We start from the raw sequence: 140,650 nt of genomic DNA on the forward strand, positions 1-140,650 counted from the left end.
ATTTCACTAAAAGATATTTTTTCGTGAAGAAATTCCGACAAAACATTATTTCAAGTTTACTTTCACGTTCAATCAAGTGGCTCCGATGCTTGATCAATGACGTATTGAGAAAATGGCCAAAACTTTCCTTCATATCCCACCAAAGGTTCAATTGAATTTTAAATAAAGTTTTCCCAAATGTCAACGAAAGTTAATGGACAAAGTAACCTACTTAGAATTGAAATCGAAAGGTAGTGTCTTTATTAGAGAATTGAAAATTAAGTGATCCAAATTTGAAAGTAAGGATAAAGTTGAGTTGCTTCCACGACAATCTACCACGCAATCTGCTGGATTTTTCAGACAACAATTTAATGTACAAGTTCCAATAGAGGTGAAAATATGTTTTTTTTTTTACATTGATTCGATAAACATTTTCGCTAAAAACAATAGCTCGAAGAAAATATTTTCATCATCCACAAAAATATTTAGCATGAAGCATTGTCGATTTCAGATGACTAATTTTTCTAAATGATAGCATCAATTATTTTTTGGGAAAACGCTTTCTAAATTATTTATTAATCACTAAATAAACAAATCTTGAAATAAATGTTGTGCCTATTTGCCAGTGCGGCATGATTTATTTCTTTCCGGCATTTTTATGTACGAGATTTGGAATTTTACATTCTTAATTATTATAATTTTTTCGACACTAATTTTTTTTTAGGGGGGTTAAATTCCGCAGGAAGCCACAATATGCAACTTTTCTTTGTCAAAAATTAGGGGATGAATAGATTGTCCCATGAATGCAGTAAAGTCAAACAAGTAAAGAAATGGAGGGGTCTGACCAAAAAAAAAAAAAAAGAAGCGGAGGGGGGGAAAAATAAAACAAGTAAAGAAATGAAAACTTCCGCCAAGTTGCGGATCCGGACCCCTACCATAAAGGTAGGGATGACATTGAAGGATCCGGACTGTTCATTTCAAAATGAACGGCCCGAATTCATTCACGTTATCTTTTAAAAGGGGGGAAATTTTTTGATAGGAAAGTTCAAAATTTAAAAAAAAATGACGTGAATCAATTTAAGCCGTCTACTTTTTATTCAGACGACTCGGATTTATCCTGTCATCTCTAGCATTGCCAAACAATATCAGGAGATCCGGTTCCCCAAGTTGCGTGGGGGTTTGGTGCACCCAATTTTCCCAATTTAATGATAAGCCACGTCATCACACGCCTGCTGTGGGCCCTGTGCCAGCTTGGATGCCCCATTCGTCAACGACCGCCGCTTTTGTTGACCGCCTTTTGGCCACGCTTTCATCCCGAGTTGCTTTTTCTTTTTCTTTTTCTTTTTTTGGTCCTTAATCAATCAATATATATATATATATATATATATATATATATATATATATTTCGGACACAAGATTGATACATTCTTTATAATTTGTAATTTTGTCTCTTCAATGCCAAGAAGCATATAGAAATATTATATGGCCAACTTCTATTGCATGGACCCTAATTAAGTTTTAAACTTTTTAATTATGTAAATTTTTTTTTTTTTGGTCATATAATTGAGTGCAACCTATTTCGCGCGGAATTCTAATGTAGTTATTCCGGCCGATATTCGTCCTAAATTTGCTAACGTGGCGGTGTGTCAATTAGGACGGCCGGAGATGACTAGACAGCTATATCAACGGTTTTCGACGAAGATTGACTCGAAAGGCTATAAGTCTTGGACTTAATTGGTAAAATTAAAAAATTTAAAATTTAATTCATATCCATTTCGTACATTAAGTTTAGCACTAAATGGATAATACGGGGAATTCATATTATCCATTTTACATATTATTTTAAGCTAAGTTTGGAAAGAGAGATTAAGATATGGACAAGATAAAAGATCGCAATCATGTGGAGGATAGAAAGAAGAATATTTTAAAGGAAGTTTGACTCTGACGGCGGCTAATAGAATGTCGTGCTAAATTATATTTTTTTATTGTAGGAGTCTGGAAGGAACATTTGCTCAGGCCCATACATTATTATTATTATTATTATTATTATTATTTTGTCAGATTAACTAACTCATTGACGTGTGCCTCCTACTGTCATGTAAAAGTTTATCTACTAATTAATGGACACAACTATTAAATTTAGAAATTTTACGTATACGTTCTGTTGGTAAAATATTCTTTGTTGTCATATTTTTTTTAGGTCGAATTTGTTGTTATTTCAAATGTTTTTTTTTTTTTTATTCTTTTTGGCATTGGAGATGTTTGGCATTAATTATAATTAATAACCGACTGAATTCCACGCACGTTTTATCTTCTCGTTCAATACAAGTCGGGGAATAAGAACACATGTTCATGCTCCTAAAGATGTGACCTTGAAACATGATGTAAAACGGAATGATTTGGGCCCGGATTTCAAGTCAAAAAGACGAGGATGCTAAGAAACCCTCTCCCCTAGAGCATGAATACGATCTTAAAGAGACTTAGCCGCGGGGAGACAGAAAATCTTTAGAAGGGAAAAAATGAAAGAGGGAAAGAACGATGCCAATCAGATCAGTGCAACAGCGTAAGTTTTAGCTGTCGCGGTTGTCTCTGCGCAGCCGAAAAGTGGAAGTAACTTCTTATTATTATTGTTATTATTTTTTTTTGTGTGGTAATTGTAGGAACTAGTCAAATTGAGGAACATGAATTCGACCAAACGTCAAACAACATTAAGGAACATGAAGATTTTAATGGGCACCTACATGTCGGCTGCAAAATTATTTTTTGGGCTCGTGCTGTTGAAATTGATTGTTGGGGGGAATGGGCGTCTCGCATAACCGTTACGGCTTTTTTTTTTTTTTCCTTTCAAGATGATTGAAGGCCGCTTTGACAAGAACCGACGATTCGAACGGGGCGATTGGAAGGGGAGAGAAAGGATTCGGATAGTTACGAGAGAAAAGAAATTCAGAGATCTAAGTTAAAATATTGTCCGGTTGGAAATCATATGAAGAAAGACTGGAATATTTTTGTGGTTTTAGAAAGTTGAGATAAAATAAGGGAATTTTGCGGAAAAGGAGAAAGTTTTTATTCATAAGATTTATGAATGCCTCCATCGTCTTTGGATGGATGAGGAGGTATTTAAAAAGCTACATAACACTGGCCGCACTAATCACTCCTGTTACTTGACCTTTCATCTTCATCCTTTAAAATCAAGTCGCAACATGAACATAAACACTTATTCATAGCGAGTCTATTTCTCGAGAGTTTACACTTTTGAGTCGATCGACCCATGAGGAGCCACCCCATGGAGGCGTCGGTTTTCCTCCTCCATGCTTTGGTGGTTCCTAATGATTCGACTTGTGGCGGTTCCTTCTCCATGTTTTGCGACGCTCTCTTCCGGCCAAAACTCAAAGAGGGACATAGACATGTCATTGCTTCAAAATGGAATGATGCATCATGAAGGTTGAGCTGTAATGTCAGCTAGCAAAAGATCCAGTAAAGGAGAAGGCTTATGGAACCGCACTAACCTTCATTCTACTTCAGGAATTGGTATTCCATCAGATTGGCATATTCATCCACTTTCCTGCAAACAATATAAACTTACAGGTTCACTTCCCATCCACATGTCGTACGCCAAGGTTTCTATATGACGACTTCCCAGCGTGATTGTCCCCCCACGCCCCTTAAATTCCCGAAATTGGTCACTTCAAAAAGTCATTACACGAGTATCCAAAAAACAAACGAGATGGATGTTTATTTTTTAAGCGGGCTAACCCTTAATTTGCACCTCGCATGTTTATTTTTTAAGCGGGCTAACCCTTAATTTGCACCTCGCATTAGCTTTTTCATTACTTTCGAAACATCGATAGCTAAGTCACTTCCTTTTCAACAATAGTAAACTCGAGTTTCCTACAAATTCATCAGTACTCTGATCCCATTTTTTGGATCATGAAGACTCAATTTCTCTCTTCTAAAACGGTCCCGAGACTTTTCCGACAGGGAATAAAACTAGACACAAACGGAATTGCTACAGTCAATATTACATGAATACATCCTACTAGCACCAGCAATTCCAAATAAGAAGCGCACCGACACTGATGGAACTGTAATGGCTTCTTTTTTCCAGCAAAAAGTGAATTTAAATACAAGCTTCTCATGGATCTCTTATCTACATATTCTCCACCTCAATATGTTATGATCAAGGTGATTGATCGGTCCAATTTCCTCCGCTACTCGCTTGGCAGATAAAATCTACATTTTACATCTGCGAAACAGTTAGCCCCTCCAATGATATCCTCGGGTTAGTCTGCCTACAGAAACTACTACAGCTACTTACGAATTCTCTAAACTATAAAGAGAAATCGGAATGCGAAAAAACAAAATCAAAATCCTTCACCTCCCAGATTCAGAGGGATTGCTCCAAGGACTACTCCTCCAGTTACTACCAGAGTCGCCAAATATATAGTCCGAAAGGTCATCATAGCTGGGAGAATCTTGGGTGCTGATCGTACTACAAGAACCCTCGTCAGAATTACTACTAAACAGGGAAGAAACATCGCTCAAAGAATCCTCTCGGTGATATCTGTGCAGCGGATTGAAGTCTGAATCAAAAGAATGGGCACTGGCTGAATCATTTGTAAATGCGGAAGAATGGTGGTTGTTCCTCAAGTTTGTGAGCCCCGATTTAGGTGTGGCACTTTTTCCGCTGCTCTTGAAATTCATGGGTTTGTTCCTCGGATCCGCAGATGTTATGCTGTGTTTCAATGATCTAGGGGCATGTGGCAAGCACCTGTATAGCAATTACTCACTCTGAGAATCAGACAGCCACATTCACACTTTGCAAAAGCTTTTAAGACCTTTTACCTGGCATAGAGAAGCATATAGGCTCCCTTCGTCAACACCCTTTCGAGTTCAACAGGCTTCACCTATCATAAAGCAGGATGATGATTAGTGAATGTGCATTCACATTATTGATGCTGAGCTCCAATTAAATCCACTAAAAGGCAGACCACAAAAAATGAACACATCCATAGCAATATAGCATTATGAAATCTCAGACCAAGTAAAGAATGAAACCGTCAAAATCAAAGGCGTCGAATGAACATAACAACTAACAAGCAAAGGCCTTATAAACATGCAGTTGTGCAAACACAAACTCATCTACGCATCACTATAAATGAAGTATCAAGCCAAGCGAGAGTATCACACATACAGCACTAATGAAAACTGCAGGAATCTTAATTGCTCAACCTTAGGGAGCTAAGTACACGAATATCGCCCAGCAATATGGCTTGAAATATGCATAAGTAGAATATTCATAATGTCTGCAAGCAGATGAGCTCGAGAGCTGGGTTCTATTATGACCAGCACAGCAACAAGTGAATAACTCTTTGGTGAAATATCTTGTTGCATGCACAGTAGGAAACTTGTAGTTCTTGTGAATGTATCCAAGGATGCAAGCAAATGCAATTGCATCAACTTTATTGAACAGTGACCGGAATTTTCAAAAGTAAGAATAGCCTAAGAAGCAATTAGCATAAAATCTAATCAAAAAGTTGCTTCCATATTCTTGAAAATTTAGACTAAAGGAATGAAAATTACCGTGCTGTCGTCGATCTTGAACCACTTATTGTGCATATTCTTAACATAGCAGACGTAGTGACCAGAAAATGCAGCATTCATGATATCCAAATGAACAATTACTCCATAAAGCCTATATACAGCCGATCTGTCACTTGTCCCCTTCATAAATGGGGACAAGTCAAGGATCTCTGAAAACCGAATGGACTTGTTAAGCTTTCCAAATTTACCTGACTGCATGTCCAAAAAAAGTGCAAATGAGAGTTTTTCTTCCATAAAAGTACACCCCATCTGATTTAAAATAAATATGCAACATGAATAATTATTCTCCGCAATCACTACACCTGAAATCGCTTCAATGCAATTGTAAGGATATTAGGAGCCTCAAGTACTGACAGCTTCTTCCTAGCTTTCTCATACGAATTACACCTGATAAAAATCATGTGTGAGAGAGTCAGAGAGAGTACATCATAAGTCCAGAAAAATCAGCATAAATTGGTTCAGGCAACTGAAAAGTATCGTTTCGTAATCTACGTCAGTGAAGGAAAAATATGTCATAGTACCTTAAAACACAAAATAAAACTGGGAGTCATGGTGCAACACGAATAAATATCCTAATAAGATTGTTCCGTAAGTTCTTTTGATTCATAAAATTGCCATAGTAAATGGCAGTTTCGAGGAGGGGCCAAAGATGAATCAGATGATTCTCAATACTTTACTGCTGCAAGGATGATCTCCATTCTCAGAGAATTTTTTTCACCGCGAAAATTCTAGTAGCATCTATTTTTAAAGCACCAAATACCCTGAAAAATTGTAAGGAAAACGCTTCAAATGAAATAACAAGTTGATTAGGCATGCCAACCTGGTACATTGATACTTGTTCTCTCCATCCAGGGTTTCAGTACTAGTGAACTGTCGAAGAGCCTCCTCCAGTGTTCTAATATCTCCTCCAATCTCAACGGTCAGATCCATCATCCTTTCATGTCGCTCTGACTTTCCATTACACCTCGTGCACTGAATCTGCAAATAGAGAAGGGAACTCCATGCATATTAGTTATAAACTCTCACCATTACACCTTGTGCATTGTATCTGCATATTAAAGAAGGGAATTTCATGCATTGGTAATAACTCCTAAAATTACACCTTGGGCACCTTATCTGCAGATTCGAGAATGAATTTCAAGCATATCAATAAAAACCTTTCAAGTAAGCAAAAAAAGCCCTTCCCAGTTGCATGCAAGAGTTCAATAGAATGGTGGGCATATGATAGAAGAGATGGAAGAGCCTCATCAAGATCACTACCTTTGAACGAAGGTAGCCTCCAAATGTGAGGCCAATGAGAGTGGCTTCTTCCTTTGACCTACATACCTTCTTGCCAGAGTCCAGAAGACAATCAGATTGCATCTTATCAATAGCACACCTGCCAGATTTAACTCATCAGGAGTTGCACCATCCAATACTGGAGAGAAACTGACAAAAGAATTCATGCGAAAATAATTGTCACAGGCTACAGAAAAGTGAAGTATACTCTCACCTTAAAAATTCATGGGCATCCTCTTCTTTCCCATTTCCAAGCTGCCTTCCAATGTTTCTTAGGTGGGATACAATTCCAATAGGTGAAATAGGAGACTTCCCTTCATTCATCCTTAAAATTAGACTCTCGAATTCACAGGTGAAACACCAATCTTTTCTAAAGCCTGAGGCAACAGAGATGAATAGTACAGATAACACGTAAGGTGTATTATAATGTGACAGGAAATCATCTAAAGTCACTCACTGAGCAAATAAAAGTAAACTGGCAACTCACATGCTTTAGAGTGGAGTCCTTGAAGGAAATATGCGGTAAGAGGAGGAGTAAATGCCAAGCACTGCAACACAGCATTTGCATAACAACTGCAAGGAAAAGAGGGCTTGTGTCATAGAAAACCATACAAAAAAAAAATAATTACTGAAGAGAGAACTCTCAGCAATGAGATCAACATTACTTCATATTTGAAAGAGAATCTTTCATCAATCCTCCACAACTTTCTTGAAAGAGATGCACTTACAGATCAAACAAATTCAAAACCTTCAGCTAAATGGACGAAATCAATAATTCCAGACATGATTTTGTAGATTGACCTTCACTGGAAGCTAATCACATATAATCAAGCCGCACAGGAAGATGCGAATTGATTTGTTCAAGCAGAATGTTGTCCACTCTTATCCTGAAATTTAGGGTTGCACAGAACAATCTACTTTGCCTACTTGGTGTTTACAAAGTGCAACTATATATCGTATAGTTACTTGATATGAAAGAGTTAGGAGTCATCGTCAGTAAAGACGTAACATTGATGTCAAGCCCTCAGCTGCGTTTGGTTGCCAAAACAAGGATTATGATAGGATCAGAAGTACGGAGGTATTTGTTCCATCCTATTTTTTTGTTTGGTGAACCATAGGATCAGGTGGCAGATGTAATTGTCAAATTGACAATTCAAATAATGTACTTTAATAAGTAAAAATCCTGAAAAATAAAAATAAGAGTCGCGGAGTGTGGTCGCTGGACTACTGTTGCTGAACCATCATTAGTGCGGAGGTCCAGCCCACACATCAGGGACCACCACCAACGTGGTCACCTGTCTGCGGTGACCACTGTGGTGGTGGTTGGGTCTATCGCAGTGGTTGCAAGTGACCACCATGACGCAGAGAAAAGTACAGAGCGAGATCCAGACCTCAATCTGGATCTTCCTGCACAAGGCTGCCACTTTTATGGTCGTCGCCTATCAATTGCGACCACCGTGATGGTGGTCTCGAGGAGCTGAACAGAAACAGATAGGCGGGGGTTGTAGAGTCAATCTTGGGGCTAAGATCTTAAGTAACCACTGCGACGGTGGTCGTCTGATGGTCCAACAAGGACAAGAAATCAATGCAAAAATCTATATAGCAACCAAGATTATCAGAACCAAGCATCATGGATCATCAAATCTCTTAGCTGTCTTCAAAGAGCTGGAGAGATACCATTACCTATTCCCACAGTTTATTAGGCCACGGGGATGAAATTCCACACCTTTCCATGTATAGAGTGTGACAAATAACTCATATGGAAAAATACCCTGCAAAAGGAACAAATAAATGCACATTCAACAAAAACACTTTGGCATGAAAAAGGACAATATTTGGCCCACGAAGAAGCAACAAGAAAAAGGTTGCAATATAATGAAAAACCTTGTCATTGCATCTTCCAGGTATATCACTCCCAACTCCTAATCGGTGGTGCTTTGACATCACCGATCCTTTAAATTGATCTAGGACTCTCCATACTGAAGTTTTCAAGCCATTTTTAGTGGTTGGAAGACGAGCGGCAACATGAGAGGACAAAGGAGCATGTGTTTGACCTTCACAATCTTTGTCAAATTTGGCACGTGAAGTTGAATGCAAATCAGACCCAGAAAATCCATGAACATCAAGATCAGAAGGCAATATGCACCCGGCATCACTGCACTTTGATTTATGAGCATCCACTTTTGAAGAAGGCACCGTCTTGCTAGAAGGTACGTCGGCCTTCACAGAGCTTAAAGACTCATCGGCACTAAATTTCGACACATGTGAATCACTGCAACCTTCATCAGCAACATGACTGGGCCATTCACTTTTTGTGGACGATTTAGGGGCACTTAAACCATCTGCATTTGGCTTTTCAGATAAAGCAGATCTACTCTCAGGTTTCTTAGCTGACATCTCAAAATCTTGCCGATTGATGGGACGAAGAGTATCGTTGGACAAATTGAAAGAAAACCTAAGAGTAGATCCAGAATCAGGTTTCCCACAAGCACCAATTTTGCTGATACTGGAAGGAGAAGATTCATCACGAACGACATTTCTTGGATGGTTCAGAGTATTCCAGAAGCCAGACGGGTGTCTAGATGGCTCAGCCATTGAATCTTCGTGCAAGCCACTACAGCCCGAATTTGAATGACTGCTTGACGTGCACAGGACTTGATCATCAAAACAACCGCTCTTACTTTTGTACAATTTACTTGAACTTCTGAAACTCCCAAGAGAATCAACCAAACTAGCAAATTTAGGAGAAAGTGGCTCAGCTTGTCCCTTGATCTCGATACCACCAGTGCTTGATATCTTATGCGCAATATCAGATGATAAAGGTTCCTCTAACCTCCCAGAACCATCTGAATTAATGCTTTCACAGCCAGAAGTATCATCCGAGGAATCGCTATTTGTAGCGGAGGAGGAAAATCCAGAGGATGCATCAGAAGATTCAGAAGAATAATTTACATCATGAAGCTCAACTGAGATCTTATCATCCTTAGCACGTAATAATTCAGAGCAGCTGGATTGAGCCCTCACACATTCATCACTGAATGATACATTTGGCTTAGCACACTGCTTTGCCTTGCTCTCAAATGTCTCTCCATAATATGTTTCCTGTCTTGACCTATTATCCTTCCCATCAAAATCGCTCCCTGCCTCCACGGGACGACATTCTTCCTTATGACCTTGTCGCCAGTGTATAATTTGGCACTTGCCAGAACTAAGTCATGGAGATGCTGAAATTAGTATTTGGAGAAGAGCCAGATAACTTATACAAAACAAGCATGAGAATTTAGACCCAAGCAATATATGAGAAGTTAGACACTAGCAAAGAGATAGAAGGAAATAATCTATGTTTGCAAACTTATCATCACTGCTCAAAAATCAGGAAGATGGAAATAAAGACCATGAGACATCTGTCTCTAAGACGTGAGCTGTTTCCTCGTGATACTGGTACTAAACTTCACATAGTTATTAATACTTCTCTCTGTTACTTCGCCTCAAACAAATTGTGGACTAAGGACCAACTTCAAGTTTGATAAAATACAAAAAGTTCATATTACTTCAGCTCATGAACCACCTCTTCAGCTCTAGCAAGAGATTATATGTATGTCAAGGCAAAATATCATTCGACTTGTGATGGCATATCAATCCTCACGCCACCAGTATAGCATATCCCAAAAGTTTGTATTTTGCAACATGTCAACACAACGACAACCTTAATCATGATGACAACACGTGCATTGAACTCATAAATGCAAAATTGCACATCAGTCAAGCATCCAACTCAAGAATGTTACACTTCTGGCACAGGATTAAACAACACAACGAAATGGTTTTTTGAGTGTTTGAATGCCACAATGTTCCCCAGGTTGTTACCAGCGCAATTAAAAAGATGTCCAAAAGTAACTCTGACCTTTCCTCAAATCCGTAAGAATAGCTAATGCTTATCTTTTCCAAGCTGCTATGTATAAAGTTTCTTTCAGTCAACAAGGCAAACAAAGAAGGTCTTCAGGACAAACGCTTCAAGCGCTAAATGGCTTTAAAAATTGCATTCTGTGGAAAGCTAAAGAATTTCTTAATGTGATTAAGACCCTTAGTTTCCAATCAATTCCTGGAATGCCAAGGGAGCCCAATAGCAACGGTGAAGCAGGTTCCATTTATCCCTTTGTTGATCATTCACACTCTCGAAAGCTAGCAACGACAAACTTGCGACACCCTATTTGAACGCTCATGACATACAATAAAGTGATATCCTAAGCAAAAGCGTACCAGTATCTCACGGCTTTGCACCGAGCACAGCGGGTCGTGGTGGGGCAATAGCAAACAGCACAGTAGTAACCCTGCGAAGCAGGAGGCGACGGGTTTCCGTAGCTCGCGGAGGCTTCAATCTCGGCTCTCGCGGCTTCCTCGGAAGCCAAAACGAGAAGTCGCTTGATCTCCTCGCTCTTGGCCGCCGCGAGGCTCCATTTTCGCCGGACGAAGAACCCGAGCACCGGCAACGCGAAGCAGACCACCAGGACCAGGCTCGAAAACCCTAGATCCCCAGCTACAAGCATCTATCCAGCCCCAAAAAGCATCTAGCGAAGTCCACAGGCCGTAATCTACTGATCCGATCACCATACATAGATTCTCCGACCTGCGTGGACTACGAAAGACGAGCGAGATCGGTCGATCCCAGCTCGATTGGCGCAGCGGGAAGAAGTTCCAGCTCCGGCGAATCGAAGAGTTCGGGAATTGCGAATCCGTGCAAGCAAAGAATGCGGATTCTCCCCCGGTGGATTGAGGAGGAAGTTGAAGGTAGCCAAGAAACTGGAAAAGCTCGCGAAATCGCACGACGGACGCGAATCTTGTTGCAGAGACGGAGAACTTTGGAATTCTACGAGCGACACGGAGAGAGAGAGAGAGAGAGAGAGAGAGAAGATGCGGAAATTAGATTCGAGTTAGATAATGTTTTTTCTTTTTTTTTTATTAGTTTTTTATTCTGTTTGTACGTTAGGACAAAGGGAAGTTGAGATGGGTTGCCGGTGGAAAAAGGTCAAAAAAAAAAAAAGAGGAATTTTTTAATGTAACGGATGGATTATGTAATAATGATAAAGTGGTCCAAATGGCTAATCATTTCTACCCTTTGTATGAATTATTCGAATTATAATGTTTAATAAAGAAAAGACATTGTATTTTTATATTGATTATGCCGTAAATAGTATGAAAATTCATTTTTTTTTGTTTGATTAGATTAAAAATGTGATCGGACACTCGATTAACCTAATCTTTTCAACGTAAAAACGTCGGCGAGAGAGACTTTTTTTCCTCGTAGACAATCAAAAAGTACGAGAAGTTTACGAAATTGGCTCACGTACGTAAAGAAAAGGTACGAAGAGATCGGAACTTCGATTCGAGAAAGCAAATGACTTTTTGCACATTATAGAAATTACAAATAATATGATTTGACGGTTCTAGAAATGTTTAAATTTAAAATCTAAGTACGTATCATCGTAATACAAGCTATTTGTTGCCATTCGAAGTATCGATGGCATGAGCGAGTGGGCATATATACACTAAGTGAGTCGAACCACGGACACCCAATGGAGGATGAGAGAGCATTTCGATGTAATAAGATATTGTGTTGTGCATTTATACGATGTTTTATTTTAATAAGTGCGAAAATCCCATACAAAATGAATGTTATTTGGTAAAAGTTTTTTTTTTTTGTGTGTGTGTGTGTGTTATGCACATCTCGGCTGTTAAAAGGCGTGTGCGCCGTGGGATATATATTCGACTCCTATGGTTGAGATCAAAGTTGATTCAATGCACCGGATGCTTGTAAGGCATGCCTCGGGGGAATTTGGCCTTTTTCATCTTGACGTGCATACGAGGCCCGGAATCTGACCGGTTCGGTTCGGCTTAATGCATGTGGGTTGGAATCGGACGCAAAGTGACGGACGGTTAAGATTGGATCTGGAGATTTGGTCGGGACCGAGATTGGACGGAGGAGATGGATGATGGGCTGGGACTCCAAGTTGACGGTAGGTAAGGCAAGATGGGAGATGATGATGGCTGACCTAACTTTTGAGTATGCATCCCTCATTTTAATCATGAGGACATCAGTCTTGGGAAAAAGGATTCTGGCCCCGTATAGCAAGTCAATTCTTTTTTTTTTTTCCACATAAATCAATAAATCAAAAGAGAATTTTATGGACAATATTTGGATTTATATTACATAAATACCCATATGTATGTATCTTTACAAGAACCATACAGAACAAAAATCAAGAATGAATGAGGGAATGTATAGCTATAATCAAAACGTGATTATTTTCGGTCTACTAAAATATGTATAATTTTTACCGTCAGGCAGCCGTAATTTTATTGGAAAAACAATGATTGAGAGCTTGTTTGTTTATGATTAATAAAAGAAACTTTCGTGCCAGAATTTTAAGTATCATTTAAGTTTTAAATTTTGAGATTTATCAAGTAAAAACAAATTTCGTTATTTCTATCTTGTGCAAGTATTAAGTGGTTTTGCTAGAGGAAGAGAAAATCACAGTGAGTCAGTCACGAGATTTTCTATTAATTCGGAAATTAAGAAAAATGTCAATTCAGACAGATCCCGAGTTAAAAAAAATTCAAATACGTCCATCAAACTAAACAGCTAAAGAGGGGAAAAAAAAACAATAAATACCACTCAGAAGACATAATCACACTGAGATACGACACAATATTGCACATGTGTAATACTTAGTGAACAAAGATTTGTCGATGTTAGAAAAGGTAAAAGGAATTGGATCGATATTACTTCTCAAGCAAGTTTAGAGAGTTTGCAACCATCTGCTTGAGCACATGAACTATGAGATAATTGAGGGAGGACACCTTAATCTTACGTTGATAGCCCGGACTATATTACGAAAAACTTGCATAAGGTGAAGCATCTCGTGGACTCTAAACAAAGTATAAATCTACCATCATCTTGTCCGTTTTAATAAACGTAGTGATAGCTCCCATGCAGGGCACGTACGATCGAATGCATGCGCAAGATTTTATAGCTCTAGGCAACGTTGAGAAGCCACGAAAAGGTTGAAAAGCATCATATTCTATGACGAGTATAATAATCTTCACGCTGACAACACATAAAATTAGATCTAGGCCAGGTGAGAACTTGTGAATTTGGTGAACTCTATGTCCAGCAGGAAAGTAGGAGACGACCAAAGGCAGGCCAAGTCGAAATAAAGTTTGATGTTGGCGTGCAGACATTTACGTCTAGGGGGAGGACGCATGTCCTTTTGTGTATTAAAAAGCAATTTCACCTCGAGAAGGACGAAAAAAATTATGTATAATATCGAGTTTTGACTATGATGTATGGAATCTTTCCTGGGCAGACTCTATATGATGCATGAATTAGGGAGAAGACATATAACATAGAGCACTGCTCAAAGATGGAAAAAACATGTCAACAGTTTCCATGGCCAGAACAGGAAAAAATCGAATACGTTAAGTTGATTCAAGTAGTGTGCACTTAGACAGATTCTACATCAAAAGGGAGCAAAACCAAGCGAGATTTCTCTGGAGATGAATGATGGTACCTTTAATACTTGAATTGGACCTGCAGTTTCCCAAAGGGGCCGGCCTAAGACTTCCATATTGCCTTCCGCTTTTGGGAGATAACATTCCCGGTCTTCACCTTCTCCTAAAATGTTGACATGGATCCTAACCTCGTGGTGTAGGCGTCCTACTTCCTCGTGTCAGTGCCCACAAACAAATGCCCAGTTAAACTTGGATGTTAATGAAAGCAGCGAGTTTGGCACCATGTTATCAGACAATAACACTCCATCATCTAGGACCTGTCCTCGAAGCGACGTCTGATTCCGAATTTCTGCTTGCGTTTTGTGATGGCTGGCCTTCTAATCTTGTTCCTCCGTCGGCATCCTGACTAGTTATATTCTTGTATTTCTCACGATTCAGCGAATTATTTTCTCTTCCCAACCAGTCTCTTGGGTCCTGGATTGGTCTAGAAGAACCATCTGATTCTATACCAGGGATCTCTTCAGATTGAGATTCCGATGCTCTACCTTTTTCTAGAACCTCAAAGGCTGGAGAGGAACCTCGACCTTTGTCCATGTTCTGGAGCTCATTGGCAATCTGAGTACGCCGCTCTTTTAAGAAGTTCAATCGAGTAGTCAACTTTGACAATGCGGAAGTTGTCGAGTTAGGTCCCTGCTCATTCATAGACAAAAAACGAAAACAGCGAGATTGGAAAGAATTGGAGGAATGCTGATTACTCTATCTAGTTTCACATTCTAGACTACATATACATCCTATCCTATTTCTATCAGAACAAACGCAAAAAGGAACGAACAAAGAGGCAACAACACAACTATCAACAAAGAAGCAGCACAACTGGAGTGCTTCAAAAATCAAATTTTGACAATGTCTGATTTCTGCCTAGCTCATTTTGCAAGCATACGATCCAAGTTAAACTGCTTAACATCTCTTTTGTTAGGAGAGAAGTGCACTTTGGCTCTTGTCGAAGGTTAATCCCTTCTTAGGCAAATGAGTTGTGATGAATATAATCAGCTAAACAGACAGAATCTAGTTATACACAAATTTGACACGACAGGTATTTTTGAAGAAAAAAGCGCTTTTGCGATAGTTGGCATAACGCTAGGCATGCACTGTGATTTATCTTGATTTTTTTCCTACGAGAAGCTTGGCAGCAAAAGTAAACTCGCCATATAAGTTGCTAAGATCTACCTCGTTCCTTGTACCAGACCTCTTTGATGACACTGGAGCAAGAGGCCTTCCTGCTGCCGAATCTGCAGCTTGAGAATAGGCTGGCTGACCCAAGGACCTAGATCGGCTGTTATATGCTGAATCTGGCTGCTGACTTAAAGGTTGATGTATATTTGATGAAGATGTCAACTCTTCCATCTCATTCTCAGTATGGATGCCATCCAAACTCGAGTCCTTTCATGGAAAACATCCAAAAGGTAGGGGGTCATGTTGTTGGTCCACCCAAGAAAATTACAAAATAAAATGAGAAACATTCTAAAGAATTGGGAGAATTCCACGAGCGTTTGGAGATTTAATAGTCATAGGTAGATTGTCGTCCGACCCCAAGATCGTATAATAAGAAACTTTTGTTTATAATTATCCATCCCTTGTGCAACTCACGAAGCTGATCGTTCTTTATATGTATTTAGGCAAAGATCTTTGAAGAGAAATACACACAAGTACAGAGACAGACACAAAGAGGTGAACATACCTTTGTGGATGTTGACCTTCCAGCAAGATATGAACTCTCTGGATTCTTAATGTCGCCCTGTGTATTCCTCCTGTTCCATAAGAAATGAAAGTAAGCAAAAGTCAAAGACAAGAAGAGACAAGTACGTTCGTATGTGTGCATGTAGTGTAAAATGACGGTCCTATATAATTCATGTCTTCTTAATCAGACTTCTTTGAGGTAAACTAAAAAAACAAAAACAAAATTCAAGCATCAACTTTTTCTAGAAACTGGCAAAAATGAAAGAAGGTCATTCATGTAGACACTTCTATTTCGAAGTTTAACACTAATAGCACTTCTAGACGCTAATGCAATAGCAGAGCGATTAAAGAATTGGCAATCATACAATTTCACACCGTCATCTCCACTTTTATATTGTTGATCGCCTAAATCTTGCATTGAATGATAGTTCTTTTCGCGTTCTTTGTTAAGCTCTACTCCAAGATCATCAGCCTTTTGCTTCAAATTGGTGATGTCTGCCTCTGTCCGAGCTAAATCTTCAAGATCTGCCTTTGTCTACAAGATCCAAAGTTAAATGATTTTTCCTTTTCTTAAAGCCACTTAGACTTCCCCTGTCACACACAAAAAGGGAACATAGACATGTTAAGTGAGAAATTCACCAACCTTTTCATTGATTTTCGCTCCAACAGGAACGGGCAACCTAGTTACTTTAAGCCCTGCTTCCAAGGCTTTTCTCAGATCTCTTTCCTTCTGTAACTGTTCCTGCAGTCTTGCCACCTATCACAAGAATTCACGTCACATTATAATGATGAAATGGCCAACAAAATCAGTTTCGCAACAACAAAATGCAATCAGATTAGTTTTGTGCAAAAGTAGGAGCATCATTTGACAGAAATGCAATAGGTAAAAACTAATCAAGAGGTTATGGAAAAATGCTCTGAATCCATAGATGGGACACAAAGGTAAAACCCAAATTAATCAGAAAATATAAAACGAAAATATTGCTATTAGCCACTAATTTCGAAATCTAGGTTAATTGAGGGAATCTGCTAATTGGAACAGTATAGTGCTGTCTCCAAGAGACAGCTCTGGCAGTTACATTTATGGTCTCAAACTCAAGGCAGGTACTTAATTAAGGAGCTGAACGTAGGTTCCTTGTGTTCTCTTTGTGCTTCTAAAAGATTGTTATGTGACCCTAATTGAAACCAGAGATACAAAAGTCATTTGCATATAAGACAACATGTAAAGCCACCCAGTAGAATTGCATAGAACATACATCTTGCTCAAGAGCCTGACGACGCTTGTGCAATGCATTCTTCTGTTTTTCTAAATCAGCCTGAAGAACTGCATTCTCCTTGGCCTACAGTAGAAAATGAAAATTCCAACATAAAAGTTAAACTGCTTCATGCAAAAAAATCTACATGGAGAGGAAGCACATACCTCTTCTGCAATTCTGTCTTGCAAGTCAAGCTTTGTAACCTCAAGCCTCTGGATTTCAACCCTACAATGGTAAATTTGTCATCAGTGGAAAAATTAGTGGAAGATACAAAGCAAAATAAAGGGGTACACAAGAACTTCTATTACAATTTAGGAGACTGAATATGATCATACTTGTTAAGATTATAGCCTCTTATTTTTATAAGGTCTAAATGCACCAATAGAATATCACCTTTCGATAGGAAAAGAAAGATAAGCTCAAATTTGTCAATCTGCAAAAGTTTACAAACCTAAAGTTTTATGCAATATTATAGAACCATGCTTTGATTAATTTTCCAAGAATCCACAAGTGAAGCACAAGAGAAGAATCAAATAAGCTCGAATGCAACTAAGTAGCGTACAATCTCCCCGAAGAGCCTACATACACCAAAGGTGGACAGAAAAAGAAAAAGAAGGGACTCCAACATCAAGGAAAATGCTCAGTATTATCCCTACAAGTCTTGAATGCTCAAATTAGGAACAGATTATCAAATTAGAGGTAACAGTGCAGACTCAGAAATATAAGGTGCTTCCTAAATTCACTATGATAAACAAACACATGCTAATCCCCTATAAAGGTTGTACTCCAGAAGGAACAAACAAGATGATGTGGCTTCAGTCAAAGATGAATTGCAGCAGTATACAAATATATCATTGGCATCATCTTTCTCAATTAGAAACACCAACTACAATGTCTTAACAAATAATTTACAACAAACAGTAGCTGCATCACTTACTCATCAATAATGTCACAGTTGATGTATTCCATGGATAGGTTCTTTTTGCCCTGAATTCATGACAAAAGAGGAGATACAACAGTAAATAACACTATTGTAACACAACTTGCAATGAATAAAGATTTGGCTTTTCATGGACCATCCCAGCAGTGCAGGCATAGAACTAATGTTATATTTTGGAGTGAGAGATGTGGGGAATAGTTTTCTAAAGCAAGAGACTGATTCTCATTTTAAAAGAATACTCACAGGAGTACGTCCCCAAACTGCGGGACGCCTAACACTACGGACAGTCCCACCAGCTATAGTTGTTGATTTCTTCATATTGGACAATGGAACATGATCGGCCGACTTTCCAGAAAAATGTATTTCTGAAAAATCATCCACTGGTGCTTGAGAAAATTCATCATCCTTCCGTGACGGACCATGGTTATTTAGCTGGTTATCAGTGTGCTCACTCCCCAGTGGTTCCTCATTTTGGGATGGTAAGGTCTTAGGTGAATTTTGTGATAGCTTCTCTTTTTCGTTAAAATCAGCAACTGCTTCTGGGGAATCAGAATGTGGACTACAACTTTCAGATACCTACATAGACAAGTACAAATACGGAAATTAATCTATTTAAAAAAAAAAAAAAAAGACCCGATCAATCACAATGAAGTATCCGGCATAGCTTTAGAGACAAATCTTAGTCCCCTTCAGAAAAGGAAAAAGAGAAGAAACTCGTACAGATACAAAAGCAGTTGTAGTGAGAGCTTTGTGTTGCAAACCTTCAAATCAGGCAATTTTTAAGCTTAACACACTTCTTGTCATCAGTGCGACACTCCTAACTGGTCAACGATAATAACCATATACTAAAAACAATGCTATTATTTGATATCGCCACAGCTCCACCACATTGGAAGTTTAACTTCTCCATGCTACTGCTTCACAGAAAGGATAGGGAATGATGCTTGTGCATTGCCACGAGAAAGAAGAGGAAACAATGTCAAAGTTGATGGAGAAACCAAGGGTCCAAACACAGTTAAGGTCATCAGCCCTATATTGTCTATCTAATTCTAAAGTGATCCCATTTTCCTATGTTTTAACTAAGTATTCTTTTAAGGAGAGAATTATTGTTTGATAGCATCTTTCACGAACATTGCAATAAGCATTGACATGTCCAGGCACATGGAGTACGAGAATTTGCCAAGAAAAATGCTCATATTGCAGTAAAAGGCATTGTCATAAAATCTAATTGACACAAGTGGATAACGACTTACCTTTTGGCATAAATCGCTCCTGCCTTTTTACTTAATATGGTATCTATGCCAGGGTTTCCAGTTCAATTATCTTGCATTCCCCTTTCACTTATTTATGACATCAATGTCTTATGGTCTTCAATCATTCTTTCACCTCCACATCTCTTTCAAACAGTTCGGGCTTTTGCCATTCCAGATTGCATTCGCATGAGAACATAATGTCTCTAATAGCATAAACTTTTAAAACAAATGATGGTGCATTTAACTGAATAATATGCACCAACTTTTTTTCCAATAACAGGATAAATGTCAGCTATGCTGGCATGCTTTTCTGGAGCCGAGAGACTCAGGGTAATGGATTGTTCTATTCCATAAAGTAACTGACCTTATTGTTTACTTGTAGTAAAAAGAGAACTTGGACAGCAGACGACAACACCATACTATGGTTACTGGTGATACCAAAACATGTATGGTTTTTCCAGTCATAATTAAGCATTGTGCTGATTGTTTTAGTGTACGGAAATACCTTGTCATGTTGAGCATTATCTCCATCAGTTTTGTTACTGGAAGCATAGTCCCCATCCTCGTCACTGCTGCTGTGGCTTTCACTCGACGTATGTCCCCGATCATCTTCAGATTCCAATTCAGAATCTTGGGTTAAATCATCATGTTCATCATCCTCATAGGATCCATCATCATCGGTTTCCTCCTCACTCTCACTTCCGCTCTCTTCTGAGTCAGAGTATATATCAGGAGATAGAGCATGTTCCTGCAACAAAGTTAATTGTGAAGCTCTAACAGCACATGCGAGAGGCCTTAACAATTCTGAACAAAGCAATCTGAACCAGATATATAGAGGATGGACAATAAGAGACCATGTCTAATCTATATGCACCAGCTACTCAGAGCACGTGGAGCAAATATGAAAAGTCTGAATCTGCAAAACGGCGAGAAAACTCTGAACTTTAAAAGTATAATAATGAAATCAAAGCATTGCGAGAAGACTGTTTACTCATAAATATGCGGTTACAGAATGAGTGCAAAGACTTGGATCCTGGATGAGCAATCCCATCTGTAAGGTTGTCTAAATCTGAATTAAGGACGCATGCTAACATGAAGATGTTTAAACAGCCCATACATAATGGGAGCATATTCTCTAAGTGGCCTTAAACTTGAGAGGGCAAAGCCCTTCAATGTCCAACTAACAAGAAATTTTGAAACGTAACCAACGAGAATCAGGAATGGAGCCATCCTTTCACACAAAACTTGAGGAAAAGGCTAGGATGAGATGGTTTAGATGGGAGCCAAAGCTAAATCATTGTTTCATTTAAGGAAAGAGAACCATGTATTGTATGAGTATGAAAGAGATATCCATCTTGATTCTGTGGAAGAAGAGTATAAGAAGATTGTGGTGCAGAATTGGCATTTGTTTCAGGAGAAGCAGCGTTTGTAGGAACAATGCCCAGAAACCATGCATATTAGGTCCACCAAGATAAGGTATCCAGACTCGATCTCATATCCTTTTGCAACTAAAACGTCTGAAGAAAAAAATTCTTTAGAGCTACTCGACTTTAATTAGATGTGCCTGGTAAGAACAGATAATTGCCTTATCCTTGACCAAAACTCTTGAAGTTACTGATTGCTATTGTTCTTGGCAGTTTCCATCAGAGCTCAGAGATGAAGTGGCTTATTTTTCAGGGGTTTGATTTCTGCATTTTAATATCTTTGAGTAAAAGTCTTTAAGGTACTCATGCGGCATCGCTTCATTGTAGCTGCTTCTGCTTTCAAAACGCTGTGACAGCTTTAACAAAAGCAAACATAAATATTTAAGTGGAAACATGTGAAAGCTGAAGCCCTAAGAAGCATCTTTGTGATGGTAATTTGTTGTGGTACATGATAATTTGAAAGTTAACTATCGTTGGGTTGCTATCAGAAGTGCAACGAAGAACATTATTGACAGCAAAGATAATGTGCATATTTGTAGCCATTCTAACTTGGAGAGATGAGCATACTGAAAGGGCTGATATGCCAAAATTAAGATACGTGGAGTTAGAACTTACCCCAAATATCTTGCCATACTCCTCTAGAAGGGTTATAACAATTGCCTGAGCATGGTTTGCTGCAGCAGCTGCTTGGAGAAGTTGGGCAGAACCATCACCACCGACATCAAAATCATGTTCAAGCTCACAGTCGCCAGCTAGAAGAGGACGCAGAAGCAAAGGAGCCATACAAGCTGCCACGGCTGAAGAACTCATTCTGTTCTCGGCCATATGAGAAGCTACAGTTTGCATCATCATAAGTATTCTGAAAAATGAGTCAAGAGAAAGGCAAATTCAGACGGGAAAGATGCATCAGTAAACCAGCTGAAATAAGACATATGAAGACAGGTTATCAAATGCTGAACAAAACTAGTAAAAAATAAAAGGACCTGATCTTAAATTTATTCTGCCATAGGAGAGCTAAAAAAAGAGTAGTTGTATGAAAACTGTATGTATTTGTAATTCCTGAGAAGTTACTCGTTAAGTGCAAACTTGTGATCAGGCTCTCTAAGAACGAAATTAATCAAACTTCTTCAGCCAATCCGGCCATGTAAATGAATCAGCAGCTTTCATAACGCACTCTGGCAGTATTAATGTAAAGATACTTCATCAACTACCTCTGCAATAGGCGCCGATTTGGCTCTGGGAATGTTTCACAAATTGCAGTGCGCATTGCATTGACTCGTACATCACGATCAGTGCCTATAATTGCAAGATTATCCGATACTGAATAGCTTTACAAAATAAAAGACAACGCAGCAAAAAGTTCATACAGACGATTGTGATATTGTGATATTATCTGTTTTTTCTCTCTTTCTGAATGTCTAAAACAGAGAATATGAATTTTTCAATCACCAGCTAAATAAGAAACTTACGGCAGGCTTCCAGCAATGCATTACAGCATGATGCAGGAACTGGAGATGATGGCAACTCGCGGAGAACATACTGTTTCAATGTAAATAGAAATGTGGAAGCATCAATTCCATGATTTAATTTGATATCAATGCTGGACAGATGCACACCAGCACTTGGCTTGTAAAAGTGCATGTGATTGGCCGTAACAAGGGCTTTTAAGACACTTAAGAAAAAATAATTCTGTAGGTATCTCAGTAAACGCAGTACCTTGATGCAATCAGCAATAACATGTGCATCCTCCTCCGCAGAAAACTCAGTACTTCCTAATCATAAAGTAAAAATGCTTTGAGGCAACCATGATCATTAAACAGAATGCATGGATCCATCCTAGCATTCAATTTTTGTATTGTCCACTCAGGATATAACATATGTATACGACATGATTAATTTATGTGACAACGTACATCAAGTAGGAGACAATATTGTCACTGAACTTAGTGCAATACTGTCCAGGCTAATAATCAAATGAAACCCATAATAATATAAATCTTCAGCATCATGATCGAGACATACAGAGATTGATCAATAAATAACAAAGCGATATGTAAACAAACAAACCCTGCTCATAATCTCGAATTCGGTGCTCAACATCATCAACATCTGCAGCCTGTCGCAAGATCCCTTCTATTTTAATCCCTGTTCAGTACCTTCGAATAATCAGATATAAGTACATGTATTGATCTAAGAAAAAGAACTGTAGCATAACATGGAAGATATAAAACGAATATCTTCCACAATCTACCAAACTAAAGAGTAGGCACATGAAATTGTCAACTTAACAAATTAAATAGTTGGAAGTGTAAACCAAACTGCACAAAGGACTATATAAGCCTATGATAGCTCTCCATGCCCAAGTTTGATATCGCAGTGACAAGGGCTTTTTTGTGCTTATTGTTAAGAGGACACTATTAAAGAAGTTGTTCTTCCCTTTCAATGTATATGCTCAAACTAATGTCTATGAGTGCACTAATTGAAGATTAAACATCACTTCAAGAGAGAAGAAACAATCTGATGGAAGTGAGCTACACCCTTGTCCTAGAATATGGTGTTCCATAAAAGCACTAATGCTCCATTCAGTTATCTTATATCACCGAAGTTTGTGTTGAGATGCGACATTTTGCTCACCAGATAAACTGGAGATACCTTCAACATTAGTTAAGAAAACCAAACCTCATCAGGACACAAGCACAGATTTCATCAAATAGATATAAGGAATAATAATTTCAGAATGATTAGTCTCAAGAAGCAAAGACAGCGTTAATAGAGCTCACCATGCTCTTCTATGAATCTAAGAGCTTTTTCCAAGAATGATGGAGTCCCATCAACTTCTTCCAAAGCAAGTAAGACCGGCCGACCGACAACCATTGATTTGATGTTCTGTCTGTCCTTTACTGACAATATAGCACCAGATAATGACAATTTAGCATGATGATGGCAATAAGAGCAATATAATTCAAGGGCATCGACAAAGAAAAGGTTCACGAGCTATGAGCAATTTTATTGGTTAATGAAGCATCTACCCGATAAAATTTGTGATGGCTGCAAGCATACATTGGCAATGTGTAGAGCAGGAATCAGACAGAATCAAGAGGTTAATACCAGATATCAACCAACAAATTCCTCGGTTCAGTTCAGTTTACAAAATTCTCATATGTAACTGCAAAGAAGTCAGAAATCTGTGCTGTTCTATCTGGACTTTTATTCATAACAGGCTCTAGAAAAGCTAATGACCAGCAATGGACGAGACATTTCGTACAACCAGCACGTAAACTAGAGCATTCTAGTTGTAGAATTCTCGGGAAATCATTCTCCACAACTTATTGTAAAACTGAAAAAAGTTCTCCACTTTGGTTCATAATTGTTGAAAAGCAGGCTTATCTTCAAATCAAGGTTCAAAGATTAGAGTCCTGAGGAAGCTCGCTGAAAGAGCTATCGTTGTCTCATTTTTTCAGAAACCTGCAATCGCTACATTATCCGATAACTAAGCTTCTGATATAAATTAAAGACACCTACTCATTACTGAAACACTCAGATGCTCAATAATGACTATGTGCCACACGAGTTATATAAAGATGTGAGAGAAGATCAGTATTTGAGATTGATTTTTGTCAAGTGGAGCATACATTGTTCCAGAGAGCCATCAGGTGCACCAGCCTGATCACTTCGAAAGATTCCATTCTGTCCCATTACAAGAGCCGCATTTGGTGCTTCAGCCAATGCATTCTCAAGGGCAGTCTTCCACTCATATAAATCCTCCAAAGTTTCAGCCTGCAACATCAGAGAAGGCATGATATTATAGAAGATAACTTTAAAGGGGAAATGACAAGAAACATAATATAAAATGCGCATTAAATTTCCTGTGCTGATAATTTCCAAGTTCACACTATTAATGTTTCGGATTCTAAAATAAATTACACAAAACTGGGCTGAACTTTGGGATAGTGCACGTTTGCGCCTACAATTTCAATTGCACATTACCCTCCTAAATTAGTTAACCCTCTTGTCATATTTTCCATTAGAATGAACAATGAACAATGCACAGTACTTTTAAGGGAGTTTACTTTCATCTCATTTTATTTTTGTTGAAATCTCTCTCTTACTCTTTATTTCTGTATGAAGATAAAACTATAAAGAAAAAAGAGAAATATAAATTAAATAACATATTATTCTCAGAAGTAAAGACAATATTATCAACAAATAAATACTGATATATATTTTAAGAATATGATTGATAACAAAACAATGTTACAAGTGTCACCATAGATATCATTCTGATTTTTTTTTTAATCAACCACAATTTAAACGAATCAGCCCTTTAAATATAAATAAAAAATAACAAATTTTTGTCGTTTACCTTTTCGTTATTGAGGCATTTTCCCTTTTAATTTAATTTGTGCTTATTCTTTTTCTTGAAACATCTCGTTTGGTTTTATTAAAGTGGCAATATTTACCAAATCTTAATAATTTTCTATTTTTTAAAGTACTAATGACATTTATGTTTTCTATTATCACTACTTTTAGTTAATTTAGGTTTCTCCCGTCCTCTATAATTTTCTTTTTGCAAATGCTAATGGATAAAATAACAGAGCGTTAAGTTCTGTAACAAAAAGAAAGTCTTAACACTTGAAAGTTCGGGACGAACATGTACTACCCCCCAAAGTTCGGAGATTTTTGCGAAGTTTACCTAAACTTTAAATAAACTCCCTCGTCCTTTTCATCATTTTTGGTCTGATCAAGCACCACAACGTTAAAGGTCAGCAAGTAGCAGATCAATTCTTACAAGAATTGCATTTTAGTTGCCAGAAAAACTTGCAAAATGAGACGCCATCAACAGATCTATGGGTTCTATAAAGGCTTCCATATTGTCCACAACCATGAATTGTTGCATGGTAGAACTTTATGCAATTTCACTTATTTCATTTCCTTCCATCCCTCTACAAGAGTAAATACTTGTATATCATCTAAGCTCACCATCATGTCCAGTTTGAGAATCTTTACAAGTTACATTTCTTGTTTAAAAATGAAGTGTTTATGTTTGAGGCATTAAATATTTAAGGATGGACTAATTCATCATGTACATGCGGTCACAAGATAACCCTATGCAGCATTTGCAATTGACAAGGACACTACTTAGAGTATCTATTGACAAGTGGTTGTTGACAATGACACCATTTGAAAACCTCTATTCACTCTGATTAAAAAAGACCTCTATTCACAAATGCATTTGCAAAATAACCCTATGTGGCATTTGCACTTGATAAAGACACCACTTGAAAATTTTATTGGTAAACAGATATTTGATAATGGCCAAGCCTTTGTTCTTTCCTTCTCCAAATGGAATTTTAATCTCCAATGAAATGAAGCACTTTTCACATTTTAGTAGGGTAGAATAGTATGCCCTCATCTATCTCTTCAAGATGTTCCAATACATGTTGTACCTGCCTTCAGATCATTAGGAAGGACAGCAAGGGAAGCCATTAACTTAGTAAAGGACTAATGGATGTCCAGTCTCTCAGTTGGTCTTTGCAGTGGCAGCTCAGAGGATTGATCTTTCATGAAGTTCGTGGGTCTTCTGTCTTGTAACTACTGTAGGATACATTTGCATACCCTTAATGTTTCTAATGAAAAGATTTCCATTTACAAGAGATGGAAGAACTCATTCTGAAAAGTCAGCTTGCCAGGAGAGGGAACCCAACCCATTATAAGCCTCTCCTTCGCCTGCATCATCCTCCCCCTCTTCAAGATTATGTGACCTCGCAGAACGACCCCGAAGACAGCCTTGGACCACCACCAAGGGACCACAGTCCCAATAATAAAGTGCTAGAAGGCGGGCATCCTAGGAGTGGCTCTGATACCATATTGATGCTTTACAAGGGGTGGAAGAACTCATCCCGAAAAGCTAGCTTGTCAGGAGAGGGAACCCAACCCATTATAAACCCCAGAATATATCCTTAGTTGCCCAATGTGGGACTTAGCTCGCATCAATTTACCATAAGAGGCATTCTGCTTACCATTATTTGTATCCAGTTTTCTCCGATACAAAACTACAAAAATGATCATGAGTTTCCAAAGAGTCGCCTGCACTCTGGTACTTGCAAATGTGGTCTAAACAGTCTCTACTGACATGATGGAAGGACTAAGTGCTTGAACAATACTTCAGTCTCCCATAGAGTTCTGAATAGACTAGCCTAGAGGATTTTCAGAAAAGAAAAAATGAAACAACTATGCTGACAATGTTTTATAAAACCCTTGGACGCCTCAATTTGGAGGATCCTACTTTTGGTAGTCCTATTTCATTTCAGTTTGAAAATGCAGTCAAATGTTGAAGGTAGTATAAGTGATCAACAAGTAGTAACTTATATCCCCGGAGGAAAGTTTGTGGGTTTATTAAAGAAAGAATTTCTTCTTCATTCAAATATTATAAAGCTTCCCATCAAATTGTTATTGGAGTTCTCCATATCTTGATTTTTTGTTGAACCTTAGAATTTGTGCTGATTTATAGTACATATAATATGTAACGCTTTGACTCATTTTGATAGTTCACACACTTTTGTATTCACTTTTGTGTTCCAGTATGTCTGAGATATTAGAGTTGAAAAACATTACTCTGCCAATGTCTAATGAGAAAAACCATCTCATGTATTCATCACTATTAAGATCTTGGTGTTCTGTTCTCAAACAGGGAAAGTTAGAAAATGAACCATGCAATGTCGCTGAACACAATCACCAACCTACATTTGCAAGCAATTCTCGATGTAAAATGGCATACTGCATACCATTAATCTTGAAGGGAAAAGCTCTTTGAAAGCAATCCCGAGAATAAGATTCTGGAAACTAGTCACAGGCTAAAGAAAGAAAAGGTGTGCATTCAAAATCAGTCTAATTGCTTAAAAATGAAAAGACGCACCTTAAGTGTAAAGGCCCGTCCATCTCGACCATCAGGAAAAAGCACTGTTAATAGCTTTTTATCTGCTTTGACAACCACACTAGAAATTGAAACGATTTTAGGCAATGGTATATTCAGATTATAGTCATGAGGATGAGGATGAGCAGAAATTGGGTACTCAGAACACTGATAATAGGAACAAGCAAGCCAACCTGCCTGAATTGTTGAGGTCAATACCGCCAAGGGTCAGATTCACTTCACTTCCTTTCTGAGGTATGGCACTCTGGAGAATTTAAACAACCATATGAATCCTCCCATGCCTCGAGATAAAACAAGAGGAAGGGGACGAGAAATGAATCTTAAGGAGGAAGATTTCTGACAGATAAAAGCAAACAATTTGGAAAAGCAAAACTCACACGCCACATTATCAACACACATTGTTTTCCATCAGACGATGAAGACAAACCCCTCTCTAAACCCCACATTCTTTTAAAATGATGAACACCTCAAGTACACAAAGCAAGTAGATCTGGCATTTTGATATAGCAAAACACATCAAGATTTCATCTACACCATAATCAATCATTTTGGACTCTACTACCCCAGACAGTCTTCATCAATTGTATTTTTCTACAAAGGTTCCTTGCCGAAATTGTTGAGATATAACGCATATAAGAGAATTTAGCAATTGATTCAAGCTATAACCAGCAACCACCAATAGCTATCTTATGAAATATTCAAATTTTTAAATCTTGTAGTTACCTGACTCTAAACATATAATTATAGAACCATCTTGCCATGAGCAATACTTCGAACACTCGAATCCTACCTATTGGTCTTTTAGCCTGTACCATGCCATCGATTGTTGTATGAGCATTAGACGATAGTTATTCCCAAAAGCTTAAAAAAATGTTAGTTGAAGGTGTAATTTTGTATTGAAATGTTCATGAACCCCCCCAAATCCAGAGGGTGGGCTTTGTCATCAAATTGCAGAATGGACATCGCCATAATTGAGGAAGCGAATCAAGAAACTGTGACCATTGGCACTTTAGTTCATGTAGAATAAATAGAATATTGCTTGCCAATAATTCATATCAAACATAAATGCTAACTCCACCCCCATCTTGAAAACCACATGTGCACAAGACCATATCAAACAAATAACCGGTGGCAAGAATACATTGATAGAATGATAGACATGAATTAGACAAGATAATACCGAGAGGATATTTGAGCTTAGAACTGTGATCAATACCATGCTATATAATTTTTTTCCCACAAGTTCAAAATATCAGGTGAAGGCATCATTTGATATTGAAATGCTCTAAAAAGCAATTTGACTTGCACCAAAATTGCACAAGGACCAAAGTTGTACTTTGCTAGCCTTTGTTATTTGCAATACTTCGAAGAATTTAGGGTTTCTCTTTATTCCTACAGAAGGAAAGTCTTTTGTCCATCTGAACACATCAACAGTGCAAAACCCACAGAGCACTCCAAAGGGTCCAAAGAAGTATAACTGTAGCTTCTATCACCTTTCTTGTCAGCTTCTATCGTAAGATAATCACAATGGGAGTGGAAATTGTTAAGGTGATCGCAACATGTAGCTGGAAGATCCATGCAGCGTCAAAATGGCAGACGCCTAGTCAAGTGACATGGTTTTACTAACCTTCACTAACTTGTTCATCAATGATCCTGTTGTTTTCAAGCTAGCATGAGGAACGCATAACATGAATTCAAAGCTGTTTGTCCAGGGAATGAATTGTAAAACAAGACTTCTTGACAATAACCTAAACTGGTCCCAAACCTCCCTGAGTTCAATCCCTGGATGTTGTTGCACAATCGTATAAGGTTGGACATTAGGGGACCTAAGATATGGAATTACTATAGAGCCCACAAAGAATGTTAACTGACTGTTCCTCTCCATGAGTTGGAGTAGGTGCATTGTGCCTAAGCAACATAAAAAATAAAGACCTCATTCTGTATAACTAATCAACATGGACATCTCTCAGCTGAAGTAATTGGCATTGACACTTCAAGATTATTTTCCAAATTAAGGTGCTAATTAATTGAGTTAACTTCACTGGCGTAGCCCACCAATATATGACACGGGTTATACTGAAACTTGAATGCAGCATTTCTTCGCAACAAGCCAGAATCAAGCAACATGTGTCCAAAATCAAAAAGATCAAGATCAGCAGCGGCAAGGACAACTGGGTTCAAATAACATGCCCCATTCCACGAAGGGACATGAGACAACTTTAAACAGGTGAAGGAAGATTGAGGAGACGAATTGTATCCTTAGATAGCCAGGTGAGAGGGAAAGGAATGAGAATTTCCCATTCTGCATTAACGTTAGGTCTTTTAATAATTAAGACATTGCACGTGACAACATATGGCTTGCCTTTCAAAACAATATTCAACTGGCAATTGGAAACTTAAATGTCCCATAGGAAACTTACGTTGGACCCAGTCCAAGAGGGAAACGCAAATTATGTCATGAAAAAAGGCTGAGGCAAGGGGGAAGGAACTAAGTTTCAGATTTTCGTTCTGATTAGATAAGTTTACCAATGCTGTAATTAGGATACTGCAACTATACCGGTTGTTTGATTTGGTCAAAATCAACATTAAGTTACTCCTCTTAGTTGCGTACTAGGGAAATGAGAAACCAACTGAAATTCACGGTAGCATACAGGATGGAGTCAGGCAGGATAGGATTTACAAAGAATGTATGTGACATTTGGTGTAGGGATGAAGTTGCTGTTGAGTGCATACTGGATGATACGGGGTAAGCGTAAGATAGGAAGAGCTACCTGAGTTGCAGGGAGAAGTGGAGTTAAAGTGGGATTTAGGAGGGGATGAACCAGATCAAGCCACATGCTGTCACGCCTATCTTCACCAAGAACGAGAACTCTAATTTTACCTTTATAGTTGTTAGAATCTCCGAGCGAAAAAGCCATGAGGTAGAGGGAAGATTACATGAATATAGGGCCATGTAAAACCCGTAGACAATGTTATACTTCCAAAAATCTCCCACATGGTCCATTGAGAGCGCATACAAACTCAGTGTAGTTAAAAACCCGTAATAGAACATAGAATGGTGTCATGATTGACATCAACATTTAGCATGTAACCCAAGCACAAATAGTTACCAAAGCACGTCATACACAACATCTCTATTGCCTTAAATTTGTATTGTCTAATAGATCTTCAATTCTTCTACATCTCTGTCCAGGCCAACAATGTGGAATTAGCTTGCCACAGTGGGAATAAGAGAATCTCAAGCTTAGGAAAATGCTCATAGGCATGATCGGGGCTAACTTTTCCTAAACATTTCAGCTAGTATCCTACATCACTTGTCTGTTGGGTTTTTTGGGGTCTTATATATATGTAGTCTCCCTCTACTTTTAGCTTAAACATTTAGGTTCGAACTTCTGACATTGTCTCATAGCCAAGTCTTGATTCTTTATGCCCCATATAATTTATCACTGTGTGTGTTCTTGCACCTTGTTCGTCAATTCCACATAATTATAACAATTTCTTCAGTAAAAACACAAGTAACATCCGCTTTATCTGACGATAATCTATGCATGAGCTGGAAAAAAAGTACATTTCAAGGAGACTTAAAAGCATTAGTATACTCTATCATTGGAATAGCACTGCTTACCGGATCGCTTCGAAAGAAGACCAGGGATGTACGTGTTAGTATAAACCACCTCTTTTTCCACGATGTCCATCCAATACCTGCATCAAAGTTTAGTACCATCTATCGTGTTAGGAGAAGGAATAATAACAGCAGTTTAGACCATCAAAGTTGCACGTATACCTTGTAGCAAACAATTGGACAATACAACATTGAAAATTCTGCTCTTCCATTTCAAACAATGACTTCATATCCAGTAACTGAGTTGTGCAACTAACGAGAATGGTGAGTTAAGTTGCCCTTATATCTCAAAAGAATATACGAATAACCTCCAAATTACATTTCAAAGCCACATGATAGAAAGAAGCATGACACCCAACATTATTGCAAATCCCCAAGCATAACGGCAAAACTAGATGAGATTTTCTTGCTTGGATCTGTCCTCTTGAATTCTGACTTGTTATCCTTTAGTGGAACCATATGCATGAACATCATATAAACGTACCTTTGGACGACAAAAATAGTGGCCCGCTCTTAAAAACCTGCAAAGAATTGACAATTTGACCAGGGAATAAGTACTTGCTTTTATAGTTAGAAAGCAGGAGTGGTGACAGGACCTCAGTAAGTCATAGTAGAATTACTCAAGACACGAAACAAAGACATATGTAAAGAACATTATGAACTGCCTAAAGGTTGATATGGTTGAGTTATGTTTGGTATAGGAATTCCATTTCCCCGTTCTCACAGTGCAGCATTGCTTCTGCATATCTAACTCCTATTTTACTAAGGAATAGGATATCTAAGCTCTAAGCATACATAGGTTTTCATCAGTAACAGAGCTGCAATTAAAGGAAAACAGGCCTAGCAAATTAAGACGAAAAAACTAACAAAGAAAAAAGTTGCTATAAATAATAAATCGTGAAGAGATATCACATAAGAAATAACAGCTCCATTGCTGACCGCAGACACTAGATGAATCAAATCTCCTCTTCCCAGTGGTGGGACACCAAAATGTAAAACAGACAATGAAGCAGCTAATACAGCATTGTGATCCGGAATAAGCTAAGCACCTTATTGCCTGTGCGAGAAGTCGATTGATTCAGCGGCGGTCCAGGCGCAGGCGTAGACACAGACGCAGGCGCAGGCGGAGGTGCAGCAGCAGGAGCAGGAGCAGGAGCAGGAGCAGGCGGAGGAACACCGCTCTCTCCCTGAAAACCACGCGAGAAACCAAAGGAAAAAATATATATATTCAAAACGTCACCCCGCTTCACCAACAACCTCGACCACACGAAACTCCACGACATCCGCTCAAACAGGCAAAACAAAAACGAGGCACCAAATCAAGCTCATCTCATCGTCCCACGCCCCGAGAAGCAGATCGGTCGGACGCGCGACGTACCTGAGAAGGTTCGCTGTTCCGAGTAGTCATGACATCGAAGGTGAGAGAGTCCGGGGGGGCGCGGCGCGATCCTCACCGAAGAACGCCGCTCACCGGGCGAGCCCTTCCTGCAACCAGCATTCCGAGTCAGAGCTCAACAATGCAGGGCCCCTCGCCCTCCCCCGCGCGCCGGAACGATAAACACCGGGACGTCAACGGCGATCAGAAGAAGCTAGAGGGAAATGTCGACGGAATTCATCGGCGTCCCTTACCAGATGGCGATGATCGTCTTCGAAAGGCAACGAGATTCAGGTGCTGCAATGGAGGGGGGAGAGAGAGAGAGAGATAGAAAGTGAAACGGAACAGAGAGAGAAAGGGTGGCGAGTTTCTCTCTCTTGATCGACCGGGGAATGTTTGGAGGAAGGGAACGTTTGGTCAAGGACCCCAATGAGTGCGGGGCCTACTAACGTGCGGGACAGTTGTACACGTCAGCTTCGTTCTTGGTTCTCCGCGAAACCAAGCGGGGCAGGAGACTGGAGAGAGGGGCACTCCTGGTATTTCACCCTGATTACACTCCTCCCACATTCTTCCTCTTTTTCTCTTTTTTTTTTTTTTTTGGTCGAACCTCATTTTCTCAATTAATTAAAATGTTTCGCGACATTCTTCATCATCTTATTTCGTGACAAATTTAGTCAAGCTAATTTTTATGACTATCAAAATTTTCAAATAATACACTTGTGATAAATTTATTTTTCATTGATTTTCATTAAATTTTACCATCAAATTGTTAAGTTAGATGACACGTGGCAGTTGAGAGTGTAACATTTGATATTTTTACCCTCCGGTTGTCACAAGTGTCTAGTTTGGGGTTTTTTGGTGATATTAACTCAATTTAACGAAAACAAATCGGAGGTAAATATTGTCACAGGTGTAACAATTTGAGATTTTTATAATAAAATTGTCATAGATATGCCAATTTGAAATTTTTCGTGAACTCGGCGCATACGTCATTATGGTCCTTGAAAAAAGTGATGAAAATGTGTTGTTGAGCAGTAGTCAAATAAAACAATATAAATTGATATCGTGGCACTTTATAAAGGAAAATAAAGCCCACTTTAGTAATCTCCGATTCAAGTTCACGAAGTCAAATGTATCATTAGAGAAATTCGATAAAGTATGAGTCGAATTTGGGAGTCATTTGATCCGCCATAATACTAACATATTCTCATTGATTTGAAAGGTACAATGTCGTATCGAACATTGTATCGGGGCCAATATTATTTTGCAATTGCTCTGCGAAATCCTCTACCGATTATATGAGCTTTTTTAACAATTATCCTAAGATTATTAAATTGTTAAATAAATGATTTTGAAAACTTTGCATTTTCTAATGTACCAATTTGCAATGAACATTTGATCTTCCCAATCATTCCAGCAGGAGATTCGGACCCTTTTTTTTTTTTATCCTTTGATAAAGAAAAAAATTCATTCTCTTCGTAAAAGAAAAAAAGAGAAGGTAGAACCAATAAAGATTTTTTTTCCTATTCAACACTGGAATTGAATAGCTAAAAAAACCAAATTAGTTCATCTAACCATACTTAATAATTGCTTGGAAAGAACTCGTTAACTCAAATGCAAATAATATCAAGGGGCGCTACCATCGTTAGGCCATGCGTTAACGTCGTGTGACTGCGTACAAAATCAATAGGCATGTAAATGGGTTCTTTGGACATTCCTGAGGGTCAACCCACTTAACTCCTGCGGTTTGGACATGGACCAACTTATTCAATGACGATTGAGAGGCACATAAAAACAACATTAATTTGGGCAAACCATGCCACCAAACAGAAATTTAAATGAGGGCGGCGAACTCACTCAAACATATTGCGTTGAAAATTCGACACCGATGGCTCATAAATTCCAACCCAATTTGCAGTGCCCTCTATGGAATTTGAATATGTTCTCTCCGATCCCCGAACTACTTTCGAATGCTCGATGCAATTCTTAAATTTTCGATTCATTCAATCTTAACGCCTCAACTTTTCACAACAAAATCAAATTAGTCCTCCGCCGCGAGTTTTCGCAATTAAACTCTTGTTCAATCCAGTCCTCTCCATTGATTTTCTTTTTATTTAAATTGTTTTTTTAAAGCAAATTAAAGCCACGAAAGAGCCCGTGATTTGAGGCTACAAATCAGCATATTTTGCATGCCGAGTCCGACGTCGGCCTCTTTGCTTTACGGGGAGAGCACGTTACGCTCTCCAAAACGCCCAGCACAGCGCAAGATGGGTTGGGGAATGTCGATAACGTGAAGGAAAAGTTGATTAATAGACCCCAGCACGCACGGACAAGTAGGGCCCATATCATTCCCGAGAACCCACGAGTAACCGAATTTTGTCTGAAACTTCTCTTATGTAAGACAGGAGCTGTTATTTGCTCGACAGATCTATCGAACGAGCGTGTCGGATCGAAAATAGTCTGATTTAAATAGATTCTTTAATTCGACTCGACCTGACCCATACATAACTCGTACCCCGATCATGCTTATATTTTGAAAACAATTTCATATAAACTCATACCAAAGGCGATGTGGGAGTATAGAGTGAGTGAGCACGAGATCGATCGAGGATGAGAAAGAATCATAGAGGTGTATAAGATTTAAGTAAGTTGTAAACCCATTAATAACCTATTTGCAATTCATTTAATACTCATATTATGTTTAAATCCATTTATAATATATTTTTCTACATAACTCAATAATATAATAATTCACCCTATCATATATGGGTTAAGAAATGAGTTTATGACCCATTTTGACAGGTCTAGTGCTCGATATCGCGCTATGCCTCGGGAAATGTGATCCGAGAGCCACCTTTTCATTTTGTAGAAAAAAAGATATGCAATGTAGAGCGACTTTAAAAAAAAAAGATAATTCTTCGATGTAAATGCTTTCCATAGTTTGAATAATTTTGCGCGATAAAATAATAGGGATAAAAGTCTTGCCACTACTCCCAATTCTATTCATCGCTGTTTATCACATTACAAATAAGATCTTCCAAAAGACGAAAAGAAGAAATTGAAATCAAAATGGAAAAACTAAAAGGCAAAAAAAAAAAAAAAAGAGAAAAATAAATGGGTTTAAATAATACCTTCAAATACGGGGTAAAATGGGTCGACCCGAGTTTTGTATAGGTCAGATCGATCTACTCATTTGACAGGTCCACGTGTAACGAAGCCCTTAGCCTTGGTTGACTTCTTCCTAACACTTGAGATCTTAGGCTCCCAATCGACTTTAGAATGATTCTTCTTGTACTTTTGAAAATCTCCAAACGGGGAGGCACTGCGGTCCGAATATACGAATGTCAAAAGAATAAAAGCCTTAGTTTTTTTTTTTAAATACCACCGTCATTTTAACGTCCGCCTTTCATGAGCTCAGAAAAATATTTAAACCTAATCTATCGCAATTGAAATTCTACGGTACTTCTCGCTTTAGTATTGGGTCATCATCCTCGTTGTTCGAGAACTGTCGTTCTCCTGAAGTCCTTGCTCGGAGCGGCCCTCTCGATTTGACGCCCCAAAAAATTCGAGATCATACGTGACGAAGTCTATACCATTAAGAGCTATACGAAGGCCGATGTTCCGATGCCACAGGCCCTCCGAAATCGAAAGTCGGGCTCTCGATTTTGCCTCTCTCTTTTTTTTCCCCTTTTTCGAGAAAACGAAACGCCGTGAATCCGTAATTAGATAATGCAAGGATCTTAAAATGAATTAGATTTCGATAAGATAAAAATAGCCCGCCTAATAATAATTATTTTAATGCAAAGTATCCAATTCATGGCTGAACACGAAGATCCAACACAAGGGTCAATTTGCTTATGGGCCGGGCCTTCTCTGCTCCGGCCCATCTTTTACACGTGTTTTTTTACGACGCCAGCACCCAATTATTACCCAACGAAAATAAAATATTCTCCATAAATGGGAAGATAATTATTAAAACTGATCAAATCCAATTATCAGGTTGACCCTTTCCTTTGCTTTTCCTCCTCGTTTTCTTGCGGGTCGCAAACTTTTCCCGTTCTTTCTCGGGAAAACCGAAGCGAAAAGAAAAGTTCATACACTTAGAGAGGGAAAGAGAGTTCCCCATGGAAATCACGAAAGCTGATTGCGGCGGCTAAGAGATGCACCAATTCGCCTCGCGCCTCCGCTTTAACGAATACGGCAACCAGGGAACAAGCAACACCAAAACTCACATGTCGAACACCGACAAGAAACTGCCCTCGGAGCTCGGCGAAGAAGAAGAAGGAGAAGATAGATCTCTCTCGGCGTTCTCGGAATCCGCGGGCGTGGATCGGTGAGATTTCAGTTTCTGGTGTGGATCGAGCTGCTTTACTCGCCTCGCGGAGAGAGAGAGGGAGGGAGAGGGAGTGCTTTCGGTTGTGGAACTGATGGAGGAGGTGGAGAGCTCGGGTTCGAGTCCCCTGTCGGTCGGTGATCGGAAGGCGAAGAAGGAATCGGTTCGAGTGAAGAGAGAGACGTTGCAGGCCGTGCTCGAGCAGTGCCAGCGAGCTCTCGAGTTGCTCAGCAACGGCGAGGTCGAGGAGGACGGCGATGAGGGTGTCGGCGTCGGTGATGGCGATGGGTCCTTCCCTGATGTTGAGCCGGGTGGCGATGGCTTAGCGACTCCGCGCAGTGATTGTGAAGCCGATGAGGTAGTTGTGCCTATGTTTGTTGCTGATTAGTCGTCCTGAATTTGGGTATATTTTTTGGATGGAATGTTTGATTCTGGCTTTTGGTCTTGCTTGGTCAATACATAACATCAGGAAATGGGATTGAAGTTCCCAGCTTTAGGAGTTAAGGGATTTGTCATTTTTGGTTTTTCGCATTCATGCCTTTTTGAGGTTGGTCTAATTGGGAAATTGTCCACTTCTGTTGTTACCTCGAAGAATTTGTTCCAGTTAAGGATGAGATTTATGAGGTTGGTGGAGAAACCTGGCAATGACAGCTCGATCGTTTATAAGTGTGTATAACTTTATAGTTGACATGCTTCTAAAAGTTTGTTTTCGGGAATTGTAATTTTTGGGACTTTTTGGGGAATTGGTCTTTTTTCTAGGCATAAAGACCTGGAAAGCTGCACTGGTAAAGGTTTGTCTCTTTTCATTGAAAGGGAATATGTAGGACCCCAGCAATTTGTGCGCAAGTGTTTTGAGTTTGAGGTCAGAACACGCTAGGAGAATGGACTTGCATCTTAGACGCGGACTCTAAATTTGGTGGGTGGTTGTCCTGCAATTCCAAGTGTTAACCTTTTGTGGATTCTCAAATGCCTGTCGTACATATGAGATACTTTCTAAGAATTTGTTAGGGATGCCTCATTGGTTGGGTATCCCGGTATTAGTGTTAGCCCCAGGTTTGTTTTGTCATGAGCTTCATGTTAAATTTAGGTCGAGTTGGAGATAATCTCTTTTAAAGGACAACGGAGATTTGCAGTTTCTTTTGGGCGGTTGATTCATTCTGAGTACAAAGGTTATGATTGTCGTCAGAGAGCCTTCACATATATTTCAGATGAAGAGATTTCGCTTGGAGAGTAGTCCTTTTGGAATTTGGATTTGATGATATCCAAAGTAAATAGAACTGGGACTATTTCACCATAAATCTCACCGGAGTACTACTTCATGCTTCTTCGAGTAAGCGGTCATGTCGTGGATCCTCACATTTCTCTACTCTCGGGATTCGATGGTCACTGTACTAGTGTATGTCCCAATTTTCATCTTACAAGACTGATCTTGAAGGTTTTGGATGCATTTTCTGGTGTCTAAGCTAACACGACTTGAATTTAATATAACTAGAGGGCTGTAGTACATGTAGACTTGGGCATAGATTACTTCATATTGGTCCTTTTTCTGTTTTTTTCTTCTGTTTAGGCAAGGAAGACATTGCTCTCAGGTCCCTTCCGGTTTGTCTAAGTTTTGTTAATTATTTACATCTTTGTCCCATGGATGTTGTCTCAGTGATGCAGTCCAAAGATGTAGTTATGTGGGCCTCATAAGTTGAAATTTTGGCTAATACTTTTGCTGTTGTTTGGTGGATCTTACTTCCTGATTATTCATTATCTTGCGAGATGATAGGCAAGGTGAAGGGATGTTAAATAATAAGGTTGTTCTTGCAGTTATCGACTTTCTTGAGCAATTTATCACTAGGTTCTTCTTTTGTTTAACTGATTTGAATCTTGTGCACAGAAGAATGTTGTCGTGTACAGAAATGTGTGCGCTTGTGCGCGTGTGCGCGTGTATGATTTTAAGTGTCTTCTAGTTCTGAACTTAGCTAACGTGTCTTTTTCTGACTTTTCCTGATTCAGCTGTGTGATCTTCTCAAATCTAGAGTTGAATGCCCAGACTTCCTCGAAAAGCTAGAGTGCGCTCAAGTGTCAATTCCTTGTAATGCTGCCGGTATACAAGGCCAACGACTTTTATGCTCTTTAGAATGCAATGATCTTTTAGTCGTCATTTTTTCTCTTGGTGTCTGACAACCTCTATTTCACTCAATAATGAAAACTAGTATGTTAAACAACCTTTTTCTTTCACCAAAGAAAATCATACATGCAGATTGATAGCATATTTCCTGTGCAAACAGATGAAGGTGGCGCCTGGGATATTGTCAGTCACAATGATCTGTGGGAAGGTGAAAACATGGATCCTAGTGAACAGGATTATGTCGTTGTGAGACAAGAAGATATTGTAGAAGGTATAGCAGGCTTTATGGCTGCCTACCTCCTGTCCCTTAAACAGACAAAGGTATGCTGTACTTCTTGCAAATGCTTGAGACCAAAAGTACTCAGGTTACCTGGTCATTGGTGCGGAACATATAGAGTGATCTCTTTTTTTGTGACCCATCAGCACAATGTTTTTCTTTCAAGTTATTGCCGTCGATTGCTGTCTCAGATGAAAGAGGACGAAGAGCTTTTTCCAGTGATTTAGTTTAGCGGATTGATGTCTTCTTCAGTTATATTGAGTATATAAGTGGTGGAGTAGCACGTAATGTAATTCTCTGTGATGAAAACAACTCTTATCTTTGGTCCACATCCATTTCCTTTTGGTTTTGTTGCTTCTTCTACAAGGCTTCTAATAACGGATAAGTGTCCTGCTAAAAAATAAGCATGAATGGTGGATTTATTCTTTTCGAGCTTATTTCCTATCATGAGTTTCACTGCATGGTGTCTATGTCTCTCTTGCACATATTGATGGTGAACCCATGAGTATGGTTTATTTATAAGTTCTGTCAGTCCCTGCGGCCTTTGTGTATTATCTACACGAACAAAAGCAATTGGGATGTTAAAAAAAAATAAAAAGAAAAGCAGTTTTAATTGACTGACATGAGAGCATGCATCTAAAAAGTTTAACTTCTGAGAACCACTTCAGTTTCAAAGTTGGTAGGGAAAACATTTTGGCTGGATTTTACTCTGTTCATAGATTTTGCACTCTTTGCTTGGGCATCAAATTCTTGGTCTTTTATCAATAGACTTGCTTAGATTGGAATATTATTCCCGTGAAGATTCAGTAATTATTTTTTCCTTCAAGATCTGCTAATGTTTTTTACACTATCTACTAGATAATGCCTTTTTCATCTAGTTGTGGCGAGTTACATTACCAGATTTTGAAGGAACAAATAATAATGGATCCAATATCGTCTGTTGTGCATGGGCCATGACAGTTATTGCCATCACTTTCATTGGATGCTTGTCTTGTAGCGTGAGATGCATTTGTTTGCCTCTTCTTCCTCTTGCACGTTTTTATCCTTTTGGGCTTAGCAGCTGGTGCTTTCTATTTGCAGGAGTTGACTCCTAACCAACTCCAGGAAGGTCAGCTTGATTTTCATGCCTCCTCTTTCATTAATACAATTTGAACTCGCTTTCAAAAATGCTTCCTGACTGCTGCTAACATAATATAAGATATTTTCGTTAAGTTTGTTGAGGATGTAACTTCTACATTCGGGACAAGTTTTTCCCACATTCTGTGGTCGTTAACTTTCGGAGTCCTGATAACCTTTGAATTTTCTTTCAGCTCTTTGCAAGACATTCTCGGTAAAAAATAAAAAAGGAAAGCTTCGGAAGGCATGGGATGGGAGCAGAGTTATTTATAATGTAGCATCGTGGGGAGCAACTGCAATTGGGTAGGTTCTCTAAGCTGAGGTTTTCACCAACTGGCATTCCTTATTCCGTATCTTGAGTTAAAGATCACGCTCTTCATTACTAATCACTATGTGATGCATGCTTTTATTTGTCTAAATATATGCTCCGAACAGCTGCATCTTCTTCATTACCGATGGCAATAACCACCGATTTCCTTTAATGATATTCTGATATCTACTTCTTGTTCTCTGCAGGATATATCAGAACCCTGTTATTCTTCAGGCTGCCTCAAAAGCTTTCTGGGCATCCTGTGATGTTATCTCGAAGCTTCTCTGACGTGGATGCTCCTTCAGGTGGGGAGTTAAGGCATTAGGGTTGTCGGTCCTTGTTGCTGCCGAGGCAAGCTTGGTGTTCCGAATGTTTGTGCCGTGGTGATGTCATTCTTTATTGCGTGCAGATCAGATCAATTGCATAGCCTGATCTACTCTTTGTAAATATGGACTTTCTTATTGGAATTCACGTTGATTAGTGGGATTATGTTGGTTTATTGTGGTTGTATCTAGAAGCATCTACAGCGCAACCTTTCCAAGTAGGTCGCAGTTAGGTGCACACATCAACGCAAAAACCATGGTCTGTTCATGGTGTTTCTTCATCGAAAATGAAAGCAAAGAAAGAGACGAAGAATGAAGAATGGCTGACATTTCCTTCTCCTGATAATGCTGTTTTGACTTGGGGGTTCGGTTTTTCTGCACGCACGAATCACATATGTCAGGATCCATATTTCATTCTGGTTTCTGTCATCGTAGTCTTGACTTCTCCACACCCAGGAATCTAGGGGAGCAATGGAGGTGAACTTTAGCAGGAGCCTTGTGCATCGAATGTGATTGGCAAAGCGTGAAATGTTTCCATTAATGTAGAAAGAGAAGGGCCGCGATATCTTAAGTTCACCCGAAATAAGAACCAGTGAAACCGAACGGTCTTGTGCTGGTGTTGGCCCGAAGATGCTACGGACGGAATTCAGTCAATTTGATCAAACTTGTGAGCAATCGACCGTGAGGCATATACATGGATAAACCGACCAAGGAGAGAAGAAAGAAAACCCCAGGGTAGGAATGCCTCGTTAACTCTACTCCCGTTCGTTGTCCGAAACCCAGAAGCTCGTGAGCAGGCACAACTCATTGTTACCCTTTCTTTCCACTGAACAAGGAACTCATGCGGTTTCGACTGCCGCTTTGTTTTCCGAGCTCACGCAAAGCACAGATGCATTATGTAATGTTGAGGCATATCATTTAATGGAGTCCGAAAGATAACGGGAAATACAACTCCTCAAACTAACCAAAGCTGCGATGGGAAGGAGTAATGGCAATGAAAATCAAGCAACAGAGAATGGACCAGCCGCTTACTCTCATTCCTCAATGTGTCAAGCACTTGTACAAGAGAATCAAATCCTCAGTCTTTTTTTTTTCTTCTTCTTTTTGACTGATTAAAAGCTCGACAATGTCGATTTTGTGTGTCGAACAAACGAGGCAAAGATCTTCCAACAAAAAAATTCCAATTTGTTTCCCACATTATCCCACATTCTGATGAAGATTCAGTACCGCGATCAAAATCAGCTTATTGAAGACTTACCAAGAGGTGTGCGGCAAGACATCTGACTTCTGTGAAAATCAAGCATATAACGCATCAACATTACACTCCCCAAGGAAAACTTTGATGCTTCTTGGCGATCCACAACTGCCCTCAGCAATGAGTGCTCTGTCGTTGGCAGCCATGTGAGCGATGATTTTGTAGATCATTTCAATCTGCAAGGCCAGAAAAAGGATTAGTCAAAAGTCAATGGATGTGGATCACTAATTTGTGCCCAGGGATCAGGGAGATTACATCTTCAGGAGCATGGCAACGTTCAGCTACTTCTTCAAGACTCAACGGCTCGACAGGCTCCTTACAGCTGAAAAATGCAGTGCCAAGGCAAAATTAACAAACCTATCTGAATTTTAAAATAAATATAAAAAAAAAACACAACCGCATTTCAGAAGAGCCGATACTTTCCATCTTAGACAAGATTGTTCTAGTAAGATACCTGGCCTCATTCAGCACAGACAGAACCCGTTTCTGAAGAGCTAATACTTCTGCTGCTGCCTTTTTCCCAGCTTCGACACCTAAGAATTTCAGTCGCACATAGGGGCAAAGAAAGGAGACACCCAGATAGATGTGTTGATTCGATTTCTTGACTCAAAGAGAGGCCAGACATATTCTCAACAGCAATAAGCAGTAAACATATAGCAATCATTTAATTTAAATAAGAATTATAAGGTACACTATTTACCAGGTTGATGATAGGCATTAATATTAACTAGTGAGGCGTATATCCCAACTGCTCGCTCATACAATGCTATAAGAGCCCCCACCGATCTAGGGGTCACTTCTTGGACAGTGACTGTTATAGACTCGCGATCATTGGCATACAGAGCAGACCTTGTTCCCTACAGAAGTTCATTACATCTAAAAGAGATCAATTGCAGAAAACAACCGAGTGATTAGAAGTAAATCACCCACTGAACTCATGTCTCCTTTCCAAGAGAAGCATGAGATCTTAAAATTCAGAAACAATAGACATAGAAACTTCGACTATTGCTATAATCTTCTTAAGGTAAATATTACTAGCTCTTGTTGTAACCTAACCTGAAGCATTCCGAACAGATAATCGCCACACGTAACACCTGGTTCAAGCTCCCAATCATGACCAGGTGGTCTATCACGAAGCACTTCAATGAATGTTGCGAAGAAGTTGTGCACGCCCTCTCTCAGCTGTTGTATGTAGCTATATGGATATTAAACAATAACATGCATCACAAATAATCATGTCACCGGCACATAAAAGTAATAGCTCCATTACTTTATCAAAAAGTAACTTACGCATGCTGATCTGTGCTCCCTTTATTCCCATAAACAGTAAGCCCTTGATTGACCTGTGAAATGAACAATTCGAGATTTAACATTTTGGAAACTAGAGATGTAGACGGAACTCCCTATTTTCACCAAAAAATACACGGGTACCCGATTGCCATCCAGGTCAAACTCTTTTCCAAGTGATTCCATCACTAGTTGCTGCAGATACCGACTGAATAACAGAAGGCTGTCTTTGTAAGGAAGAATGACCATGTCCTGACAGCAGCAATTCGAAAAGTGAAACACTTGTCAATGACCGCAAACTGAAAGGAGAAAAACACCAATTCAGAAGACACTTAATAAAATATAATACCTTTGATCCTATACCATCAGAAGCCCAATACCAACATAAAGCAAGCAATGCGGCGGGGTTGTTTTTGACCTGGAAAAGAAACGAGTTATTTTCACTGACACGGGACTATAGAAGGCAAGAAGAACCATCCTTTGATCAGCCTTTGATCAGTATCAGTAGAGAAGCCACTCAGACACTAAGGAAAACTGCCAATACTTCTTATATCCTAACCTCTTTTTTCTCTTTTTTGGATGATAGGGACTCCACTTTAGGTATATGGCTTTTGGTCACTAAAAGTAATTATATGCTTCGTTTTAGAAGTAAAATTATCAACGAATCCAAACATCTGTGATTTAAGGATCATTGTTCAGTGTTATTAAATTCTCAAAATGAGCCATAGTCACTTTCAAATTTGAAGTTATGTCTTCCGCCGACTTCATTTTTGCAAAGTCAAGCTAATGCCAAAAAATCAAACCCACAGCTAAAACAGGAAAGGCAAACCGAAACCCACAGCCACCCCAAACAGGACTTGAGAGTTATGTTTATGATTATTTGACAAAAGTAGTACAACAATAAGTTAGTCATCAAAGGATTTACATTCTAGGAAGCACAAACAGTGTGGATATGCTAAGTTAATCTACAGCCCTTACATGAACGTTTCAGTGGATCTTCTTCTTACACTACATACAAGTTAGCAATGTCTTGGACAAGGAAACAGAATTAACACCCAGACATACATTTGACTGAATCCTTAAAGAGGATTTCATTTGCTGGCGGATTTAATACTGCAAGCAGGCAAAGGAATTACAATCTAGGAAATGCAAACAGTGTGGATATGCTATCAGTCCCCAAATGAACATATCTATGGTTCTTCTTCAGACACAACCCACAACTAATGGATATCCTGGACAAGAAAAAAAAAATTTATCTCCCAGACTTGCATTGCAGATTTACACTGTATCCTGAAAAAGGATTCGATTTGCTGGCGAATTTAAATACTACAAGCAGGCAACAAGAGAAGGCACATATCAAAGTGCAAGAAGCCAAAAGGTTGTACTTTGATTCACTGTAGTGTTCATCGGCAACTAGATATGAACATGCCTTGAGATTGATATTACAAAGCAAGTAAGCGACAACAATTGCAATTGCCAGTTGTGAGCTTAGATGGATCAAACGGATCCTCTGCATTTTATTTTACATTGAATTATACTGTATGACATCCTCTAGCATATATACTATAAAATCATCTTCACAGTGCATAATGACAGGATACAAGTGGCCATTCTGCTGCATATAAGTTCACAAGTTACTCTTGCATACATCGCAATGCATACTATCAGAGACTACCATTCAAGTTGTTAGCTGACATCCTTAAATGCCTGAATATCTATCTAACATTTTGTTTGATAGTGAAGATCGATATTTCAACCATACCAAGTTTATTCTGGTGTCCCAGCTTCATCTATCATAAAATGTGCACATGCAGAATTCTGAGCACTACACCCTGAGCAGGATTTTACACCATAAGTTGCCCTAATGATACTGAAACTAATTACTCTCCTGGACTTGGATAACAGCAGAATGTTCCGAAAAACACCAGATAACATTAACTGACAGCAATCTTACCACTTTTGTCCTATTCGCCTCATCCATCAAGGATGCACCAGCAAGCATTTCTCTGATATCGATCCCCTGAAGTTGGAGTCGCTAATGAATATGCTCTTCAAGTCAAATCAGAAAATGTAACAACAATGAGCTTAGAAGTTAGGCTTACGAACTTGAAGGGCTGCTGGAAGTAGACCAACTGCAGACATCTCAGATGTTCTGCCACCCACCCAGTCAAACATTGGAAATCTGGCCAACCATCCCTCAATCCGCGCTGTATTGTCCAACAGTGAGTTCTCTTGGGTTATGGCAACACCCTGCATTCATGATGGAAAAAAAAAATTTGATCAATGCAATATCTGCAAAATTGAAGGTGCCAAAATTTCAGTAAAGCAAACAAACGAAAAGATTAATTTTGACATAACTTCATGCAAGCGCACCATCAGCTGACATATAAATGAAGACATGCAGTTATCTTAAGATTATGTTATATAAATCACAAGCAATAACTTTTCCATGCAAGACTAACAAACTGACTAAGCCTCATTAGCAATAATGACTAAAAAAAGTCACTAAACTGAATACTCCCAGTTGTAAAATAAATGCAACAAAACAGAGTTCAACCCGAGACATCTGGAAGCTTGTCCTCAAGAAATGCTCAACCAGAAAAGAAATCAAGAAGGTGTTGGATTTAGTTGATGTGCAACAACAATAGAAAGGCCATTACTCTGAAATCCACATGAGCACATCACTGAAATCCAACTATTTTGTTTGCAATAAAAAGGATAAGTCTGACGTTCAATATTTTTTATCCCTTGAGCGTCATGAGAAGCTAATATTAGTTGGCAACTCTGCTCTAGTTTGTATCTTTAAAGCGCAGAGAACTCAATGAATTGCCAATGAAACTTCTATAAGCAGAAAAAAACACTAAACTAAATTAAACTGGGACCAAAACCTGTTTTGCAAAGTCCAATCCCACTTCACGAAAGGCCTTCTGTACTTCCAATAAGCCATTTCTCGTTTCAGGAGTACCACCACTCTGTAGGACGGGAAATGAGAATGACTTACCATATATTCTTCTAATCTGCAAAAAGGAGAGATCACAAAGCAAAATATCATGCAGGCACCTTTGATATCACAATTACTAGGGTAGAAGCCAGCTCAGGACCAAGCTGCGCAATTTGATGGTCAATTCCAGCCGGATCTGTGTTGTCAATGAATCTAATCTGCCAAAAGTAAAATTGAGATATTATTCAGACAGTCGAAAGTAAAAAAACTCACCAACACAGGGTGTACCCAATGTGCCAAGACTTATAACTGCACATTCCTCCATAGCTTGTGACTTCACTTAAATCTGATGGGCAAAAATCCAAAATCCACCAACACTTTTAAAGTACCTCCCACAGAATCAAAAGACGAGGAAAACAAACCTAAGTACAGGATCATCAACAAAAGTAGATCCTTTTTCATTGTGCATAAGTGAATCAAGCTGCATTTACACTTGCTCCAGATAATGGAGGAGAAATGTAAGCAGGAAAAATACGGGGAGGGTAGTAGGATCATTCTCATATCTACAGTGATAAACTTACAACAAAAGGCATGAAATGGAATGGCATCATGACTAATCCAAGTGGGAAGAACAACATTAAGAGAGCTGCTCAGCTCTTCTCAAGACTCGAGAAATATTTTTAACTAGTTGAAAAAGCAACAAAGGACAAAGACAAACAAGTGACCACCAACTTATCTACAATGTCTGAAGATACCTTTAATGGAGGATTATCGGGAGCCAATGCCTCTGCAACAAACTGTGGCCCAAGAGCTGAACCTCCAATTCCCACTGAAAGTATTTGAGTAAAGCGATCCACAGGAGAAGTAGGAGGGGGCTTAATCTGCAAATTAAGCGTAAAAAATAATCAAGTCAATCAATCCATCCATGTCCAATGCAATCAGCTAAGCATACTATGAGAAAATCAACGATCAAAAACTGAATTTCATGCTGACATTTATTGGAAAACCTGAAGAAAATAATAAAATTACCGCATCTCAGAGGAGAAACTTTCCATACACAGTCATTTCAAGTGACTAATTCCTAAATGAACTCTCCATCTCTTTGACCAAAAACCACTTCAATTTATCCTTGGCTCGCACTTTCTTGAGCGACTAAGACAATGCCGACATTTATCGGAAAACTGACACTGCAACTATGGCAGCAAACCAATAGAAATGCAGGGAACTACAATCTCTCTTACAACACGGAGAGCAACAAAAGCTGGAATTCCAGAACTGACCTTACCGCTGACCACGTCAGCAGCGAAATTGCAAACAGCATCGAGCGTGTTCTCAACCTGCGCCTTCAGGAAACGGGTCGGCGCGAGCTCCGACTTCCTCAACCAGTAGTGCCCAACCATGCGACCTTCGTCCGGATTCGCGATCGCGCCCTTCTCCAGCTCCTCCATCGCCTTCAACGCGGCCTGTAACCGGGGCTCCATCTCCTCCACGAACTCGTCCGTGAACCCTATCCTGCTCACGTCCAGAAGAAGCCCTAGCTCCTTGTGCTGATACAGCCAGTCCACGTACCTCCCCCACAGCGAGCGGGAATCCTTCTCCAAGCCCGGCTTCTTCTTTGCCGCCGCGCCGTCGGCCTTGGCCAAGTCCGACGAGATCTCCCGCGCGACCGAGCGAGTCAGCGACAGGGACTGCGCTCGATCGACGAGCTTGGAGCTGCTCGGGAAGGAGACCGCCTCTCTCCTGCCGGAGACCGACGGCTTCGCGGCAGGCGTCTTCGGCTTGAGAGACGGAGAAGACGAGCAGATGCCCGAGACGGAAGACGCCATTGGAACCCCGAAGGTCGGAAGCTGATGACAATCAAAATGAAGACGCGAGCGACGAAACCGAGAGAGACGAAGACAGTCGCTCTCTCTACTCTGCTGAAAAACAAATAAATTTAATTTTTTTTTCTGCAATTTTTGTGCTATTTTGTCCGGTCTGGGGGTTCGGCGGGCGGCGTGTTGTGTGAATCACATGTTGATTGGTTGATAGTCATGCGGTTGAATACATTGTTGACCGATTTGCCCCTGGTGGATGGGGTTAATTACGGATCCACCCCGCATCCGTTGGTTGGGAGTAGCTGGTCAAAAACAACCTCCGACCAAAAAAAAAAAAAATCGTCAAACAACCTGTTTGAACTGAAAACAAAAAAATTATATCCGGAGTTTAGATGACAAAAGACTAGTCAGTCTACGAGAAATGCTTTTCATGAACCGAAAATAACAAATTTAGATGGAGAAAAACGATTTCTCCTTCTCAAAAGGAGGAAATCATTTCCCCAAAATTACAAACATATATCATAGTTAAATTTTTGTTTTCTTTATCGTGAATTTTCATGAAATAAGCACGTCCTAGTGTTGCTACTTTCAACGGATATTTTTAATGATGTTGACCTGTTTTCTAGTATTATTGACGCATTTTCTAACGTTTTAAATTTTTTTTAGAAAAAAAAATGGTATCCATCCAAAGACGAACCAAACGGGTCTTATGATTTCCAATCGACCTCGAAGAAATATTAAGTCTATATATCCAAACCAAGTGTTGAATTTCAACGTGTACACAGAGTTAGCAGATCCCCGGGGGCAAGCCTCCCGTGATTTCATGCGCGTGAATGAAATCGTCATAAGTTGACCTTTAGAACCAATAAACGGCACGTGACATCTGGCTTGAAGATTAGATGGCAAAAGGAGATTCTGATGGGGATTTCAAGAGGCAACCTACCTCCTCTCCCGCAGGCCATTCTTTGCGATGGCATCGCGTTTCGTTTATAGAATCGAGGGCACAAACGTCGACCTCTCCGGAGCCATTCCATACGCGGCGTGTCGTTTTGATAGGGATGTGCGGGAGAACCCACGGAACTTACGGATCTTGCCCAACGGGCATAGCTGGGTAGGTCGTGTTGTGTGAGCTTTGGAGCACGCAAAATAGGTGCCCGATTCTAAGGGCCTGCATGAAAATACTTCTACTTCTGGATTTCTCTGCCGGAAGTCAATCTGGCAGGGAAATCCGTTTGGTAAAAACCTTGCCGAAGTAGAAATTCGTTTGGTAAAAAAATTGACTTATGGTAAGATTTTCAACTTCTGGTAGAATTTTTAACTTATGGCAAGATTTTTTGCCAACTTTGAGAAGTAATTTTTTTTTACTTCTCCACCTTAGAATCACTTCTTTGATCACATTGACCTCCACCGACCGCCCGCAGCCGGTTGCCGGCCGCCACCGGACCCCGGCCGCCCGCCGCCGACCGGCCGTCGAAGATTTTGTTAATAATGTTCTAGAAGTAGAAATTTTCAACCATAATCAAACGAATTTTTCTGATCAGAAGTTAATCTGAAGTAAAAGTAGAAAAATCATCTTCTACTTTGAAGGAGAAGTTGAGAAATCAACTTATGGTCGGAAGTTGAGAAATCAATCTGAAGTGTTACCATGCGCACCCTAAGTTTTCAGAATCGACGTGTACATGGTAGATTCCAAGGTTCGAGGTCGTACCATCCTTTACTCACGTTATATCCCGCACTTTGTACCTCGTGTAGATACCACCGACAAAATGATACTGATTATCCGGTTTGATATGTTTTAATCGAATATATGAATGCTTAATTATTTATGACATTCTTCTTTTTCATTCGCAAATTTCGCATTTAAAAGCATCAAAAGTTTCATCTAATTAACAATCTCCAACTCCAAAAAAAAAAATCTCCAGCCCCCCCTCCCCTCCTCTCTCCCTCTCTCTCTCTCTCTCTGACAAGCTCAGCTATGTTTGTGATAAAACATAGTAGAATAGGATGGATATTTTTGTGAACATATGTATTGAAATGATGAGCAGAAGGGAATAATGATACTACGAGTGTCATAACTTTTGTTCGATCACTAAAGTGCCATGATTTCTAAAAAAACACGTTTATATGAGTGAGATAATTTTTTTAAAGCATTCACCCAAGTGCAGAAATTGTATGTGGCACAGCACTTGTGGCACTCAAGTGATTGATTGAAAATTTATTCGACACTCAAGTAATCGGGAAAAAAGTTATAAAACTCGAATGAGTGTTAATACATAAGTTATAGCACTTAAGTGACGAAAAAAAAATTTATGTCACTCAAGTGAGAGCTATACGAAAGTTATGACATTTGTGGTGTTTTTTTTTTTTTTAAGTAGAAGCTAATTCATTTATTTATTTTATTACTTTCGGAGGTTGTGTGGTTTAAGGATTGTGTCGCTATTAGACATCAACACGAATTTTATCGTGCGGAATGTTCAATATGTTAATAATTAAGAATTGACGATATCATCCACCTAATGATTTCGTCTCTGAAATTTGTGAAGCTTACAGATTCTAGGGCGATTCCAAGAGCCTATAGGAAATATTGCAAGTTGTAAAAACTTAGACCGGTTGCCTATAGCTATATACTCAAGATTTGACGGAGCGCATCAAATTAAATATCCTATTTTATCACGGTCTATGATAAATTTACGTAATCAAGCATACGTTGTCACGTCAGCACATCGAGTATAATATATACGGTACACGTTAATGAGTTTCTAATGGTTAACATTTCTAATGGGTCGTGCCACGCTTGTTTATAGATACGCTTGTCATATTGCACGTAACCCATATTAATTTTTCTTAATTGTTTGATCTTGAAAAGAAAGGCTCTTAAATTTCCATCTAATATTCCGACAACGCGTTCTCTTATAACGATTTAGGCAATAAAAAAAAAAGTGAATTGCAAGGTAAAACTAAGGTTGACGTTATATCGACCGTGGAGCCATTTAAGATGTTCAAAAATGTAAAGTGGAAATCTTTATCCTCACTAATATAAATTGACATTTATGTCCCTCTATTATTTGGCAGCATAACAAAACGCACCCTTATGTTTGTCTTTATTAATCTTGTGAATAAACGTGACATTACCATACTTGAAAGGAAAAAGGACACAAATAATTTTTGAATTTTGGTCAACTATCCAATGTCATTTTTGAAATTTTAATTTGTTCAATGCGGTCCCTAAACATTAATTCAATTTTCAATGTGGTCCCCGAATTTTCAAACAATTTCATACATCGTAAGGGTTACATTGAATATAGGGGCGACATTACACATTGGACCTAAGTTTGGATCCACATTGCATAAATTAGTACTTCAGGGGCGAGATAACGTATTGAGTCAAAGTTTCGAGACTATTTATGGAATTATCCATACTTGGAAGAACAATTACGGTGCTCCCAAACGATATGCAACTAAGAATGAAGAAGGATAAGTTGAGTCTGAGACTGGGGTAAGCCAAAACGTGCACGTTTGTCTAGCAAAGATGTACTACATTACCACAGGTCTAGGTGAGTCTTAAGCGCCAACAAGGTCGAATGCTAATTGAGATTGCTAAAGAGTGCTACAAATGATAATCAATTTAACCACGATCGCAATGGGACCACAACTTACAATGTCAAATACATAAATTTGGTACGTCGTGGTCGTTGCCGTCATCATCATCATAAGTGGCGGACGCACGAAATTTTAGCTCAAGGAAAGGAGAGATTAAACAAAAGATTATAAATCCCTAATACGAAGGAGCGGCGACATTAAAAATTTTCTATGAACTTTAAGGATTTTAGAAAATGGTGAACGACACAAATGGGCCTCGAACTTTGATCCAATATTTAATGTCGCTCCTGAACTTTGAATTTGCTCAATTTGGTCCCTAAACTAAACTTTATTTAAATGTGTGATGACATCCTTGAACTTTTAATTTATTCGATATGATCATCGACTTCTGATACATGTTCAATTTAGTTCTCGGATTGTATGAGAATATTCAATATTGTCCTTGAACTTCAATTAATGGAATAACAATATTGAACATTTTATACGGTTTATGGACTAAATTGAACTTGTACTGTAAGTCGGTGACCACATTGAACAAATTAAAAATTTAGAAACGATATGGCACATTTGGTTAAAGTTCATGGACAAAGTTGGACAAATTTAAAGTTCAAGGATCGCATTGAATATTGGACCAAAGTTTGGGGATTATTGTGTCATTATCCCTTTGAGAAAACGCATACTAATAAATTACAAGAAGCATCAAGGGGTCGCCATTATTTATTTCTTCTTATAAGAAAAGATTAGATTCACTGTTATTATTAATTGATAAACACTTGATTTTTTTTTTTTTTAAAGGCGGCCGCTATTTTTACCCCAGCATTCTCCATACACATATTTGGGAGTTAAAATGACAAAACAACCCAAGTCGTGCTTACAGTTGCAGTTCCTTCTCTCTCTCTCTCTCTCTCTCTCTTCATCCTTCTCCATTCGCAGCCGGCGAGCTCTATGACCAGGCAGCGGCATCAAACCTAAGGAAACTCACAAATATCGAATTGAACACTGCACAAATTGTTAGTAAGATCCTAGCGAAGAAGAAAGTCCAAACTGAGCGAAAATCGAGCAACATCCTTGACGAACAATTGAGCAATAAGTCCTGATGGCGAGCAAGTGAATTTAAGGAGCTTTCGGACCCCCCCCCCCCCGCGCCCCCAAAAAAAAAAAAAAGATAGAAAGAAAAGTTACGGACGGCAATTAGGTGTTGTCCGCGGTGCTTGTCCATTGCCGATCACTGGTGCTCTCCTGAAGAGAGAGATCATCGTGGCCGTAAACAGAGGAGGAAGAGAGAAAACGAAAGTGATGATGATGCAAATAGTCTTTGAACTTTGATTTAATGTGCAACGTCGTCCCTAAACTTTAGCCCAATACGTAAAGAACAACATCAAATATTTTCATATAATCAATAGACTAAATTGAACATGAATAAAAAGTCCAGAGATTGCATTAAACAATCTAAAAATCTAGAGATCACACTGAATATTAAGCTAAAGTCCAGAAATCCTAAATTATAAACTTGTGGATCACATTGCAATTAGGTCGAAGTTCGTGAATCGTGTAATTGTGGGACCGACTTTGTCCTCTTCTTTTTGGTAATTATAAGGGGGTCGTATGAAGCCAAAATTGGCGTAAAAATATTGGCCGCCATTTTGTAATGGAGTGACAAACTCGAATTAGAAGCCACTCAAAAAAAAAAAAAATTTCGAAACTGTTAAGATTCCGGTCGGACTGATTTTTCAATGCGGCGGTACCTTCCAATTTTCCCTTCCACAAATCGAAATTCCAAATCGACTTGCGGAGGAGATATGAACACATCCATCGTGGCAACAAAAAATGAAGAAATGATCTCCGAATTTATTTATTTTATTTTTTTCCCTCTTTCACGAACGATTTGAAAAAAAAAAAAAAAGACAGAAAAATCTGCCTGGTCTACGAAGATTAAAAAAAAAAACCATGTCTAGAATTTCCGGTTAACACCACGGGGAGCGTGGCGAGGCGATCGTTTTACGTTATCCGCTTTTAACCGAAGCCATCTCCACCGCTTGGGCCACCGCACACGGCCAACCTCCCCTACCCCCCTCCCCCCCGCGACTTTTCTCTCTCTACGGCGTGTCGGTGGAGATGATGTGGGAAGACTCTTTTCCGCAGCACGACGGCGGCGAGCCCGAGCAAGAATCTCCCTTCAATTTCGACTTCTTCTCTCTCCTATCCAAACCCAAGGTACCGTGAGCTCCCCGGACCTTGTTGATGGAGGGATTCTGTTGTTCCCAATTTTTTTTATTTTTTAGGGCTCGTTCTTCGCCTTCGCTTGGTGATTCGGTACTCTTTCTGTTGTGCAGGATTATTATAAGATTTTGGAGGTGGATTACGATGCCTCTGAGGAAGCGATTCGGTCTAATTACATCCGGCTTGCACTGGTGTGTGATTTTAATTTTAATTTTTTTTTTTTGGTGGCTTTCGGCAATGTTTTGCTTGCTATCCCGTTGCTATTGGTTCGCTGTTTGCTGCGATAGTTCTTTTTCTTTTTCTTTTTTCTCTTTCTTTTTGTTTGCTGCGTTGCTGAATTTGGTGTTTTGATGTGTTTTTACTTATCCGTGTATCATCCGCAAGCTAAAGAGAGAATTTTTTTTTAGGCCACAAGGCTATGATTCTTAGTTAAGGTCTTCCCAGTCACTATTAGCTCGCTGTTCGTTGCAATTCTCGTTTGTTGCGATCGCAAGGATCATCGAGAGTTGCATTGGGATAGTATGGATGAGGGGCTCTGTACCTTTGTTGTGTTCTCTTACAGTTCACTTCATGGTGCAGAAATGGCATCCGGACAAACAGAAGGGTCAGGATGATGTGACTTCAAGGTTTCAAGAGATAAATGAAGCGTACCAGGGTCAGTTTGATTCTGTCTCCTCACGTGTATCTCATGGCTTCTTACTTTTGTGGTATCATGTAAAACTTGGTCAGCGGTTGTCATCCTTTTTAGTGGTTCATGTTTCTATATAATTGCCTCAATATTTTGATTATTGAACTACGTAAGCGGTGCCCCTAACCCTGGCCCAAAAGAAAAGAAGCTATTGGCCTGCCGTGATTTTGGGTCTAATAATGCCTGGAGAGATTCTGGTTACATTTGGGCTTGAATTAATCAGAGGGGTCAATGATCCTGGGTGGGGTGTTCCGTGATAATGAGAGCGATTAGATCTGCATTGGAGGAGGATTGGCTGTGAAGTAGTTGATTTCTACTTCGTGGAGATATCCTACTAATCCAGGGATTGCTGGAAATAGTCTGGAATACCAGAACCGAGCAGTCACGCAAAGTATTCGACTCGTGGCTGGGTCGGACTTAATTGATTGTGTTGGAAAGTCATCTTATAAGTGATTGGAAGGCTTAGAAGAAGCTTGTGGTCAAGGGAAAAATATGGTTCTAAGGAGAAGTGATCAGATTTGGTAGAGTGGGTCGTTATGGCCATGAAAAATATGCGTCAGCAGTTGGCGTGCTAACGTCGATGATTTTTGATAACTAGAGTGTCAATTTGTATCAATAATTGACTTTTAGCGACGCTTCTACAGATTTTGACATAGGATTAGTTTTAGTTACCAGAAAGTTCAAAAAGGAAAAGCTTGATTGTTGTTGGTAATTGGTACCATCGAGATTGGGGAATCAATTGGACTGATTATTGTTCAATAAATGTAGTACTGAGTTGTTATTGAAACAATTGAAAACTAGATCTACTTATGGATTTCAATGGTTTTTGGCACAGCCTCTTAATAGTGCAGAGTTCCATTCACTTGAATTGCATACAAACTGTAATATAAGAGCCTTTTGTGTCTTTACTAAGTTCAATTAAAAGTGACATGCCTTTTAAGGGGAATTCTTCACTCCTTACTTTGTTGGATTCCTTTCTAACAAAGGAAGAGTTAGTCTTAATAGAATGCGTTCACTGCTTTCATTCATCGGTCAGAGAACTAAGTTTGGTAAGCAGATGACCTAAGCACTACTGGGAGTGGGAGTGGATCTTTTCATGTAAATGAAAAGACCTGATTCACATGGACTAATTTCTAGTTAGGTTTTGCTTCTTGGAAACTTTTCAGTTATTATTATGGGAACTCTGAGTTGGGGGTTCCTTTAAGAATGAGCATAATGGGTAGGGAAAAAGATAAAGTTTGTTCCATTGGATTCTCGTCTGTTAATGTACGGGACCTTGATTACGATTCTAGATGGTTGTTTATGATCTTATCCATGCTATAGTTGTTGAATCATGAAGATTCATAACCACAAGAATGTTTAATTTGAGGTTTCACTCAGAGTCTCTTTAAAATGGATCATTTCGTCATTGTCTGGAATATCGAGGTTGGATGGCTGGCCGTATGATTGCTTATATTTGATAGTAGCAGCAGCTGGTTGTGGTTCTAATTGTTTGCTTTTGGAATTTGGTTGACAGTTCTCAGCGATCCTGCCAAAAGAAGAGAATATGACACGAAAGGGATGCTACATGTTCATGATTACAATATAGTTGTAAGTTCTGGACTGGCATTCTTCATTGGGAATAGAGTAATAAGTTTGATGAACTTCCTCTGGATTAAATTGGCCGACCCATCATTCTTCTACCCCTGCAGGAGTATCTTAACCGCTACAAAGGCCTTATATTGACATGTAATGGCTTAGGGATCCGGCAATCAATTTGGTGAGCTAAATGCTTCTGTCTCTCTCGAATCACATCTTAGGAAGCACTAGACGTGTGGCATGTATATGTTAGTAGCCACCAAGCTTCAGCATGAGAAGGCTCTGGGGATTTTTTTAGTATTCAGGAGTTAAAATCTTCTTTGAGAAATTAGCAGCTTCTGGCCCCTGAGGATGCCAACCCTCCTGTTTTTGGAAGGGTAACAAATTTCTGATGTGTATACTGTGAATTTCTCAAATGAGTCATTTACGACTGATCAAATGCGACTTTCATACGCGAGTTGTGTGCAACGAAATCATGAAGTGACTCGACATTTTGCAAAGCACGGATTCATTCACTAGTCTGCATTTGTTGTAGCGAGAGCGAACTCGATAGGGCTGCATCTGCACAATTGGTGATGGTTCAGTCGTGCGGAGTGCAGGCTATTCCAATTATCCGTGTGCGCTTTGGCTATGTTAGATACATAGGAGGTAACTTGGATAAGTAGTGCCCCTACCCTCTGTTTCCTGTGGATACCTTCACTGATTTTAGTCAACTTCAAAACCAGTCCTCAATTTCAATAGCTTGAGGCCTGTTGCTGCAATTTATTCTGATGACATAGGAATGGATTTCATTTTAACCTCTAATTACTGTCTTGATTTTTATCTTTACCTTATCTTGCCCCTGAAACGCCCCTGCTCTATGGTGTCCCTTGATCTTTGCTCCGTCTTAATTCGACCCTCAACTTGGTTCAGCTTCAAATGGCATAGATGATGACCAGAAAAGGGCTAAAGTTCTGTGCACGTGAAAGTCTTTGCTTTCCCTTAGAACTTCACTGACATGTCTCGTGCCACTTCGGCCCGAGTCTTTAACGTAGCTCTCTCCCTCTGGGAACAACAGCGGAGCCGGATCACCAATTCATCGACACCAGGACGAGGGTGCGATTCTATGGCATGACGACCGCATTCGATTGGTCGAGCGATGGTTTGTTCAAACCCGGGTCATTATTGAGATGTGCGACGTAATGTCGTATACAAATGGCCTGCGAAGACAAGGATCCAATGCAGAGCAGACAGCTGGATTAGCTAATTCCTGGAGCAAAAGAAATTCTCCAGCCTGGAGAGTTTCACATGGGAAACGTGGGCTGCCATGAGATTCTGCCTCCGTAAGTTGTCTTGTCCGGTCAAATCCATCATTCCTGCGTTGAATGGTACGGTTATCTCGTTGCTCGGATAGTCTTTCCTCTGTCTTCTGTGGTGAAACGTAGATTAGACGTGGCCGGTTATGTGAAACTGCGGGTTCCGGTTCCTAAAAAAGGTGGAACTGTCGGTTCCTAGGCCCAACGGTTCTTTTTCCCCCGGTCTCTTTTTTTTTTTAAACCGGGTAGGAACCATGGGCCCGGTCAACGGGTTGGTTCCAGGCCAGTCAACAGGCCGGTTCCGAGCCCTGGTTCATTTTGGCCATGTCTAACCTAGACGCATTCCGGCCGATGTGAAATATGATACTATGATGAGCGTACCATAACTTTGCGGTATAGTCCGACTCAATTTGATCGATTCGAACTTTAGATTCCTCCAACTTTCTGAATAGCTTTTACTAGCGCTGCCCATCCGGACGCTCTCCGATTCCGTATCCAAGAAAAATGTGCGGCGAACATCCCCTCGATAATTAGGCCGCCAGATGATTTCTAAAGTTATAACAAGGCCCAGCATCAATCTCAGGGCCCAACATCTCAAAGCCCAGCATCAATCTCAGGGCCCAGCATCTGATTTTTTTTTTTTCCCAAAACGCCCGTGATCAATCATAGCTCAAATTTTATCCAAAAAGTCAAAAAATCATAGCTCAAATCGTTGACCAGAAACAGTTGTTTTAAAGAATAATGGAAAAAATAGAGAGGAAAAAACAATATAAAGAAATCACCGAGACCATTCCTGTGCCATCCGAATCCGAGCTGTGCACGGGCCCCACCCCCGCCACTCAGCTCGTGATCCAGAACAGCCGTCAAAAACGAAATCAACGGTCCGACGTCCTCCGTTTTCCTCTCCGCAGCCGTCAACTTCATCCGCTCGCACCGTACTGCCGTCCGCACCAAATCACCCAAGCCCTCTTTTCTTTAACACCACCACACTCTCACTAATCCTCCCTCTCTTCTCAAATCAATCCACCCCCAAATCCTCGTCTCTCTCTCTCTCTCTCTCTAGATCGATCGATTGATCGGAGCAACTCAGTGAGTCGGAGTGGCGATGGCGGTGCCGGACAACCTGAGCAGGGACCAGTACGTGTACTTAGCGAAGCTAGCCGAGCAGGCCGAGCGGTACGAGGAGATGGTCCAGTTCATGCAGAAGCTGGTCATCGGCTCGACGCCGGCCGCCGAGCTCACCGTTGAGGAGCGGAACCTCCTCTCCGTGGCCTACAAGAACGTGATCGGCTCGCTCCGGGCGGCCTGGCGCATCGTATCCTCCATCGAGCAGAAGGAGGAGGGGCGGAAGAACGAGGACCACGTCGTGCTCGTCAAGGAGTACAGATCCAAGGTCGAGAACGAGCTTTCCGACGTCTGCGCCAGCATACTCAGCCTCCTCGACTCGAATCTGATTCCGTCAGCCGCCGCGAGCGAGTCCAAGGTGTTCTACCTGAAGATGAAGGGGGATTACCACCGGTACATGGCCGAGTTCAAGGCCGGCGACGAGAGGAAGGCCGCCGCTGAGGATACTATGATCGCTTACAAGGCGGCTCAGGTAAATTCTTTCTTTGTCTCTCCTAGGGTTTTCACATATTATGTTCTTTAGTTTGGTTATACGGGAAAGTAGAGGAGAATAGTGAACTACGACTAGTTGTGGAGTTTCGAGCGATTCGAGCTGTTAATTGTCAGGTTGAGTTGACGATCTTTTTAGGATTTCAAGGGAATTTAAAGATCTATTGAGGTTGTTTATTCATTATTAAAGGTTTTACGATTTCGAACTCTACTACGTTGACGAACTGGTGTTTCGGATTTGATCTCTGGATGGTTATTATGATTTGATGAAGTCGCTCTAGTAGTAGTGCCCTTGAGTTTTTTTTTTTTTTTTTTTAGGTCGACTAAAAGACTAACTTATTTGCGGGCTTGACTTGAAAACACGTTTGTCGACCTCATCTGCGTGCATGCTAAGGGAAATCCATAGGCTTATACAGAGAATAGAAACTCGTCGAGTGGATTTGGCTCCCCTTGATTTTAGGGGATCTGTGCATTGTAGGAATCGTGAGTTGTAAGATCTAATTTTATTAGTTTGAGATCCATAGTTTTGATTTGTGGTTTCCCTTCAGGAGCTTCTGGTGTAGTTCTCAAGTATGTTTTTTATTTACGAGGGCACTAGTAATTTAGAAAGATGAAAAGTTTGTATTTTCCTGACTTATCTAGCATTATGAGGGCCGAGTGGATGATGATGAAAATTTATGCAGTGGAGCTTATTTTGAGATCACATTTTGCTCTTTCTGATCTTGTGAATTTTTCATGCATTTGTTTATCCTAGGATATCGCTCAAGCGGATCTGGCTTCAACCCATCCGATAAGGCTGGGTTTGGCACTCAACTTCTCTGTGTTCTATTATGAGATCCTCAATCAGTCTGATAAAGCTTGCAGCATGGCCAAACAGGTCTATTCGTCCTCCTTTTTGTCAACTTAGATCTTAAATGTTATTGTTTTCTGTTCTAATAGTTATTTAAAAAGTCGTAGTTGATAAGTGTATTCCTTGCTCTGTTGTCCTTTGGATAGCGGAGAGAAGTTTCGATGGACCCAGATGTTTGTTTTGTGTACATTTCGTTGACTCTTGTGAGAAGCTGATGGCATCATCATTTTGTCGAGCTAAATTTTGCTTTGAAAGCTACATATCCATTATAAGTTGTTCTATCATTGATTCTGGACAGCGCTTTGTGTTGCTATATGGGCATTATAATTTTACCTCATTAATCCATCCAGATTTTCGGCCTCTAAGATTCAATGCATATCGAAACGTCTTTATCTTTTGTTCTCTTTTTTTGCCTCCTTAGGTTGTCGTGTGACTTTAGTAGGCAAGCAGATGTTTTATATTTCTAATACATAAACTAATTTGCCTATCACTGAGAAAATTTTCCAAGAGTCATACTTATTGGATATCAGTTGACCCAGCTATTGTATAATTGGCTTGCTCATATGTTTTCTTTGTTCAGGCATTCGAGGAGGCAATTGCTGAGCTGGATACTTTGGGTGAAGAATCATACAAGGACAGCACTCTCATCATGCAGCTGCTCAGGGATAATCTCACCCTCTGGACTTCTGATGTGCAGGTCGGAGTTCCAATTCTCTTTCGCTCTTCTCACTGTTTGCGTGATCAGTTATAATCAGAAACTATCCTTTGAATTTCTTTTATTATTTGGTTATAAAAGGGAAAAAGAAATCTGTTTTCAAAGTGTTGAATAATTTCTTTTGCACTATGCTGGGGTTTATCTGCTTCACCTCGGGCGGCACATGACTGTACCCTGGGCTGCAAAGCGCTCCTAAATGCGTTCAGTTATGTAAACATGGCCATTTTATGGATATTCACGTCTTTCACAGAAACTTTTTCCGCAAGAATGCTATGTATGCCATTTTTTGCATATGTTTATGGCACATCAACAATGAGTGCAGATTTTACGGGGTCTGGATGTGGTACCCAGGACACACCGTCTTTTCTTATCCTAGCTCCTTACGGTGTATTAAGCAAATCTTCATTTTCCTTCCTCTCTCTTATTTTTGAGATGATACTCTAGAACAATTTGCTTACTCAAATGCTGTTCTGTCAAATGTGGCAGGACCAATTGGATGAGCCCTAGAAGATGTGGTGTTAGCTCGACGGAAATTTGTAACTTTGTTCTGGGAGGAGGTGGGCTGTGAATGTCATTTGTCGGTACCAATTTAAAGCGTGCATCAGTGACATGTTCTCTTTATTTTTAGATTATCAAGTCCTTTTCCTGTTTCCAAAGTGAATTGGAGAACTTTTACTTGGGTTTGTTAATGCGCTTCTCACTACTTTAGTTGGTTTTCACTCGATTGCAAAGACCATCTCTCTATCTCCTACTGTTGCATTCAAAGTGCGATGCGTTCTCTTCCCCCAGGTCGAAGTTAAATGCGCTGGTCCACCTCAAAGCCCTCAAACTAGGTTTACATTAAAAGACAGTTCTTTAGGACGCCGAATCAAATCAAGGGGAGATCAAATTATTTGCCACTTTCTATGTGACAGGCAAGCAGCCGAGAATGGCTTTCTGTTTGCGGACAAATCAAGTTTTAGACCGCGACTAGAGCGGGAGGATGGGTGGTGGTGGTTATCAACTTCAAGCATTCACTGTCTCTCGTTATGTTTGCTGATCGTCTTGACAACCGTAATTTCAATTTGGTAGAAATTGTTGTTCCTGCTTTGTACGCTGATTTCTAGTTAATATGTCATAATACATTCACTGATTTCATGATTATTCTAGTTGATGCTCTCTGCATGCAAAGATGAAATAGAAAATAAAAAGGCGAAACACCACGGGCGTCAACGACTATGAAAGTAATACCAAAATTGAGACAAGGCCAGGTATGTTAGGTAGCAATGCATGTTAATTCCATAGCTTGTACCACAGTCGATGCACGACTCATCGGATACCAAAGGAATAGCAAGCTTGGAAAAGACATGCCCATGATTATTCAGAGAAAGTCAAGAGAGAGAGAGAGAGAGAGAGAGAGAGAGTATACACATGGAATATCGAAAGCAAACTGATGCAGCCAGAATGCCTCCCCACCTGAAAACTTAGTCTCTGGTGCTGTTCTTGATCCATTCCAGGTATTGAACATTGCCACCCAGGATGGGCAAGCCAATCACTTCCGGAACACTGCAAAACATTAACATCAAGAAGATTACTAAAAATCTTTCGCCTAGCTTAGCCCTGCGTTATCAGTTCATGTCAGCGAAACTCATAGTCCCGAGATAACTACACTTCTTTGCATCTCTTGGCATGCGATTGGGAGAGAAGGCAGGTGCTTGGATCTTACTCGTATTCGTGGTTTGCCTTGACATGCTGGGTCAGAGGCTCTAGCAGTGATTCTCTCGTCTTGATTATAAGCAGTTCCTCCGAATCTGTCTCAATCTGCAAGTGGGTGGCAAAAACTAAGACAAGCTAAGACCGGATCCTCCTAACTGAGCATGTGTTGGCCGCTTGGAAGAATCTCATCGACCAGCACATTTACAATTTACAACTTTCTACTGGGCTATTGGACAAGCACGATAACTTCTAACCTAGTACAAATGAAACAATTTTCAATGATTGGTCTTCACTTCCATACCTTTCCCTGCCAATGGTAAACTGATTCAATACCTGCATTAACGTGCAAAGTCACTTCGGTCAAGTTAAGCGTCCTAGCAAGTAGTGGCAAACTTGGTCCAAAGCTCAAGGAAAACAAACCCAGACGAAAATTTAAAAGCATAATGGAGAAGTCTAGCAAAAAGAGGAGGAATCGATGGGTACAATTCTAGACCAAACTGGATGTTTGTGCGAGTGCTTAGATTAGTAAATGCCTGAACGGTATAATGAAACGTCATTTTAGCCATTTAGCATCGATGGTTGGTTCTGACTCACGAAACCAGAGCCTTATAGCTGCAGAGCATCTGAAATGGCTTACTTTCACAGCTTAACCGTCTCAAAGAATGCCAAATGATCAAATTACTTGCATAATCTCAAACAGAGCGAATCAAATCGACACCTGGTACTATATTTACGCATGCTGCAAGCCTTTCTTTGATTATGCTCTCAGCCAACTTCTTTCCTGCACAAAAACACAAATGCAGTTAGGACTTGCAAAGACTTGAAAACAGAGGAAGCTTGACGTCTGCGTCGAGAGGATGTGAACCCATGAGCAAATTGAGAGACTGCAAAATAAACTAATCGATTCCAGACGTTAGGATTAAGCATGCATAATCATGTGGTGCCATATTCTGATTTCCTCTCAGCATTTTGCGTTTAGCGATGTCCTGTTTTCATGTCTTCCTGATTCCAAGCTCTAGTCTAAGACTCCGCTTGTTTTGGAGACCTACTCTGTAAACTGGACTCCATGACTTCTTCACAGCTACTGAAGTCGAGCATCATTCTAATCGGCGGTTCCCTATCCCGGAACAAATTCCCAAGCCCCAACCGTACAAAATCAAAGAACTCGTAACCCTAAAAAGCAGCCAAATTCAAATGCATTTCTCCCAAATTATCGAAGGATCTACCTTACAGAAGCTAACACATATCCAAAGCGCAAAACTTCATCAATCCTCACGAAATCTCCAACGAAAACATCCAAATTTTACTCCAATTCAGAAGAGACAAAACGCGCGAAACCAACCTGCTTCCTTGTTCGGAACCGTGACATAAACAACAATACTCGGCACTGTGTTGCCACTTCCCTGACTTCCCTCCATTTTAGCCGAATGCAAACCTCTAAAGGGTGCTCGAAACTTCGATCTACACAACACCAGTTTCGCCTCCATCAATCCAACGCGAAAAAAAAATCGAGCGAATCGATACCGAAAGCAAGAGACCTAGAAAATCCTGACCTCAAGAGAGGAACGAAGGGGAGAGACTGAGCGCAACCCGTCCTGAGAGAAGAAGAGAACGAGAGGGCGGTGGAGAATCCTAAGCTGAGCACGCAAAACGCGCCGACAAAGGGAAGGCCCCGTCGTGTGGTGGCGGCGGCGGAGGTGACGGCCGACGTCGCTCTGCAACGGTGAGCCGAAGCAGCCATCGCGGAGGGCCGACCGAGGTTGGGTTTTATAGGGTGTTCCGCGTTGTGGTGACGCCTGCGTAGGTTCGTTGCTTGACGCGGTCGGATGAGAAGGTTCTTGAAGAAAGTTTTCATAGCCCTTGTGATCCGGCCAGGTGTCTCAAAAATGGTCACGAGCTCGAGTTATATCGCGATCAATTTATTTCTTTGCAAATTGTCGGATGGAAATACGTCTCACCTCTAAAAGGATAAGGACACAAACGATTTCTAAACTTTGATGTAATGTGTTATGTGATCTTTAAATTTTTAATTTAATCAATATGATTGCTAAACTTTTAATTTGATCGATATGGCTCATAAAATTTTGAAACATATTCAATTTGGTCTATAAATTAGAGGAAGATATTTGACGTAGTTCTTTTATTAATTCAAGTTTAGGAACGATTTTTAACATTTTCTTATAGTTTATGGACTAAATTGAATATGTTTAAAAATTCAGAGACCATATTGAACAAATTAAAAGTTCACTAACCTTTTAATAAATCATTTGGATTAAACATCCAGTGAGGAATTTGTCACGAAAACTTCGTGTTCCCTTTTATTTCTGATTAAAGGAAATTTCCACTGCAATATTTCGATTGGCAAGTTACACAGATGTGGTGCATCTCTCATATTTATGTTCAATTAGGTTTACATTTGGGCAATATTTAAAACATATAATCACCATTTAGAGGTACGATTTCTTCTAATCTCTAGCCAAGGAAAATATAACCACAACGATAATTAGGGTCATCGAAATTCTGGCGTCTGTCGAGCGCTAGGGTGGTCAATCAATTGGCCAATATGGGCCGGTTGCTCGGGCCATGGCCTAAGAGTTTGGCCCTTTCTAGACCCCTATTCGAGCGATCGACCACCAATGGTAGGGCGCCCGACCCAACTCCCTCGGTAGATGGACACTCCTTGGCCTCATTTCCGGATTTATCTTCGAGCTCAGCTTTGATCCACTGCTCGAATTTCGGCTAAAACTCGAGGCATATTGAACTTTTTGTCCATTAAGACTACTGCTTATTCATATGAAGATCAAAGAGCCTTTTTGAGCAAGGGGCCATGTCAAAGTGATTATGAGCATGTGGCTTTTAATGGGCTTAGGGATCATTAGTCTAAGTCCACCACTTGCACGATCTTTTGCGCTGCCAGTTGGGAATTGTCAATACTTCGCTCAACAAGAATGTGATTGTGACAGTTGACCTTCCGACTGGCCCATTGCCCAAACAGAAATTCACCAGTGGCCCTCAGGGCCGATTGGGGCTAAACTCAGAAGTGTAGAGGTCCAGTTCTTGAGGAAAACTGGAGGAAAGAAAGTTAAGGATTGAAGATGACGAAGGAAATGAAAGTGTAAGGGCAAAGTGGTCACGGTCATCTCATCATCTCTTATCTCATCTCCTTGAGCATATAACTTTTGCATATTTGCATTTTTCCACTGCCAAAAGTATTCACACATACCAAATTTCAACTAGGCATTTTGATGATGACAGCTTCCGTGGTGGAACTAGGTGCTGGTATAGTTCATACTCTCTATCGACAGAAAGGCATGAGCCTCCCTAGTGAGGGTGCCCGGAGTCGTTATGTGACTTTTATAATTTGAGCATGTATTTTATTGATAGTTTAGGCTTGGCCCCATGATACTACCGAGTAGCATACATAATCCCTTTCTCTTGTAATTAATATTGGTAAAAAGATGTGTAATGTGCTAATTATAATGAAATCATCTAATAGATATAGCCCTAATTTAAGGATGAATCGATATAAGCCTTGTGTCTCGATTTCTCTTTCTCGCATTTGCTATATACTTTGTTGCAGTTGTGCACCTAATCCTCAAATTAGGAGCCCCTAATTGAGAGTGCCTTTTTTTCAAAGGATCCCTTTGTTCTCATTTTCTAGATCCATCCAATCCCATCCCAGGTTAAATAACTCTTCAGCTGCCAAACCTTGAAGTGGGAACGCAGAGCACTAGTGCGTGAGAAAGGAGTTTGGATTGGGACACAAAACTTTGACGAAGTAAAGCAAATGTTGGGCCAAGTTGGGGTTGGGCAAACAGGACAGTGGAGACAGGTGAAGCTGAGATTATACACGGTTCATTGACCTCCCGGTGTCCTGCATCGCGGATGCTCGCTAAACCAATCAACTTCGTCCTTGTGAAATTTCTCCAAATGTGTGCTGGCACCAAGACAAATTGAGGGCGCATTTGACCAATCTAGCTCATTAGCAGACGCTGCTTATATAAATAACACTCTAGGATGTGGACGATAGAAGCTACAACATATTGAGCTGAGGAACTGCTCTCCACTCTTGAAACCCTAAAGCGCCAAAAGAACCCAAATTATAAAAATTAGTGAATTTGATATGTGTTTTAGCAAAGGCTGAATGAGGACGCGAATGTGCCAAGAAGGGTGTCTTTTTGCCAGCTCAATCTGGTAAGTTGGAATATACTAGGATGTTTTCGACAAATGGGAGGCCAGGGATTAGAAGACAGGCTCCTATAAAGCTACCAAGGGTGGCACCAAGTGTTGGGTACTTGTGGACCCAAGCTTGTTCCACGTGGGGATCGAATTTTTTTTTTGTTTTTGGGAACCTAATTGTGGGATTAATCTTCGGGGTTAGGGCTCTTAATATTGTTTAGTGGAGACACAGAAGATACGGCGGATGTTCGGGGCTGTGTGTAGATGGCGGACCACGGCGTTGAAGGGGGTTTGCACATGCCGAGGTGACCAAAACGTTGCAAGCTCGATGAAGGGAGAGGAACAAACTTATGGTCCTTTTGCAAAAATATGAACGTCTTATTAAACAAGTGATGGGGTTTTTCACTTTGTTCTTGCTACTCTGCTCGTCCCTCTTGATCTTCGTCAACGAGCTAATATTATTCTCGATGGTCTTGCATAGGAACAGCTGCTGTGGACCGTTAGTTTATTGAGTGGTGAATCTCCATGCAAAAGGGTGTTTCAATTGATGGGATGGAGATCTTACACATGTAGGAGGGACAAAGGGTGTCTATTTTTCTGTCGAATGGTGGATCTCCACAGTCGTTTTAAATTTGGAGTTTCATTAGTTGGGTCTTGGGGACATTGAGCGAGCGAGCTTGCTTTCAAATAGAGCTTCCTAGTACTAGTGCATCCTCCCTATATAGATGTAGAGATTTGATTTTCGTTCGATTTCGGGGGACGAAAATTTGTCTATCCAGCGTGGTGGCATCGTTTGTGTCCCGATGAAGTTATAGTCATTGATGCATTCCGTCGTCGAATTTTGCGACCGCTTTGTTGACATTGCGTTGTGGTTTTGGATGAATGAGACCCCAGTGAATATGCTAATGGGTACAAAGGATCTCGTCCATAAATTTTGATAAGGTGTTTAGAAGAGTTTGTAGAATGGAAATGGTAAGTTTTGTGGGGTGGTGTTATTAAAGGTCATAAAGTAAGTTTTACATTTCAAAAGTTCAATACTTATGAATACAAGACATAGTCTTTAAACCTTAGCCTACATAATTGCATACGATGCACGACATAGTTTTTAAACCAATATATGTATCGAATAGATATAAAATCGGAAACCTATTGTACAATAGCCAATTCAGTCATAAAATTTTCAATTGTAGCAATTTTAGTAGAAAATTTTTTATAATTTGCCAGTATAGTCCTTCCGTCCAGTTTTGATCGGAAATTGTTGATGTGGATGCTAACCGTTCTACATGGCACGGTCGATATTGATGCGGATAATTTTTAGAATTTATTTAATTTTTTATTTTTATTTTATTTTTTTCAATCCTTAGCATTCCACTTATTGAACAAGATCCTATGGTCGCTCCACGACCCTTGGATGTCGAAGGCGCCCATGGAGTGATCTTGCGGTTCCTACTAGGTGGGAGCGATGGGGTCGGTCCTTGATTTTTTTTTTTTTACTTTCAATTTCACTCAAAGGGTTGTATGCATGTATGTATGTATGTAGCAAGATGTTCGTGCATGGCACTGATCTAAGTCAATGTTTATTGTGTTATTTATAAGTTGGCATCGACATGAATTTTTTGCAAGAGAAATATAATATTACAAATGCAGAACATCAAAATAAATTAAAAATTTATCGGCATAAATTTTATATTAGTGTTTATCTAGATTTTTATTTAAAGTGGATCCGAACCTCCATCATATAGGCTTATATGCTCTTATTACAATAGAATTTACAGGCAATGTTTTTTTTAGCACATATACTCACTATAAGAATCAATAAGAAACATGAAGGTCTCCTCCATTTTGTCGGAAGCTTCGTCTTTGTGCCATCGACTCGGTGGTAAAAAAACGCAAGCAAGCTATTTGAGTTGAATACTCTTGAGAGTAAAATGGTTAATTTTTCTCTCCTCCAGTTGCTCCTTTCTATTTGTAGATTGTCAAAGGTGATTTTTCAAGATTATTTTCCAATTTCATATATTTATGTTTCCCTTTTTTATGGAATTATCCCTTTCTTCTCTTCGATAACCATTTAATCTTTATCTCTCTCTTTCTTTCTTTTTTTTATCTTTTTGCAAGAGTTAATAGAAATCTTATCATCCAATGCCATGGAATTGTCGGATATCCTGTGAAATATGCAATGTTCACTACGTATTTTTGAAGAAATTTATTATACTTCTTTCACAAAGTGGGCATATCTAATTTTGAGTGATTTTATAATAGAAATATTCATTTGTTCCTTCAGTTTATTGTGAAAAAATTGTTGCAACAGTTTGTCGTCAATATGTTTTTCATTAATCGGTACTTCAAGGTAGTTATCTTTGCTAACTTTGTTAATATGAAGGGTTAATATAATGGAAATCCCCAAAATGGTGCATCAAGCAAATTTATCCCAAACTAGTTTTTTGATCGCCAAAAATCCTAAACCGATACATTTGTGAAGAATTTACTCTAAACTAACTTTTTTACTACCGAAAACCTCAAACTGGTACGCATGTGATAAATTTACCATATGGTAGTTTTCATTAAATGGGTACACAACCAAAAATCTCAAAGTGGTACACCCGTGAGACTTGTGACAAATGGAGGGTAAATATCTCAAACTGGTACATCCTTCAATTGCCATATGTCATCCAACTTAGCAATTTAATGGCAAAATTTAACGAAAGTTAATGGAGGGTAATTTTGTCACAGGTGTATCGATCAGTTTGATATTTTTTTATGTCAAAAAATTAGTTTGGAGTAAATCTATCACAAGTGTATTGATTTGGGATATTTCGTGGTGTTAAACCTAATATGAATTTGGTAGTGTGATGATTATTGGTTGACATTTCTTACTCGCGTTTCTATCAAACATTCATATCCCAATAGTCAAACATTGGCGAACTCAATAAGATATATCTTTTCTTAGACCAAAAAAAAAGATATATCTTTTTCGATAAAAAAAAAGGATATATTTTAAAGTTTGATGCAGACTACACTATGAACTTGTCCATGCTGTATATATATATATATATATATATATATATATATATATATATATATATATATATATATTGGAATAGTAATATTACATAGACAGAAAAAATTGAAAATCACAAACAAAACCACCAGGACATCACTAGGCGATTGAAAAAATAAATTAATGTGCTGATGAAGTCTCTTGAAATAAACATTGAATGCTGATGAAATTATCTTAATGGCTTTACAAGATTCGTCGAAACACTTGAGATCCGTGCAACTATGAAGTTTCGGGTTGGAAGGATGCGATCCTAGTAGCCTACATTCGGGTTCTGAAAATGCAAAACAAATGACCACAAGGTAGATTTTAAGGTAGAGTAAGTATCATATTTCTACCTTCAAAGTCTGCATACCTTTGGTTTGTGAACACCTCTCAATTCCCCACATAACTAAGGAAGCAAAAGGTCAACTTCTATGCGATTAGGCACCAGTTCAACATTCTCTTTTTGTGCGGTCAAGAATTTCAACTTGATTCTAGCAAGAACGCCGCTTCGAGGCAATGAACTTTAGAAAAGAATGAAAAGTTTAGGGCACTAAAGTAGCAAACGTGTGGGATGAGCACATAAGCATTGTCAATGTGGGGAATAGAAGGGGTGGATCATGGTGGTTGGAACTTAGTAGTGTGGAATTCTTGAAGTCTTTATTCTTATCAGCAATCAAATTATTAATGTGATAAAGTCGAATTAACAAGTTATTGACTTGGATGGTAAGGGAGTTTGCTCCTCTCTTTATAATCTCAAGTTCAAGATTTGTCTAGAGTGCTCTAGAAATAAAATCCTAAATGCACCAGGATGAACCTAAACCGTTTACTATTTAGGTTATGAGGTGTGGACTATTGAGAAGGATAAATCGACTATTGGGGTGCGTTTCTTTCTCGAAAAATGAATGATTTAGAAAATATTTTTTAAAAAACAACCGCTTATATTGCTTGCAAAAATGAATGAAATTATAATATTTTCATCATATTTAGATCTAAATTTTGGTTGATAATGAAAAAAATAAGCATTGACTAAATATTTCAAACGATATAAAGTAATCATTTTTATTCCAAATTATTCATTTTCCGAGAAACAAACACTCCCTAAAGGGGGAGAGGTGTTAACCTAATCTAAAATGGAGAGGATCTCTACCTAGTAATATCATCACTTGCATTACAACTTGAGACGAACAAGAGAGACCAATCAAATAGACGCGTGGATTAACAACAAAGCAATCGCTGAAGTTAAGAGAGTTCTTATGTAATTTGCACTTGTTGATTCTCCTCTTACTTAAGAGATATATTTCTTCTATTAAGTGCTTGCAAAGGTTTTGATGTTGCTGATGTTGATGGAGATCGTATGAGGGGCTATAGTTGATCATATTATGGATTGAGTAAGTCAATCTAATACGCGATAGGGAACCTACCATTTCTTACCGTTTTCTCTGAGAAATGCTATTCAAGCACTTTTCTCAAGCAATAAAATTCAAGGGATTCAGGAAAATTACCCACTCGGTCCTAAACCTATTGTATGCATACCAATTAAGTCCTAAACTTTCTAATTTTCTTAATGTAGTCGTACGCCTTTGCGAGGAATTCCAATGTAATCCTTCCGTTCAATTTTCGCCGGAAATTGCTTACTTAGCGGTCCAGTCATCGCTGACCATCCTATGTGACACCCTACCACATCGATGATTTCCGATTGAGAAGTTTAAGACTTAATTGTTATCTGTACAATAGGTTTAGAACTGATTGGACGATTTCCCCCTTGAAATTCTAACATCCATACTACTATCGGATAATAATACCTTTTCGTTAAGTATATTATATGTACACACTTTAATGAACGGGTCTTGCATAATTGTTTTAGAATCAATGGAACATCAAAACTATTGTTTTGTAATGAGATTCTACTCGATACATATATGTTTACCGGCAAAGCGTATCGACTAAACAATCTACTAATCTCGATCTATCCCGGGTCATCGGTCTCCAACTCTTATCTCCTCGATAAACAAAACCCTAAACACATGCCACGAGCATTATGTTTTATCTCTCCAACAAGAACATGAAACAAGACAGACACGCATGAGGACTTTAAAACCTTACTCGTCTCATCGCAACCCTATTATTCTACGTGACCAAAACATGCAAAGGCGAACCGCCCAGTGCAATACGTGACCTTGAAGTTGAAGTGAACTTTTATATCTCAGAGAGAGAGAGAGAGAGAGAGAGAGGTGGTCAAAAAGCCAGAATGAACTGGTCATATGCCCTCGCAGAGAACCTTAACATTGGGGACTGTAGCAGTAAAAAAGGGAAGAAAAGAATAGAAAATTGGAAAGTGAGAGATGAGTTAAAGAAATCTGTAGTGGGTGTGAATGACACTCTGGAGAGCACGGATCTCAAACAGTAATATAACGCAAAATGCTCTCTCTGTGGACCAAGAGGCAAGAGGGAGGACAAAGTCTTCTGAGGAAGAAGAGAAAGCAAAAGAGAAAAACATAAAATTTAAATCAGACAACAGAAGAAGAAAACAAGGAACAATGAATAACAGATTCATCGAAATTTGCATCGACAACTGACAAGAACCATATGGGGGGGGTGGGGGTGGGGCATTCAAAAGGGAGCATTGTTTTTGGTCCCTCGCAGAGGAATTTCTGCGAGTGTGAGGCTGCAAAAAAAGTTGTGAAAAGTGGAGAAACTTCAAGGAGTGTGAAAAAAGAGCATTTCACCCAAAGGATTGGAGGATTGAAAAAGGGGGTTGGAAATTTGTGTCCCAAAGTCTCTTTTGGAACCAAAGAAATCTCACGTTTTGAAGCTTGTCTCAAAGGGTGCAAGAATAAGTATCCTAAGCTTGAAACCCTAGGTAAAAAAACCCTAATTTTGTGGTCCAATATATCTTGTGCTTCAAGTGATCGTGTAAAGTTGGAACTTGATGCCATGTTTCCATTCTACTCTTTAGTTAAAATCAGCCAATTTAGTGCTTGTCTTTTGAGACCAATTCCACACAAATAATTCCTATTTCTGAATATAAAAAATGAAATTTCTCATTCATGTTGAGAGAGAGAGAGAGAGAGAGAGAGAGAGAGAGAGGTGAAATAGGTAGTGTTGCATGTATTAGGAGACTAACGGAAGGCAAAGATAAAATTGTGTACGGCCGGAGACTATAGAGGCACAATCGACACTTCATCACTCGAGATTGGATAGAATTTCCCATGCCAAAATATACGCAATCAGCAAAGTTATGCTTTTAGGTGGAAAATGAAAGAAAATAAGCATTCTTGCTGGAGGGAGCAAGTTCGATACAGATCCACATTTAGAGAGTGATTAATCGAAGCGAGAGTAAAGGACATAGAGAATTTTCGATACCATCTCAAAGGAATTCGGACCCAAAATCCTCATCTAGTATATGGGTGAAGGATTATCCATAAATCTCATTTAGCATCAATATTGAAGTGGTGGTTCAAGACACGTGAATCACAATGGCTAGGGTTGCAAAGACAAACCAATTCTTGTTTTGAACCGCATAGTCGAGGGGCATCTTGGAAAACCAATGAATTGGTCCAAAGGCAATTGATTGTGCAAGAAAATCTCCTCATAAACCAGCTCTGCCCCCTTTCAAAACGGCGACTCAAGCTCCTCTTTTTTTTTTTTTTCTTTTCCACACAGCATTACCAAGAAAGATGATGAATTTCGTATACTCATCATTCGGGGTGACTCTGAATCTTGTGCGGTCCACCTTAATGTCGCGGTTTAATCTAGTCTTCGTCTTCACCTTATTCACTTTTTTTTTTTTTTGGGTGGGGGGCGGCGGAACTTCATCTTCAGTTGAATAGTCTTGCTAGATCACGCAGTCACATTTTGCAGGAAAATTACCAAAAAAGTCATGGCCATATTCCAATTGTGTTAATTCAATCCTAAACATTTTGCTTTTGTGCCAATCTAGTCGGTGTTGACGTAGAAGCCGACCGGTGCTGCGATTTTTAGTAATATTTTGAATTTTTGTATAATTTTTGTTCTTTTTTTCATTTTATTAACTTTTTATTTTTTTCTGGCTTAGGGCCGCCGAGGGCATCGTGGCCCTCGGCCGGACCCGACAAGGGCTGCAACGCCCTTGCCCAGTGCCCGGACTTAAGCCAGAAAAAAAAAAGTTAAGAAAAGATTATAAAAAATTAAAACATTATTATGGATTGCCACATCAGCACCGACGATAGTATCGGAAATTGTGTGGATGCAGAAGAAATGTCACGTCAATTTCGACCAGCCAAAATTGGTCGAAAAGACTAAATTGACACAAATATAAAAAATTTAAAATTGAATTAGCACAGATTCAGTAAGTTCAAGATCTTTTCGGTAATTTTCCCCATATCTTGCCTTCTCCGGTCACATGTTTGACAATCTTGACTTTAATTATGGATAATTACAACCAAACCGCAGAGCTAAATCTATCAGTCATCGCTGAATGTTAGGAAAGCGGTTTCTGTACTTCTGATTTTACGTCAAGCAAAATCCAAAGCAGACGCTCCCCCGAAAGCGAAAAAGAGGCAAAGACCCCTCCTCTTTTATGATTCTTTGGTCAGCCTAAAGAACAAAAAAAATCTCTCATTTTCCCCCCACTTTTTTCCAACTTTTTTCCGGAGGGAATTTGCTGATTTTGAGATGATTTTTTTTTTTTTTTTTTACCCTTCCCCCCACTTTGATGCTTCAAAATCTGCCTTTTTCCCTCTCTCGCTGATTCGACAGCTGCGGTGATTCTTTCGGCAGTGATGGAAACTGTTTGCTTTTTGCCTCCAACTTTGCTGAGCGTTTGCTGAAGTTGTATGTATCTTTAACGTTTACTAATTATAACATTGCGATTGGGTGAAACACCCCCTCCTCTTTTTTTTTTCCCAAATTCTCTCTGCTCTTAGAAATCAGAAACAATTTTTATCGCGATCGAAAATTAGGGACGACGGCCTCGTTGCTAAACATTAAGACGGGTGTTCTTTCCAATGAGTTGGCCAGATGGTTAAGTACTTGATTTCAAAAATTTGCGAGCGTGGAGGGAAATTAGTAAAACCGAAATATTGAAATACAACCTTGTGTTGTGAAAAATAATAATTTGAAGCCACCCTTTAATATGTCTAGAAGTTTAAATTGATAAATGTAGAGGTAAGTTGATAGTTAGATGCCATACAATGCTCTCTCCCATGCTTGGATTATAGTTTGGCCCTGAAATATAGAGTTGGTTATAACTAGACAGGCAAACGAAGAGTAATGAGATTTGAACATATAGCCTTTTTTAATCCATCGAGAAATTTAACATGTTAAATAAATCGATGCATGAATACTTTAATTTTGTCCGTCTCTATATGTACTTTTTTAATCAAGAAAAAAAAGAATTCTCGATATTATTATTATTATTATTATTATTATTATTATTATTATTATTATGGTTTTTGTAGGCCTTTTTCCCATCCTTGTGTCAACTTCTCGAGCATATTTTTAAGATCTATTTGCATTGTGTAAGCTATTGGCAGCACACTTTAGTCCTAACATTGACGATGGATGTGGATATATTACTATACAAAATTGACTAGACATTCCAGAGTCTGCCGCTTAAAATGTTAATGTCTGCTTCAAATCAATAAAGTCTGCAACTTTAGTGTCTTCCAATAGCATTTTGAATAAATTGTGGTAGTAAATAACACCTCACTTTTGTGTTGATAAGTTACGCTTTCATCATCTTCAAAAAGTGGCAAGTTGGAGTTCCCCCTTCCTTAATTTTAACAGTTGCTTCATAATTGCGACGCTCGTCAATAGGCATGCGGTCCTATTGATAAAGGGGTTGGGGGCAAGGACGCTAGTATCACCGATGCAGGATTCGACTTCCGCACTCAGTAAAGAGATAGAACAAAAGTTAGAGAGATGAGAGTTAGAGATATGACAGATTAAAAAAAAATACAACGTTTCGTTTACTTCACCGAAAATGAGTAATTTAAAAAATATGCCTGCCAATGATCGCTTGTATCCCTTAGAATAATAACAAAAATAGACAATAAATTTATGATTAAACATTGTCATGGACGATGAAAATATTTTTCGTTTGTTCATTCTTGTATTTGATATAGTGACTATTTTTAGGAAAATATTTTTCAAATTATTCATAAAACAGAGCCTTAAAGTACTCTATGGAATTGATGCTATAGAAGAACAAAGAACATCTCTCTATTCATTGAAAAAATAGCTAGAGTTTGTTATTGAGGAAATTTATCTATAATCTTTAGCAATTGCTTGCCACGTAGTTATTCATATTCTTTTTAAAAAACATTGATTTTGTTTTTTTTTTATATGCACCAATACCAATCTGTACTATAACAATTTGCAAAGGGGAAAATGAGCTTTCTTGGTACCAAAAACAGAATTTGCCATTTACACTTTACCGGGCGGGAGGAAAAGAGAGCGGAAACAAAACGTAGAGGGAGAGAAATAGTTGAGGATTGTAGCTAAAGGTTTGATCCCTCTTATATACAAGTAAGAAAGGTAAATCCGCGTATCGGCACAGTTGATCGAGGCCTTGGGCATTTTCGGTTCAGAATCATGAAGTTATCTATTGTCAAGAATTTAACAGTGTTAGTGGACCGATGATATTTGTATTGGGGTGTAGTTCATACTCTCCAATGAGGAAAAAACATGTGAGTCTCTCTGGACACCAAAAGGTTTTTATAGTTTGAGTTTATAATTTTTCATTAGTAGTTTGGGTTTATGTTCATGAGTAGTTATTGCTATATATATTCTTTTTCGCTTGTAATTGAGTGATGTGACAAAAGATGTGAGAAGCAAAGTATAGTGGAATCATCTGCTAGATGAAGTTACGTAGCCTTAGTTCAAGTGTGAACCAGGATAAAATCTCGCGTGTCAATTTCTCTTTCTCTTTTTTACATTTTACTTTGTTGTGATTGTGCATAGAATTCTAACAATTTGAGTTGACTAATTTTCATTTACGTTATCATGTCAATTCGTTGAGTGGTTGATAAGCCTGTCATAACAAGTCATAAACCCATTTCTTATGATAAACTGAGTTGTTATATGAAATTCTTATATTAAATAAATATATCATAAAGTGTTAAATGGATCATAAATGTATAAATATGGTTAGAAGTGATCCACCTAAACGACTCTCTCTTCATTCTCTCTCGCCTTCATTCAATCTCAAGCTCATTTACTCCGCACTCTCACCTTAGTTGGGGTATGGGTTTTTTAGATTGAATTAAATATAAAAGCATTTTAGAAATATGAGTCAAGTCATATATGAATAGGATATGAGTTGTGCATAAGTCATTAGATCTGTATAGATTTTAATGGGCTAATTTGGATCGAACTATTCATAATTCGATTTACCATTTCAACCGGTCTACTCGTCAATATAAAAATAATTTAATGTGGATTTAGAAACAAACTATTGTAATAATTTTTTTTTTTTTTTGGTTGAGTGATATCACTTCCACCTAACAAATTATAATCGATTCTCCCATAGAAATTGGCTGTGTATGATTACACATGCACGTCCTCTGGTCAAAGATGTGAAATTACGGTCATAGTCTCATGATTGTTAATTGGGTAGGGAAAGTTTCGCGGTTGTCAGCAGACACAAAGGGCGCCACGTGTCCCAACCGCAGCGAGAAAAGACAGAATCAAGGTCGATTGGTCTCCCTCCCCTCCGTGGGCCCCCAGCTGTAATTTCACATCTCCTTTTCTCCCTCGAAATTAAGATAAAACAAAATAAAATACATCCCGAAATTGACAGCTATTTCGTTTCCTTCCTTACAGAGCTGCAGCTATCATTGTGGGTACATTTTAATCCCATGAGAAAAAAAAAAGACGGTCGAACAGAAATTGCATAGGGTTTTCATAGTAATCCCATGAAAATCGAGATCTAATCCAACAAATTTTGCCTAAATTAAAAACTCATCTCATAAGTCATATTTCACCATGTGATTAATTCCCTAGTTATTATTAGAAATGTTGCCTCTGTCTGAATATAGCGCCGATTTCGCCCTAATTATCACGAAAGTGGCGGGTAATTAAAATGATTTAGAGTATGAGTGCGGATAAGACGAAAAGAGAGACGACGCGTTAGCGACAATGTTGAGTTCGTGACGACAAATATGTACAAGTTCTTTAAACGGAAGGACATGTCTAGACGAAATGCATATGACAAATCAGGTGATTCATTAATAGATTTGGATTTGGATGCTGGATATGTACTCGGTAGGCATCGCATTTACGAGTTTCCTTCCTTGCGGGTCGGTGGCTTCGATGATTCTTCCACTCATACGTTCTTGTGCTTTCGCATATTTAACCCGAAATGGATGTGGATTTTACTTAACACATATAACCAAATGAAATTTTACTCAGAGTTTAGGCATGTCGAATAAGACATTGCTCGAATTGTGAGTGAAGAGATCCACAAAAAATGGTTTTTTTAAATTGCAATGAATACAAACGAAGCTTAAAACATTGCGTTCCGACCTCTGAATTTCATTTCATTTTATTATTGTTCTAGCATTTTGTCATCTGAATGTATAATACATATTATATATCATCGAACAAAATACTTTTCTTTTCCACTGCTCTGGAAAAGAAAAAAGACAATGAAAATGGAAGGGAAAAACCTTAATTTTCCAGGTAATTCATCAAAGGTTGCAATCTGCACAAATTTTGTGGAAACCCACCTTCATCAATACTCGATAGTGTATATCCTGCCACTCCCATTTTCTTTTGATGCTCTCTCTCTCTCTCTCGCTGCCTTTTACCCTAAAAAGATGTACTCATGTCCTTCATAAACCCTCCTCTGCATCAGTCCCTTTCAGCCTCCAACGCTCTCTGTCTTGAGTGCTTGTGACTTGTGAGGGAGAAAGGGGCTCGAGAGAGAGAGAGGGAGAGGGAGAGGGAGAGGGAGAAGGAGGGCCTGGTTTTGCTTCATTCAACAGGGCTTTTCTTTGTTTTGATTGATTTTCTTGATTCATTTGTTATAAATTTTGTTGGCAAAGGATTTGTATTTTCTCTCCTTCACTTCATCATCAACCATCAAGAACCAGTGTGGACATAACAATCTCTCAAAGATTAAAAAAGACAAAAAGGACAGGGGCCAAGTTATTTTTTTTCTTCCATTGAGATGGCACCGAGCTTTGACCGCGCAGTTTCAAGCCTTCTCTGTGTTGAAGACAGCACAAGTGTCTTCGGCGATTACGACGGTGATGGGGCTGTGGAGGAGGACTTTGAGGCCACGTGGGACCATCGGAGCCATCGAGGGCATCATCAAGACCGTTGCTTTGAGGGTAGAGACGAGCTGTTGCCGATGCAGAGCGAGGAGTGTTTCGCTGTGTTGCTGGAGAAAGAGCGCCAGCATTTGCCTGGATTTGATTACTTGCACAGATTGAGAAATGGGGATTTGGACTTGGGAGCTAGAGCTGAGGCTGTTGATTGGATGGGCAAGGTGTGCATTTCCTGTTCATTTTTTTTTTATTACCTCTCTGTGGTCGTGGATGTGATTGGACTTGGGTTTTCAGTCTTCATGCGGGTCGTTTGATTATCCCAGTTATTGTCGTTTTAGATGTCATTGAGGTAGAGTTTTCGGTTTTGCTTTTGGTGTTAGTGCATTGATAGTACACTTCGGTTCGCGACAATTTCAGTGATTTTCTTACATATCATGGAGATGGTGGTCTTGCATTTTCCTGATTTGGTTGGTAACTAGATGGCTTGTTCAGTTGATGATGATTGTGCTTACTCCATTGATCCAACAGGTTCATGCCCATTTCAGCTTTGGACCACTGTCGGCCTATTTATCAGTGAACTACTTGGATAGGTTCCTCTCGGCCTATGAGTTGCCTGTAAGTTCATAGATTGAAAGTCAAATCACTTCGTATGGGTTTGCTAGCATTGATGTTTACTCGTATATATAGCATTGCATCGAATTGGATTTTCACTGCATCTGAACATTTTTACTGTCCTAATCTCAGAAAGGTAAAGCTTGGATGACGCAGTTGTTGGCTGTGGCATGCTTATCTCTAGCTGCCAAAATGGAGGAAACTGAAGTGCCTCTTTCTCTAGATTTGCAGGTTCGAATCTTTTCATTCATCGCATCATATTGATTCTCCATAGGTAGTGTCGAATTCCATTTCGATCCGATTCATCTGATCAATTCATTGCATGTCGCAGGTTGGTGAATCAAAGTTTGTGTTTGAAGCTAGAACAATTCAGAGAATGGAACTCCTAGTGTTGAGTACGTTGGGCTGGAGAATGCAAGCCGTGACCCCTTTCTCCTATTTAGATCATTTCCTTCGCAAGATCAATGGTGGAAACGTGCCTCTCCGAACATTGATTTCACGATCGGTCCAACTCATATTGAGTATCACGAAAGGTTATCCCTCTTTTAACTGCTGAAATTGTCCCAAGATTATCAGTGTGCTATAATGTTCTGCTGCTGAGATATTTCTAGTGATCTGATGGATCGGTGAATGCCATGTACGTGCAGGGGTTGATTTCGTAGAGTTCAGGCCTTCTGAAGTCGCAGCAGCAGTTGCGATAACCGTTGCAAGAGAGAACCAATTAATGGACATTGAGGAGGCAACTTCTGTTCTCACTCAGCATGTGAGAAAGGTAAACATCAGTTGTCAAAAATGTGACATTGTGTGATTGAAAATGTTCATCCAAGAGCCTATGTAGCACGTTCAATTTTACTCTGCTCTTAGCATTTGATATCCACATTCATGTAAGATTCTGCGGCAAATATCATGGTGAGCTTCTTTCTGATTAAGTGTGGCATTTTCCAGGAGAGGGTCCTGAAGTGCATTGAGCTAATTTCCGACATGGCATTGAGTGTTGGGCTCCCTAAAAGTGGCACTTCAGTTTCCTCTGTGCCTCAGAGTCCAATTGGGGTACTGGATGCTGCTTGCTTGAGCTACAAAAGCGACGAAACAGCACTCAGGTTGGGCGCAAATTCCTCGCACAATAGCCCAGACCCTAAAAGGAGGCGGACGTAGTGATCCCAAAAGTTGCTGTTAACTGTTGTTGGGTCGTGAAAGCCGGGTTTATTTCTCATCTACAAGGGATGAACTTGATTTTTGTATGTAAAGGTGTGTATACTGAAATGCACCAGCAAGAATGTTACAACACAACAGAAAAGAAAAGGGAAGAGGTCAGAGAAATGGGTTGGAAAAGAATTGGGGAAGACAAAATCTATGGATCATGTGTAATGGAGGAGTTCTGAATAAGCTGGGTCATGAGTTGGAGGATGCAGAAATGGCATGACAGTGTGTGTTCATACTCTTGGTTTGAAATGGGAGTTTTGACACCAGCTGTTAAATATTAGACTTCTTAGCAGCTTGGTAAGGACTCAAGGAGGAGATGAGCAAAAAGATATGTGTTGGTTGTGAAATACATTTTTATTTAATTTTTTTTTTCGATTTGATTTTTTCTCTGTTTGCTTATTTTTCATTGGCGTCTGCAAATTTAGCTAAAAAGGGGAGGAGAAATAAATTTAAAAAAAAAACCCAAAAATAAAAAATGGTTTTATGTGAGTTTTTGTGGAAATGGTTGAATCCATTTTCTCCTCTCCTTGATTGTTGATTCTGAAGTGTAAATCCCCTGTTTTTCTGAGAAGTCATGAAAGGTGACAGGGCTCTGCAGGGACTTAGCATGGCACAATTGAAGAAGACACACTTGGGGAGACCCATTCACTTCGATGAGGTAGTGTCAAACAATGGTTTGTTTGACTGTGAAAGTTTAAGACTACCGAGGGGGCTGCCCTGATTAAAAAATTGGTGAGGGACAGGAGCCATATGAACGAAGTAGCAATATAAAGGTTCCTGCACCAGTTTATTTGTTAAACAAAGTAGCAAAGGAGGTATTAGGACTTGGGATTCTACATGAATGAACTACATGTTTCAAAACAAATTTGGTGTGGAAATTCGGGGATTCTTTCGCAAGATCTCGAGGTCGATTTTAGCTTAGCACGAGATTTCAGAGTTGGAGATTGAAGCTGAGAATTCGAGCTTCAGTATTTAGTTCGATAACTTAACATACTCGCGTTGAGTGATAGTTGGCTTTCTCAACACTTAATGAGATTTCTATTTGTCCAATCAACCTGTGTTTATTCTAAACTAATCGATCGGGACTCTAATCTATAATTAAGCATCATATAATCTTTTACAAGATCAGATCAATCTAGATTCAGAAAGGTTTTAGTAACTTATTAAAACCTGCGACGTGCAATGTATAAATCATGATCCATATGCTAATTTCTCAGGAAAATGCACTCATTATATAAATCATGATCCATATGCTAATTTCGTGGACCAAACTTTTTGTTTTTTTGTCAATGAAACATCTTTTTTTGAAATTCTTCAAGTCGAATATTCATTAGCATCAGTGAACCCCTTTCCCCGTTTGGTTTTAAGTTTGGAAATGGGATTTGAAGCTCCAATGACTTTTTGGACAAATATTGATGTGTTTGGTAGCTATTTTTAGGAGCTCATTCGGGAAGTACTAGCAGTTTCGAAGTCCTCTAAAGGGTGGGTTTGCTGTAGCTTTTCCAAAGCCTAATGGAAAAAATGCAGGGACCAGCTTTGAGTTTTCAGCATTTGGCCAAATGTTGAGCTAGGGTTTTTTCTTCCAAAATATTCTCGCTTTTTCTTTCAAATTTCGATTTTGCCCCTTATTTTTTTTATTAAAAAATAAAATTAAATAAAAATAGAAAATGAAGCCCTAGACTACCGGTGAGCCACATCTAGCTCGCCGGTGATCGTGGCTAAGGCTGTCGGGGGTCATGCGACCCTTAATGAGGGCCACGCTTGGGCCGTACGACCCCGGCGACGGCCGCTTGGGGTCTCGCGGCCCGGGCGACCATTACCGAAGGTCGCCCGACCCCTAGTGGCCTCGGTCGGCGGCCTTTACCCTAGGTTTGATTTTTCTTTTTTAATTATTTTTTATTTAAAAAGAAATATTGTGAGAAAGCTCATTCACAAGTTTTTCTTGCTAAACACTAGTTAAGAGTTGCTTTTCAAAGTATTTTTTACTAAACACTATTTGCATTTTTCCAAAGTCTCTTAGGCTAAAGATATTTGCATTTCTCCAAAATCTCTTAGGCTAAAGGTATTTGCATTCCTTCAAAGCCCATTTCCAAAGCCAAACCAATGTTAATCCTACTTAGCTTGGACATTGAGCATTTCTTTTAGATACTACTTCAGGGATTAATGAATTTTTTTCCTTTCAGCTTTGGCCTCACCAAATTTTCGATTCCACTTTTACCCTCCATGTGCAATGTCATCGACATGCTAGATCTGGCTCATCAACGTGCGACTGTCGCCTAAACCTTTCACCTGACCGTTGTTGGAGCTTCAATCTTCTTTTTTGTTTATTTAAAAATATAACAAACAACATTGAAAACGAAGTTGATTCCCAACACACTTTTCAATTACAATTTACCAAACACTATTTGCATTTCAAAAAACTCATTTAAATCCTAAAGTCATCGGCATTTATGCAAAGGTTTTTCCCAATTTCAAAATCAAATCACCTTATGTAAGAAGATTTTATGTGGCCACTATAAATTATTTTAAAAGTTTAAGTGATTAGATGAAAGTGTTATTTAATATTTAATTATTCTAACACTCTCCATCACGTGCAAGCCACACTTTTGATGAAGACTAAGAGTGGAAATAAATAACATGTGAGGCAAATAAAGGGGTTTGGAATGATTTGAATTGAGGAGCTCGTGCTATGATACAATATGAGATTATGTGAGCATATAGGATTTGTTGTCAAGCGATCTAAGACAATTGCAAGCTAGATTAGGAGCGGCTTGTGGTATCAACTGATGAGGGTAAACGCACATATGCGAAAAGAATAATATTGGTTCTAAAATCGTATTAGAAAGTCTAACACAAAAGTTTAAACTTTTAGATAGAGAGAAAACACATAAATATAAAGAGCATATAATAGAGGTGAGCGCTTCTAAAGTTGATCAAGATTCTACCTGGGACCTATCATGTTGGGACCGATTCCCAAGTTTTTGGCATCTGAAACCTATCATGCATATCTTAGAACCTGGAACATACCCGATTAATCGGTTCTAGGATTTATTGGGAAACCGGCAATTTCTCTATTTTAAAATTTTTTATTTATTTTTAGTTAAGCAAAATGAAATTGAACACAACAACAAAAAGACTCATTTATCAATAGCAACAATCTATAAAAGATAAACATGCAAAATAAAACAAACAATAAAATGTTCAAAATGCATAACATAAAAAAGTTCCCGGTACGGTTCTTTTGTTCCCGATTTGATTCTTACCACGAAACCGAAAATTGCAACCGAAACGCATAGTACCAATTCTACTTTTTTGGAAATTAGGAACCGGACCAATAACCGTGAGAACTTGGAACCGGATCGATTCCCATGGCCAGTTTGGTTTGGTTCACAGTTCTACTTTGAGCCTATGCTCACCCCTAGCCTATAGAACCTGTTGTTAATTTATTTTTGTGTTGAAGGACTAAGGGTCGTTGTAAATAACAGTAATTGAAGAACTTAAAGATAATATTGTAAAAGCAATTTAATGAGAGTTGTCTGTTTTTAACAGAAAGATCGATAAGAGGCCCCCCATTTGGCTGATTGGAAAGTTCTTGGGGTCACTAAAAAGAACATTAAATATCTGAGGGTCTCTAAACGAATTACCTTTTGATAATCTGGAACCACAGAAATTGAGAATTGAAAGAAAGACCACTTTGATCATGAATTTTGGTAGAAAAAAGTAATCTCCTTTTCTTTAACCCTGCATAGTTAAGGGAGGGGGCACTTAAGTACGCCGGGCCGTAGCATCCCCATCGTTCTATCGCAACCGGATAATCATCAGAGCAAAAAACGACGTCGAAATGCCCCCGGAAAGAGTCGTCTTCACCGGGAATATGAACCGATGATCACACTTCAAGCGACGTTACTCTGAGTCAAGTCTCTTCCAACTCGATAAGCCTGCGTGGTTACGCGAGCTCGTCGTTGGCACGTTCAACCGAAGCTTAATTATTTGGAACCGGTTAAGTCGACTATCCCACCAAGTCAGACGGCGGGACGGTCAACTAATTACCATAAATGTTGTTTGTTGAAACCGGATCATTTGTTGATCCCGGTTTCACTCCACATTATTCTCTCTCTCTCTCTCTTTTTTTTTTTTTTTACTTTCATGTGATTTTATTGTAAGTTAAAATCAGAAGACAAGATTATAAGATGTCCCACATAATCAAGGTTCTAATGAAATATATCCAATTGACAAGCGTATCATGCGGATATGTGATGCGTACATGTTAGGCGTGGACTTTTGACCGACAAGCATATCACGTGGATATATGGTGCGTTCATGTCAAACGTGGACCTTTGACCGACAAGCATATCATGCGGATATGTGGTGCGGGTGGGACCATCACTATCAAGAATGTCATCTTAGCTTTTCTCAATTCTCAATAACTAAACAAAATAGAAATGTGATTATATTGTATATTTTGTCTTATAATTTTAGCTTACAATAAAAATACATAAAAAAAAAAGAGAGAGAATGTGGAGAGAAATCGGGTCGACAAGTAATCCGGCTTTAGCAAACTAATTTGTGAACCGGAATTGACCGTCCCACCGTCTGACTTGGTGGGACGGTCAGCTAAGCTTTTTCCTAATTATTTCTAGGAGCACCATCTAATATCCATTAAATGCACACGTGTCATTCACTTGATTAATACTGAATAAGTGACAATGTGCTAATGATACTTAACTACGTAATTTGCCAATGGGCTCGAGTGTTGTCCCGCAGGGTTGGTTGGTCCGTTTCGTTCATGGAGCTGTTCGGATTCAGCCCATTGGACTGACTTGCCCACTCGGATTGCTAATAATGTTGAGCGTCGTCTCTTCACCGGAGTGGCTTGAGGTCAATTATTGGGTGGTATTGAGCCTCTTTCACCCGGCAAAAGTTTAGCTCAAATGTTCTCACACTTATAAACTTAACCATCAACCTCTTACACAATCGATGCGAATTAACAATCCAACAATCTCCCCCTTGCCTATCGAGCCATAAGTCAAAGCAGTAAGATACCAATATTAGGTGATCTTGAGCCTTTCTCTTACACTTAAAAACTTGACGACTGACCCTTTTTACAACCGACATTGGATATCCCCAACATCAATTGCATCAATTTCTTTTCTTTTTTTCCTCTCCAAAATTTCTGTTTGCTGAGTATGACGAGTTATATGCATATGGAGTAATGTCTCTAGAATTGAAAGTTCATTTGATTTAACTTTCATTACGGTAGTTCACATGCCACGATGCGATATAGTCGTGCGTGGATCTAGACATATAGAGTTTTGGGGGAGCCAATAGCTTCTTGTACTTTCATTGTATTGATTAATCATCTTCTTTAACAAGTGCATGGGAGAAATTTTTTTTAAAAAAAAAGGGCTTTCAATCAAATCGAATGCGAGAACATTAGGTTCATGTTGGCTATCCGGAATTCTCGTACAACCACAACCGACGGTCCTTCTCAGGCTCTGACCTTGTCCCTGTCCATGGTTTTACTTCTACCTAACCTTTTGGGAAGGGATTGAAAGGGATTTTTCCCTTCGATCCCTTATGTCTTCACCTTGACTTTCCAATGCGATTGGCTTTCCAAATCTAGACGAGTAATGCCTAGAAGTGTCAAATAAGTGGGTCGGATCGAATATGATCGAATCCATATTGACTCATTTAATTCATTTTGATCCTTTTTTCATGCAGTTCAAATATGACGGCTCATACCCGATCCAACCTATACTCAACACATACCCGACTCGACTCGTATTATTTAAACATTTCTATAATTAACCAAATTATGAAATATTTATTTCATAAAGTTTGCTAAGAAAAATGATATTGTTTAAACACTTTCATGCAATACAAATCTAAAAAGATATTATTTCTATTTTCTTTCCTTTTTTTTTCCCTCCGAAATCTGGTAATCATCGGTCGACAAAGGGGGGCTAGAGGGGGACGGCTGCAACCGGCGACAGTCTACCTCTTTGAACAGTTTTTATATTTTTTTAATCTTATTTATATTTTTTTCTTTCCTTCTTTTACTTATAAAAAATTGCAATTAAAATAATATAAACTGACAAATTTTGCAAGTTAAGTGAATTGTAAATGGGTTGGGTTTATCAAGCTAAATGGGTTCTGAATGGGTTCAAAGACAAGCCCATTTACAACCTATATATAATTAGGCTCAAAATTCATATATATAATTTGACCCATTTTATTAAATATGGGTTGAAGCATAGGTTTTCAACACATATTGCCACTTCTAGTAATGCTGTTGTGAACTTTTGGGTTATTTATTTTTTCTTTTTTTGGTCGAAAATAGTGAAAATTTTATTAACTCAAAGTAAGTTTGCGAACATCGGAAATTAAAATATCCAACATAGATTTTGATGGATAAGACATCCGATTAATGAAAAGTTCTTGTTTTTGCCGGGCCTTAGCCACTCAATCTGCTAGCTAGTTCGCCGAATTAGATCACCGACAATTTTTGGACGGAGTGTTTAAATGAGCGGAGTCTTTTCGAGCACGAGCTAGCGCGGAAGGGGCACGGCACCGCGGCCGGCCAAGACCCATCAGTGTGCCGTTGTAAAAGCATTCTTCTGTCGCGTACGTATTGATCATCCCTGTACGATGAACACCTACGTTTGTTTCGAGAACAACACCGGATGTTAGTATTGTCTTCGCACTTGGATCACACATTCGAAGAAACATCAACTTCCTCGAGAAATGTCCAAACCAACCGCACATTAAGAAGCATCGCTTGTTTGATGATTATCTAATTCCATGTCAAATTACTCTGCTTATTCTCAATTACTTAATCAGTAAATCATTAGCAAAAAAATAGATAAATTTTACGGTGCTTGCAACTATAAGCTGACATTGTCAAACCGATTACTGTGTTCGTAAAACATGTAACGTCCGTGCTCGATCGCGGTCCAATCGTGCTCGCGCGATTCAACTTCGACCCCCTTGATAATATGAGCTCAATATAGAGACTCACGAGATCTAAGATCCAGTCGCGTCCAATGTGCCCCATATTAATTATATGAACGATGAGACTTTATGTACATTCATGGGCCATTGGACAGAGGAGTCGGGAGGAGCGGATTCTAAAATAAATCTATACGAGTTCAAAAGAGTTGAATTCCTACTATCAAGAATCAGCTAGGGCTGTTCAAGACTGTTCAGCCGCGATGAGGCCTTTAGTTATTTATGAAGAAATTGTACCTGCAGAAACGAATCGCTCTAGTTTAAATTTACACGAGATTTTTCTTCGGTGCAACGATCCACATTTAGGCGATTTATGATGGGCAACGAATCCGAAACCCAACCATCTTCACTCGGGCTCTGATGCCACTGTAGGCAGATCCAATGGAGCGAGCAGTGGCACGGTATTGTCCGCTTTGATCGTCACTCATTCACACTCTAATGCCTTTTTTGGAAAGCGTTTCGTTAGGTTAAGTTGCGTGAGCACAATGGACTATATTTAGGCGACGTGGACCGAGAAACATACACGAAACATGACAATCAGAACGTCGGCGGACGGATTCAAATGGATGAGGTACTTTAGAAAGCATCTCGAAAGCAACCATTGTTTGCTCCAAGCCTTCAAGTTTTAGGTACAGGTATGCTTCCTCAAGCCCACCCGTGTTAGGTGGGATTAAAATCTTAGGTGTGATAGGCAATGATTCCGTGAGCCCATTCCCCCTGACTTGCTTTCTTCTTCAAAGCTGCAGTAAATAATGTTCATGACGTTTTTAAAAAGTTGCAATTGCTTGTTTTCACTTTGGGAAAACAGTAAAGTTAGGCCGGTCGAGCGCTGGCGGCTGGCGGGCGGCTACACAAGTCCGCGAAAGCGGCTGAGTTGATGGGCCTCACGGGCTGCAGTACTTGGTTCGAGATTTTTCCTCTTGAAGTGCTCCCATCAAGGTTTGAACCCTCAATCTCAAGGAAATACAAACTCGGTTCTCATCTAAGCCAACACCTTATTAGTCTCCTGTATCAATGTATGACCCCGACTTTGACCCACAGATTTCTAAGTTACGATGGCAATTATCATACATAAGCATTTATTCCCAAGTTCCATAAATCATGCACGTCAACCACATCCATTCGAAGACGAAGATCTATAGAAGGAATAGAGTTTTTTGTAAGCTATGGAGTTCATGTACAAAGTTAACTGTACAACAGATCTCCTGTCATGCGTGATGAAGTCGTGGGTCGGGTCGAATCACTTCGAAACGAGCATCCAAACTCAATCGAGTCAAGCCAAACTTATCATATTTCTAACTAATTAATTACAGCACGTGCTAAATTAATTAGGTGATTACATTATGTAATTTTGAAATATACTTACAAATTAAACAGACACAAAATTATGACTTAAACCAATTCTACACGGGACTTGGATTTTTGTATGCTTTAGTGAGACAGATTTGGAGCTCCATTTTAAATCACGACTTGGGTTTGGGATAAGATTTAGGCTTTATTTGAGGGATGAGGATCCTTTATCACATAAGGAACTTCACTTAGTGCTTCGAAGATCAACTTTTTATATGAATCTTGTTTTGATGAGTCGGTGTTTAAAAGTGTAAATATTCTAGGATTTTGAAGAGAGGAGAATGAATAAAAACGGCATCTTTACTTAATTGACTTGACTTTACACTTTATTAGAGAAGGGTGTTTACACCCGAACAATATGCATAGAAAAAGGAAATAACCTAATCTAATAAAGAAATTAGCTATCTCGGAAGAAAAAGAAATTAAATATAAAAATTATAATATCAAAAATATTCTTTATTTTTAATATCCATAGATATGCTTCAACGCTCCCCCTCAAGTTGAAGGGGCAAGCACATGTGCAACTTTTTTCCGAAGTTTGTGACCAAGCGTTGTGTAGACCGGACACCAGATAAGGATGTGAATGCACTAATCAGATTCGATATAGTGACAACTGGGTATGCTGGATCTTATACGACAAATTGAATGTAACCCATCCACATCATCACCATATTTGACAACCGCGAAGAAACCAATGATCAGAAAATTGTTACATTTTTTTCTTATACAACCTTGACAAGAAACGTGTGGAAACACCGCTTGAATTGCAGCAAAATTAACCGCTTCACCATGCGTCGCTCAACTTTGGTCGCTCGATGAAAGTATCCTCGAATCTAACAATTGCAATTGTGTGGATACTTGACGGCAACTTCGCTCGTCAGTGATGCTCGCAATTGAAAGAGAATCCCAGAACCAATAACGTCCATCGTACGCATTGTTGAGTGCTGGCAAGATTGGGGAGTTGCCGAAGATGAAGTGACTGACCACGGCAAGGTGCGATTCCCTTGACGACGAGCAGAGATTGGAACGAAGCTCGATGCCTTAACACAGACGAAGATGCCGATGTCGCCGCCCACGGGAAATGGAAAACAGGAGACGATGGTCGCAACAGAGAAGAAAAGGCTAGGGTTCTCTCGCATGGTATCAAAAGAAGGCCCGGATGTCAAATCTTCCAAGCTCCTATTCGCCTCTCCAATTTGCATACTTTCACGGGCCAAAATCCATTACATGCGTGATGAGGAGTATCAGAATATTTAAACATCAAATCACGCGTTTATCCGATAACCGAAATTCTTAGAACAATCGGCAGTGTCGTCATAAAATCTCGCAAGAGAAGTCGTTAAAATTCTAAAGGCGGTTCCGAGTGAAGTAAGAGATTCTGCTCACTTGAGATTAATAGGATTCGAACTTGACAAACGTATTTGCTATCATTGGCACGCGAATCTAATCCTAAAAGGCTTCAACGTATTTCAAGTGAAAGGGGCAAAAAAAAAAAATGGGAAAAAGGGAAAATGGTTGAAGCGTCATTTGGCTTGTGGCGAGAGGAGAAAACGGTAAATACGCATGGAAAGCTGCCTGCGGAGGTCAATCTCAATGACGAACGGGAGTCGCGATTCGAGACGAGACGGCGTGCCCAATTTAAAAAGAGAAAAAGGAAAAAGAAAGAGAAATCGAGTCCCGCGTGGGCGACTTTTATTTTTAATGCCCAAGTCCCTGCTGCTTCCTTCTGTACGGCTAGATTTGGTGGTCGGATTCTCTAGATTTTCTCCCCCCATTTCTTTTTTATTTTCCCCGTTATTTATCCCCGGCGTGTGAAATCGCCACTTTTTTTTTTTTAAATTGGCTTTGACTTCACCATTTTGCCCTCCTCCTTTTAGCAACTTCGTCGAATTGAAAAATATTTTGACTTTTATATTTAACACCTGGGATTTTATTTTTATCTTGGGTTAGAAATGGTTTCTTTTCGTCTCGCGGTTGTCTCATCCTATCTAGGGCGAGCATTGGCAATACCTCTGCTTCAAAAATCAACTTCCGGTGAGAAGTTAATTTTTCTACTTCTGCTCCGGAAGTTGATTTCTGATCAGATAAAAGCGTTTGATAATATGACAGAATTTTTGCTTTTGGAATAGAAATTCGTTTGGTAACGATTGAAAATTTCTATTTCCGAAACACTATTAACATAAAATCTTTTATGAAAAATTATTGATTCTAACCCAAAATGCATGTTATTCGAGAAAAGTCAAATACAAATATCGGCGGATTTATGTATAATTTGTCATTCAATTATTTGTGTAAATTGGGATCAAGTTTATGATAAAAATTATATTAATGAATACGATGGTCGAGCTCATATATCTATACTAAAAGCATGGGTAGTTTCGATGCTTCTTAGCTTTTACCTAGAGATGTCAAACATGTGGATTGGGTCGGGTTGGATATGGTCATACCCATATTGACCCATTTAATCCATTTTAACCCATTTTTATACAGTATAAATTTAATGACCCATACCCGACCCGACCCATATTACTTTAATACTTATATATTTAATCAAATCATATAATATTTGTTTATTATAATTTATTAAAAAATGATATTACTAAAACACTTTCATGAAAATGAAATTGTTTTAATTTTTAAAATTTCAATTTCTTTAATTTTTAAAAAGTATTATTGATTTTTTACTTCGGTGAGGTAGGCGGTGGGTGGCCACGGTTGGCGGCGATGGGCGGTGGGGGCCTGCGGCGGTGGGCAGCGGCGACATGCTGCGGAGTTCGGCGGTGAGTGGCGGTGGGCGGCAACAGTGGAGGCGTGATTGGGAGTGAGTAGAGAGAGTGATTCGCGGGGAAGAGAGAGAGGCATTAAGAATGAAAAGAAACCGAAGTGAGAGAGAGTGAGGGCGAAATGTGGAAAAAATATTGATGTCGAGAAATTTCTACTTTTGAGAGAGAAATAATTTTTTTTTAACTTTTGAAGGAGGGTCGAAAACAACTTCTGAAGCAAAAAATTACTTCAAAAATAGAAAAAATGAAGCTGCATAATCAAATAAATTTTTGCTTTAGAAATTGTATTACGAAATGGATTTCTACTTCAATGTGTTATCATGCACGGCCTTAAATGCCCTCTACTTTCTCTTCGGAATGTCAAAACTGAAAAAATGTAACAAGAAAAAATTATGAAAACTGTTCGAGCGACTTTGCCTATCTAGGAAAGTTTACATATCAATGTCGAGTAAAATTCAAAATTCAAAATTTGAAATAAAAAGAGAAGGCGGATATTGGAAAAATCATAGTGACTCCCAAATATTTATAATTTTTAGGATCGTCAAATAGACGAGGCATTAGATGTTGTATGGCCAGAAAAATAATAATAAAAATAGCGACACCAAACGAGGCTTTGGTGCTTACTCAATGTTCACCACTCGGCTCTCACCCCCAAACTATGGAACAGGTTGACTTCTTAATTATAATGTCTGCTACGGCGCGCATGGCAACGCTTCTGCTTTACAAATCAACATTTGATTAGATGTTGATTTTTATACTTCCAATGTAGAAATTAAAAAGTTTTACTTCTTTAAATGGCTACAAAACTACTTTTGAAAGAAAACATGCTCTAGAAGTAGAAAAATAAAGTCGTATAATCAAACGGAATTTTGCTTTAGAAGTTGCGTTCCCAAATGGATTTCTGCTCTACAAGTGTTGTCATGCGCGTCCTAAGTAATTTTGACGAAATTGGAGGGTTTTCGTATTGTGTGTGAACAAATTGTGCATGTCCCATTTTTATTACTGTTGGCATCGTAGTTGTATTTTTAGGAGGTAACTAGTCTAACTATTTATATCAACCGCAGGAGATGTGGGACGTGTGTCAAATAAAATTGTATAGTCTGTGAGTAATATTAATATATCCTATGATGCTCATTTAGCACAATTCTTTCTTGTGGAGAAAATTTTGTACTCTTCAATTTCTACTCGGTTTGCAAGTTAATTGTGTCGCCCAAGTTACAAGTTGAAATTGACACTAGCCCTTTTTGACTTCTTGAGTTTTAACTTCGAATTTGATTTCACAGGTCGTAACGTGATTTTGTGTGTGTGTGTGTGTGGTAATTCTCGTGGATTTGAGCATAGATATATGTCATAAGAAAAAGTATAGTAAAGATAAGAAACGGTTTATAGGAAATGCGATCAAGTATTATATTTCTTATTTAAGAAAATCAAGTCTTAAATTTTTATTAGAAAGCACGACAAAGTCCTTGGCCTTTTTAAATTGGTGCAATCAAATTATACACTTTTATGAAAAAAGTGTATCTAACGGTCTTAAACCCACATAAGCAATTTTCGGCACTATTGGTTGAAAAGACTCAATTATAGTTTTCTCTTAAAATTGGATTTTGTTTTACCTGCAATTTTCTTTTAAAACTTCCAATTCACTTTTCCGCATATCGTAAATTGACATTGCTTTCGGAAATTGAAACTTCAACTAGTTGCACATAAATAAAAGTACAAAGCCATTCAAATTAGGAGTGAGCAAAGATGAATCGATTGGACCGAGAACCACTAGAATCGGACTCGACCGACTAGTTTGGTTCGGTTCTAGATGTCACTTGCTCGGTCCCGGGTTCCTCAAGGTGGAACCGGTGTCCGGGCAATCCAGATCCCTGTTCCGGGGGGAATTGGATACCCGTCGAGATGAAATTCTAGGCAAAGAAAGAGACTTGCACATGGGAAAAAATTTTTGATAAATATTTTCTCGTTAAATGCAATATTATACCTACAAATGAGATTCACATAATTCCGTACAATATCGAACACTGTATATGATATTCACTATGACATGGACATCTCCATGTGAATAACGAGAATATTGTACCTAGAAATGTGAATACTGAACAAGTCCATCTTTTTAAATTTATTTTCTTTTTAATTTTTTATTTTACCTATTTCATTGGACCTCCCGAGGACCAGACCAACCCGGATACGCTCATCCCTCATTAGAATCATTCTTTACTTAAATACCCGGCTGTTCAAAGTGGACGAAGGACTTAAATTGATCACAATCCAACTATGTTCACCTATGGTTTGACACTGTCAACAATTTAACACTAATCTTCCATTTTCTTTCCCTTTTCGGTTCGGGTCAAACGCGGCATGATTCTGCTGCCCGAGGGGGAGTCAGCCCACCACTTCCGAAGCTCACTCATTTGACGGGGAGAAAAAACAAAAGGAAGAAAGAACAATTATACGACTCACGAAAAAACATGGATAAATGGAAGGTTACAACTTTCAACAACATCACATCTAACAAGGTTTTGTGATGTGGAAAACAGGGTTTTCGTGTTTTCTTGCCACCCAAGGGACAGGAACGTGCAACCACCAATTTTCTAGATGATGTTATTACCATCACCATCCAATGCTGTGGAAAACAAAGAAAGAGAAAAGATAGAAAATGAAAAAAATAAAAAAACAGATCGTGTAATCAAAAGTCAAAACCTATGTGATTAAAGTCCTCACACGCATAACCAGAAACCCTAATTACACCCACCAATGGAAGGCGCCAACCCCGCTTTTCGCTTTCGCTTACATTGCTGGCCGACCCTCGATGATCGCTCGCTCGCTCGCTCTCCAAAGCTTTGGATGGATCCGGCGATGAGAAGGAAGAATCATGAGCGTGCTCTTTGCACGTGTTGATGATGGAAACTTCGAACCCAATATTACACATATGGCGTAGGATGTACGAAGTAGAGATTGTTTGAGTTAAAGCCCTTTTTGTAGGGTGGTCTAGGTTAAGGTTGCGATCATTTGCTCAGAATGTGGTTTTTTTTTTTTCGACCCTTCCCCCGTGGCCGAAGCTCTTCTCGCGATGTTTTTTATTTTTAGTAGGTACGGGTTCGATGTTTTCGTGCTCGTGTTTTTAGCTCCACAATTGATAGGTGCTGTGGCAAAGAAAGGATGTATGGTAAAATATAATATTCGATGTTCACATTCTTCACGTTATTTGTGCCAAAAGAGTTGGGGGGTAAAAGTTTCTCTCCAATTTATTTGTAACCCACGCTTTTAACATTTTATGTGACTTTTGACCGGCTTACGATAGCTGAAAAGTAAAGTGCACAGGAGTTCGATCGGAAGGCAAGAACGGAAATATATGATTTATCAGTCTCTTAGTCTCGAGAAGTTCTTCAGTACCGGAGGTTCAAACACATGATATGCACACACATCAACATCCATTGAATGCAATTTTAATTCCTATATACGGAATACCCAACTCTGTATTGTCCGTTCGAACTAGCACTAATCTCCTCCAAAAAGTATTTCTGGCCAAACATCTTCTCTTCGAATTTCTTCAATCTCGGGCCACGAAAGTGATTACACTTGTGAGGAAATATTGCTCGAATTGGCACTTTCTAAATGGCCCTTCTTTCTTTTTTGGTGATGGGCGTATACACGAAGAAGAATGGGGGTGATTTCTAAGAACACTTGTTGCGTGGAGGAGAGGGGCGAGATGGGGGTTTCCTTCCTTTTGCATCTCCCTTTGTATTGGTTTGCGAGTTCTTCTTTGTCTTTTGGCTTTGTTTATTTTCTAAACCCTAAAAGTCGCAAGTCCCCTCCTTTCTTTTCCCCTTTTATGCCATTTTCCTTTTAAGTGCGGCATGAGAGATGGGAGAGTGGGCATAGTTTAGCTTTCCAAGCGTGGGATGTTATTGTTGGAGAATCCACAATCAAATGGCTCCATGGTCTCCATGTCCCACTCTCCCCCCACCAATCTCTCTCTCTCTCTCTCTCTCCCATTACTATACTTGACTTGATTTACCTTAATCATGAATTATAAGGGTCGTCAATGCCGGCGCGGCACGTGTCGCGACTTCGTGCATCCGATGAACTTTGATCGAGGCAATGTTTGAAGGGAGAACGACTATAATATGGTACTGAGGCGGAAAACATGGAAATCAAAGTCTAGGCATGCCAAGCCAATAGATGAAAAAAATAAAAAAAAAAAGAATTTTGGTCTTTTGAAATGTTCTCTCGAGCACGTATGACTTTGTTTCCCCCTACTTTTAGTGTTTTAGTATAAGACGTCAGTGCTCTTGGTTGTTATATATAATCTTTTTGTTAAACCTTGAGACTGTCCTCACTCATTGATGGTGCAATTGACTTATCATAGCTCGTGGGGCCCGGCGAAGTGGTAATAAATCACTCCCACGATGAGCGTGTTAGAAAGCTCAACTTTGCCTTTCCAAGACAATTTGTTAGAGATGTTTTTTCCTAAAATTATATGCTATTTTTCGTGGTCCAACAAATTGTTGAGGTGCCATGTGAGTTGTACAAGAAGACTCTTTTATCGAAATTTTGGTACGATGTGAAGTAGTTAGTGTATCATAATTAGCTTATAACTCATTATTTTAAGTTTTAGACTGAAAGTGGATCTTATTGTTGTATCTAGCAATATCACCTAAAGGAAGGTGAATAGATGATTCTAAATAATTTTGAAACTTAATGCAGAATTAAGACAATTTCAAAACACAATCTAAATAGAATCAGTAAGAGAACATGAAGATGAACGAAACACGATAGAAAGAGTTCAAGGAGGAGAGAATCGCACGCAGAGTTTATAGTAATTTGACTTAGCAAGCTTACGTCCACTTTTCCACGATAATAATCGATTGGCTGGATTTCACTATATGAATTAATAGAGATTACAAGAGACATCACTCTTACACAACGTCTCAAAGATAAAACGTTTAGCTTTCTAGAATGAGTATGTGAATCTAAATAACTAAAGCACTTCGAAATTGTATGTTATGATCTCACTCTTCTTATCACCATGAATCTTCTTGTATGTTGGGTAGGTTTTCAAAGGATGGCTCTTCAATCATTGATTGGGCGTCTTCAATCGTGATTGAACGAGACCGTATCTGGAAAGATATGATAGCTGTTGGAGTTGAGGCTGAACTCTTTAGATTCGGTCGTCCATATAACTAAACCTATAGTTTCCAAAAGTAGAATTGATTCAAATAATCATCAAATCTTAATCCTGAATGGTAATGTCCAATCGGTAGATATTCTTCTGATCTAATTAGAAAATAATCTTGGCAATTAAAGATTACAAACTTCCATAAAAGTTACCATTAATATCGAAAACCTACCAAACATGGGTTTTCGAATCATGTCTGAAAGATATTGAAGAATGTCAACATTATTCAGAAACAGCCTTATGAAATAAGACTCTCCGAATTTGAACAGTGATTCTGAGCTTCAATAAAGTTTTCGCTGATGCGCCACATAAATCTTCAGAAAAACAAGTCTTCAGAGGCAACAACCTTCTCCATCCGAACGACTTCGGAAGCAACTAAGTGACGACTACCACTTGAGTCTGATTGTCGGGTTGAATCGATATAAGCTTATGTTCACATGTTCACCTTGTAATAAACATTCATAGACATTAAACAGATTCTTTATAAGAAATGATACTTTCGTCAAAATCAAAATATTCAGAAGAAAATTTTTCTCGACACTTACTAGATATGTTGATGGACTAGAACTTGGGTTTTCTCTCGGTCACTTCTTCGGATGAAGGTGTTGGGCTTGTGTTGTGCTTTCCAACAAATGATGTAGGAGCTGGTGGTTAATCGGTGGACCATCACTATGTTCTCGTGTTTGTTGAATATCTCAAGGAAGGAAATCTCACGATCTATATAGATTTCGAGTTAAAATTGTTGTCAACATTTTATGCCGAAAAGACACCGTGGGCAATTGATATAATAATATAAGTAAAGACAACGTGATCTCGAATTGGCAATTGATGTGGGTTGTTGTGCATAATTGTACGCTTGTGTCAATGAAGTGGAGATACAAGTTGAGATATGCCGATACCAAAATATAGTTGGAATTAAGAGAGAGCATGCGCATGAGGATGAGATTATTGAGATGCAAGTTTGAGTTGTAGTAAAGAAGTCCCAAATCAAAGTATTGGTGTGACATGGAACAATTGATATCCAACTAACCGATCGACTCAAACTTTGAGTGAAGTTTGATTGAACTAAACATATTGGTAGTTCCCTAATCCTGCGATGATAAAGCTAGCTTTGGAGAGGTTCATGCATGCGAATCGTTCGTTAGCTTGGCGAAGACTTCCAGGCACATCATCATCCAAGAAAATCGAATCAGTGGGCATGTAAACCACTCGATATTTCTCCTTTTCCTTCTGAACAAAAAACACTCACGACGTTAAAACACAATACACACGTTGAGTTCGTCCTAATTTGTCAAAGGGGCGTCTATATTTTGTTGGACGACCACCAAAATAACCCCAAGATCGGTAGCAAAAGTGGAAGGTTCACTACCATAGGAAGTGCGAGAAGCTACCACAGCGCAAGAGCTTGTGCAAGGAGGAGATCTTAGCTTGTGCCTTTCTAGAGTTGAAAACAGAAGGGAATTCTTCTTTTTCCTTATCTTGAAATTAATCTATAAAAAAGCAATTGGCTTTTAATTAAGTGCTCAATCCACATCCATGATTCCCATGCCACACCAGCCCCTCAAAGGCACATTTGCTAAAATCCCCGATTAAAGGGCACTAATTATTGCTTAAAAGAATGCTCGGATCATAGCATATGGTACCGTATAGATTAATATAATGATAACTTTAGTGTAATTAGTATTAATCATTAAATTGAGAAGTTAGACGTGCGAGGGGAATCCCAACTTTACATCTCACTCGTACATGGGAGGGGTGTGCTAGTGCCACCAAAAGCGTAGACCCAATGGGATTGGGATAGAGAAAAATAGAAGGGAAAAGGGAAAAAGCTTGATTTGGGTCTGTACAAATTGTTCCCTCCACTCCAAACAAAAGCTCGTGGATGTGTTCATGTTGTTAAGTACCCATTTAATTATGTTTTGGCTAGCTTTATCTCATATGATCTAGGGTCACTGTTGCTTGATGAGAACAAAGTATTAATTCATGAGAGCTAAGTAAACGCAGGATGAGACACGTGTAATACCCGAGTCAAGGAAGCGCAAATTACTCGCGAGCTGGAGACGCGTGAATTGCGACGTAAAACCTACCAAATGGAATAAGAGAAATCAGCAAACGCGTCTCGCATGTAAAACAAACAGAGTAGACAGGCTCAGTGTTAGCTTGTCTCATTAGCTTTTTCGGTTTCGATGCTTAATTCTGCAAAGCCGCACCTATGTGAAAATGCGATGACTTTCTCCAGACCTTATTATGTTTTTTTTTTGTTTTTTTTCAATTGGGTTTCGACATCTATTCTTTCGAATTCGGTCCATGAACTTTAAAGAGTCTCTTAGACCCCGTGCACGGATCGCATACATGGCAAATTGGCTACGAGTTACTTTCCTTTCATTTTCTCTCCACCAAAATTTGACAAGATTCCTATTGTTTCGCACCCATTTTCATTATTTTTCGAAGCAAAACCATTAAAGGGTTCTGCTCTCCAATAAAATTCTTGGGAAAAAGGGTCTAAATTAATATATTCCGGACATAATTGGTCTTCTATAATTCACACACAACCATATGATTTCCATTTTCATATGGAGTGTGTATTTCCAGAGCATCCCCATCTTCCATGATGACTCCATTGATGGTTGTGGCACATCCATACATCAAATCAAGCCAAAAGTGCTTTTGTAGGGCAAAGTGCCTAATGCCTACTCACTACAATGGCCGCACTTTTTTAACCCCCAAAATCTTGAAGATGGACAGTGAAATGAAATAAGGAAGAGCGGGTGAGATCAATTTTGTCAGGAGTGCCAAATTCTTGGCATGATGCACCCCCCAAAATAACACTGACCAAAACGGGTCCCCCCACAAGGCATCCTCTCCCATGATTCAACATGGTTTGAACGGTCAATCTCCAAATTATTGGTGTCCATGGCGAAACATTGGATGCCATCCAACCACCATTTTGGAAAATCACCTATTGTCTTGAAACAATCGTTCATCCTAGCCCTTGCGAACTCGCCTCTTTTTATTGTCGTTGCTGCTGTTGCTGCTGCTGCTACTGCTCTTGAGTAAATTTGAAGAAACTTCTTAAAAAGTACATAAAACGATCGTACTTCGTGATCCATTCATGTGGGGTGGGGAAAGATTCTTTGTTCCCATCTCGAAAGTTGGTTCGTCTTCTTCGCCGTGTCGCTTTGTTTTGACACTAGTATGAATATTGTCATTTTGGATTTTTTGGATCGGCATGCGATGGATGGAGATGGGGAGCTTAGTCTATAATTGAATTAGCAAAAAATCGGATTTTCTAAGACAGTGTTAGCCATGATGGAAAGACTTTGTGGTTGTTCGTCCAGGAATGCATAAACGAATAACTTGAGGTATAAAAGGGAGGATTCATGTGTTACGAATCCTATTTAGATCATGTACCTTGGCACCCTCGATCTCTCGGACGATCCATTGCGTCTACAGTAGTCAATGCTCCCGATCTCCCGCATCACCTCTGCACTAAACCTAGTGACCCTCCTAGGAGTGCTTAAGATGCTGCTTGCCCGTAAAGTTAGTGTGGAATAACGTGGAGCTAATGTTTCTCGTAATTCACGTATAATGAAATCGATGACGAACAAAGAACACGAGGTATTTACCTGATTTGGTTCGAATGTCAGTATCTACCTCATGGAAAGAGCCAGTCGTAGAAAAAAGACAACTAAACAAGCCATTTGAAAATTGTGGAACTTCTTCTTCTTCGTGGTTTTCACTGTGTGATTTCTACGGCACAAAATAATGGAACTCCATACGGAATGAATCAAAGCGAACGATATTTCGAGTGGATCAAGTTAGGGTATGACATTATGGTTACATTTCAGAATACGTATTATCATTTGATATCTAAATCTTCATGCGAATCAATATCCAAAGCTTGATGGAATTCGCTCTTCCATTTTGGAAGTGGAAATGCCTCGAGATTGGTCGGGCACATAAAAATGCTTTTGAAGACCGAGTCAAGACATCTCGCAAGAGAGATGAAGCATATTCCTAGATGGCGAACCACGCGAAAAGCCACTCTATATCGTTCCGCCCGGGCGTCGAAGGAAAGCTAATCTAAATCGGTAGGCTCGATGAAATTTCCCGATAACAGGAAATGCGCCAAATATAACATGCCGCCCAAACCGATTAGATATATACATATAAATTAGACACGAGGTACGTGTAAATTATACGGTGTAATACGAAAATACGATCCGAGAGGCCCCCCCTCCAAAGCAATAGGGGCAGGTTTGGCCGTTCATCATGGTACACTCATAGTCACACCTCGCGTGCACCCCTCATTTCCCCCCGCGCACGTATGCACTCAACTTCAAATTTTTTTTTTCTTTTTAATTTCCTTTTTTCTATTGCTTTTCTTTTTCATTTTTCTCACCCTTTTTAAAAAAGAAATTCGAAAAATGAAATCCTCCTTGATCCCCCGGCATCCAGGGGCATTTGCGTCAATTCAGCCCTTTATATAATCTTCTCCTCCTTCCATCCACCAAGCCATCCTCTCTGTATTTCGACTCTCTCTCTCTCTCTCTCTCTCTCTCTGGAACGCCTTTTTGAGTGGTGTGGTGCGAGCGAGCTCTCTATCTGATTCGCAATCTCTCTCTCTCTCTCTCTCTCTCTGGTGGATTCGCTTCGCAAGACAGAACCACTCGAGGTATGGATTCCGTCTTTCTGTGTGTTGTTCCTTTCGCTTCTCCGCGGGCTGCGTCGTCCGATTTCGTCTTCTCTTCCGGCGGATTTCGACGAGCGAGCCTCTGTTTTCGTTTTACGGTTGAGATTTGCGGTTTCTCGTCTCGGATTGTGTGGAACCTTTGGCTCCTTTCACCGGTGCTCGGTAGATCGACCTTCGTTTACTTTGGATACTTGCCTTTTTTGATTTCTGATGTTATTCCGCTGTCGAGGAAGGATTTGAGCTTTGATTTTCTGCGGCGGAGCTATTTTTCGTGTGCGTGAGTCGGCTCTGAAACCCGGAATTGACTGTTGCAGGCTTATCAGCGGGAGTTATCGTGGCGATCTGTTTAAGAAGAAGTGGAAGAAGCGGAACAGTATGCGGTGGTGGACTCACTCGATAGACGTTTTCCGAAAAGCCATCTGTCTGAACCTGTTCTGTAGGGTTATTCTGTAATTACTCGCTTGCCCATACTTCGAGATTTGATTTCCTCGTCTTCCCTGTTAGTCACTGCCATCGTTTCCCCATGGGATCCACTTTCTTCGTCGTCGTCCCTTGCTACGTCCGCCAGATTAGCTGAAATTACTCGTAGATCCATCTGTGAAACTACTAGCGTCTTTTCCTTCGCTGCCAGCAATTGGACGAATCTCTGTTTCTTATTTTGGGTTCCTTAGTTCCTTGATCTTCTGTTAGTGCCTCTGTTTGGACCCGGAAGTGCTCTGTGCGTGCTCAGGCTTTTCTGACCATCTATCGTCGTCCTCGTTGTTCCTTGAGATCTTTGGTTTTGTTTCCTGTGTCCTGGGTGTTGATTCTGTTGCTCTTCTGGAAGATTAAAAGGAGTTCAAACTTCTTGAGTGACGGGTTGGGAAGTGTAGTTATGGTGTGCCAAGCAGCAAGCCAAACGAGATTCCGGGCATTGAAACATGAAAACGGGATTGCTGGGAATGCTACCATTATTGTTAGAGTGATAGCGTGCTTTCAACCTCTTCAAGATTGCCAGGTTAGTAAACGATCATGGTGTGCTCTGTTTTCCCCACTAGCAAGACATCCTAAACTTTTCTGTTGGTGATTTTTCGTGCACTTAACTGTGACCCTCATTTGAACTATTCTTCTTTCTTTGTTTGAGAATAGGTTTTGGCTATGCTGCTTACTGATATGATTTTTTCTCTTGGTTTCTTTTTTCAGGCTGAATACTTTCGTCATTTGCTTAAACCTGTTACGTAGGTTTATTTCGCTCCTTCGTGTTCCTCTTAAGCTGGTGTTCTTAGTTTTTTCCTCTCGTTTCCCGATCAAATAGCAAGCAATCAGCCACTTCTAATATTACAAGGTCAACAGGTACCTTTTCAATTCTTTATGCTGGAATCTTAGCTATATTAAATTTAGAATGTGTACACTATGGATTTAGTAAGGTCAATTTTTTTGCTTAATTGTTTTGCAGGTGATTGGTTTTGTTGGATGGAAGAAGACGGTGGATTCCCGCAGCAACACTCTGCTTGGCAATTGCCTAAGTCAGATTTGCCAAATTTCCAATTCAATTTGGGGTATCCAGGTCTCATCTCAGCCCAGAAAAGTGGTGGCCAGAAAATGGTTCCTTCCGATCAAGTCTTACCACTGGATGTTTTTTCTGGACTACCTCATCCTCGGATAAGCCAATCTTATGAACCTCAAGGTTGGTTTTATTGCTTGCCGCGCTTCCGGCAGGCTTCGGCCCCACCTTCGGACAATTTGGTTCTAGAAGACAAGCTCCCTGCTACCACTTTTGAAAAATGGAGGGATTTCAGCATGCCTAATGCGGGCTCTATCAGTTTGCAGAAGAAATTTGTTGTTTTTGATCGATCGGGTGATCAAACCACTTTGATTTACAGTACTGGGAAGGGAGTTCCTACCGAGTGCTTGCCTACCTGGACTACAAAACATCTTTTTCCTAGAAGTGCTGTCAACAATGTTGCAGGGAGCAACAACGCTGATCACGATAATCATTTTGGGCCTCCATTGATGGAGAGAATACATGAAAACCCAGAAACTGATGTGCAAAGCGAGATGCGGGAAGATACAGAAGAACTCAATGCCTTGCTCTATTCAGATGATGATACTGACTACTCCGACGGTGACGACGACGAAGTTACTAGTACTGGCCATTCACCCAGTACGATGACAGATCATGAGAGACGTGGTTTGTCTGAAGAAAGTAATGAGGAAGTAGCTAGTTCAATTTGGCCGTTTAAGAGGCAAAGGACTTCCTGTGGAGATGATCAGCTGCCGTCTCTTATGGACACTGCAAAATCTTATCTGCGCGAGTCTATTGGGTCTGAGGATGATGCTAAATCCAGTAGTGCTGATGGCAAAAAGTACGCGCATGACTTGGTTTCTATATCTGGCGACAAGAAGATAAAAAGGGAGAGAATCCGTGAGACTGTCAACGTTCTGCAAAGCATAGTTCCCAGTGGGAAGGGGAAGAACGCCATCGTGATTCTTGATGAAGCCATCAACTACTTGAAATCCTTGAAGCGCAAAGCTGAAGCTCTTGGGCTCACCCCGTAAATCCGTATGTTTCTACCAGTGGTCTGTCTCTTTTACAAGTAGTCCTACGTACCTGTTTCTGTTTAATTAACCGTGAATGTGATGTTTAGTGTGTGCAAAATAAGTTCGAAGACGAGGTGTTCGAACACATGGCCTTGTGCATATGGCAAAACCAAAAGGGTCTCTCTATAGTGATTGGTGTGGAGGTTCTGAAGCTGTGTGGAACACAGAAATTGTTCTCACTCTCTAGACTGGAGCATTTTGCGTGAGCAGAAGAGCACCATTTGCTGTCCCAGCAAAAGGTTGAATCATCATTAGTCTATATTTTAGGGTTTAGTGAAAGGACTCAAAAGTTTGGACTGAGCAAAGAAGTTGGATGTGTGAATGAGCAGACCAAGTGAAGAGGGGATTTGCACGCCTCTTATTGTCCTGGGTCCCAACCCTCACTTTCTCTCACCCTTTTCCCGAACTTAGTGCTGTTTTATCCTTTGTGGGTCATTCCCTTTTTGTGTAAAAGAGAGAGTGAGAGAGAGATTTCTCCATCCCCACTTGAACCCCTTTTATCATGCTAAAATCCCCCCTTTGGGAGATGGTTACTTCCATGCACAAGTCACAAACCCACCCCAGAGGAGAGGATGACTCGGAGTTCTTTCCGGTGCTTTTGCTTTTCGCTGTTAGTGGTTGCTGCGATTTGGTGAAAGTGGGTTGTAATTATGCAAAGCTTTGGTGGGTAGAGAAGGCATGTTTTGCTATTATGTTGCGTTGCGCTGTGGTGTAACTTTTGAGTCTTTTTGCTTTCGTGAAAACTCTCTGCTGGTGTGAAATGTCAAAAAGGCGTGCTCTGTGGTTTGGTCGTGGGTTTGGTGTTTTTTGCTCCCTTTCTTTTAGAAGGTGCAATTTAATTCGGTTGGTGTTATTGTTGTCTCTATTCCCATGTACTTACGTTGCATGCACGCATTTATGGCCATTGAGAAAGCGACGGGTTTGGGGATTGTGATTCCCCCTCCTCGCTCGTGAGAAGTGCTCTCCGCTTGAAAGAAAGAAAATGATTTTTCCTGGTCTTTTCTTCGTGGAGATGATGGCGCTGGGAGGGTAGGGGGACCACTTTCTACAGGAGGGTCGAAATTATTTTTAGGACAGGAAGCCCATCAGCACATGTGGATGAGCGTGCCCTAATGCATGATTCTCTCTTTTTGTTTCTTTAACTTTATTTAACTGTGAACGAGTGGATCTTCGTTGCTAGCAAGATCTTCTCGAAAATAGAGAGAGGTAAAGATGGACTGTCGTCCTCCGTTTTCTTTTCTACCTGTTTGTGATCATAGCAGGCCATGAGTCCCGTGTCAGACCCACCTCCCTCCCTTGAAAACGGTTCAAGACGATGGGTGAAAAGAAGGGGCTTGGCTCCAAAATGTAATTCTCTCTGTCTAGCGAGAAAATATTCGTAGGTGTGTGGTGTTTTAGTTTCCCCGTTCCTTTCTGTTTACATACGTATTATTAGGCAAAAATTGACACGTCTAGCCGAAAATCGAATAAGAGGGGTTGATGGTGGTGGGTGAGGATTTGCAATAGAGAGACAGCAAGCGAGAGAGATGTCTAACAGCGATGTGGGAGCGATCCTTGCTGTTGAAGAATATCGATCTAGGATGGCAAGACTCTCATTCGGAAGCTTAGGCCTGTATCTTTCCATGCAAGTGATAAATATGAAGCGCCGTTGAATTGAGGCGATACGCCGTTGAACTGAGGCGCATTTTACGTGCGGAGCTATTGAACTGTGGCAGTTCAGAGGAGACTATCGAGCTGTTGGCTGACTCGGATCAAGAAGGAGCATGATGCTAAGGTTCGAGGATGGGAGCATTACATATGCTCAATGCAATTGAGGGGCAAGCCGAAAGGAGCCTGCGACAATAGTGACTTGATGTATGCGGAACAAAGACGATACCTAATCTTTTGGATGATATAGTGTGAGTGGGGAAACACAAGGAGGACCGAAACTGAGCGAGAAACTCAGCCCGTATTCTGGGTTCGAGTACATGAAAGACGAGGTATATAGTGTAGATTCAGCAGCATGATATAAAAGGACGCTCACTTCTTTTCAACATGAACGTTGAATATCTTAACACATATTCTATTAATGTAGTAATCTCTCTCTGTGTTTTTTTTTTCAATCATCTTAAGAAAAGTTAGGAATGTCGATTGAAAGTGGTAAATCGAGTCGTCAAAATATTTGACATGGACGTGGTTGGTCCAGTGTCCGTGAAATTGTTTCTCTTTCTCGAGAGAAGTTCGGGGCTAGGGTTTATGTCGATTGTCCTTCGGATGGAGTCTTATGGGAGAAATTCGAACATATCCGTGGCATAATCAAGTCAATAATTTGTGCTATCCTACGCTAAGAAAAGGAAAGAAAGAAAAGGTGCCTGTATGTTTGTGCAGAATATATTCTGCATCACATCAGTTGGGCGGGAAGATCCGAATTCCTAGCACGCGTACCCCTCCTCCGTTGGCTTGACGCCAAAGAACTTTCCTCCTGGCCGAGGGTTGTTGCCACAAAACCAATAAGTAGCAATTATTTAGCGGCGCATGATTTGTCAAATTATAGTTGCACGACATCGAAATAGAGCCATTAATTAAGCCATATGGGCTTGTCCGTTCTTGGACCCCCGAGGAAAACTCCAACGCACACTGCTTGAAACCGGGGTCTACGTTGCCCGCAAGCCAACGTATGAGTCGAAATTCCGATGACTCACATAAGCACTGATTGCTACTATGAGCCTATCCAATGGTAGCAATTCGAATATGACGTGAAGTCTACCTTCATCGATGCCATTCCCAATAATTGAGAGAAAGTATTTTTTTTATCCTTTTGTCCAAGGGAATACCTTCGAAGTTTTACATTGCAAAGTTTAGATGAAGTAGTTAAGGACTTGCTTAGGTCCGAAACATTGAATCAGACATAATTATTCAAAAAGTTCTAAGCTTATCGTATGACGGCTAGTTTAATCCTAAACTTTTTAATTTGATCAATTTAGTCATAAATATTCTGACAATTTATCAATGCAATTGGTGGAGGAAGAAAGAAAAAAAAAAGAGACAAAAGAGATGGTAGAAAAGCAAAAAATTTAGAAAATTCATAAGAAATTGCAAATCGTCCACGTCGGTATTGGTCATACCACGTAGGACGGCTAATATTGATCGAATCATGAAGTAAACGATTTCCGACTAAAGTTGTTCGGAAAGAGTATATTGTCAAATCTTTAAAAGCCTTAAGAATAAATTAGTCAAATTAATTGTTTATGATTGAATTGACTGTCGTATATCATATTTAAGACTTTTTAGATAATTATCCTCATTAAACAGATCCATATCAAGTATTATCACATCACATCGCCGACGTAATACTTGTCATAATTTGTGTGGTGTCGTGCCAATACGACATAAACTTGAGGTAATTGGATGAATGTTGGTCCCGCTTGGAGTGATATTCACCGATATGATTTGGTGGGTTTTAATCATTCTTTTTAACTATATGTTGCAAAATTTTCATCTATAGGGTAAATTAGTCTTCTAAATTTTCAGTTTGCCAAATTCCTTAGTTGGGTGTCCTTTTCTCGAAATTTCCTTAGACTCGATTTTACTTCAAAAGAATTTGATCAGTTTAAGCTAGGGAAAAAGCCACCAAAACCCCTCAACTATGGCTACCGTAGCACATTTATTCCGAGTTTTTTTTTTGTGACACAAAAAATCTCAAATTTGTGTCGGCGTGACACATTTATCCCGAATTTTTTCTTGTAGCACCAAAAACCCGAGGCATTTTGTCCCAAGAGAACATATATTTTCCCCCGTTGCACTCACCTCATATTAGAAACCTCAAACAAGCACCGATTTTATCACAACTTTAAGGTTTAAAAAAAAAAAGAGAGGGCTCTCGAGCAAGGATTGAAAATTGAAAATGAAGGACCATTGCACACGTGAAAAGGAAAAAAACGTCAGAGTGAGTCAATGTGAGTGGAAAAAAACAGCGGAGTGAAGCCAACCCGACTTAAGACATCTTTTTATGTGCGAGTCAATTGAGAGTCTCTTAAATTTACTTTAAGGATTTTCGGGTTAAAACGGGCACTAAATTTCATTTTAAGTTTGTAATGGGTAAGTGCGGCTCATTCAGCCGAGTTGATCCTCAGGCTACTCGCGATCGGTCCGGTCGAATCATTTTTGGTTTAGACCTACCCCTGGCAAAGAAGCGAAACGTAAATGTGTTCATCGGCTGACAATTATCCTTTATCGGCAACAAGTTCGGAGGTCGTCCGAATTTTTTCTTTTGAGGGATCGGAAAAGGGGTCATCGGAATTTTTTTTGGTCAGAGGGTCATGGGATTTTAATTTTTTTTGGGTCAGAGGGTCATCGGATTGAAGCGATCAAATTTCCGGGGTACTTCAGAGCAAACTCGATACATGTGACCGTGAGAACTTTGCAAAACGGGCTTTCCTTCGTGGGGGTGTTTTTGGAAAATTTCCCTCTCCGGGCACGGAAGGCGGGTGAGGAGGTTTGCAAAACGGGCTTTCCTTCGTGGGGGTGTTTTTGGAAAATTTCCCTCTCCGGGCACGGAAGGCGGGTGAGGAGGTTTTTATACTCTGTAGTCGCATCTATTTTAAGAACATCCTACCCGCCCGAACGGGACTCTTCATCTAGCGGTCTCAGATCATCATCATCATCATCATCATCATCATCATCATCATCATCATCACGCCACAGAACCCGAATAAAGGGGCGGTGATCTGCACATCGATCACCGTCATTAAATTTAATCACGCCCGCACTTGATTACTGGAAGGTGCGGAAGACTTAAAGAGAGTCGAGTAAGTTGCAAAGGCAAAGGAGAGTAGACTACTCTAGAGAAAGGGAGACCGTCTCAAAAAATTTCGCGAGCGTACTTATAGTTATAGCTGGATATGGTTCGGGAGCCTCCTGCGATCGCGCCGTGGAGAAGAAGCTGATCGGCGACCGGCTGGGAGAGAGAGAGAGGATATCGGCGATCGACCCCTAGGGTTTTGCGAGGGATTCCATGGCCATCTGCGGTGGCTTCCACGACGGCAACATTCATGATTTGCTCGAGAGCAGATGCGTCGACACGCGCCACGTAAAAAAACCTTTTATTCGCTGCTGCTGCTCCTCGCTCGCTCGCTCGCTCGCTCGCTTTCGCGAGTTTAATATGTTTTCGCTGGTTTAAGATTGGGCTCTGTGATCAGCGGAGAATGTGTGACTGCCATGTCGGTTGGCCGATTTTTATCAGTCGGTTGTTGAAATGGGCTAGAGCTTTTGGCTGCGGTGTGTGGTGATGATCGAGTAGTTAGGTCTAGTTGTTGCCAGTGATCGTTTGCCGGGGGTAGAATTTTCCGATTTTCGTTCATTCTCATTTGTAGGGATTCTGGTTAGAATTGTGGAGGCATCAGTCGCTGTGATTGGTCAACTTGCCCAATGCAAATGTAGCTCGGAGATTCTTGGACTTTTACTGGGATAATTGTTCTTTTCGGCTGAGAAGGGCAAAGTTAGGATGTGAATAATACTGATTACCCAATGTTATAATCTATGCGGGAAAATAATCATTGTCCATCAGTGCTTGGCTTATCGTGTAATGACTGTAGGGCATGGTTTTTAATTAAATATGTAAAGAACTGTGGGAATGGAGAGTCCCATTCGCCAGTGGGAAAGTTAAACATGAAGATCGGCAAAGATGTTCAAGAGGTGTTGAGAATGGCACCAAATTTATGTTAGTTTCACAGTATATGTATTGTTTTCTATTTAGGCTGGAGTAGTAGGTGGATTTTAGTGTATCTGACATATTTTTAACCGATTTAATGTACTGCCACATCGTTGCCTCTGGTAAACTGGTGATTGACCTGATAAGGTGCACTTATCTGGTGTTGCGATGGGTGGTGCTTCTTTTAGTTTATGGTGTTTGGGTACCAAAAGTCTAGTTTGAGAGAGTGAAGTGTGATACATGTTTAATTTTTTTTTTCACTCTAATCTTCGACATGTTTATATTTCTGCAACATTATTTGTTTGATTAATCTCTTTATGAAAATGGATGTTGCGATAATATTGGACAAGTAGTTTTATGTTGGAAGAGGAACAAGAGTAATCGTTTTGTTTCTCACATAGAAGTGAAGGGTCTACTTTCTTCGTCTCATTTGTTCTCTCTCTCTCTCTCTCTCTCTCTATATATATATATATATGCATATATATATATATATACATATGTGTGTGTGTGTGTGTGTGTGTGTGTGTGTGTTTACACATGTATATATATTGTTGGGTTTATGCTATCTAAGTTCTCCTTGATAATTTGATAGGATGCAAATCGCAGTCTGCAAATGCACTCGTCATTAGTTCAGAGGCTCTCCCATGAGAAAGAATTAGAGGTAGTTATAATACATTCTTTTGGTAACAATAAATAATGGTTCAATGTATTTGGATGTACTTCTTCATAATTTTTGCTTAAGTGCTTTTGGTTTGGGATAAAGGTTCTTTCTTTCTTGTTTTGGGCATAAATTGAGGATCAGTAGGGTAGGTCAGTCATTTTGATTTATATGAGCTTAAACGTTCTTATGTAACTTTTACTATATATATGAGTTTCATATCGATGCATCATTTGGATGGCTTTTTTTCTTGTGAAACTTTGCGAGGCAGAAGTTGGTTATTATCTCATGACTGGCAAAGCTGACTGTTTTAGTTGTCCCTTTCAGTTGGTTCCCTTCCTACTAGACTTTTTTCACTGCCAGGACTGTTGGGTCATTTTCCTTAAGTTTCATATATCTGTAGCATTAGTGGATGAATTTGTTTTAAGTAAGGATGTTAACAATGATTTTCAATGATGAACTGAATTTGAGCAGCTTTCTAGTTTTCATTATTTTAATGGAACCATCATTGAGGCTGGCATGCGAATTATGGTTTGAGTTATGTTTGCATCTAATGTGTAGAACTCATCTACTCTCATATTTTTTGTCAATATATTGTATAGATAAGGTTTTTAATGTCACTAAGTTCATATTCTTCTTCAGGGACATCAAGGTTGTGTTAATGCTATTGCTTGGAATTCTAGTGGCTCACTTTTAATATCAGGATCAGATGACACTCGGGTATGACTAAATTCAATTTTCAAATTTATTTGAACATGTGATATAGCTTAGAATTTGTCAATTTTAGAGGAGTTGTATTGATGCAGTGGAAGTAAAGATCTAATTAATGTTAGCAGCTTATTTGGGAGTGAATGTGGATTTTCATCTCTGAATGGAAAGATGCAGTTGGTTCGGGTTGTGTATTGAATGGTCACGTACTACATTTACTGTGTAAGGTATGACTTACATGAGAGCGTGAGTCTTAAAACTGCATTAGCGGTACATTCTGAATTGGTCTCTGAACATTTTTAAGCTTTTAGGATTGACGACATCCCCGAACATACCAATAAGTTTAATTATTTTGTTTGTATGTCTTGGAAGCATGGTGAACCTGGTCCTAGTTCTGCATAGTGCATAGCGTTTATAGGTGTTATAGCCCTTGGTATAGATCAGTCAAAACATGATGCAGACAACAAAATCTCACAAGATGACATTCGTCCAGATATTGATGTTTCTATCAAGTTGGGTGAGGATGGACTGTACTAATCAAATAAGAGTCCCGAGGGATTAGGATTCGTCTCATAGATAAATTAGCAGTCTTATGTCATATGGGATTTGATTCTTATTAGGATTCCATTGAGTTTCCATTTTAGTTTAAGTAGGATATCATGTTTCCCTATTCTATAGTATTTTTCTTGTCTAGAGGTTTCCTATTTCAACTAGGAGTAGAAATTTAGAGTGTGTAAATGTCGTTGTAGCTCTTCCTTGTAGATTTGATTGTAGCTGTAAATGCATTGACTGTAGATGCTTCATCCAATGTCTTAGCTCTTTCTGGTGCTTGAGCTCTTTTTAAAATTAGGTTTGCACATCCTTGGTGCCCTAAAGTGAATTTCTCTTGACCTATTGAAAGAGCATATGTCTCGGCAATGCAATGAACTATCGTATTTTTAGTGCAATTTTTGTTTTTGGAAGTTTCTATACTGACGTATTTTGGTGTAAGGAATGAGAAATTAGCTATAGTGAGTTAACACTTGTGAAGGACACTTGGATTTGGATTGCTAAATTTGAGTGTGTGCATTTCTTGTGTCCTTTTTCCGAAGGAGCTTTAAGCATTAGTGAGTACACTTTGCTTAATGTTGCAGACCAGATTAGCAGCAGAAAATTTATCATACCTACATCATGACAGTGATTCCATTTTTCTGTAAACAAATATAATGTAAGTTCTCCATGGGGAGCATCACGAACTTTTTCCTTGCACAGGTCAATATTTGGAGCTATTCACGTCGGAAGCTTTTGCATTCAATTGATACTGGGCACTCTGCAAACATCTTTTGCACAAAATTTGTCCCCGAAACATCAGACGAGCTTGTAGTCTCGGGAGCTGGAGATAGAGAAGTACTGTTTCCGCTTCTGACATTTATCATGATCATAGTTGCTTTGAATGATTGATGTATATAAATTTGCATCGGTACTGCTACAGGTCAGGTTATTCAACTTGTCTCGATTAGATGGGAGAGGAACTGAAGAAAATGCTATTCCTCCATCGGCACTTTTCCAGTGCCACACTGGAAGAGTTAAAAAATTAGCTGTGAGTCTATTGTGGCAATTTTTAATTATTAATTGGTGAATAGCCACACTTTATGCGGCTTCTGCTGTGAATAATTGTCCTTTCCTGTTTCATGTAGGTTGAAGTTGGTAACCCCAATGTTGTCTGGAGTGCATGCGAAGATGGAACTTTGAGGCAGCATGACTTTCGGGAAGGTAATTCTTGCCCTCCTGCTGGATCTCCGCAACAGGAATGTCGAAGTGTTCTGGTGAGTTATAATTCTTGCGAATGCTTGTGCTATTATGATTGATCATTCTTGTGCTAAGTGTATTTCAAAGTTTTTGAAAATCACGTGATAATGTGGACTAAGAACAAGAACTTATTCTTGTTACTTTCCTGTTATAGCGTCCTGACAGTTGTTGGAGAATCTTGATATGAATTCATGCTTGATGCATTTCCTTCATGTACTTATTACTGAGCTTATGTGCTTTTGCCAGCATAACGTTGTCACCTCGCTTTCTGCATTGGTTTTGTGTAATGTTTTCCTTGTGTTATGTTGCAGCTCTCTTTGCTTGAAATCTGTGTGTGAAAGGGCATTGTTAGTTAGGTGAAAGATGTATCTCAATTTGCTCTTGGATACAGTTGATCATGGGTGTGCTGCATTTCTGCCATTCATTCGGTCGGTTAGGCTCTAGAATACGAAAGTAGATACATTCATTTAAATCTTCTCTCTTTGAATTTGGCAGCTTGACTTGCGTTCTGGGTCCAAGAAATCACTAACAGATCCTCCAAAAGGAGTACTTGCACTAAAATCTTGTGATATCAGTTCCACCAGGCCTCACTTGATTGTAGTTGGTGGGAGGTATTTTGTTGCAGCTGAAGCTTGTTCCTAAAATCTAAGTTTTCTTAGCTTCAACTAATAGTTTTCTTTTATATGTCAGTGATGCATTTGCACGGTTATATGATAGAAGGATGCTGCCACCATTGACCTCCTGCAGGAAAAAGATGGCACCACCTCCTTGCGTCAACTATTTCTGCCCAATGCATCTCTCAGACCGCGTTAGTTCAGAATTTTGCATTATTGCATTTTTTGCACTGTTTTATTCAAATTTAGTGTTTTTATTTTCTGAACTTGTATTTCTGTGCTGGAAATATGGTCTGTGCTGAACTCTCTAGGAAAGGCAGTGCTTTAGTTGGTACTTATGGTTGCAATTTTACCTATTATAACAAAGATGTAATATTTGTTCGTAGTGATAACGGTTAGATATAAATGAGTCATCATGTTCAAGTTTACTGCATTCTCGAGCTTGGAGTGGACTTTGTCGGCATATTCTTGTCGTGTGTAGCAGTATGAATTTTGTTTGACACGTCCTTGCAAGTGTGGCTGATTATCTGGATCTTCTGACTCAATAGTGTCTTCAGCAAAATTTCAAGTACTCAAAATTTCCTTGAAGTCTCCATCTGCAAATTTTTATGCCTTCTGCTGCTCCATTTAGCCGCCTCCTTTGTATCCCTTATCACTCACCATCTTCTCACTGAACTTTCGAAATGCTGTCATCAAGTGTTCAAATCATATTGGACAAACTTTTTCCATTTTAAACTTTATCAGGTGCCTCCTTATCCTTCAATGTGGTCATTTTAAAGTCATTGGTATTTTGGGTGCTCCAAGAAAGCATTCTCATTGTCAATGCACCTGCTTTTAGAACATGTCAGTTCTTATTTGGATAGTGCTGCTACTTGACCATTCAACACTGGATTCGGTAAAGCACTACCAGCTCTATCGTCATTTATTAGGATTTATTTATGTCGCTTTTCTTGATTTTGCAATAGATATTATACATCCTTCTCTATTACATCTATTCTTCCTATATCCTTGGATGAAAACTCAAATAATGTGTCTGGCTTCCTCATTATGGATACGTGATAGTAGAATTGCTTCAATCTTTTCCGGTTGTTGGTCTTCAATTTCACTCTGACTCTGCGGAAACTTCTTCCTCTTTTGAACTTGCAGTCAGTATGTTCAAGATTTACTTGAACATCTTAACATTTCCTTCCAAAATTTAACTTTCAAGTCATTTCTTCTTAATTTTTGCCTAAGAGCGCTATGTCTCATTAGTGGAAAGCATATGTTAATGAATATCATGCCAATACTGCTAGTGAACTTGTCTATACCAAAACAAAGAGATAGATTCCTGTTATCATATAATTTTTAGGTCAAAATATCATCATTTTTTCACTCTGTATATCTAAATATTTCACTAGGTAAAACTAAGAGTGGCATGAAAGCTTTGAATCTTATAATTCAAATTCAAGTTGTAAGTGATATGAATGTGTTGGATGAATCTGTAAATGCTGAAACAGAAACTAATCCATTGACCGTCATTATGGCCCAGGCTGTTTGTGTTGGAATACCAGTTTCAGAAGTATCTTGTAGATTTTCTTTGACATTGTGTTTGGTACTACTGAATACTGCTTAGACATCTCATTTTAATACATCTACTTATCTGTATCTGGGTCTTTGGGAACTAAACTTAGATATTTCACTGAATCCATGATTTGGTTTCATTCGATTTGTGAACCATAGGGAGTTTGATTCAATATCTCTTTCTCGGTTTAACGATTGTGCTCTTGGTTGATAAATTTACACGTTAAGACTGTTACTCAGTTTGCGAAAATAGCTTTTTCTACTGCTGTAGAAGAAGATCAAGTTTATTACTTTCTACTCTTTGCAGGGACGCTCAAGCTTGCACCTGACTCATGTTACATTTAGTCCAAATGGAGAAGAGGTTTTGCTCAGCTATAGTGGAGAGCATGTGTACCTAATGAATGTAAACTCTGGTATGCTTGTCCAGATGCTATGAAGTGAGATGTTGGCGAAGCTAGGATGAAAGCAATGTTCCCTTTATGTAGTTCTTATGTCATTGCATTAGCAGGGCTTTAGTGAAATGGCCAGATGGAAGCAGATTCGATCTTAGTATGGATAAAGAGAAGGGAAATTGATAGGACACTGCAAATATGTTTTTCTTCACTCTATTACTATTGGGAACTCTAGTCATCCACACGCACAGTCAAGATGCTCTTCTTTAGAGAGAATTTCTTGACTGAGTTAATGTGTGTCTACTGAATGCCTTTTGGTGACTGTAATAGATGATCATATTTGCGAAGTATGTGTAGAATGATTATCTGGTTAAATGGTATAATCTGATCTCATAATCTCATTTTCTACAGTAGGAGGAAATGTGATGAAGTATACTGCAGCAGATGTCTCAAAGCTGACAACCTTCACTGCTTGGCCAAATGGAGTGGAAATGCAACCAACAGTTACCAAAAACTATCCACATCATCTTGCGGTGCCATTCTATCTGAACCTTGTCTTGATATGTTTTTTGAAATGAAACTGATGCTCTTTCCACTGTCATTTCTGTGTCTAATACAGGCTTCACAGCTTGAGAAGTGCCAGAATATAATGCAGTTTGCAGAAGCATCCTTGAGAGAGGGAACAAACTATTATCATGGAATTGAGGCATGCAGTGAAGTTTTGGATGGACACTGGCAAGTGATTGAACCTGCCTTAAGGCTTGAATGTCTGTGTACACGTGCAGCTTTGTTACTCAAGGTCTTTGGTGAAGTATTGTGATTTGGTAGATTGGTTTGAGCCCTGTTGCTGTTGTATGATGGACTGATTTTATCTTCTTTTATCAGCGGAAATGGAAGAATGATGTGCATATGGCTATAAGAGATTGCCAGAGAGCAAGGATGATCGACACTTCTTCTGTCAGACCGCTTTATTATATGTCTGAAGCTTTATCTCAGGTGGCTATTAAGTTTGCCTGTCAATCTAATTTTCCAAAATACCTGTTGCCTGAAATATATTTCGTTTATACACTGGTCCCTTTAGCCACACTTATTGAACGTAGGATTAGATCAGAAATGTACTATAAGTATGAGCCAGTGAGGTTGTTTTATGTCTCAATGGGTTGAAAATATGATTCATGTAGCTTCATTCACCAGTTGTGGGAGAATGGTGTCCTGAGGTACTTATGTATTCTGTTTTAGTGAACCCTCTCATGCTCTTGTTTGGGTCTTTCTAATGGTGTTGGCAGCCTGTTCAGTGTGAGACTTAGACCATGACAATGGATTGGGCTTATCGAATGGGTGGGTCGGGTTGGGTAAAAAATTGTCCGACCCAAATTTACCCATATTTATGCAATACAAATTTAGCGACCCATACCGGCCCAACCCACACATGCATCCTTAACCCTACCTATGAGAACCATGTCCACCCATTTAACCCACTTTGAACTCCTTATGTGAATATGTTACTTGGATAAAATTCCATATCAAATTAAGTAGTTAAAGTACAAAATTCAAAGGTGTAAACTTAAAAAAACCTAAAGATGGATATACCTATAAAGAACTAAAAAGTCTGCATACTGCAAATGCATACTTTATTGATCCAAGTTTTTAATCTTTTTCTTTTGTCACCAAATCCAATTTGTCATAGTGGAAGATGCAGAAAAACTTGTTAATTCATTCTATGGAAGAACAAGACATCGATTGTTATACCTTTTTTCCCAAGTGATTGACTTTTGTTTGAACGCTATTTGGTATCCGTGTCCGTTTCTAGTATTGTTTTTTACCTGGTCAAGATTCTATAGACTTGGTCAATTTAGACGAAGAGTTTCTTTTAATGAATTGGAGGTTGACTTCCCAATTTCATGACTTTTACCTCTTATCTGAGAAGATGGCCCTGAGGGCTTGATAATGTGTCTGATTCATTAATACTTGGCTGTCAACTTCTGTAAAAAGTATGTTCTCCTGGTTGGTAACTTTGGTCGGTAGCCACAGTTTTATGAAATTGGCAAGGGGGCTATAAGGCTTGATGAAGCGACTGTACAATGCCTAACATAACAGATTAACTGCATCTGACCTGGTCCTGCACGTGGTTGCTTTATGATTGTTTGAAAATTCTTTGGGTTACTATGTCCTTTACATGCAGCAGTTCTCAAATATGTATATTAATGATATGGATTTTGTTCAAAGACTCTTTATTAGCATGGCTGGTGCCCCGGGTAGGCTTGTGCACTCATTTCTCCATGCAAACTCTTTGGCAGTTGGGCAAACATAAAGAGGCTCTAGAATTTGCTCTTTCAGCACAGTGCTTGTCTCCATCAGATCCTAAGCTAGAGGAAAGGGTGCAGGATATAAAACAGCGTCTTGCTGCAGGTACATAGTTTATCTACAATGAGTCCTCCCTGTTTTCACTGCTCTAGTTGATTATTCTGATCATCAGTCATCACCTTTTACTTCTTCCTAGCACATTGTCCACTATCAAACTGCTTAAGATTTTGGACATATTTTCGTTCTTTTCCTGCTGTATATTACTTCAGGTTTTCTCTTATTCGAATTTCCTCCTTTTCTAAATAATGGCCATTGTTTCAGTTGATTTCATGTTGGTCAAACAAATTCATCCTTTGGGTATAGAGGAATACAATGAGTATTCACTTCATATCCATTGTCCTACCTTTTGATTTGTCTATGTCTGTGTTATCTTATCATTTAGCTGAAGCAGAAAAAAATAACAAAGTAACAAATGGAGCACCAAGATCCGAGCCTCGAGGAGCAAGAGTGCTATCATTAGGTGACATTCTATTTCGATCAGAGGCTAATAGTGATGCTTCCCAAGATGGTCCAAGATCTGAAAGAGAGGAATCTGATTATGATGAGGAAATGGAGGTGGATTTTGAAACGTCAATTTCCGGCGATGAAGGACGTGATGTTGAATCAAATGTTCTACATGGAAGTTTAAATTTGAGAATCCACCGAAGAGGTGATTCATATAGAGAAACTGCCAGCACAAATGATTCATGTGGATCCCCTTCATCATCGTCGCAGAATGATAAGATCCTGTATCAGGTTCATATCTGGAACTTCTCTATTTCAAGCTAAGACTGCCGATAAACTGGCGGAGGGTATTGGTCTTACCACGCATATGAATAGAATCTTGTCCACATGTTGATTAATCATTTCCATTGTTTCTAAAGAAAATTTTATTTGATCCTTCTGAAATCCTCCATGTCAATAATTTAGGAACTTCTTTGCATTGGTGAGAAAAGCATAACTTTATGGGACTAGTAGCCGTTATATCCGATAATCCCCACTTTGGCGGTGTTATTGTTGGTAACGGCGGGTACAGCTGCTTTGTGACAGTGTAGTAGTTGCCATAGTGGCAGCGTTTTTATTGTTACATAGATTTATGCTCTCCGATCAGCAAGCAAGAGCAAGATCTTCATATCATAACTGAGGAGGGAGGGAGGGAGGTTCATCCCAACCTGTATTGTAATCATTGTACTTTTATGAGTAGATAGATAGATAGATAGATAGAGGGAGGGAGGGAGGGAGGGAGGGAGGGAGGGAGGGAGGATATTCATCCCAAACTGTATTGCAATTGTTATACTTTTATGAGTATTTCTGTTATTTGTCATCTTGTGCCATCAACTTACTATCTAACTTTGTTGCAGCCTGAGGCAGTCATTGATATGAAGCAGAGATATGTTGGGCATTGCAATGTGGGAACTGATATAAAGCAGGCCAGTTTTCTAGGGCAGAGAGGTACATTTGACATGTTGATGCTGCTTGTTGCTTGAGGTCTTTTGACGATATTTCTTTTTTAATCTCAGTCTAACGTCATGATGTCGGTATCAAGTGTGAGTGTAGCATTTTCCTTATTAGCATACTGGCTGCGTTGATGTACTAGATTGGTTTCATCCACTTAGTGACGTTCCCTGGCTTTTTCTTATGTTAATAAATCTGCTACTGTTGGTTGACAGGCTTAGCACTAAGAAGCTTCTAAATCTCAAAATTTTTGTTCATGGTTTGGGCGAATTTAAGTAGCTGATTTTCCAGATGTGAGCTAATCCTCGCACCGGTTTCATATGGTTGCTTAACCATCCGAGAAATAGCTGAACGATAGCTAAAAAACCTACTTTCTTACGATTACGAGAAGGTCGTTCCAGCTTTTCCATGGGAGTATGGCATGTTCTTCGTATATCATCCTGTACTGCTTAGTTGCAGTGCCCTACTGCCCATTTGATGAAATATTTTCATATTTTTTTTGTTTGTCTTCCATTTAGAATCTTTCAATTATAGCTATTTGTGCATTGATCAATGGAGTTGTAGATATTTTTTTTTTGGCGGCCTCGTGCTCATGGGCAAATTGACTGTGAACATAGAAAAACTGCAGCCCTGCGCTGTTGGTGATGTACTTTCTGATATGCTATCTGACGACTTACATTAGCTCCATATCGTGGATGGCGCTCCATGAGTTTAAATTGTGTTACAAAACCACTTTGGCCTTGGTATTGAGGCTTTTTAGTGAATATTTCATCTTTGGTTCCTTGTTTGCTTCCATAACCTGAGCAACAAAAGCACGGTGTTATGTCTGATGCTTTTTTCGTTTTCCAATCAACATATGGCTGATGTTATTTCAAGCACTGAGAAGATTGGAAATCTCCTCCAAACAGACTTTTAATTCGTGTATCTTCTCGATATGGGTAACCCAACTGCCGTTAGTGCACTGGCCCAAAAAAATAAAATAAAAATACACCTGTAGTGAAGTGATGTAGTTTTATCACGAAATCCGTGTCTTATTTTCAGGTGAATATGTTGCGAGTGGAAGCGACGATGGCAGATGGTTTATCTGGGAAAAAAGGACGGGTAGACTGATTAAGATGCTTCTTGGAGACGAAGCAGGTATTTTCTAGCACTGATGCTTTGACTTCCATGGGATGCTTTTCCTATATTTTCTGAAGCATGTCACTCATGTTCCTTCACAGTTGTGAATTGCGTGCAGTGTCATCCCTTTGATTGTGTTGTGGCGACCAGTGGGATTGACAACACGATAAAGGTGAGTCTTGTGATGGATTTGTATGAGGACAGAAAAGTCATACTTGGGAAAAATATTTAGTGGTTTGTGATGCTAGATATGGACTCCAAGCGCGCCTGTTGTTGCTGGAGTGGCGGCTGGACCAGAGACTGCCGATGTATTGGTTGCTATGGAAAACAATGAACGCAGATTGATCCACAATCGTGAGTTTATTTTGTAAGGCTCTCCTCTCTTGAGTTTTCTGGTTGTTGAATAAATAGGAGCAGCAATTGATATCTTCTGTATACCTAACTGATCTAGCATATAAGGTGCTGCTTTTGCTGATATCCTGCTTGAAATTCTATATGCCCTAACTTGGAAAAAGGTATTTAGGTATTCGAATGTGATCTATTTGTCAGTCTTGTTGTAGGATTTTAGAGGCCCATGAGCCCGAGCGCTGTGCTAGACCGACTTTCATAATTTACTCGAATTGTATGGAGTGTGTGGGTGATGTAGAAGCTACAGGAATAAGATGGAGGGTCCAGATTCTGGATGTGCCCATTTCCCATATTCGAAAGCCGGGATAATGCGACATTCATATTAGTGCCAATACTTGCCATTTAGTTCATGCAATATGGGACTGCTAATTTCGTAACCCAGACTTGCATCTTTATTACTATCCGACAAGAGATACGCGTATTTTCTTTATTACATCTTTATCACAGTGTTTCTTGTTTTCATCGTATTAGATTAGATTTAACTAGATTTAACGGAATGCAAAAGCATTTTGCTTTAGCAAAAATTGATTAACTCCTAGAAATAGGAAAAGTTTGTCACACTGGTAGCTTAGAGATGAACGCGTGGAGAAAAATGCTGAAACATCCTACATTTTTGTTCATTTTAGTAGCAAAATTTGTTAGGAAAAAGAACACAACCGAGGTGGGTCAACCCGGGGACAAATAAATGTCTCCTCTCTACCTCCTCTATCACCCCTCTACCCCTTGCTCATTTCTGGCCTTTTCTTTTTCCAAAGAAATAGTTTTTCCTCCCTTTTTATCATCATCGTCAATCTTTGTTTTTCTTTTAAAACTTGATGTCTTAGTGTTTCCCTGGGTCCTCTTATATGATAGATTTATGTTGCTGGCTGAATGAGGTAAGCACGTTTCAGAATGAGGGGCTATAGGAGCTCAACAGACTTAGAACTTTAGGAACCTTGGTATGATCTTTGCACCAGTTCATTGGCTAGATGCGGAGTCTTAGTTTTTGTTTTGACCGAATTATTGTTGAGATTCATTTTTCCTTCATGTAATTCCTCCTTGCAGGCCCATTGAAATCCTTGAGCGGTTTAGGATGCATGAGTCTGCTGAATGTGCCCAAAGTTGAGAGCGATTGAGGTATGTAAGCCATTACTCCCATGTTCTGAACTTCGCTTATTTGCTGTAATTGGCTTGATGGACAAATATGAAAATTAAGTTTTTAAATTTAAGCACTAGACTTTAACACTGAAAATAGAATTAAAAAATTATTTGATAGTAGTTGAAACTTACATGGCGAGTATGATTAATTTCTTATCAAACTGGTTTTGTGAACATTATTGGTGGTTTTAGCAATATAAGTAGTAAGATTTAATCCTCATAACTAGTTTTTTTTTTATTGAAGGGAAAATTTTAAAAAAAGGCTCGAAGTGCCTTTATTTTCTCAAATAGGAACATGAAGTTGACCTTGTTTCAAATAAAGGCCTGAAGTGGATACTCTTTCAAATAAGGGCTTGAAGTGACTTTATCGGTCTCAAAAAGGGGCCCGACTCACCGGTTAGTAGGGTCATTTTGGTCATTTAATACTTTTTCTTATTTGTTTTTTATTTTTTCATTTTTTAAAAAAATAAAAATAAAAACTAAATGTGAAATAAAAAGTTGAAACTGGGGCGGCTGGTAGGGCCGGCAACCCTACAGACCAAAAGCGAGGGCCAGCAAGCCCTTGCTAGAGTTGGGAGAGGGCCCCGACCCTCCATCCGTCTAAGGCGACGGTTGCCGAAACCCTTGCCGAGGCGCGGGCGACCTCGTCCGCCTTTGCCGCCGCCCCACCGGCATTGGAGCGGCCGCCTCCGCCTGTGTTTTCCTTTTGTTTTTTCAGTTTGGTTTTTTAATTTAATTTAATTTAACTAGTTGTATTTTGACAAAAATATTCTTGATTGGCTAGAATATTTAGCCGGTCGGCCGGCCGGCGAGGTCAGGCCTTTATTTGAAATAGTCATGATCACTTCGGGCTCCTTTTTGATACAATGAGGGCACTTTAGGTCCTTATTTGAAACAAGGATCACCTTAGGTGAGAGCACTTGGAGTTCTTATTTGAAATTTTCCCTTGATTGAATTTTGGCTACTTCTCTTAATACATTAAATGAAGTCTTGATTCTAAGTCAAAACTAGTTATGAGTATCAAACTTGCGTCATGCATAATGTTGAATGTCTTCATTTTCAGTACTTAATTAGGTTTTTCAAAAGGCCCTATGCCTTGAAGTTGTTAGGACCAGGATACATTTACTATTATTATGTGCCCCTTTCTGGTTTGCCTTTTTTGATGAGCAACTAACTAATTCTCATTAATAGCTTGAAGTTCTGCCAAGATTTATTTTTGCGGTGGCTTAATTCTATTAATCCCATTGTAGTGAAAGCCCTTCATGAAATGAACTCATCGTTCACATATCACTCTTGACCAGCTTGTGCTCTAAATCTAAATAAAATGGTTTCATCTTTCCAACCGAATAAAATGCTTGAAAAATTGCATCCAATGAATCTATTTTGCATATATTACTCTCTACCGTGATGAATGATTGTCGCATGGTCTCCCTGTCCCACTTCTCTCACTTATCACGCGCCCTTGTTCTCCTGCTGTCGATGGTCTTAATCTCATCCCAGTCTCTAAATCAATCTCATGGCTTCTATACTTATTGGCGCATCGCAGGGAGAAAGTATGGTTGGATGTTTCCTTCAGCTGTAGTTTTTGATAGAAGGGATGGATTGGTTTCTGTAATGATGCTTATAATGGAGCAAAGCTCGAGGGAGGAGAAACACACAGCAGGAATGACAACAAATTGTATCACATCGAGCTATACAGCTGAAGTTGAATAAAGTAGAGTTTGCTTCTCCCTGAAAACTCATTCGTCACAAGTCTCTGGTTTCGTCCTGTGTTTTTTTATTTATTTATTTTGTTTCTCTCCTAAATTATCTCCCTGTATCTAGCAATTCTTCTGTGTATGTGGCATGTATATTTTGAATAGTTTATGCTTCTCAGTTAATCGTTAGTGATGGTTTATTGATGATTAGCCAAGGTGTCATCAGGATGACCTTTTCCGTGGCTTTGGAGTGAGGCAATCTACAAGTGATTCCCTCAAGTCTTAATTACTTGTTCATGTCTATGTCCCTCCATTTTTGTGGTCTGTCTCCGTTATTGTGGTGTACACTGCCTCTGTGTGATGGACAATGGCCTCGGGGGTGGACTCTTTACGTGACTAGATCTGGTGTCTAATGAGGTGAAATATGTGCTTCTAAAACCAAATTGGGTCAGCTATTTTTTCTAATGGTGGTTTTTTTTTTTTGTTTTGTTGAGAAATCCATGCGTCACTTTGTGCGTGTTAAATCTGCTGTTACAGTTGAACAAAGCGGTGTAAGTCGTGCCCATCAATTGAGAACCATTCAGAAACCGTTCGCCTTTAAGTCAGACTCGAAATGGGGGCAAGTAAGATGTTTTTTCAAGTACTACTCAAATCTTGTTTTTCTTTCGGGCTGAAGATTCATTACGGCAGCTAGTAGAAGGCTTGCAGATTGCTGTGTAAAGAGCTAGTTGAACACGATCAAGGGTGTCCATGACAAGAAAGACTGAATTTCATAACTTCTGTGAGTGCAGGGTTCAATTGCATGAACTAAAAATATGGAGGACTCAATTGCGAAACCATAGAGTGAAAGTGTTAATTGTAGGAGAAGGCAATTCATGTGATGGATACATTGCGTCTTGTTATAACACATGATAAGGATATGCGGGGTATCAAGCCAATCACACGTAAGTGATTTTAAAACTTAAATGCCGCTTTTTTTTTTTCCCTTTCTGATATAGAAGGTATGGTTGGTGGGTTTATAATGTAGTTTTGGTTCTCTATCACATAAATTTCCGGTCGAAACTCAAATGCTTGATTTTGCAATTGTTCTAAGATGATGAGGCAAGCATTCACTGGTATATGCTTCTGTATAGACCACTTACATGGAGAGAAAATTGACTAAACTGTAGAGATAAGTGCACTGAAAGTTTTAAAATTTATCAAGAAAGTGCAATTAAGTTTTAAGATTTTTAAAAAATACAATCAAATCTTAAAATTTGTCAGGTAAAGAGATAGACCTTGTGGATCAAAGTATCTTAGATGGTAAAAAATGATAGGCACGTGGCGTATTGAGTCGGACCAAAACAAGGGGGACTGGCCCAGCAACCCACCGCCGGGGCCCCCCACTTAAATCACGTAACGCGGCCATGAGTTTTGAACCCTCAACCTTTCATGAGAGGAAGGAGGGCTCAAACTCAACCAACTACGCCATGCGTGGGTGGGTGTCACAACCTTAATTTATTAGCTTATTATTCCAATAATTGCCACATTATAAGCAAGACAGACCGATCATTGAGCTCCAATAAAAGTGAAGAAAAGGAAATTTTAAGATAATCGTTGGTTAGAACGAGTCTTAACATCACTACTCAAAAAGGGCAAAAAAGAAGGAAGAAATACCACCCCGGATCCATGTAAAAGAGAATTGCTTTCACGCATCTTATGAAATTGAAGGGTCATCATCGTCGAGACGACGTCAAGGATGATGTGTGAGGAGAACCCTTAAAGTCAGTGATTGCTGATTTGACCCTATTGACCGAAGACCTTGGCTTTCACCGGAAATGGAGTCAACTCGACATCCATGGGTGTCTTCCCACACGAATATCTTTCCACCAAATTTATCAATTCCGGAGGTTGCGGTGCATAATTTTGTGTTGGCTGATTATTACCTCGTAAGTGATGCCGCATGATCGATATTGACGTTTGATAATTTTTTCAATTTATTTTATTTTATTAACTTTTTTTATTGATTTTTTCTTTTTTTCTTCTTTTTACAGGGTCGATGGGGGCAGCGAGGGCCGTGATCCTCGCTCGCAATCGGCAAGAGCTTCGCGACCCTCCCCAAGCTTAGAAAAAAAAATGAAAAGAAAGAAATAAGAATAAAAAAATTCAAAAAAGTTCAAAAATTGATAAAAATTATCTGCGTCGGTCTTGACTGAGGTCGTGCCACGTAGGTCGACATCCACATTAGCGATTTCTATTCAAAATTGACTGGAAGTACCACATTTGAAAATCATCAAAAAGTTAGGACTAAATTAGCTAAATTAAAAGGTTTAGGTTTGAATTGACACAAATGCAATCGATTGAGCGCTTTTCTGATAATTTCCCGAATTTTGGAGGATAGGGTGATAACGAGGAGATACTCCGAGCCTCCGAGGTGCGTAGCTTTCTTTGTACGCTGTGGGAGGAGGATGGGAATATTGTAAAGGAGGAGAATGCTTACCGTAACGCCTCATGAACAACACTAATTTTCACAAACCGATGTTGACATGGATATGCAACGAGTATACGTTTATGAAATGAACGGACATTTCTAGGCACACGTGTCAACATTCTAACACCGCGTTGCAGAAGTTTTATTTTGAGATTTTTTTTTTCAGTCAGATATTTCAAGAATTGATTGGACGATTATAAGCCTAACAGTCTGTTTTGGACCACAAAATATTAATAAATAATAAATAATTAAAAATTACTATGGGGTCCACTCTTTTAAGAATTTGTGACTCACGAGGTACTATTATTCTCGTAGTCACAAAAAAAAAAAAAAAAGACATACTATCATAATAGCAAAGCTCTTTTAATTTCCCAACTAAAAGCATTGGAATTGGATAGAATAAAACTCTTTTTTATTTTTTATTTTTTATCTTATGGTAGGCGAATAAAACCGCTTCTTTAAAAAAGAGAACTTGCCAGGAAAGTATGCTCTCTCTCTTTACGTCAATTATTAAAACCCTCCTTCGGTGGCAAGACCAAGAATTTCTTATACTACCTTTCACATTCACACGCGATGGACCTGGAAAAAAGGGTGCCAATTCTAATGTATATATGACAATGAAACATCAGGCAAGTGTTGGCATGGCAGCACCAACAACGACGAGCGACGAGTGCTGCATGTGTGGGGATCATGGCTTGTCTGAGGAGCTCCTTCCCTGCAAGATTTGCCATTTCAGGTCTCAACACAGGTCTCTCTCAAAAGGGGTTTCAGTTCTTGATCATTGATCGTCTCCTCCTTTCGTTCCACAAGTTTTGGTGGTCATTTGACACCCCCCAAAATAATGCAGGTACTGTAGCAATCTCTACCCCAAGGCTAAGTCCTACCGAGTTTGCAACTGGTGTCTGGCTCAAAGCCAGGATGGATCTCCCACGAAGGAGAAGTCGAAGAAACTCTCAAAACCTTCGCTGTCCCGCAAGAACGGGGCTCGTGGAGAGGAGAGCAATAAGAAGAGCAAGAAGAGGAATAACAATGGCAGAAAGATAGGTTGCCATGATGATCACGGTGAGCCGAAAGGCGGACTGACTAAATCTTTGCAGTTCCCGCGTGCTAAGAAACACAAGAAGCTGCCGGAGAGGTTGGCTCCGACTGCCCGGAAGAGGATCGTCACCAATGGTGACACGGAAGAGAAGTGCGGCACTGGCATCAGAAAGCGGGCGGTATTGAGGAGCAACAGAGTCGTCAGAAGGTATAAACTCTTGGATGAAGTATCAAGCTGATGGCGATGCCATTGTACACAAGTCGGGTCAACCTTCAGTTACATCTGCTGTATACCGCCATGTACATGAGAAATGGTCATGCTTTCTGTTCCAATTTTTGTGGAGCTTGATTTCTCCCAAATGGGATTTACCAGGTCGTTTGACATCATTAATGTGGTCATCGTGAGATGCGAGAAACAAAGATTAAGATTAGCGGGAGGTGAAAATAAGGGCCAGACGGAGATTCTTCTCCACTTACTGTGCAATTGCTTCCGTCGTCGTCGTCGTCGATGATGCCGATAAAATGACATAATCCGGAGGAGAATAGCGACCGGAAATGCTTACAAGTCTGCAAGTCAATATAAAACCGGCAATTCATAGACTGACTAGAAAATCCAACCTTAGATGACGGAGGAGTTCAAGCCCGTGAAAGTAACTCAACAAGGCGCGACCGGACTATTCGGAACATTTCAACAACGTCATGAAGCTTTAGCAGTACATTCCCAATCCGGTTCGGCCCATTAAAAATCGACCCCGTCATGTTTCTATTGAAAGAATCATGGAGTGACTTGACTTTTACCTATAGAAAGTAGAACTCTTGATCAAGGAAACTAGGGCGGAAACTTCTCAGAACGACAAGAGAAAGACGCTACAAGAACATTGTCATCGGTAGGTCTGATAGGAGGCCGTTCCTTCCCACGCGTCATCCTTCATGTTCTGCCTGTGCTTCATATAATATGGTATTCATGTGAAGTATTTATATTAATTTAGGCGGATGTGATTGACGGTTTCAAAGCTCTGCCGGTCAGCCCCGAGGTCAACGGTCAAGGGAAAACCTCTGATTTTATGTCGCTCCTTATTCACATTCTGAACTGAAAACAAATACTTTTTGGGGCCAGAAGTAGAGACTAGAGAATTCGGTTGACTGAAGCAAAGAAAGGGCAAAGACGAAGCATAAGTCGTGCCTCAAAACGATCCTTGAAAGAACCACGAACCACGAGGAGTCACAGCACATGTGCCCTCCTTACCTGTATTGGAAGTATTTGAACCCACCTCAATCACAGCCCTTCGATTGACGTGGGCCCCACATGATTGAGCGGTTGCAATTCCATCGGGCCCACAAACTCCCGGCGCATGGAAGACGGACTCTTAGACAGGGGAGTCCAATATCCGCCCATGGTATGATGGATTCAAGCTGCGGGATCCGGATGGGCACCGTCGTGTGTCGTATCTAGGGGTGAGCAACTAAACCGGACCAAACCGACAGATTCTAGATGGTTCCTAGTTCCAGTGTGGATCCTCTCATCCGATCTCTTTCATTCTTGTTTTTACAGAACTAAAAGCCCTAATTACTAATTTCTCATTCTTCATCTTCACTCTTCCACGCCGAAAACTCTAATTCCCCCATTCCTAATTTGAAGTGAAGTTTGAGAACTTGTGGCGAACTCTTGAATGATTGTTATGATTGTCAAACTTTGTGCCAAACTCCTATACTGATTGTTATGATTATTGTAGCATTGTTTGTGGAGATTATCATCATGTTTAACTTATCACGACCTTGTTCTATTGACATCACTTGTGTAATGGTTCATATCATGCATCAACACTAGCATTCTTGTAGGGAATAAGGAGAAAAAGGGGAATATACTGCCGTTCCTGGACCCACCTGTAGTCCGGTTACCTATTGGGACTGGGGAGCCGGTGGGCGGTTCTCGGTTCCACAAACTACGAACCGACCCACCGTGAAACCGATCACCTTTAGTCATATATCAAATCCAAAGCTCAGTTTTTTTACTTTTCAATTCCCGCTAGAACGAACTTTCCATTCAAACAAAACAGTCGAACATAACAAGGAACACCAGTTGCTGCATTAACACGATGAAGCAACGAAGACTCCGCCAACACTACATTTTTTTGAACTCTAGAGGAGAGATTGTTAAACATAAACGAAGATTTGGTTCCTATCTAATGAAAGACCCATTTTGCAAGAAAAGCAGCTCTATCATCGGGTCTACGAGTCCACGCCAAACTCCATCCCGGGTTGTCGCAAAATAGAAAGCGAGAGTCCTACACAAAAGGCCAGAAGGCTGATATCCTAAGGGCCCTTTTGACGAAGGGCATCAATTCAGACTTCGTATTCATTTCCAAACACGGCTTGGTGGATACCGAGAGACCGAGCAAATTTTGCAGACGAGGAGAAAAGCTGCAGCTCCCACTTCCATCGGCGAGTTCCATCTCTCGGCGTCTTGTCCGCGCTTGGACAACTGAGCCTCTAGCCGATCGTGGAATAATACCCATTCTTTGTGCCATCTGTCCTGGGTCATGAAAGTGACGCACCATCTCTCCTTCGGCGAGTTAAAGTTCTGAGCAGACGAGATGATACCCCATGGGTTCTGGCTCCACATAAATCAGGGCCGAGCGGCATGTTGTGAACAAATATGGATTGAATCTTCCCGGTTTGAATATTTCTCTCGTATCTACAATTGCCTTCCGCGATGGAGATGCCGATTCCCTAATGTCGTGATTCAAAAATGGGAGCTCCGAAGATATTTCTCTTCAAGGACTCGAACCCAAAACTTGCCTCTACAACATCCATAGCTTGGAGTTGGGGACACCAAAAGAGTGATCAGTTTCCTACTTGTGGGTGTACATATAAATACGTAAATTCATCCTTAGCCCCCCTATATGGGTTATGTGCTTGTCTCATCCATCGAAATGTCTGAATCTAGTAATAATCATCGATTGAAAAAGGTACTCACTGCTAGGAAGTGGTCATTATAGGCCTCATAATGTTTTTTTTTTTTTTTTGGTTGGAATAGGCCTGATAAGTTAGTATGTAGAATGTTATGGGAACAATATAAAAAATATCTTAAATTTATTGTACTTGTGCCAATTCAGTCTTAAATCTTTTAATTATACCAATTGAGTTCTAAACATTTCGACGATTTGCCAATGTAGTTCATCCGGCCAATTTAGCCGGAAATCACCGACATTGACGCCGTTGTTCCTATATTGCACGATCGACATCGATGTGGAGAAATTTTAATAATTTTTTTTTCAGTTTTTAATTTAATTTTATTTAATTTTACTTTTTTTTTCATTGTGGCTAACAAGAGCAATCCTTACCCAAGCAAGGGCTCGACCCCCCCGGACAGAGCGAGGGCCGCAACCCTTGCTGACCACAATGAAGAAAAATAAATTAACAGAAAAAAGAAAAAAAAAAAAAAAAAAAACAATACAAAAATTCAGAAAACATTAAAAATTTTATAAATTTTTTCCAGGTCAATGCTCGTTGTACCACGTAAGACCGTCGACATCTATATTAACAATTTTTGATCAAAATTAGCTGAATAGACTACATTAGCAAAATCACAAAAAAATTTAACACTTTTTCGGTACTTTTTCCGGAATGATTCTGTCGTGCATGTAGCCAACAACGCGTGTTGCAATCCCTTATCAATGGCGTCACTTGTGGGCAAGACAAGAGTCTCCAAATAGTGCTATTCATGTCTACATGAAAAAAAAGAAAATACACAAATTTCTTGATCGAAAATTTTTAGGACATGGACCGAGTCCACGATTTCTTATTCATAGAAAATCCAATCGCTATGATTGAGCTTTAAATCTCACAATAATTTAATTGTAAAAAATTTGGAGATTGATATGTCTGTATTTTTTTTTTTTTTTTGGCTAATCTGATGAGCTCTGACCGGTCATAATTTTTCCTTCCACATCCCCTACTCGATTTTTGCACTTAAGGAAAATCCGTGAACCAACTAAAAAATGCGGTTCGATTTTAGGAAAAAAGTGTTGGGGTTGCAAATTTCCTAGACTAGGAACAAACAATCTGTCGCATATTTTCTTTTATAAAATCCGCTCCCCAACATTGAATATAATTAATTTAGATGATTAGAATATTCTAAATCTCAGGTCAAGCACTTCAAATCATCTAATTGAAATAAATTTGAAAAGTGCAATTTTTTTTTATCGGATTAGGCTAAACTTTGATCAAGCGTAACTTACTAATATGATGTCCCATTATCTCGATTTTTGCACCAACGATAAACTAGTGCCGGATTGTTGTAAAATGCAGCTCGATTTAAAAAAAAAAGTGTTGGCATCTCAGAATTTTCAAGAATCGAATTGAACGGACAGTTGTGTCTACGGGCTGCAGCATTGAACCAATTTCCAAGCGTTGAACTTCCTCTATCACAATACGCAGGTCATCTATATTTTCAACAGTCTTGAGATGATTTATCATCTATGGACCACAATCAATCGATCAATGATCTTCTCCAAAGGCTCCACGAGCTTCGGCCGCGACTGCTCCCATCCTGGTATCCACGCTCTCATGAAGAAGATGAAATGAATGCCATTATGTCCCTCGCCATCGATCATCGGTATTTGTTGAGATTTTTCTTCTTTGGGATCTTGGTATTTTTAATGTATTTGTGTTATGCCTCGAGAGAGTGACTCTGAAGAACTCCTATATGACGTTATTCGATGGTATGCTGTCTTAGAAGCTCCAATTTCTCTTCTCTCATTCTTCTCCTTGGGCATCATTGGCTTGTGGCAGATAAATCCACCGCACCTAAAATTGCATTTATCTATTTAGCATAGGAAACCGGCCACAATTCTCTGTCCGACATCCCATTTACTCCATTTCAGCACTCACAGAAAATTCGCCACTCAAATGTTCACAAAGTGGTTCAATTTCCTAAAATATATTGATTTGTATGTAAAGCCGTGTATATGTTTATCATAATTTTTCAAATTTACATTATTTATTATTAATTTTCATAGTTGAGAAAATATTTGAGACCATTATAATGTTGTTTAGGTTATCTTGTTCTGCTTTCAGACTTTCTCCTCTAAAATGTACTAAATTAATGCTGAATTTCTTTGAAACCATTCAATTGTGTTAAAAGTTTAGGAACCGCATTGTATATTAAGCCAAAGTTTAAAAATCGTATGTGTTAATCATCCCCAACTTTTATTTAAGTTGGCGACTCTCTTATCTCTCTAAAAAAAAAAAAATGTCTCTCCCTTGCTCAGTTAGTCCTCCTCTTCCCCTTCTGTCTCCAAAAGCTAACGTAAACTCACCTCTCTCTCCCTCTACACTACCTACCCCTCCACCTCCACTTAGGAAAATTACCAAAAAAGTTCTAAACCTATTACAATTATGCCAATTTAGTCATATAACTTTTTTTTTCGCCGATTTAGTCCTAAACATCTTGTAATTGTGCCACTTCAGTTCATCCGGTGAATTTTAACCGGCTGGCACCGACGTCGAAGTCGACCGGTCGGTGAACTAATATTTTATTGATTTTTTTTTAATTTTTAATATATTTTTAAAATATATTTTTTCTTTTCTTTTCTTTTTTTCCTCCTCCCATCTTCCTCCGCTCCGATGACAGCACTGAGGACGTTTGGCGAGTCTCGCCCAGATTTGGGCTGGCGAGCTCCACCTCGGCCTGGAAGATTCAAGAGATGTATTTACAATACCTGTAAAAAGAAATCCAAATGCTCCATAGAGTACCGAAAACCCAGAAATCTCCAATCTTCAAGAGCTTTCGAGTAACCTCGTTAATAAAATTCCCTCTTTCCCAACATAACGATCATTGCACGAGCTGAATATGAAGCATTCTACTACAAGATTTCGGATCTCTAAAGGAAAAATCAAGATAAGGTGATCAGACACGGACACTTACTTGGAATCGAGCCATTTTAGCACCCACAAAGAAACGATCTTTGCCTTGAGAGACGGAGCCCAAGAAATTCGTCTGAGAACCGAAAAATCTTTTCTTGACAATTACCTTCACTGTGTTGTTTGAAGCAGAATTGCCATGGCCGGGCGAGGCTCGGTCTCGCTCAAATATGGGCTGGCGAGGCTCGACCTCACCCGGATCCGGGCTAACAAGGCAAGCTTCGCCCGCTCTGGCCGCTGCGAGGCTTGGCCTCGCCTAGCTATGGCGAAGTCGGGTCTCACTCGACAATGGCGAGGCCGGCAAGGCTCGCCGGCTGTCCTGGTCCGTCGCCACAGCAGAGCAAGAAGATGATCGGAGTTGGATGAAGATAGGAGGAGGAAAAAAGAAAAGAAAAGAAAAGAAAAGAAAAGAAAAGGAAAAACAAAAAAATATTTTAAAAAAATATTAAAATTCAAAAAAAATTAAAATATTAATTCACTGGCCGGCCGACGTCTACGTCGGTGTCGGCCGACCAAAATTCGTCGAATGGACTAAATTGATACAATTACAAAAGGTTTAGGACTGAATCGGCAAAAAAAAAAAAAAAGATTTAAGTCTAAATTGGCACAATTGCATTAGGCTTAGGATTTGTTTGGTAATTTCCCCCTCCACTCTGCCGGTCATCTCCAGTTGCTCGAGATCACTCTCCTGTGGCATAAGAAAAACACATTACAAATGCCAAGACCCCAAACAACATTTTTTTTTAGATAGCACTGCATTTTAAAACAATCAGGTCATTGATTTATAGCTGATGCAAAAATCGAGATAATGGGGTGCTGAATGGAAAAAAAATTATGTCTCATCAAAGTTTAGCCAAATTCGATAAAAATACACAAATATCACTTTTCAAAATTTATGCCAATTAGATGATTTGAAATTCCAATTAGATTAATTTGAAATGCTTAACCTGAGATTTTGAAAAAAAAAAACGTAAAGAAACTCAGCAAAGATATGGAAGCGAGGCGTTGAGGATGCTTCCATATCTTCTTCTTCTTTTATTTATTTATTTTTATTTTTAAATTTTCTATTTTTGTGCTATCGTAAAAAAGAGCGCTTGAATTGTCGATAAAAATTGAGGTGTCAGATATTTAGACGAAAAATTATAATTGGTCAAAGTTCGGCAAAATTAGATAAGAAATGCGTTAATATCAATTTTCAATTTTTTTTTCACAATTACATGATTGTGAGGTTTAAAGCTTTCTAATCATCTAAATTATGTTTGATACTAGCGATAAAGATTTTGGATGAGTAAGATATCATGACCGTCGGTTCGATCCATTTACCAGAAATTTACAATCTAACACATTTTTTTAAAAAGAAAATCGAACCGCATTTTTGAAAAAATCGAGTCACGAATTTCTCAAATGTGCTAAAATGGAGTCTGTGGAATATCGGACGGAAAATTATGGCTGTTTTCTTATGCTAAAGAGAAATGCAATTTCAGGTGCCAAAGATTTTTCTTCTTCAACCCAATGACGCCCAGGAGAAGGATGAGCTGAAAGAAATTGGAGCTTCTAACATAACATACCATGGAATAAGGTCATATACGATTTCCTCGAGATCACTCTCATGCAGCATAACACAAACATGTTACAAATCTTAAGATCCCAAACAACATTCCATTGAATAACAAAGATTCAACTTTTACCGAGTCAGATCCAAACTCACCTCTCAATTGGAAACACCCCCTTGATGGCTCCACGGCAAAAATCCAAGGGTTATCTGCACTGTAAGCGGAAGCACAAATGGTCTGATTTTTCTGGAGTGGTGGAGAGATAAGGGTGGGAAGATCTCTGTAGAATCTGACTCTTGTACTTTGGTTGAAACAATCAACAGTGTTGCTGAGTGTTGGGAGGCTGAAGCGCTTATTCACGAAGCCCAGTAGATTTTGGCCCGCTTGCCGCTCATTTCCGTGGCCCACTGCAGCCGAAGAACAAACCATGTTGCTGACTGGTTAGCCAAACACCACCGATCAAATGGTGTTCCAATGACTTGGGTTTCTTTTCCTCCGCAATCCCTTTGGAATTTGCTTTGTTTTGACGCTCCTTTGTTGGGTTTTTCGTGTAAGGACCCTTAGTATTTCAGTAATGCATCTCCTTTTTCGACAAAAAAAAAAAAAAAAACATTCCATTGATTCGATCTTTACAAATACAAAAAGCTCCATACCCGAACAACGTGGACTTTACCTACAAAAAGCTCCTTGCTTGATCTTGTGAAAATGATGTTCTTGATGACGGATGCATCACCCTTGACCTCCTAATTCGAAGAGTAAGATCCAAAAATGCTAGACCTCCCACTCACCATTGAGCTAAAGTCCTTTGGAGAGCTTTAGAGATGCAATTACATCTTCCCAAAGATTTTCCTTGGATCAAAGATCTTTAGGTCTCCAAAAGCACCCATAGCTCAATCATGGCAATTGAATTTTCAATGAAGAAAAAGTCTCATGATGTCCATTCAATTCGATTTCTAGACATTCGTGATCCTGACACTTTTTTGGGAAATTGAATCCTATTTTATAAAACATGCTTTTTGTAGATTTAAAAATCAGGGAAAAGTTATGTCCGGTAAAAGTTTTGCCAAATTTAGGTAAAAAAGATAAAATTTTATTTCTAAAAATATCGAATCAGGTTTTTTAAACAATTAGGAAAGGAGCATTTTATAGGTGTAAAAATCGATTCACTAGCCTGGCCTTTCGTGGCCTTGATGTTTGATATCATTTGGCCTCTCACATGCACATCAGCCTTTTTTTTTATCGCAATATAGACTGTTTTCCAGAATGATGACCTTTCCCTAGTCGGTAAGGATCTTTGCTGCAATTTCCATCATGCCATCAGTGAGTCTTAATTCCTTATCTTGATGTATCGGAGAACTTTGCCGCGTCTTCTTGGTGTCTTGAAGAGCTCGCATTGGTGGAGGAGCTAATGATGAAGAAGCAGGGCTGCCCCTACCCATCTTTTATGAGGTCAAATTCTTGGTATCTTCTCACATTGATGGTGGACCTAATGACGAAGAAGCAGGGACCGCTCCTACCGATCTTTCATAAGGTCAAAGCTGCGGATGTGCGTAACATTTCCCATTCTTTTGAAGAGCACATGCTCCAACACAAGTGTAGAGAAGACGAAATCATATCTTACTCATCGAAAATCCAATTCGTCTGCCAATATAAAAAATCTACACCAATTAGTAAAACCGTCGGTAATAGACGGCCTTCGTTTGTATAGCCTTTTGTAAGGTGGGAGTAGGAGCATGAGTACATACCCACTTGCTTATTAATCCATGTATTAATCACATGATTGTATACTGTGGTGATCTGGGTGGTGGAAGGTGGGACTTTTTGGTCTGCAATTTTTGCCCGAACTCCATTAGTAGTGCGCCTCTGTGTCTCTCCGTCTCCACTGAAGAGTCAACCCGAGTTCAGAAAGTTCGTTCTCGTCGCATATTAGGCTTATCTCGGAGGGCATATATTGATTATATTTTGAAGAGATTCAATTTGTAACCGAGTTCAGAAAGTTCGTTCTCGTCGCATATTAGGCTTATTTCAGAGGGTATATATTGATCGTATTTTGAAGAGATTCAATTTGTAACAGAGCAAACTAGGAATTGCTCCCGATTGTAAAGGTGATAAATTACTAATTGAGCTTTAAACCTCAAAATAATGTAATTGTGAAAAAAAGTGAAAATTGATATTTATGTATTTATGAGCTAATATGATGAACTTTGACTTGACATAATTTTTCTTTCAACATCCCATTGACTCGATTTTTGCACCTATGACAAATAGGTGACCAGACTATTTAAAATATGCAGTTCAATGTTCAGAAAAAAAGTGTTAGGATTGCAAATTTCCTAGACTAGGAAAAAATAGTCGGCCATATATTTTCTTCTTTAAAAATCTGCTCCCCATGATGGAATTTAATTAATTTAGATGATTAGGAAATTCTAAAGTGTAAAGCATTTCAATTCATCTAATTGAAATAAATTTTGAAAAGTGATATTTATGTATTTTATTTGTCGAATTTGGCCAAACTTTGATCAAACATAATTTTTTTCGTATGACGTCCCATTATTTCGATTTTGCACCAACAATAAACCAATTCCCAATTATTTTAAAATGCGGTTTGATTTTAAACAAAGTGTTGGGATCTCAAAATTTTCAAGAATCGAAGAGCCTTGAGATGATTGATCAGCTGTGGACCACAGTCAATTGATCCATGATCTTCCAAAGGCTCCACGAACTTGGGCCACAATTGGTCTCGTTTGGGGACCCATGCTCTCTTGAACAAGCTGGCATGAATGCTCTTCTGTTTATCACCATTGATCGATGTTTTTTGAGATTTTTTTCTTTGGGTCTTGGCATTTTTAATGTGTTTGTGTTATGTGGTGAGTGATCTTGAGAAACTCGTATATGACCTTGTTCCATTGGTATGTTGTCATCTCCAATTTCTCCTGTCATTCTTCTCATTGGGTATCATTGGCTTGTAGGAGAGAACTCTATCCTACTTGAAATTTCATTTATATATCTTTAGCATGGGAAACTGGCCACCATTCTCCATCCGACATGTCATTTACTAGATTTTAGCACCTATGGAAAATTTGCAATCATTTAGATCATGTTCGATTCTTGCAAATTTGAGATCCCAACACTTTTTTTTTTTAATAAATCGAACGCATTTTAAAACAACAACCAAGACCTGGTTTATGTTGATGAAAAAATCGAGATAATGGGATGTCGAACAGAAAAATTATGTCTCGTTTAGCCAAATTCGATAAAAAATACACAAATATTACTTTTCAAAATTTATTCGAATTAGATGATTTAAAATTTCAGTTAGATTAGTTTGAAATGATTAGCTCACCGGAGATATGGAAACGAGGTATTGAGGATAATGACCGAAGGTTATCGGATGGCGACGATGGAGTTCAGCCGTAACCAAGTCGAGAGAGTGAGGCTTAGAGTGATTAGATCCTTCCTTTCCTCTTTTCCTCTTTTTGTCGCTCTCTCCTCCGCGTTTTAGAAGCCTAGCATATTTTCTCACTCTCACGCACACAGAGATGTATTGCTCGCTTCATCTTGGAGCCCTATTCACATGCGCCTCCTTCGACAAGAACAAGGAGAAATCATGGGCATGATATGAAGGTAATGGATAAAAGCTTAACATGGTCCAGTTTCTGAGCATTCGAGGGTCTAAATAAACGTAAATTGACTTCATTGATGGACTTAACAAGTGGGCATGGGCCACGGGTTTGGCGTGGACGAACTGGACCATATGCCCTCCGACCAAGCTTTCTCTTTTTCTTTTTTCCTTCTTATCCTTTTTTTCAATTTTCAATTTTTGTACTATTATAAAAAAGAGCGCTTGAATTGTCAACAAAAATTCAGGTATCGGCCCTTAGACAAAAAATAAAGATCTGTCAAAGTTCGGCCAAATTAGATAAAAATGCATAAATATCATTTTTCAAAAATTTTCACAATTACATGATTGTCGACTTTAAAGCTTTCTAATAATCTAAATCATGTTTAGCGAAATGAGTAAGATATCATGACTACCGGTTCGATCCATTTCCTAAAAGTTCGCGATCAACACATTCTTTAGTCACGAATTTTCCAAAGGTGCTAAAATCGAGTCAATGAAATATAGGACAGAAAATTATCATGCTAAAAAGATAAACGCAATTTCGATAGATTATTTTAATCTATCTTCAATGTTCAACCTAATGACGCCCAAAAAGAAGAATGGGAGAAGAGAATTTGAAGTTTCTACCACAACATACCACGGAATAAGGTCATATACGAGTTCCACGAGATCACTCATGCAGCATAGCACAAATCATATTACAAATGTCAAGCCTCAAACAACAAAATTTCAACAAACATTGACAATGATGACAGACAAAAGAGCATTCATACTAGCTTCTTCAAGAGAGTGTGGATCCTCGGATGAGAGTAGTCGTGGCCGAAGCTGATGGAGCCTTTGGAGAAAAAGATATGACTAAAAAATACATATGACTTGCGTGCTGTGATAGAGAAAGTACATGTGATCTCTTTCGATTGGTATTGGTTAATGCTTGTAGATCACAATTGTCCGTTAAATTCGATTCTTGAAAATTTGACACCCCAACACTTTTTTTTTTAAATCGAGCCACATTTTAAAATAATCAGGTCACTCATTTATCGTTGGTCCAAAAATCAAGATAATGGGACGTCGAGCAGAAAATTTGAGTCAGATCGAAGTTTAGTCAAATTTGTTAAAAAATACGTAAATATCACTTTTCAAAATTTATTTATTAAATGATTTGAAATGTTTGACTTGAGATTTAGAATTTTTTAATCATCTAAATTAATTATATTTAATCACGGAGAGCGGATTTTTGAAGAAGAAAATATTGATTGTCTTTTTGTTCCAAGTATAGGAAAATCACAATCCCAACACTTTTTGGTTTCCTGAAAATCTAACTGCATTTTGAAAGAGTCAGGTCACGGATTTTTAATAGGGGCAAAAATCGAGTCAATGATGTCGGCTGAAAAATTAGGACAGGCCAAAGTTTGGTCAAATTAGCTAAAAAATACATAAATATCTAGTATCAAAACTTTTCACAATTACATTATTGTGAGGTATAAATATTTCTAATCATCTAAATTACTTTCAATCATAGCGATCGAATTTTCAATGAATAAGATATCATTAAAATTCGCGATTAACACATCTTTTTGATATTTTAATGGGAATTAAATTTTTTTATTTTAAATAAAAGATAAAATATATGTGCGCAAAATTTATAAAAAAGTCAA

At 39.3% G+C, this 140,650-nt stretch overlaps 11 protein-coding genes across 22 annotated transcripts; 7 read left to right on the forward strand and 4 right to left on the reverse strand.

Annotated features, from left to right (window-relative positions):
* Nucleotides 1-4,058: 4,058 nt before the first annotated feature.
* Nucleotides 4,059-11,768, reverse strand: LOC115739495 (ubiquitin carboxyl-terminal hydrolase 16-like). Of its 2 annotated transcripts, none has more exons than XM_030672603.2 (11): nt 11,119-11,768; nt 8,743-10,066; nt 8,542-8,630; nt 7,346-7,431; nt 7,073-7,235; nt 6,841-6,958; nt 6,401-6,558; nt 5,883-5,967; nt 5,560-5,772; nt 4,822-4,883; nt 4,059-4,747 (listed from the first exon to the last, which is right to left on the reverse strand). In XM_030672603.2, the coding sequence occupies exons 1-11, from the start codon at nt 11,403-11,405 to the stop codon at nt 4,351-4,353; spliced, it is 2,982 nt and encodes a 993-aa protein (XP_030528463.1). In that variant the 5' UTR covers nt 11,406-11,768; the 3' UTR covers nt 4,059-4,350. The 2 variants fall into 2 exon arrangements, with proteins under 2 accessions (XP_030528463.1, XP_030528464.1); XM_030672604.2 differs by having other exon boundaries at nt 7,073-7,232; nt 7,343-7,431; nt 11,119-11,767.
* Nucleotides 11,769-14,201: 2,433 nt separating this feature from the next.
* LOC115739496 (rho GTPase-activating protein REN1) lies at nt 14,202-33,329 on the reverse strand. Of its 2 annotated transcripts, none has more exons than XM_030672606.2 (24): nt 33,163-33,329; nt 32,912-33,018; nt 32,583-32,720; nt 32,018-32,054; nt 31,537-31,613; nt 28,085-28,155; nt 27,894-27,972; nt 24,610-24,754; nt 23,758-23,877; nt 23,045-23,122; nt 22,694-22,749; nt 22,447-22,516; nt 22,189-22,273; nt 21,593-21,836; nt 20,059-20,301; nt 18,544-18,876; nt 18,298-18,347; nt 17,525-17,585; nt 17,361-17,444; nt 16,748-16,861; nt 16,470-16,639; nt 16,106-16,175; nt 15,595-15,807; nt 14,202-15,057 (listed from the first exon to the last, which is right to left on the reverse strand). In XM_030672606.2, the coding sequence occupies exons 2-24, from the start codon at nt 32,939-32,941 to the stop codon at nt 14,674-14,676; spliced, it is 2,952 nt and encodes a 983-aa protein (XP_030528466.1). In that variant the 5' UTR covers nt 32,942-33,018; nt 33,163-33,329; the 3' UTR covers nt 14,202-14,673. The 2 variants fall into 2 exon arrangements, with proteins under 2 accessions (XP_030528466.1, XP_048130077.1); XM_048274120.1 differs by having other exon boundaries at nt 33,158-33,301.
* A 3,588-nt stretch (nt 33,330-36,917) lies between these two features.
* On the forward strand, nt 36,918-41,549 carry LOC115739498. 2 transcript variants are annotated; one of them, XM_030672612.2, is made up of 6 exons: nt 36,918-37,599; nt 39,243-39,333; nt 39,518-39,678; nt 40,715-40,742; nt 40,945-41,053; nt 41,267-41,549. In XM_030672612.2, exons 1-6 carry the CDS (start codon nt 37,336-37,338, stop codon nt 41,346-41,348), a joined length of 735 nt encoding a protein of 244 aa, XP_030528472.2. In that variant the 5' UTR covers nt 36,918-37,335; the 3' UTR covers nt 41,349-41,549. The 2 variants fall into 2 exon arrangements, with proteins under 2 accessions (XP_030528472.2, XP_048130896.1); XM_048274939.1 differs by having other exon boundaries at nt 36,919-37,599; nt 39,243-39,342.
* Nucleotides 41,550-42,372: 823 nt separating this feature from the next.
* On the reverse strand, nt 42,373-48,771 carry LOC115739497 (glucose-6-phosphate isomerase 1, chloroplastic). The gene is made up of 14 exons (XM_030672608.2): nt 48,147-48,771; nt 47,622-47,747; nt 46,986-47,084; nt 46,814-46,897; nt 46,032-46,175; nt 45,880-45,945; nt 44,275-44,343; nt 44,070-44,177; nt 43,929-43,981; nt 43,695-43,833; nt 43,339-43,495; nt 43,093-43,171; nt 42,894-42,960; nt 42,373-42,814 (listed from the first exon to the last, which is right to left on the reverse strand). Exons 1-14 carry the CDS (start codon nt 48,690-48,692, stop codon nt 42,680-42,682), a joined length of 1,872 nt encoding a protein of 623 aa, XP_030528468.1. The 5' UTR covers nt 48,693-48,771; the 3' UTR covers nt 42,373-42,679.
* A 5,501-nt stretch (nt 48,772-54,272) lies between these two features.
* On the forward strand, nt 54,273-57,221 carry LOC115739501 (chaperone protein DnaJ-like). Its single transcript, XM_030672618.1, has 6 exons — nt 54,273-54,339; nt 54,371-54,497; nt 54,617-54,694; nt 55,083-55,158; nt 56,708-56,781; nt 56,883-57,221. The coding sequence occupies exons 2-6, from the start codon at nt 54,399-54,401 to the stop codon at nt 56,952-56,954; spliced, it is 399 nt and encodes a 132-aa protein (XP_030528478.1). The 5' UTR covers nt 54,273-54,339; nt 54,371-54,398; the 3' UTR covers nt 56,955-57,221.
* A 1,817-nt stretch (nt 57,222-59,038) lies between these two features.
* LOC115739499 (14-3-3-like protein B) lies at nt 59,039-61,970 on the forward strand. 2 transcript variants are annotated; one of them, XM_030672613.2, is made up of 4 exons: nt 59,041-59,661; nt 60,433-60,555; nt 61,109-61,225; nt 61,730-61,970. In XM_030672613.2, the coding sequence occupies exons 1-4, from the start codon at nt 59,170-59,172 to the stop codon at nt 61,748-61,750; spliced, it is 753 nt and encodes a 250-aa protein (XP_030528473.1). In that variant the 5' UTR covers nt 59,041-59,169; the 3' UTR covers nt 61,751-61,970. The 2 variants fall into 2 exon arrangements, with proteins under 2 accessions (XP_048130895.1, XP_030528473.1); XM_048274938.1 differs by lacking the exons at nt 61,109-61,225; nt 61,730-61,970 and adding an exon at nt 60,678-60,911 and having other exon boundaries at nt 59,039-59,661.
* LOC115739500 (protein CutA, chloroplastic) lies at nt 61,873-64,814 on the reverse strand. The gene is made up of 6 exons (XM_030672616.2): nt 64,492-64,814; nt 64,281-64,399; nt 63,657-63,719; nt 63,240-63,271; nt 62,949-63,043; nt 61,873-62,788 (listed from the first exon to the last, which is right to left on the reverse strand). Exons 1-6 carry the CDS (start codon nt 64,791-64,793, stop codon nt 62,707-62,709), a joined length of 693 nt encoding a protein of 230 aa, XP_030528476.2. The 5' UTR covers nt 64,794-64,814; the 3' UTR covers nt 61,873-62,706.
* Nucleotides 64,815-78,933: 14,119 nt separating this feature from the next.
* Nucleotides 78,934-81,622, forward strand: LOC115739632 (cyclin-D4-1-like). Its single transcript, XM_030672839.2, has 6 exons — nt 78,934-79,629; nt 79,937-80,023; nt 80,153-80,251; nt 80,352-80,553; nt 80,668-80,792; nt 80,966-81,622. The coding sequence occupies exons 1-6, from the start codon at nt 79,309-79,311 to the stop codon at nt 81,173-81,175; spliced, it is 1,044 nt and encodes a 347-aa protein (XP_030528699.1). The 5' UTR covers nt 78,934-79,308; the 3' UTR covers nt 81,176-81,622.
* Nucleotides 81,623-102,072: 20,450 nt separating this feature from the next.
* Nucleotides 102,073-105,606, forward strand: LOC115739535 (transcription factor bHLH143-like). The gene is made up of 4 exons (XM_030672668.2): nt 102,073-102,221; nt 102,554-103,236; nt 103,422-103,571; nt 103,675-105,606. Exon 4 carries the CDS (start codon nt 103,692-103,694, stop codon nt 104,775-104,777), a length of 1,086 nt encoding a protein of 361 aa, XP_030528528.1. The 5' UTR covers nt 102,073-102,221; nt 102,554-103,236; nt 103,422-103,571; nt 103,675-103,691; the 3' UTR covers nt 104,778-105,606.
* A 3,933-nt stretch (nt 105,607-109,539) lies between these two features.
* LOC115739530 (protein ALTERED SEED GERMINATION 2) lies at nt 109,540-124,597 on the forward strand. 7 transcript variants are annotated; one of them, XM_030672659.2, is made up of 20 exons: nt 109,547-109,887; nt 111,101-111,169; nt 111,809-111,886; nt 113,126-113,260; nt 113,346-113,453; nt 113,551-113,679; nt 114,158-114,273; nt 114,353-114,470; nt 116,144-116,249; nt 116,640-116,761; nt 116,848-117,027; nt 117,114-117,224; nt 118,526-118,637; nt 118,975-119,327; nt 119,933-120,023; nt 121,068-121,163; nt 121,247-121,317; nt 121,394-121,512; nt 122,598-122,673; nt 124,237-124,597. In XM_030672659.2, exons 1-19 carry the CDS (start codon nt 109,813-109,815, stop codon nt 122,656-122,658), a joined length of 2,250 nt encoding a protein of 749 aa, XP_030528519.1. In that variant the 5' UTR covers nt 109,547-109,812; the 3' UTR covers nt 122,659-122,673; nt 124,237-124,597. The 7 variants fall into 7 exon arrangements, with proteins under 7 accessions (XP_030528523.1, XP_030528519.1, XP_030528521.1 ...); XM_030672661.2 differs by having other exon boundaries at nt 124,283-124,597; XM_030672658.2 differs by having other exon boundaries at nt 122,598-122,669.
* A 2,880-nt stretch (nt 124,598-127,477) lies between these two features.
* On the forward strand, nt 127,478-128,308 carry LOC115739537. 2 transcript variants are annotated; one of them, XM_030672670.2, is made up of 2 exons: nt 127,478-127,605; nt 127,705-128,308. In XM_030672670.2, the coding sequence occupies exons 1-2, from the start codon at nt 127,499-127,501 to the stop codon at nt 128,132-128,134; spliced, it is 537 nt and encodes a 178-aa protein (XP_030528530.1). In that variant the 5' UTR covers nt 127,478-127,498; the 3' UTR covers nt 128,135-128,308. The 2 variants fall into 2 exon arrangements, with proteins under 2 accessions (XP_030528530.1, XP_030528531.1); XM_030672671.2 differs by having other exon boundaries at nt 127,478-127,593.
* Nucleotides 128,309-140,650: the final 12,342 nt, after the last annotated feature.

This window comes from Rhodamnia argentea, chromosome 2 (assembly GCF_020921035.1).
Source record: "Rhodamnia argentea isolate NSW1041297 chromosome 2, ASM2092103v1, whole genome shotgun sequence".
NCBI classification, from domain to species: domain Eukaryota; kingdom Viridiplantae; phylum Streptophyta; class Magnoliopsida; order Myrtales; family Myrtaceae; genus Rhodamnia; species Rhodamnia argentea.

What these genes read in the sequence shown, in the direction of transcription:
- LOC115739632 (XM_030672839.2), top strand. Translation starts at nt 79,309, where the DNA reads ATGGCACCGAGCTTTGACCGCGCAGTTTCAAGCCTTCTCTGTGTTGAA. An exon ending in CTGTTGATTGGATGGGCAAG is followed by an intron (nt 79,630 to 79,936) that starts GTGTGCATTTCC and finishes TTGATCCAACAG; the next exon opens with GTTCATGCCCATTTCAGCTT. An exon ending in TCTCGGCCTATGAGTTGCCT is followed by an intron (nt 80,024 to 80,152) that starts GTAAGTTCATAG and finishes TCCTAATCTCAG; the next exon opens with AAAGGTAAAGCTTGGATGAC.
- LOC115739537 (XM_030672670.2), top strand. Translation starts at nt 127,499, where the DNA reads ATGGCAGCACCAACAACGACGAGCGACGAGTGCTGCATGTGTGGGGAT. An exon ending in CATTTCAGGTCTCAACACAG is followed by an intron (nt 127,606 to 127,704) that starts GTCTCTCTCAAA and finishes AAAATAATGCAG; the next exon opens with GTACTGTAGCAATCTCTACC.
- LOC115739499 (XM_030672613.2), top strand. Translation starts at nt 59,170, where the DNA reads ATGGCGGTGCCGGACAACCTGAGCAGGGACCAGTACGTGTACTTAGCG. An exon ending in TCGCTTACAAGGCGGCTCAG is followed by an intron (nt 59,662 to 60,432) that starts GTAAATTCTTTC and finishes TGTTTATCCTAG; the next exon opens with GATATCGCTCAAGCGGATCT. An exon ending in CTTGCAGCATGGCCAAACAG is followed by an intron (nt 60,556 to 61,108) that starts GTCTATTCGTCC and finishes TTCTTTGTTCAG; the next exon opens with GCATTCGAGGAGGCAATTGC.
- LOC115739500 (XM_030672616.2), bottom strand. Translation starts at nt 64,793, where the DNA reads ATGAAAACTTTCTTCAAGAACCTTCTCATCCGACCGCGTCAAGCAACG. An exon ending in GGTTCCGAACAAGGAAGCAG is followed by an intron (nt 63,720 to 64,280) that starts GTTGGTTTCGCG and finishes GTTTTTGTGCAG; the next exon opens with GAAAGAAGTTGGCTGAGAGC. An exon ending in AAGGCAAACCACGAATACGA is followed by an intron (nt 62,789 to 62,948) that starts GTAAGATCCAAG and finishes AATGTTTTGCAG; the next exon opens with TGTTCCGGAAGTGATTGGCT.
- LOC115739535 (XM_030672668.2), top strand. Translation starts at nt 103,692, where the DNA reads ATGGAAGAAGACGGTGGATTCCCGCAGCAACACTCTGCTTGGCAATTG.
- LOC115739501 (XM_030672618.1), top strand. Translation starts at nt 54,399, where the DNA reads ATGATGTGGGAAGACTCTTTTCCGCAGCACGACGGCGGCGAGCCCGAG. An exon ending in CTCTCCTATCCAAACCCAAG is followed by an intron (nt 54,498 to 54,616) that starts GTACCGTGAGCT and finishes TCTGTTGTGCAG; the next exon opens with GATTATTATAAGATTTTGGA. An exon ending in TTCATGATTACAATATAGTT is followed by an intron (nt 56,782 to 56,882) that starts GTAAGTTCTGGA and finishes CTACCCCTGCAG; the next exon opens with GAGTATCTTAACCGCTACAA.
- LOC115739497 (XM_030672608.2), bottom strand. Translation starts at nt 48,692, where the DNA reads ATGGCGTCTTCCGTCTCGGGCATCTGCTCGTCTTCTCCGTCTCTCAAG. An exon ending in ATCTGTTCGGAATGCTTCAG is followed by an intron (nt 43,496 to 43,694) that starts GTTAGGTTACAA and finishes GAACTTCTGTAG; the next exon opens with GGAACAAGGTCTGCTCTGTA. An exon ending in TAATGCCTATCATCAACCTG is followed by an intron (nt 43,172 to 43,338) that starts GTAAATAGTGTA and finishes TGAAATTCTTAG; the next exon opens with GTGTCGAAGCTGGGAAAAAG.
- LOC115739495 (XM_030672603.2), bottom strand. Translation starts at nt 11,405, where the DNA reads ATGCTTGTAGCTGGGGATCTAGGGTTTTCGAGCCTGGTCCTGGTGGTC. An exon ending in CTAATAAACTGTGGGAATAG is followed by an intron (nt 7,432 to 8,541) that starts GTAATGGTATCT and finishes TTTTCCTTGCAG; the next exon opens with TTGTTATGCAAATGCTGTGT. An exon ending in AACAAGTATCAATGTACCAG is followed by an intron (nt 5,968 to 6,400) that starts GTTGGCATGCCT and finishes GATTTTTATCAG; the next exon opens with GTGTAATTCGTATGAGAAAG.
- LOC115739498 (XM_048274939.1), top strand. Translation starts at nt 37,336, where the DNA reads ATGGAGGAGGTGGAGAGCTCGGGTTCGAGTCCCCTGTCGGTCGGTGAT. An exon ending in GTGATTGTGAAGCCGATGAG is followed by an intron (nt 37,600 to 39,242) that starts GTAGTTGTGCCT and finishes TTCCTGATTCAG; the next exon opens with CTGTGTGATCTTCTCAAATC. An exon ending in TAATGCTGCCGGTATACAAG is followed by an intron (nt 39,343 to 39,517) that starts GCCAACGACTTT and finishes CTGTGCAAACAG; the next exon opens with ATGAAGGTGGCGCCTGGGAT.
- LOC115739496 (XM_030672606.2), bottom strand. Translation starts at nt 32,941, where the DNA reads ATGACTACTCGGAACAGCGAACCTTCTCAG. An exon ending in GGAACAGCGAACCTTCTCAG is followed by an intron (nt 32,721 to 32,911) that starts GTACGTCGCGCG and finishes CGTGGTTTTCAG; the next exon opens with GGAGAGAGCGGTGTTCCTCC. An exon ending in AAGACAGAATTGCAGAAGAG is followed by an intron (nt 17,445 to 17,524) that starts GTATGTGCTTCC and finishes TTTCTACTGTAG; the next exon opens with GCCAAGGAGAATGCAGTTCT.
- LOC115739530 (XM_030672659.2), top strand. Translation starts at nt 109,813, where the DNA reads ATGGCCATCTGCGGTGGCTTCCACGACGGCAACATTCATGATTTGCTC. An exon ending in CGGGAGCTGGAGATAGAGAA is followed by an intron (nt 113,261 to 113,345) that starts GTACTGTTTCCG and finishes GTACTGCTACAG; the next exon opens with GTCAGGTTATTCAACTTGTC. An exon ending in TTGATTGTAGTTGGTGGGAG is followed by an intron (nt 114,274 to 114,352) that starts GTATTTTGTTGC and finishes TTTATATGTCAG; the next exon opens with TGATGCATTTGCACGGTTAT.